This window comes from Oreochromis niloticus, linkage group LG8 (genome assembly GCF_001858045.2).
Source record: "Oreochromis niloticus isolate F11D_XX linkage group LG8, O_niloticus_UMD_NMBU, whole genome shotgun sequence".
Taxonomy (NCBI): domain Eukaryota; kingdom Metazoa; phylum Chordata; class Actinopteri; order Cichliformes; family Cichlidae; genus Oreochromis; species Oreochromis niloticus.
In genome coordinates, this window is record NC_031973.2 from 3,700,294 (window position 1) to 3,818,814 (window position 118,521).

Here is a 118,521-nt window from a genome sequence, read left to right on the forward strand (position 1 = left end):
TAAATAGAGGAAAATCTCAAAGTTTACAAAACTCAAAACAATTTCTGAGTGAAGCTTTGACGGCTAAAGAGATTCAGGGTTTATCTGGTTATTTCTTCATTTCTATTCATGTTATTAAAGTTACTACATTATATGTGGTATACAGTATGGAAATACCCCAAAGCTAGGGACAACCAAGGGAGCGGGCCAGCGACCACGGCAGAACATCCAGCACCAACAGTGGGGGGAGTGTTGGGGAGGGTGAACCCCTCCCTCCATAACCATGTCCCATAGGCGCCAAGGCTCAGCAAGCCCCACCCATACACACACACACTCAAAGACACACATGCACACACACTGACTGTAGTAGGTTTTTAGGCCACTGATGGGTGAGAGAGGAGATGCTAAGGTTAGGTTATGGTAAGTGTATTTGGGGAACTAACAATATCAAGCAGTTTTTTCTTTTTTAGATTACTTTTTGCTTTTTATTTGACATTAAGGTTTTTATCCTGTGACACTTTTAATGTCGCGCTTTGGCTGATATTAAAAAGGGAAAATGTGATTTAGTTTTTACTGTATTATTAGATTAAATTTGACGGTGATGTCGATGGATGCTGGTGGCCCACATTTCAGTGCACAATAAAAACATAAAATCCACCTCCAGCAAGAAAAGATGGAGAATTTAAAAAGTGTTGCTGTCGGCGATGTAACAAAAATCAAATGTTGGAAGAAATAACTGAGCAAGTAACGTTAACATCAGGATTGATTTCTAAATTTCCAAAGCAGCATCTGATGCACAAAACACGATCTTAAGCACATAAAGAAGAAACAATTACATTCTAATAAACATATAATAACACAGAGTCTTCATTACGATGTATGCTGCCCTTTGTCTCATTGCTCTGAGCTGCAACAGCTTTCTAATTTCCTCTATGTATTCTCAACAGCAGTTGAAACTAGCATGATTATGAGCGAGGAAATCACTGACATCAGGGGATCTGGGAGCTGACTTGTTGTTTCGTACATGACAAATGTGCCCTTAATTTAGCTAAACCCTTTGAGAAAGCCCGTCTCACGTCTGCAAATTGTTGACGATAGCAAAGCTCCAAAGCAAACAGTGCGTTAAACGAGCGGATCTCAAGAACTAATTCATCCAAAGCCTGCTGACAAACCATCTGCAAACCTGATCCCTACGTGAGCTCGCTCTGACCCAACATGGCTGCCCTCGCCCTGCAGCTGCATGTCATTGTGTGTTTAGTTCACATAGGGTGTTATAACTCGGACGCCGCCGTGCCCCCGAGGGTCACTAGAGGGAATAATGAGCCTTCATGCACAGACGCGGCTTGTTGTTGATCAGTCCTGCTGGATGATGCACAGAGAATACATTTCTGCTGATTTTGGTGAAGCGAGCTGAGGTGCGGCTCCTTTTATGGGCAGGAAACATCCACATTTTATCACTTAAGTAACAGCCTGTATTAATACAAAGGTACATTCATCGTAGTAGTAATATAGTGGTAATCATAAATGGGATAATGACCACTAAATTTCCTTCCTATATCTTCTTAATATGACCGGGTACAGCAGTTTACTAGGGAGTGACCTGATTTCTTCTAAAATGAGAATGACATGCTCCTATATATCCTAATCAAGCGTGTCCCTCTGTTCCCTACGACTTTGTAATCCCAGAAGAGACGGCTCTCAGCAGATCAGAAATATTTGATCACTGGACAGAGGCAATCACCCAGAACAACTTTGCAGTGACCCTGCAGCCTCAAAGGACAAGCGGACCAAATCATGCCAGCAAAATGCCAGAGTTTTTAAGTTTTGTGATTTTTGGGGGGGTTTGTAAACTCATTTATATCACACCGCTTGTGCGTGGTCTTCTGTCCATGTTTTGTTTTATCTTATATTCCTCAGTGCTTTTTGTCATTTGTGCCTTTAGTTATTTGCTTTACATGGTTAAATGTTTGTTAGCTCCCATTCTGTTCCTCCAGTCCTCCTGTAGGTGTGTTTCCATGTGACATTTATATATTTATTATAATACATTTATTATAATATTAATATATTATAATTAACATATCTGAGTCTTCATCTTGTCGTAAGTTGTTTCCTGCTTTATTTTGTCTCATGTGTATTGTTCTTCCCTTGTCTCGTTATCCCTGATTTGTTCCCTCTGTCTCTCCTGCCTGTTTTCCTCTAGTCTTCTTTCCTTGTCAATATATTGTCTGAGTCTCCCTTTTTGATGGTGTCCCACTCAGCTCTGTGCTTGTCATCTCTTGATGTGTGGCTTCTCTGATTTGTACTTTACTTTTGGTATAATCAGCATTAAAGGACTGGATTGCTTTATATTTACTCCCGTGATCCAAATCTTGCATCTGGGTCCACAGTTTGGCAGTCACACATCTAAACCTGACACGGTCAGCTTTGTGCAGAAGAAACGACGAGATATTTGGAATATTTTATGTGACAAAAAGTCCTTCTAGAAGTAGGATTTGCCAGTTCGCATTGTGGTAAGCCTCCAGACTTTTATTTGCTCAGTCATTTTTATGCATTATCTAAATTAACTTTATTTAAATCGTTAGAATTAAAAATCAGTTCAGCTAAATTTGCTTTATATTTTCCTTACTTTGCTAAAAATAAGGTTTAAATAACCTGCAAGTTTTACTTCTATCACTGTTTGTGTTATTAATGACTCTCTCTCTTGTAGGTTTTAATTTTGTGTATTTTAAGTAGCACGTCTCTCTCTTATAATGTCTGAATCAAATCTTATTATTCTTATTTTTATGACTTGACATTGCCTTTCTGTGATGCTGGTAGGGAATGTCATAATTGGTCTAATGTTACCAGTGCACCTGGTTTTAACACCGGCATTTTAGCAAGCCTAGTTAAAGTAACTGTCAGGAAAGTGCTGACTGTCCCTCCAGGAAGGACTTCCTATAATGATATGACAAAATGTGGAAACGGTTAGTTTAAAGTTACAGTATGTAAATTGTAGATCTGTGGAAGGATGTCAATCCACCTCAGCTTACCTCAGCTGTCAAATCCAAGTAAGAAGTGTTTACTTTTATTTACTCTGAAAGAGGCTTAAAACTTTGTGAAAAGAGTCTGTTACTGGTCAATGAGTCAGAGCAGCTGACTCAGTGCTGCTGTTAGCTGCTGTTAGCTCTGTGAGGTGCCTTTGGTGACGTTTTTGAAGCTTTCTTTAAAGTGGACGTAACATTGTTGGACTCTGATGTTTAGCGAACCAATGTGGGAATGTAATCAAACTGTTTTAGAGAAAGTATGATTTTTAGGACACTCGAGCCTAACATTAGCTGGCGTAATGTTAGGCAAGTGTCTGGAGATGGGAGGGTCTGATATCTAATCTGCTGACAATAAGTAACTGGGACAATATGTGGAATAAATGAGCATATTTATGCGCATTTCCCTGTGTTTGATCCATGCAGGTGTGGGTAGTTTGTAGCCGCATACATAAAATGACTAAAAATTAGTCAGAAGGAAAATGTCAAAACCTCAATTACCCACTATAACTTTAAGGTGGTTAATCTTCCATTAATCAGACATTTTTGTATTTTTCATTAATGGTTATTGTCTTTAATAGCTCCTTATTACTCATGAAACGATAACCCTTCAGATGTTTTTCTAGAAGATGCTCTTGTTTCTTGTCTGTGTTTAGGCGGTTGTATTCAATTATTTAGTCACCTTATCTGTGGAGGATGTATAACTCACTGAACTGATTTCATGCTTGTAGAGTCAGCTGTGATTTATAGTCAGCCTTTGTTTGCATGCTGTAGATCAACCGGCGGAAAACAACGGCAGCTGTGGGAGGACCAAAAAGAAAGCAGAAGCAGAAGTGATGGAGCCGCCGCGGGGAGATAAACTGACGCGGAGGCTGGGCCCGTCTCACAGGTCACCTCCGCCAGGATGCTGCCGTAACCTCAGTTTCCCACACTGTCACTCTGTGCAGCTTTCAGACAGTAAGACTCTCAAAGGCTGAAACATGAGACAAACACGACCACCTTATCACCGCTCACGCACACACTCATGACTTCATGCTCTCCTTTTGGCTGGAATTCATTAGCGTGTTTTCATACTTCATTATTTTTCATGCTTGCATATGTGCATATGAGGTGAAATAAAATAAAATAATTGGCATGTTTGCCATAAGTGCAGCAGTAATCAGTAGTTGCCCCTGCCATGACTGATATTACATTTCTGTGTTATTTGTTCAAGTCATACCAAAGCACTGAGTCTATCTGGCAACGATTCTCTGTTATTTATTTAAGAACGACTTCTGTGTGACATTTTGCAGTAAAGCAAACAAGCAGATCATGATAACATCATTATTTAATCTGATTACACGGTTAGATTTAAACACATCGATGTGGACAACACAATCAGGCCTGAGAATATCATTAATAATAAGACAGGACTTTAGAACAGTGGAAGGCATGTGAGCCAAATTTGGCCCTCTGGCAAAACTATTTCACTCTGAATTTGAACTTCATTATATTTGCCTTTCGTCCCAAATCTATGGTAGTTTAGAAATGTCAACACAACCCTGACTTAAATTGCCGTAAATATGAATTTACAACTCGCTGCTTTTGGTTTTATAAATCACATGTTTTACAGCCCTCTCAAACATGCCTGCATCCATGGAAAACTGTGTCCCCCATCCCAACCACACTGACCTGGAATTATAAATCAGTTTCTGACCGTGCTGTAAAAAATGTGGGAATATTAAAATGCTCTTCATCTAGTTTCCTTAAAAGAAAATCTTTTCCTTTCCTTTCTTTTCCTTTAAAAAAAGCTTGGTTAGGTTATGATAAGTGTATTTGTGGGTTCAAAACACTAACACACTAAAAACACTTAAGGTTGCATTATTAACTCAGTAGAAACTAAAACCTTCCAAATGCACCCATTTAAAAAACATTAACCTTTTATGCTGAAAAATTAGCTTATAGGGGACCTGCGTCACTTTTCTGTGCTGATTTAGTGATGGATGCTCATATTAAAAATGAACTAACAATATCAAGCAGTTTTTTCTTTTTTAGATTACTTTATGCTTTTTACTTGACATTCACACACTGATGGATGCATCTAAGAGTATCTTGGGGTTCGTGTCTTGGCCAAGTATATTGGGCGTTCAGACTGGGATTGAACCAACAATCTTGTAATTAGTAGATGACCTGCTTTACTTTATGAGCCACAGGAAGCAGAACAGGTTGGTCTGAAGTCAGCATTAACGCACAGATTTTGATTTCACTTTGACTAAACTGCATATTTGACACAGAGGGAAAGTAAACAAATCCATAATCTGTGTGTAAATATCAAACTGTAATAGTAACTGCCTCTTATCAGCTATGCTACAGTGCATACATGTAAAGTAATTCATAAAGTCACTGCCCTGTGAATAACAGAGCAGTCAAAGGCAGCTTTAATTGGTGTGTCTTAGCAATTTATTACACAACATAAATATACCATTACTAATCATTAGTACACATAATTATAATTTTATTGATTTTTAAAAGTAACAAAATCTCAAATTAATTATGCATGAGAAGTAAAGCAGCTGCTGCACTTTAATGTTAAGAAATCAATAATGACAGTTAATAGTTTTGTCCTTGTTAGTTTGAAAAGGGGACACGAGAGTCAGACAATACCAACAACCAAAATAAAGCAGAGTAGTGTAACTGAGACCCAAACCACAAAGAGAAACAGACAGAAGATATGACAACACGAGGCAGAATATTCATCAAATACCCAAAAGTGATACACAAAACAGAAAGACGACACCATCACACTCTGTTGATACAGGATTAAAACCATTTAATCTTTTCCTCTTGCCTTTGTTTCCACTATTTTTTTCACCCTGACAGATTTATTTCCACTTCTCTTTCTTTTTTCTTTCCTTTTTAATTTCACATGCCCATAATTAACTTTGAATGATATGATTACCTAACTTTTAGATAGTTAGTATTTATTTTCTTCCTGTTCTTATGATGCTTTGTTAAGATCCTGTTGAATTTCTGCTGCATGAGAATTTCACACTGCATAAGCATCTGTATTCTTTTTGGTTTGGTTTTATTTGTAGTGTTATTCATAACTGTCAGGGATCCTCACCAGGCTGTTCAACCTCTCACTGACTGAGGCCACCGTTCCCACCTGTCTGACGGCCTCCACCATCATTCTCATCCCCAAAAGTCTGGTATAGACAGCCCACGACTACAAACTTGTAGCCCTCAGGTCTATAGTCTGAAGCGTTTGGAGCAGATAGTGTCTCAGCAAATCAGAGACTCTCTTCCCCCCTCACCCGAGCCCCACCAGTTTGCTTACAGAGCAAACCGGTCCACGGATTATGCCATCACCATCACCCTTCATAGAGCACTGAGCCATCTGGAGAACAGGAAGCACTACGTGAGGATGCTCTTCGTGGACTATTGCTCAGCATTCAGCATCATAATACCAGACATCCTCACCATCAAACTAGAACACCTTCAGGGCACCCACATCTCTGCTGATGTCACCTGGACCCACGACACCATCGCCCTGGTAAAGATGGGCAATGGTGTTCGTGTCCTGAGGAAAAATAACCTGGACCAGAAGCTGCTGCTGGTCTTCTGCCACTCCTCAGTGGAGAGCATGCTCTCCTCCTGCCTGAGTGTTTGGTACACAGGGGCCACGACTGGGAACAGGAAGGCTGCGCAGAGGGTAATTAACACTGCCCTAAAAACCCGGGCCGTCACAGGTGAGCCCTTGCACCCCGCCCATCGCCTGTTCGACCTCCTGCCCTCTGGTCAGCGCCTCAGGTCAATCAGGTCCCACACCTCCAGCTGCACTAACAGCTTCTTCCAAACACTATCCCCCCACACCCCACCCACCAATCTGAGCCATGGTCTGAGTAACCCTCATCACTCTGTCCACTCACATATGGTCTCTCTACTCAGACCAAGTCCTTTTGCACTTCCAAGGAGTTTGTTCTCCAATGTGTGCCTTTCTCTTGTTTTATACATATTCCTCTGGTTTGTATATATTTCTCCTGTTTGTTATTTATTCCTGCACAGTTGTGGAGCACCCATAATGTCATTGTACATGTACAATGACAATTAAGGCCTATTCTATTCTATTCAGACTAAAAGTCTCCAGCTGATCTGCACAATGATACTACATGTCAGACAGTGATAAAGTGCTGCACTCCTTTCCATCCCTGGTGTTTCCATGCAGTGATCCCTCACAGCAGTCCTGAATGTTGGCTGCAGTCAGTCTGCTCTCTAGTGGACGCAGCATGTAACATACAGGCGACCTGTTGTCTTTACTATGATTGACAATAAAGAATATTTGTAGTTTGTACATTGTGTGTTAAACAAAGATCTCATTTCACCCAATTAACTTGCTGTGATTCTTTTTAATGGAGGCAAAAACTCTTTCCATTGATATGTGATTAATTAGGAGATTATTAGGGTATCAATACTGTCACGGCGAGTGAGATGAGCCGTGTGGGAATTAAAGGAGGATCCAAACGCAGGCACTTGTAAAGGTGTGAGGGTGGTTTATTAAACACAACAAAAGAGATGGACAAAATGGTAAACGGAGAACTAAACTATACTGGGATAACTAAACTACTGACCCTGAACAAGAACACAAACCTGAACACGAATAACAGCGAGCAGAAAACAGACGACGGTTGGCAGCAGGGAAACACACGGATGAGACATGGTGGATACACAGACGGACCAGCAACTACAAACACAGAAGACGCGACTTAAATACACACAGAGAAACACAAGGAGATTACACACAGGTGGGGAACACAGCTGGGAATAATCAACAAGACGAGACAGAGGTAAAACTGAACACACTCACATGAGACGCGGACCTTCACAATAAAACAGGAAATGAGATCACTACACCAAGACGCAGACCTGACGAGACAGACAGAAAATGACACATGGAACCTGAACTCACACAAAACATGAGAACACAAATCCTAAATATAAATAAACAGAAACATGGAACTCTAATAACAATAATCATCATCACCATCACCAAAACACCAAGATAACTGAAACACAGTACCAGAGAAACATAAAGAATAATCCATGATGCAAAAGTAAACCAAAACATAATAAACTCAAAATACTGGGTCCAACGGACCCAGAACTGTAACAAATACTAAGCATTTGCTAATTTTTCTAGTTAACAAGTTCTTTTTCTTGTTGATGGTTAGAGCAGTTAAAGATAAATTGAGGTTATGCTACCAAGTAAGCACAAATGAGGAGGAAAGCTTTTTAGGGATTTCAACTCAAAAATGCTGCAAAGGTGAACAGAGCCATAATGCATGGAAATATGCATCTGTGGTGTTTTGAGTACATCGAGTGCAAATGTCAGAATCAGAGAAACCCATATTATTCAACCTGTGTTATGTGATTAAGATTTTGCATTGAATGAGTTGTGAATTTCTATGTCCAAAAATCAGGCTCCAAAGACAGTTGAAAGGTCCTTTGGGAGATGGATAATGATTCTGTGACTGAAATTATTCTGCACAGTGTTGAGAGAGTTTTGTTTGTTTGTTAAAGTTAAAGATCTTAGATCTCTTTTACAAATGTAGATGTTTGTAGAGGGTGAAGGGTTGTGAAGTGTAGGAAACCTTTGATTGTTGCCCAATCCAAATCTTTGAAATACAGGGTGGGCCATTTATATGGATACACCGTAATAACATGGGAATGGTTGGTGATATTAAAGTCCTGTTTGTGGCACATTAGTATATGTGAGGGGGCAAACTCCTCAAGTTGGGTGGTGACCATGGTGGCCATTTAGAAGTCGGCCATCTTGGATACAACTTTTGTTTTTTCAATAGGAAGAGGGCCATGTGACACATCAGACTTATTGGTAATGTCACAAGAAAAACAATGGTGTGCTTGGTTTCAACGTAACTTTATTCTTTTATGAGTTATTTACAAGTTTCTGACCACTTATAAAATGTGTTCAATGTGCTGCTCATTGTGTTGGATTGTCAATGCAACCCTCTTCTCCCACTCTTCACACACTGATAGCAACACCGCAGGAGAAATGCCAGCACAGGCAGCGAGTATCCGTAGTTTCAGGTGCTGCACATCTCGTATCTTCACACCACAGACATGGCCACTACCTAAGGCAGTGGCTCACTGCTTCTCATCGCTGGATCATTGTGCAACCTGCATTAGTGTAGCTCCGGCTTAATTCAACTCTCTCATCTCTTGTGCTTCTCTAGCGCTGATCTAATCGTCTGTTTCTTGTATATACATTACCTGGACCTGTCCTTGCTTCCCTTCCTGAATTCCTGAGCGTGAGTGTTTTGGCAGAGTGGCGTGGAGCGAGAAGGAGCATGGCGTGTGTGATCGCAGTCAAGCGTGCATTACCCTTCCCTCCTTTCCGTGGACCCTTGGAGCCCTCTACCCTGCACATTGTATCTAACACCTGGTGTTCTCTAAATAAACCCTTTGACTTTTTTTCCAAGTTCTTTGCGTCTGCATTTGAGTCCGTTCGGCCCACGTGATGATCAGTGTATACATTAATTTTGTGTTCTAAACTAAATACCTTTTGATGCTGAAATTTTGACGTACTGAAATGGTCAGCGGTTCTATGAACACTGCAAAAAGTAAAAGTGAGAGTGGGAATGCTTGTCTTGTCCCTCTTTTAAGGGTAAAACTTTGTCATATTATCCCGTTAGTGGTGACTGTAGCCTTTGGAGTTAAATATCCAAATTGTTATCCAAGGAATGAACGATTTTCCAAAACCAAAGAAGAAGAACTCCAAAAAGGAAGGACCAGCAGACTTTGTCACAGCCTTTTTCTGCATCCAGTGACATTAATATCGCTGTTGCTTTGGCTGGTAAGGTTGAACGATCTTCTAACATTGTTTTCCGCTTCCCTCTTTGTGTCTGTTTAGTCCAATTCTCTCTTTATTAAAAGGTGTTGTACTTGTTCACCAAAGCATTATTTATGGAAAGAAATGTTGCTGAATTAAAAGAAAGCTGTGAGCATCACAGGAGGAATTTTTATCATTATCACTTTATTATGTTATGACATAAATCAGAGATACCTGGAAGCCTGGAGGCAGACGACAAGCCCGACTGGTTGTAAATCTTCTAAAGGATGGAAATGTTTGCTCCCATGAATGTGACTGGATATAATTTAAGTAAATACTGTTACAGGAAGGAGAGGCCACTAAAAGGCTACTATCACTGACTGACCTGCTGGCAAACATCCAGACACAGAGACCTTGTTTCTATCCAGGGTCAGACCGCGATAAGAACAGTCACATGATCACATCATTTAGGATCGACTGCACTAAACACGATAAACATAAACAGCCAAGACATCAGCTGTGGACTCTGAGTTTTAGTTTGCTTTTATACATATTTAAAAGGACATTATGAGGAGTTTAATTAGAGACAGTTATCGACGGTTTAACTTACTCGCGGTCCTGATGAAGCGTGCTGTAGCCTGGAGCTGTGAATAAATTGCTTGTGTCTCTGTGTCACGCACATGTGGTGAACAGGGTGAACAGACTGACACACTTATCAGGATGTGGAGTTTGTAAATGCAGGCGGAAGGATATCCCTGATAAAACTGCTATGCTTTAAATATGTTAGTTCACTGGTCTTTATTTGGCTTGATAAATAACTACAGACTGTCAAGTTTCATTTTTCCAAATTTAAAGTGAAAACCACATCAACTAATGTAACCTCGTCACAATGAATGCAGGAAAAACAGACTCACAAGTTAAAAATCTCTTTGTTTTTTTAGTAACTTCATACATTTGTTACAGATTGTTAACCCTTTAAAGCCTGAACAATGAAATAATTACGAAAAATGTTTTTGAAAGTGGAGTATTTATTAAGCTTTTTTTCTAAAAATTAAAAAAATGTAATACTAACCTGTAAATATGCGTTTTAATTTGCATCGTTCTCGCTACTTCTGCCTTTTTTTTAATTTATAGCTTGAAAATGTATTGTACAATTTATTTTGGGGTCATTTTTTGGGGAAAAAAATACACTGATAATGAAAAAGACTCAAAAACTCAACATCATAATGCCACACATCCTCACCACCAAACTAGTACACCTTCGGGGCACTTCCTTCTGCTATCCTGTGTAATATATTAATAATAGGAGTCATAGAGAACAAAGGTCCAGTGATCATGCTTTAGAGGAGTCTCCAGGCATAGTGAGTGGCTACCTGTCTATAACTCAAACCATCTCCGGTGGGTTTAGATTGACTCTGGAGGTCAGGTTATGGGATACAGCTGTTACAGAGCCTCCAGATGTTTTTTGGCCCATGGTTGCCCCGCTAATCTCCACCAAATGGGACTGTGTGTTTCTGCAGGGTGCTGTAAACATCCTCACTGCTCTTCCTCCACATGCAGATACCATCCAATCATGTTCTCTGAATCACCCAAAAACACACAAAAATACCCAAAGTCCAGAACTTCACTGCTCTAAAGTCTATGTATTGTGTTTCTGTCCTTCTCCTCGGTCTCCCCCCGTAGTGGTTTCTTTGCAGCAGTTTTGTCACAGAGGCCTGATTCAATCTCCTCGCAGCAGCTGATGTGTCTGCTGCTTGAACTACAGGAAGCATTGATGTGGTCTCCGATCTGAAGCGCTGTTAGCGGCAGCCCTCGTGGGATTTTGTAATTTTCTGGACTGATTGGCTTTCATGTCTTAAATTAAGGATTTGAGTTGTTCTGGACATAATGGATTACTACAGTAACTGAATAGGACTATTTAGTCCATACCACCACTAAATCTTGACAGCACCACTAACAGTCTCGTGGGCCCGCTCGAGAGGTCTCCCACGCCTCTGTTTGCATTTGGACTCCTAATAAGAACTCTTAAGTGATTAAGTTTCACTCAGGGCCAGGCATATGTAATTTATTATCATGCTTTAATTTAGTCTAAATTAATGTAATGCGTCCCACGCAGCCTTCTCACATATAGGTTGTCTGTAATAAGCCCTGAAACAATCGTCAGTAAGTAAAAGCAAAATAATTACGCTTCTGCATACAAAGCAACTCACAGCCGCTTCACAAGCCCTGAATCTGACATCCAAATCAATAATTTTGTTCTTGCAGCTCCTTCTTAGCCTGTTTCCCAGATCCCAAGTTACCTGCTGCCATAAAACTGGCTGCACACATAAATGAAACTTGCCTTCACAGCTCCATCACTTAGTAACACACTGTGCTGTTTTCTGATGCCTCTTTTTCCCCCCGTCTGTGGCTCCATGTGTGTGGACTCAAAAATCAAAACGATGATGCAATTTATGTTCTTTGAAAACAGAACTTCTTAACAAATAAAAATTTAACCATTAGAAAAAAAATATTGACAGCTCTCTCACAGACTTCGATATTTTCTTCTTCTAACCATCGACATATCTACACACCATTCCAACAAGAATGCTCAAACAACCCACATCATTACTTATTGCTTCAGTTTTAAACATGATCATTTTTTCTTTGTTAACATGCTGAACATTTTGTCTTCAAAGCTGAGCATAAGGATTTGAGTGATTTTGACCAGAGCCAAAAGGTGATGGATCGACACAGCATCTCCACTGTGGTGGGGTGTTCCTGGTTTGCAATCATCAGGATCTATAAAAAGGGTCCAAGGAAAAAACAGTAGTGAAGCAGCGACAGGGTCACGAGCAGAAAAGATTCACGGATGCATGTGGGGAGTGTGGTCTGATCAACAGATGAGCTGCTGTAGCTCAAACTGCAGAACGTTCATGCTGGTTCTGATAGAAAGGTCTCAGAAAACACAGAGCATTGCAGTTTGTTATGAATGGGGCTGCACAGCTGCAGAGCAGTCAGGGTGCCCATGCTGACCCCCGTCCACCGCTGAAGGCACCAACAATGGGCACGTGAGCAATGGAAGAAGGTTGCCTGGTCACCACGGTCCATCTACCTAAGCATTGCTCCAGACCATGTCTGACCTCTATCACAGCTTCCAGGACTTAACTAATGTTAACGTCTTGTTGCCAGATACTACAGCACACCTTCAGGGTCAGGACTGCTTTGTTTTGTTATATAAGTAAGTATAAGTAATAAAGATTATACGAGGTGTTTTTGTGTTTTTGTCCTGGAGAGAGACTGATGTCAGCTTGACCATTTGGATGATTGGAGGCATACAACAAATTATCAGATGATTTTTCTTCTTTTTGAACATCCCAGCTCTACCCCCCCAGTCTCAGCTCTGTTAGTTCCCCGCAGCATCACTACTGGATCAATGATGTCCAGCCAGCGTTGATACCCAAGGATAGGAAAGTCAGGATCAAAGCGGTAGTCATGGAAACAACCCCGGCCTGCTTCCACCCACAAATCGATGGTGTTGGCGGTGGTGGTGGGCTGGACGTGGTGAGGAGAACCCCCAGTCTTATCCGTCATTCGGGCGCAGACCCCATCATCCTCCGAACAACAGGAAGCAGAATTCCAGGACAGACGGGAAAGGACAGGCAGGAGAGAAGATGGTGAAACAGGCTGCTCGCATCCACGCTGGGATGCTGTTTCTGGCTGTCTGCCTTCAGATGGAGGCTGCCGCTGCTGCTGCAGGTACGTTCAGCTGGAAACTCACTTCTCTCTCTTCACTTAAATACAGAACATTTGAGACATGCAGCAGTTTCTTTGTGTTAAAAGTCAATTCTTGCTCTTAGAAGATTGTTGGGTTTGTCTCTCTGTAATATTGCTTTATTTATCTGTAAATCTCTCTATAAATTGAACTGAATTAATGCTCATGGAAACAGATTTTGATTTTGAGTGAGAGCAAACGAGTACAAAGGATGTGTTTTCCAGAAGTACATTTGAAGAGCTACGTCAGCCAAACTGCGAAAGGAGCAAGAAATAGTTTTCTCTGAGATGCCTTTTTTAAATTTTGGGGGCTGTATGAACGAAAAAGTGACTTGACCTTCTTCTATTTTCTGGGACACAGTGATGGCAGGTTTTTTTATTTTTCGAACTCAGGCTTACTGGTATTTATTTTTAGCAGTTTACAATTAAATAGTTCATATTGGTGCACTTTCCTACATGCATTTGAAACTGGTCTCTCATGTGCATGAGTAGTAGATTTATTTCTAATAATAAGATCTATACAGTAACAGTGGCTCTACTGTTAGTTTTTTTTAAACACTTGACATCCACCTTTTTGCTGGGAATCCATCGAGGGTTATGTTGGGGTTTTATTTGATGTTAAATATGAAGCTAATAGGTAAAGAAAAAAACAACTTTGGGTAAATAAAAGCAGTTGCCTTCAAAGCTTCTAAGTCCAGAGAACAAAAATATATATATGTGGGGGACATTTTTTTAAAGCTAAACATATGATTCAGACCAAATATTTCGTGTAAGTTCCCCAAGAAAGTGCAAAAATCAGAGAGACTTTTTTCACTGAGTATTAAATCTTGAAATATGTAGCCAAACACACTATCTAATATTCTGTTTGCTGTGGTTCCCTCATCACCTGGACTCTTTTGAGGATGGTCTCCTCTCCTTCGGACTCCTTTGAACATCACAGCCGACAGACAGAAGTTAACAGCGTGCTCTGTTTGTGTCAGCGTGGGGAAGAAAGTGTCAAATATTTATAATGATTCAGAAAGAGGAACTACACTTTGAGAATATGAATCAAGGCTCACATCCTTGCAGTTACAGTAACTCTGTGGTCTAGCAGAGAAAGGAGGGGTGGAGGGGGTGCGCTGCGATGCAACTGCCTCAGGTGAGACAAAGCTTTAATTAAACATGACCCACAATCCTTCATTATCCAGACAGCGAGTGCAGCTGGGCTGATCAATGGCATGGATTTGGATGATACTACCCCACTATCTGCCCTAATAAATAACTCACACACAGCTTTGTTTTATTTATGAAATGCATCCAATCCTATAAATCCATCAGCTCCTTCTGCTTTCTCAAAAACACCCAGGCATGGCAAAAGCTGAAGGAGCCCAGGATGGTGGCAGCAACAGGGACACCATCAGCCATTCCCTGGTCCTGGTGCAGCATCTGGAGGCCCTCCTGATTCAGGGCAATGGAAGCGACGTGTCGCTGCGGGTGGAGACACCCAACGCGGACGAGGTGAAGGTGATCCAGGCCCACGCCCTGGTGCTGTCCTTGCAGAGTCCTGTGTTTGAGGAGATCCTGCTGAGTCGCAACAGCAGCACGCTGGTCCTGAGAGAGAGCTCCGACTGTGCCTCTGTGTTTGACAAGTTCATCAGGTGAGGCAGGAACAGAGGATGCCCCTCCCCCCCAGCATCAGGGGAACATACACCTTTGTCCTTCAGGGTCACTTCAACTAAGTTTGATTGAGTTAGCACACCCTCTAGAGGGAGGAAGTGTGAAACTGCAGCTCTAAATATGAGCCATTAATGAGTACAATGTAAAGCAAATTGACTAATGAGGAAACTGCTGGGCTGTTCAGTAGCATCTGCTGTAGTGTAGCAGCACGTCACCGAGAAGCCTGCAGCAGCAATCAATAAGCAAATCTATTTTTATCTCAGCTGCTAATGAGATTAATCAAAACACACATTACGCTTATTTTTCTTATTCTGCTTTGATTAAACCTTCTTGTTGTAAAGAGAACCACTTTGTTTTGATGTTAACTTAAGGTGTATTTTCTGTTAAATGCCTCTAGTTTGATGTTTGGATCATTAATCTGCTCATCCAAGTGCTTTTTCTTTAAGGAAAATTAAATAAATAACAAAAATAACTGGATTCATGACTACGTGAGGGCACTCTGTGAGGGTGAAATCATCATGAAAGGAGGCCACTGTTCTGACTTTTTCTCATTCTCAGTCATTATCAACAAAGAATGCTTTCCAGCTGCTGGAGCAACAAGAGAGGTTCAGAGTCACCTGAGGTCACTATGAGGTCTTTAAAATATTACGAATCCTGATGATTCAAGATTTTGTATGTGAGGAAAGGGATTTTTAAGTAAATTATGGATTTAAGAGGGGGCAAATGAAGGCTAACATTTCTCTGTGTTAATCTAAATTGGGATTTATTGTTATTTATTGAAAGGTATCATAGTCAAAACCCTAAACCTAAACCTAACTCTAGACTTATTGGCAGTGGATGCTAAGAGTTAAGATGTCTGCTATGAAAATGCAGCTTTTCCAGCTTTAGCATGACTCTATGAATGTCTAAAATAAACCCAGCAGACCATTTTAGACTCAGTGGTCATAGAGTCTGCTTCTCTTCTCTGTGCAGGTATCTGTACTGTGGGGAGCTTTCTCTGCGTCTGGACCAGGCCACTCCTCTACACAAGCTGGCCACTAAGTATCAGGTGCTGAGTCTCCAGCAGGGCATCACCCAGTACATGACCCAGAATCTGGCCAGGGACACCCCGTCAGGCCACGTGGCAGGCTGGTACGAGTACGCCCTGCAGGCCGGGGATGTGACTCTGAGGGACAGCTGTCTTCAGTACATGGCCTGGAACCTGTCGTCACTGCTGCAGAGCGGCGAGTGGGTGACCATCAGCAGCCAGCTGCTTATGTCCCTGCTGCAGCGTTCAGACCTCATCCTGCAGAGTGAGATGGAGCTCTTCTCAGCCCTGGAGGCGTGGATTATCCAGAACGATCCGGATGGTTTGACGGCTGAAAACGCTTTGAGAGCTGTGCGGTACGCCATGATCCCCCCACGGGAGCTTTTCCTCCTCCAAACCCAGTCCACAATCTTGGCTCGCTATCAGGAGTCGGTGCGCGACCTTCTCTACATGTCCTACCAGTTTCACTCGGCCTCGCCGCTGCAGATGGCCAAATACTTTGACGTGAACTGCAGCCTCTTTGTGCCCAGGAACTACCTGTCCCCAGTGTGGGGGTCCCCCTGGATCATCAACAACCCGACACGGGACGACCGCAGCATGAGTTTCCAGACCCAGCTGGGGCCCAGCAACCATGACGCCAACAAACGCGTGACTTGGAACGTCCTGTTCTCCCCGCGCTGGTTGCCCCTGAGCATGAGGCCCATGTACACCGAGACGGGCGCCATGCAGCCGACTCGCGTAGAAGGCGGGCGTCCTCGCATCATCATCACACCTGCCACGTCCAGCACTGACTTCGCTGGAGTGAGCTTCCAGAAGACGGTGCTGGTGATGGCTCAGCAGCAGGGGAAGGTGGTGGTGAAGCACGTCTACAACTTCCACCAGAGCACAGAGGAAAACGGTGATTTCTTGGCTGAAGCTGACCTGTACCGCCGGACGTCTGAATATCTCATGGACAGCTCCCTGTTCCTCCATATTGTTGTGAAGCCACTGTACCAAACCCTCATAAGCACCAAGAATTAAGTCTCTTCACCTCACTCCAACCCTCACTCATATCCCATCATGGAGACGTGGACCTGAGTCATTTGAGTCACTGAGCAACTAAAAAACAAAGATCCTGATTCAGGACTGCCTGAGAGCATTTTGTGAGGATAAAATCATAATGGAAAGATGGTGATAGTCTGTATTCGTCTTGTCCAAGTGCTGAAAATAACTCCCTAGAGGACCAAACAGAAATTAATCTGCCACTGAAAATAGTCCCCAAGAAATGCACCATTTCACCCAGTCTGAATAGTGTTTAATAAAAACACCACATCCAACTATCTGAGGAAATTACTGCACCATAAAAACCTTGGGTATTAAAGTTTAAAGTGAGGAATGGGCTAACACGCTAATAATTTTGGTCTTTTTATGGGATTTATTGGCACTCAGGAAAATGCAGAACATCACCAGCTTCGTCCTTTATTCTTGAGGTTGTTCCTTTGTCATACACTCATTTGTTATTGGTGCTATTATACCCCATTTACACGTACAGGGGTCACAGTTGATATTCACTGCCCGGTGTGCACTGATCTGAAGCTTTGCTGATTAAATTATACCCTGATGTTAATGTTTGCTGATGGATTTTTATTAGCTGTTTTTGTTTTAGTGATTATATTTTGTGTTGTTGTGAAATATGGTTGAAAAATTGTAGATGGCTCAATTTTTTAAATCAGTAAATTGTTAATTCAGTGCTTACTGGGAAGTAAATTGATTTTTTAAACATCTTTCTTCTGCTTGTATGTTATAACTTATTTAGAAACCCAACCTGTACTCCTCACCGATGTCGCAGCACCTCGTTAGCGAATCCATTAATGTGATCGATGCTGTTACTTACATCCACTGCTGCATTAATCAGTGTCACCTGGTAATAAAGATTGTTTCCTAAGTTTTAAAAACTAAACTGAATTTGTCCTGATTGTCATCCGGCTTATGTTTTGTCACCAAATGCAAAAAATTATACTGTAGCAAATGTCAGTTTATTAATTGTTCTTTTTTACTTTATCAAATTTATTTCTCAGATATTAAAAAAACACGTAAGTAAGAAGAACAAACATACTGCAACTGCTTCATTTAAGCAGACCAAAAAAAATGTTTGTCTTAGATGGTCACAACACGTGACATCCCCTCCAAATCTAATAGAAATAAAATAAATAAGAAAAATTATTAGGATGTTTTTTCTTATTAAAACCACAAAAATTTTCCTTTACAAGCAAATTAAAGGTTTTTTTGTTTTGTTTATACATGGATGTATTATTATGGCTTCATTACCTTGTACTGTAGAATAATCCTGATTTATTTCTGTGTTTAACTTCTACCGTGATTCTCAGGTGTAAGGCAAAAATTCAGAAAACGGATCACGTCGATTCCATCCTCCTCTTTGAAACTTACTCAGCAAAAACATGCTGAGACAACAGAAAGAAGAAGTGACATGAGCTCGTCACTGAGGACTTGGTTTCATCTTCTGAAACGGAAAAAACATCATGAACTTTTCTGTAAAGCCAAGTGTTGTTGTGATTTCTGAAATATTGTTGTGTTTTGTACCTCGGAGCCCCTGTAACGTCTTATTAATGTGATATTATTGCTCTACGGTTCACTGCGTTTCCTGTCTGGATTCTTTGTATGGATGCAGAGACCTGAACAAAGAGTGTTTAAAACACCTGCGATTCATTTGATCAAGTTTCCTTTCATGTAAATTCATATTTTTTTCCTTTTCACTCCACTGACATCACTGCTGACTCTGCAGATGATTATTCTATAAATAATAAAGTGATACACAGAGCTCAACAGCAGAAAGCTGCACAGAAAAGAAAGCAACAGTAATAATAATGCAGCAATAATTCTGCTGCATAATCAGTGCTTGAACTTTTGTACTTTGCTTGTTGTTCATATTAAACTTGCTCAGTCACAAATAAAGAAATCAGTGCAGGCTCGAGTAATCCCTGAGAGCCACGGGTTTAAACCTTACTGACCTGCCACACTCACCTTTCTCCCACAGACTGTTTTTGCTTTCTCTGTGCTGACTCTGAGCTGTGGTATGATTTAATCAGCTAATTTAAAAAACACTGAACCAATTTCAATCATAATTCTTCCTTCGGATGTTCCCTATAGGGGTCGCCACAGGGTTCAGGACATCCCACCCTGTCCTGAACCCTCAGAATGTCCTCCTTCACTACATCGGTGATCCTCATTCTTTTCCTGGCAGCTTCATCTTTAAAATCCTTTGTCCATTGTATCCACGATCCCTCCTCAGCACACGTCTAAACTCTTTCAGCCTTGCTTTTCTAATTTTGTCTCCAGTCAATTCAGTTTTTTTATTTAGTGGCAAATCACAACAAAAGTTACCTCAAGGGGCTTTATATTGGAAAGCAAAAACCCTACAAAGGTCACAGCGTATCACCCCTGCATGAGTCTGAATCTAATGGAAGTCTCTTCCTGTTAAAAGGGAGTTCTTCCTCCTTGCTGTTGCCAAGAGCTCTCTTAGGGGTTCACTCTCTAATATCTCTAAGGATAATATAGAATAATAAGAAAAGAAGCTGAGAGTGACTTTTGAACGAATACAGATTGAATTTATTACAGAATGTGTAGATTTCTTAGCTGGTACAAGAATTTTTTTTATGTGTTTTACAAACTATTGCATCATGAAATCGATGCTGAAAATGTACAAAACCCACCAGAAATGAATATAACGGTCAGTGTTTCCTGGATGTGTGCACAGACGAAACCCACACCCACCCTTTTTTAGCATACGTTACAAACTTCAGCGTCTTTGCGGTTTCGAAAATAAAACGCCGCAGCGCTCACTACATTTCCCACAAGCCTCCGCGGCCCAAGCAGGAAGAACGTTCTCTCGCAGGGGCTCACACTGATCCAAGTTAGGAGCTTTCAGCTGCCAGCCTTGGCCCATCATGTAAGTGCTGCGGAGAATTCTTTGCAGTGCATTTGCAGAATTACCTGATTTCCCGACGGCCGTGCATCCGTCCCGGCGCCCTGCGCACGGACGCGCACGCTTCGGACGCGAAAAGGCTCCAAGTGCATGAAGATCGAGGCTTGTGTTTTTGCATCTTTGTTGCAGAAAGCGAGCCGCTGAAGCTCCAGTGCGAGGGCGATGGAGGGAGGGAGTGAGAAAGAAGGCAAAGTCTTTTGTGCTTCCCCTCCCCCTCATCAAAGCAAAGGGGAAATGTCTCAGCCGAAGGGAGGTAAGAATATGAAACCGATGTGTGCAAAACTAGCGATATGCAATCACGGCTGCACGAGCTGCAACGTGCACCGCTGCAGGTCGAGAACGGCCGGTGCATTTTAAAGTTAGACGGCTTAGAAGGGTCAGTTGCATTTCCTGTTTGAGATCTTCCCCTTTGCACAGTTCCTGGTAAGACGATGCTGTGTGGACTCACTCGTACTGGCGCTATTAGCAGCGCACAGGCAGGGATGTAGAGCACGGGGCGCCTTAATAGTCACGAGATAGACGGTCTTTATTAGAAACTCTGCACGAGTTGACGCGTGGCGCGTGCACGCTGCTCGGGGTAAATCATGAAAGCCATGTCGCGTGCAGGGCTACAAATATGTGGTTTGGTGCATAGGGAAGGGGGTGGTGGGGGGTGGCATGACGTGACAACCTGCAGCTGTCAGTGGACAAGTTTGTGTGTTTGTAGGCTGCAGATTTATTTCAGGTCGTGAGGAGAGAAAATGCAACAAACTGATGGCAAAACGAGCCGCGAGCTTTAAGGTGGAGGGTTCAGGAACAGGGCGCACTCTCTGGGCTTTGCAAAGTGTGTCAGCTGCTGCTTCTGTCCAGCAACTGGATATGTGTCAAACCCCTGGGTGTCCACCGATGTGCAGCTTTTCCCCCCTCTGCATGCCTGTCACACTTTTGACCCAACTTTACCACCCTGCAGCAGCAGGAGGTGGAGGAGGAGCTGTGTTCAGCCTCCCCCCTGCAGCCTCTTTAAGATCATCAGTGAATGGAGCTTGCAGTGGAAGAGCCAAACAGCTGCAGTGAGAGCAGCTCGGGCCTTTTTTCTCTCCCAAACTCCCCTCAACGTGATTTCCAAGAAGTGCAAAGTGAGGCTGGTTTGTTGCACAATATGCAGCATTCTCTCTCTCTCTAACACACGCACACATGCACGCACTGAGAGGCTGCACAGGAGGTGAACAGGTAGGAGAGAACAAGAGCCGCCCTGATGGTCAGATCCTGTTTATCTGCTCCAGTCGAGTGTCCACCCACCCACCCACACGGAGGAACTGTCCTGTTGCAGCCAGCTTATCGCGTGGTGAATAATGCAACACGTTTTATTTATGTTTTGTAGATGAATGAGTTGGTTTGGGACTTTCCTGAGAGCAGAAGTCGGTTTCTGTTGTCATCCATTGACGTCGGTAGAAGCAGAAAACTGCACATGTGCAGTCGCACGAAAAGTGGATGTAGGCCCAGTTAAGATCTCGTCTTTGATTTAAAATTACATCCACTTGGTCACCTTTCAGCTGAGAGATGATTGGATGATTGCTCTGCAGCTTTTCTCAGTAGGTGAATATATTTACTGACATCTGCACGATGACAAGTCATTATAACATCTGCTCAAAGCTTCTGACATCTTGGACCTGACAAATATTTCTCCTTTAGTGTGAAACCGTAAACATCAAAACGGTAAAAACTAGCCTCAGACCGATCATTTAAATAAAATTAAAACAAAAAACAAAACAAATTAAAAAGATGTGTCGTTTCTCTGACTTTCTGTGGATTTGTAACAATACTAATAGATAAATACGCTCTCGTAGTACATTTGTAAATGATTAAACTTGTGATTAAAAACTCCACTGAGGTTTGCAAGAACCCTTCGGCTGATCACAGAGCACACAGCGTTATCGCCACAGGCTAAAGACGGAAAAGTTGGCAGCATTGTTAACGGGGGCACATTTTGCTGGCTGGCTGGCCAGGTCGCGCCCCCAGGTGTATGTGTGTGTGTGTGTGTGTGTCTATGGTTGCGCTGAGCGAGTATTTTCGCCTCATGCTGCAGAGGTGCGCTGTGTATTTGCAGTTTATGCATCAAAAGCTGTTCCTTAAGCTACATTTTCAGACAAAACTCTCAGCGATATTTGCAGAAAGTGAAGTTAAGAAAACAGATTTTGCAAATGTTGGAAAGTGCGGCTGTTTCTGATTCTGCCATTGGTTGGCTCTTTCTTCTTCATTTTCTTCTTGGCTTTTTACATGCTGTGTCACATATGTGATCAGATTAGAACAGATTACAAAATGCGATCTTTTATAGACTGATGAAATCACCGAGCTGTGTATAAAAGAGTTAAAAATAGCTCCACCAACTACTATGGTAAAAATCTGTTTAGACATGAATGCATCAGGAAATGATGATAAAAAATACATTTTAACATGAAATAAAAGGACTCCTAAAGGCCTTTTACCTAGAATACATTTTGTTCATTGCACCTTTGTACACTAGGGTAATATAGAGCAGTAATAAGTCAATTATAGCAATTATTTAGACCTTTTAAAAAAAAAAGAGTTTTTATAATTTACTTTGTCGTACATCATAGTACGCTGGTTATCTTTGGGTTTTCATAATTGTTACAGCTCTGATTTCTAGTAAAAGCAAATTCTCATACCAGAGATGTTGGAACCAACAAATATTTTGACTCAAAGAGACAAAATACTGCTCAAATACAGAACTGAATAGAGTTCAGAGGTGCTTATTGAATTTTCTGACCTGCTATGTAAACAGAAGAATCCAGTGTTTTCTGATGGGTTTATATTCTGTTTGTTGCAGCAGTGCATATGCACGCATGCAAGAAATTATTGAAAAATATCTATAAAGTAAATGTGTAAGCTTTGCAACATAAGTTGTGCTTGGTTATCACACCCAAAAAGTCTATTTTCATGAACTATATTTCATCATTATTCATCACAATGTTGTTTATTGGTACTAAATATTACTTACTATCAGTAGCCTCATAATTTATGTTGTGATATTTCAAGAAAATTTGCAGTAATGCCATTTATGACGATATAGAGGTAACTGAAGTGTACAGGAACCAACAGTTATTAGTGCAAACTAAGTTAAAGGGAATTTTCAACCAGCTGCTGTCATTGATGATAAAGCAACTTTCAGCTGCTCCCTTATTTTTTTTTAAGGGGTCGTCACAGCAGACACATCGGTATGATAAACTACCTAATTCAGAGTGTGAATCTATCAATGTGCCAGATGCAGAAAAAGTAGCACAAAGTAGCCTGGGTAGTGCTTTCTCTGGACATTTTAAGTAAAAGTAGAACGCAACTGCTTACTAAAGTAACTCTGAAGCTGCACAGTAATAAAATTGAAATTTTTTATACTTTCCACCTGAGATGTTGTATCTTGGGCCACGTTTTTTAACCCGTTGCTTTTTGACCTTCCATATAACCTCTTCAGGTGTTCAGTAGTTTCCATCCACAGCTTGTTCTTCCTGTCATATAGAGTTCAGCTTGAGTTGGAGGTCTGACCTACAGTCCCATTTTGGATACTAAATCCCCATCACAGGCTGGCATGCTGCTCTCGCTCTCAGACATGTCTGGGCTTGTGTATTTGCTATGCTGTTATAGGCATGGCGTTGCTATGTCATTGATATCGTGATATGACACATTTATATATCATAAAATACTATACCAGTATTATTGTGGATGGTTTGATATGGCACAGCCCTATTCCATGTGTTGGGTTGATACATTTTAGTAATGCCACACTGTTTCTTTAAAACTTTCAGTTCCCTTTCCACTTTATTCCGCAGCTGTTCCAGACCTTTTACCAGAGCAACATATGTTAGTGTCAGCAGAAAATAAAGTGAATTTTAACACATGCCATCTGTGTACAATATGAAGAGTTAAAAGGGCCTAGTGCTGAACCTTGTGGAACCCCAAAAGTGAACCGGAGTCAGTGTTATTAATTTGTACATACTGATGTGTATCATCAAGGTAACTATGTAACCATTTCTCTTTAGTTTTCATTAGTAATATGTGAACTACACTCATATGCAATGCATGTTCCTCTATGCTTTTAATGAATAACAAATACAGGCCTAAAATGAGACTGGAAGAGAACAGCAAGGCCTACCTGGAGCCCACATTACCAAAGCAAATGTCTCCCCTCTCACTAAACACTGAAAGATTTACTGTAAAATGTAAGGACGCGGTGCCGGATGGGATTTAAATTACAGCGAGAGCGGCAGCTTCGCAGGAAAACAGGAGGTAATTTCAGCTGTAATTATTACCTGGGAGGGGCTCAGAAATTGCTCACATATGCATTCTAGACTGGATTCAAATGATCAGGGGAGGTAAATATTCAAATGTTTCATCTCCCCAAGAGAAACGACTCGTGTTCTTAAATGTTGCTGCGCAGGAGGGTCAGTCAAATTTTTTAGGAAAAACTAACGTTGACAGAAGTGTGACTGAAGAAGAGAATGTGATGAGGTTTGAGCCGCCTCTCCTTCTGTTCTGACATGGCTAAAAGTCTTGCTGCTGCTTCTACTTAAATGTTGCTCAACAAGGTTTTTACCCTGACTGCTGTGCACTGTGCACAGTGATGGCCCTCCCAGCTCGTGTCCCGCCTGCAGCCCCGGCCGGCCCTCGCACCCCTTGCACAAACGTCCCGTTTGTCATGCAAATGGAGGCTGCGTTTTCAGCTGCACGGATACTAAATTTGCTGTTTCGACGGACTGATTGTTGGTCTGCTTCCAGTTCTGTAGTGGCTTTTTTCCCCTCTTGCAGTTACAGTAGAGTTGTTCAGAGCATTGTTCAGATGATCCACTGGATCCAGACAACAAATCATTCCTTTTTATTCCAGCCCTGTTGTGTAGAGAATAATGAGATATTCCAGAGTGTGTGTGCTGTGCAGAAAATGTCTCAATGGCAGCAGGCTTTGAGATTTTCTTGCTGAGGCGAGATGAGAATGAGGGCGAGGATCTCATTACACAGCCCTGCACTGTAAGATAGTGAAGGCAAATAAACTGAGTGCAGATGGATGCAGATGTTAATGTACTCCTTGTAATTGCTGCATGTTTACCCGTGGGCTTTTTGACTCCAACCTGCAGCTCTTCTGTCTGTGCTGCTAAATTTAGAATTGCCTGAAAAATATATGAAGATTGATGATCAGTCCTCCTGCTTACATGCCAGCTCCATAAAACACTGAGCACCATGCATTTGAAATCATCCTTTCGCCCCTTCAGTGGGGCGATGTGTGACTGTCTGGATTTGAATGCCGAACGTGTGCCTGAAGACAATTTAATTATTCTCCAGCATTTCACTCCTCATTTAGACGGCAATGTAGAAAAGTGGTTTTACTGGCAGCTATTTTCTCTGCCTAGAATTTAAAATCTGTATAAATTGTATGAGTTCAGTCTGAAGGTACTCTTCATGCTGACATTACCCAGCAGTCAACAGCTTTTACCCATTTATTCTTTTAAGCACTTGTGTGTTCCACTTGTGTTGAATAAAACAACCCATCACCGGTTGCAGTTAGCACCTCGGCAGTGGACGGACAAAAAGGACAATTTCAGCCAGGTTATGTTTGGTTACATGTTTGCGCACATACAGAAAGAAAATACATTTTTTCACAGTTATAACATGTTTCTCCTTTGCCCGTTTGGTTCTTTTTGCATGTTTAATCATCAAATCATCATATTTTACTGACGACAGTCTCAACCTTCAGCTACTGACCCCCAAATGTCCAATTGTGAGTTCATTAACGTCTCTTATGTTTTGTCCACCATGCACTGTAACAGCTAGATTTCTCAATGAGAGTACTACCTGCAGATGGCTGCAATTTTAACGACGCGGTTTAAAATGGGTTGTTTAGCCTTGATTTTGTTGTGGTTCAGTGTGTTTATAATTATAATGGACTGCCCTTTACAATACTGTTTTAAATGTACATTTAACTTTTTTTTTTCTCTAATTTGTGCACGTGTGTGTGTGATTGCATGTAAAGACATAATGAATGGACTCTCATGTCCTCTGCCTTTGATCCTTGTTTTTCTTTTCTTTTTTGAATTGATGAGTAACTAAATGTAACCAGTTCCATCAGAGTTGTTTGCCTGTTCATTCAACATGCTCTGGCTCCAACCCTGGATCGAATTATGGCTTGGAATGGATGAATACATTTCCTTGATATCACAGGGCAAAGTTTGATATTTTCATATTGTTATTGAAGGCTCCAGGACCATCAATGTAACTGACTAATCAGGTTTTCATTCTGTCACAGCTTGGCACCTTGGGAGTGATAAAGATGCACATGGCAGAAATGTGTCTACAGGTGTCTCGGCTGCAAAGAAAGGCCAACCTGAAAAGTATTTTAATCCACAGTTAATGTGGCAAAAACTGACTGACAGCAATGAATAACTTCAGATTTACTCCCAGAGTTTTTCACTGATTTGACCCCCCATGGTCTTCTCTTTATGTGGCTTCTCTTTATCTCAACACATTACATGTCCTATTTTAGTATTTTCCCTCAATTTGCAAAGCAGTTGCAGTTGCAGGAGCAACACAAACAGCCATATGTAATCTAAAACAGGTCACAGATGTTAATTTCGGTTTATCTTACAAGGACGCTTAATGCAAGGACACGGTCTCCCATATTAACTGTATGGATGCAGAAATTATAGTTCATGCTGCATCAGTGACTCAGTCTTTTTAAGTGTTCTGGAGGTGAAGGCCTATTTGTTGACCATCATGAGTACAAGAGACAGTCAACACGCTTCCCCGCTGGTGGGTACATTATTAAAATAGCCGTATTTGTCATGTAGCCTGTCAGACTTGAGTCACTTTGGAATTGGTGTAAAAATGTAGCTGCTTTGACTTTGTCACTAAACTTTTGTAAGTAATTATTCAGCTTTGGATTGATTTATTAATTCTGAAAAGTGCTTGATTAAAAAAAAGCTGGGCTGTAGATCAGTAAAAGGATTCAAACTTCATGTTATTTACATTTTTAGACAGTATCTCAAGGGAGGGGCAGGGTTTTACATAATATTTTAGTCCCTAGACTGAATATGAAGGTGGAAAAAAGCAAGCACTTAGAGAAATCATGATTTTTTTCTGTGGCTATTTTGAATGCTTGCTTATACGTTTGTCATTACTGGTTTGAAAAATAGCCCAGTAATTAATTACTGAATATCTATCTACATGCACATTTATTTTTCAGAGATGGGTTGGCTTTGCTCCTGGATTGTCCAGGATGTTGGTCCCCAACTACGTCAGTAATTTATCTAGTTTTTGATATACGTTGTCGTCTGTAGTTGTTCACGTGAAAATATTCTCCAACTTGTTGAGTAACAAATTAAAAAATAGCACCGGGAAGATGCCAGTCATCTAGGTCATGGTAATCCAATGAGCTTGGAAAGAAACGCAACTGAACTTCTTTAAGTTTCTTAAAGATGCTTCACCTCTCATACAATCCACCTACAATCCAGTTTTGAGATCCTTCCCAGGCGCCTTAACGCCCGCTCACATCTTGCCTCAGTTGATCTCAACAGGTCACATGATGGGGTGAAGCAAGGTCTCACAATGGTTTCACCTGAAATCTTGGCTGATAATGACTCACACACTTTTTCACACCTTGGCTTGTGTGATGGGGCACATGATCGATAGTGGGTCAACGGCCCATTAAAGGGACAAAGAAGCTTCTTGGATGAGAGGTGAAAAGTCCTCAAGAGACTTGAAGTCCACTCGCTTTTCTTTCCAATCGTCTAAGAGAAGCTTTAAATGGTTTTTATCTAAACTTGTGATGCTAGTTTGACCCCATGGGACAACTCTATTGGCAAACCAATCAGTTAGCCAGCCAAGTAGACACAAAACGAAGCGTTTAAGCCAGCAAGATCTTTGATATCCCCACGTATTTAAGCCTTTAGGTGCTTGGGAGGCCTTGCGGTCGTGTTCTCAGGTATCTGACCTGGTTTCAGCCTGTTGAAACAGCATTTGTGCTCTGAAGTGACCTGAAGTCGACACCCCGCTTTCTGCGAATCATTCAGGCTGAGTGCAAAGGAAGTGTAGCAGGAGCCAGTGACGACATGATTCCCAAAGGAGGTTCCAACAGCTGTAACCTAAAGGAGCTGCAATCTTTGGAAGTGTAGAGTATCTCACAAACTGCCAGAGCGGTCGGAGGGGGGACAAACAGCCGAGGGGCTCTGGCTGGAGTTATTTTCAAACCAGCTACCAGCCACCCTCCCCTCTGTGTTGCTGTCTTTTACTGTCCTTGTGTCAGTATTTGTTGTTTGCTGCCTCCCTCCCTCTGTGATTGATCTCTCTTCCTCTGGCTCTGTGGAATTCCATTGAGGAACTCTTGGGATTGTTGGAATTCCAGCCGGAGTGCATGTGTGGGTTAGCAGCTGGCACCATGCGTTCCCCCGTCATCCGGGCTCATTAGCCCTCAGGCCCTCACACATTGAGGCTTTCTGCATGCACTCTGCCTCTGTTTCTGCAGTCTTTCCTGCAAACATTCCTCTCTGCATTATTTCCTTTTTTCATGCTCTCAAACTATCATGCATGACATGCAAGGCTGGTTGCATGCTCATGCTGGGTGGGGCAGAAACTGGAAGCATTGTCTCCCTCGGCTCTTCTCTTGTCACCGTCACTTCTTGAGAAGGAGATTATTGCGCGTGTTATATCTAATTACTCACCTTCCTTGTTCTCGCCGGTTTCAGTGGGAACAAGGAGTGTCTCCGTGCAGGCGCTCATCTCCTGTGGCCTCCCTCTGGCATTTCACTGCATACTTGAGCTCATGTGCTGCAAATCACCGGGAATGATATGTACTGCTGTTTTTAATTAACCCACACCGCCACTACCACAGTGTTCAAGTTTGATATTGAGCTCAGCAAGAATAAAAGAAGGAGTTGTGCATGTGAGTTATGTAACATAATGTGAAGAAAGAATAGTTTTAGCTTGCTCACTATACTTCCTTGTATGCTTTGAAATGCCTTTTTATGCAAGTACTTTACTGACGGGCAGTCTTGAGTTATAAGCACTTTAGTTTATCATGCTATGCTATGTTATAATTCCACTCCACTACCTATCAAACTGAAATATAGTAGTTTGCACAAGTCGGCACCAAAGTCAATGAATTACCAGGACTCTCTGCATCAAAGCAGGAAGAAAGTAGCTGAATGGAAAGACCGTGTTCACACTCTTTCTCTTTGAGGCGTTCAGATCTGATAAGTTTGAGTTGTTTCCTCCTTTCGATCCAAATTCTGTATTACAGTTTGCACGCTGGCTTTTAAGCCTTTAACTTTCCCTTAACATGGATTTTTGGTTTAGCTTTACATTGTCTGTCTGGCTACAACCTGAGTGGTAGCTCTCGCTTTGCAGCAATTTGTTCTTTAACCTGGAATAAAATGGACTGTATGTATAAAGTTTTTACTTGCTTGAGTGCTAAAGTTTTCTAGTGTGTGTAAAAGGTCTGCATAGTCAGAAAGCCCAAAGTCCACTGCAAAGCGAGTTGTTTTATAGGAAATGCTGCTTGCATGGCTCGCCTTCAGATGTGAGCCAAATAAGCTCTTTATTTTTTATTGCAATATCCAGTGTAAAAAAATCTTTAGTTTTAGGAGGTAGCACAGTTAATGTGTGTAATGTTAGCATCATCGTTAGCTGTCTGCATGAATGCCAAAGCTCTGTGGAGTATGTGTAAACTTTAAAATCTGATCTGAAGCCAGTGAACACTGACCTGCTGTGGGCTACTTTGTAGTGCAGCCTAAACTTAGCTAGCATTGGCTAGCAGAGACTTTAGCTGTCATGATGCAGGTAATTTGGGAAATGCTAACAACGCTGCATGAAAGTATTGTGTACCATGTAACGTAGGGTTTTCTTTGTGTTAGCATTTCTTTTTTGTGTTACCATTTATAAGCTGTTAGGGAGCCTGTACTCATAGATCCTGGGGTTACGTTACATAACCAAGATATCGAGACGTGGCCCTTAAACGATGGGGTATAAAAAGTTGCAGTGTGAGGAAAAGCGTCTGAATCTCTTCTGGTAGACCTGCCAATGAGCAGGTCTATTGTTTAAATTCATTTCCCTCATTTGTCCTTTTACTTAAAGAGCGTAGCAAAAATTGTAAAATTGCTGATTGCAAATTTTTGGCACTATAACATCCTTACTTGAAGCATAATTTAAGGATGTGGTCTTGTATTTTGTTACAAAGCCGAGCTTGTGCATTTTCCTTCCAGCCACAGAGATTACATAATGCTCTGCCCCTCCAACTCTCCACCACCTCCTCTCGGCTTCTTTCCTACACCTCTGTTTGCTCCTCTCTTCTTGTCATTTCTCATCAGAGTTGCAGCAGATTTTGAGCTGTGCAGCCCTCAAAATGCATCTAAAGCGCTGCTTTAGATGCAAATTTGCATCTATTGTTCATGTTGGCCCTACTGCATGTTGCCACTGATTTTGCTGGAATATGCCATGCATGTTAATATTCCCGCAAAGGTGTGGAGAATAACGCTGTCTCCTGGCTTTGAGGAACATGTTGCCTCTTGTCTCATGATCTCCTTGCTGCTGTAAGGCAGAAGCATTTTTCTCTTTTGGAGGAAAAAGGATGCTGTCGCTTCAGTGTGATCACACAGTGAGGCCTTTGTCCTGACACTGAGGTCAATCATCTGACAAACTTCCAGGTCTGCTTAATGCATACAACAGTGCTAATCTTTCCTTTCTCTTAATGTGGAACTTGTCGTTACTTCTGCTACACGGTTGTGTTTTTATTTGTTTGTTACCAGGTTACCTTTTAAATCCGATTCAAGTTACATCAGGCTGAGGAGCACGGATGAGTTGTTGTTATTCCCAGTTCTTATTCTCACCTATAGAGAATATTACGTTAAAAAGTGCTCTTGGCCTTTTTCACAAAAGTTAAATGTGAACTCATTACTTCTGTTCTGCTGCGGTTTCTTTGATCGTGTTTAGTGCTTAAACTGATTGTTCATCACGTTGCATCTTTTTTGAATAGTGATAGAATCCACCCATTTCTCCTAAAGGGAAACATTAGTGTTGTATATGATCGTATCTTTTATTCCTGTCAGTTTCAAATTTGCATTCACAAATCTTTTGCAAGTAATAATAATTAAAAACAGCGTTAAACTATTGAAATGAAATGGTCCATGTCCTGTCAGCTTTCATTGTTTGTGTTGCACTCAGTGTGAAGTTACTGTAACAGCAGGAAGTGGAGTTTTTGTAGTCATTCCAGTCAGCTAGCGAGAAGCATTTGTGGCAAATTAGCAGTCATGCTTTGGCGTCTGAAATCTCTCCATCATATAAATATCACTTTATCTCCTTAAATATCTTTTGGCCTCGTCCAGGCAGCACTCTCTTTGAATGCTGTTTTAGTATGGCGGCTGATGTTAAAATGGAGAAAAAACTGTGGCAGTTGTCAAGTGGATGGTTTGATTCATTCATGCTTTAATGCTGTATTTTTTTTGTACTTTCTTTACAATATACTGCTGTAAACATTGTATATTCAGGTAAAATCTAGACATGGAGGGATCTTTGGATCTTTATCAATGGACTGATGTGTTAAAGCAAGTCAAAGAGAAGTTACATGTTTATTTTTATGGTGCTGTGAGCGGAGAGCAAAAGATGGTAAATCTGAGCTTCTATAAAAGGACTGAATTTGTGAATATGCTTTATTAATTAATGTATTTGTTACATTATAACAGGAATACATTTTGGATTTTCCTCTGTTGTATTTTTATCTCTTCCTCCTTTCTGAGCACAGTTTATTAAGACCTCAGTCATACAGGCCTAGAGACTGGTTGGTGACCTCCTGGAAAAAGGTAGTTGTTTACGAAAAAAAGTGTATTTCCTGACCAGCTGGTGACTGGTTCCTGGAGGTTTCTGGCTGTTGCCAGATGAAATCACCACAAATCTCAGTGTGATTCGTTTGGTTGCCTAACATTTGTGTAGAAGATGCCAATGCGTCTGGAAACACTCGCCCTTTACTCTCTGAGATGTAGTGAAACTTTAAAGTATAACCATAAGTATAACCATATCCATAATAACCATGTGGTCTCTGTTAGAAATACTACAGCCTTATCAGGTGAATAAACTAAGGCATGTTTTACAATATATCCAGTAAATGCAGTCCTCACTATTTCAGGCAGTGTTTTGCTGCCAAGGAGAAAGGCTAAGATTAGCCAGGTAGCTGCTGTGATAAGCATCAACGGATGTTGCAGACAAGTTTAGCTAACATAAACCAGAATAAAGGTGTTTTATCTAATGAAGCCTGTTTGACTGAATGACGATTTAGGCTGCTATTTGATTCCTAAAAGGATTGTTTGGTTTTTGGGTCAAATACCCTCCTAAGCTGTCTTTCTTCTATCTGATCTAAAGCTAATGTGCACGCTATCCCATTAAGTAAAATACTTTTGTGAAGGGAAGGAATCCCCTAATTTATTCCAGGGCTTATCTGTTAACTTGCTTAGCCATTATCCACTTGTTTAATCGTTATGAACTACCCATTAGCTGTTTTCTACAGCTTAGCTAAGTTGCAGTTAGCTCACTATTTATATCTTACTTGCTAACATATCACAAACAAAATCATATATGGGGGAATGGTAGTTGACTAGCTTCCCAAAACTCTGATACTTATCTCAGTGTAATATCAAACAGTTCATAGACTATAACAAAGCAGAGACGTGAAGCTAACATTTGGAGTGGCTGCTAAGGGAACGGTAGTTTTGGCTGTACGGTTAGTATACAGGTACAGTTCAACTTTGTTGTTATTTTGCTGATACTCAGGTGTACAGTATCTACACTGGTCTCTCTGCTTTATACTACACTGCAGTTCACTTCACAGCACCATTGATAATAATTGTTTATGGGGATTGTGCAACATTCCATTATCTATGCAAGTATTTGGGGGAAAAAGGGGGATTTGTTTAGTTGCTAATGTGATAAACCACTTTAATAAAACATAATTGCCTCCTGGTGTGCTAAAAGCTACTGAAACTTTCCACTTTTTCAGGAGTGGAACTCATTTGAAGCTTTTAACCAAGAATTATTTGACTAATACCTAAAATTCCTGCCAGGAATGAAGTATTTCCTGAAGCCGCCTTGGCTGCCAGAGACCCACCAGACTTGTTAACGCACACTGAAAACATACTTAAGTATGTCTCTACAAGGCTGTTGCTTAAGTGCGTTGTGCAGACTCTGTGCAGGTGTCGTCTCTGTGAGTGTTTTCTGGTCTTCAGCGTGAGTGGTTAGCACAGTGCTGGTTTCCAGTTCCTATTGTTGTCTGTGTAAATGCATGTAGGAGGGGCTCAAAGCGACATTTTGGTGTAACAAAGCATCTTTGGAAAGTGGAGACCAGGAGGCCGGCAGCAAGAGGCCACCGGTGGAGGGCCGCATAGCACAGCGGCGTCACACCCTGTTAGGAAAAAATGTGTGCACACAGGAGTGTGTGTGTGTGTTTGTGTGTTTGATCTGACTTAAGCTTTTTTATTTATTATTTTTTTTAAATTACAGATCTGCTCACAGCCACTTGTGTTTGTTTTATCTCAGGATAGCAATGTGAGAAATTCGAGTAATTCCTCTGATAGTGCTCGTCAGCTTTTTGAAGAGCCACACCTTGAGTTTTCCTTTAAATAACACATCAAAGGGCAGCAGACGCTGTGGTTTCCTCAAATGTTAGTTTTGAGCGCGCATCAGCTGCTCGAAGCATCGCATGCTCGAAGCATCGCATGCTTTTCCATCCATTCACAGGGAAGTATGCAAGCAGATCCAACATGGCTGCCTGGCTGCAAAAGCTGTGGTTTGATTACCCTTTGACAAGCAGCCTTCATGCTTTGAGTCCTCATAAATGTATTAATAACAGTTTTTTGCAATACATTTGAATGAGCTCTGCCGAGTGATACACACAGAAAAACTACAGCTTCACTCACTTTCTTAATTGTTCAGTCTGTTGTTGTCTCTGAGGGCCTAAAGGAGCATGTTTGAATTTAGGATCTGAAGTTTGTATTTTAAGATTGGGCTTGAATTTTGCCCACAAATGTGGGCCATAAGCAGCAGCAGTGTATTCTGAGCATCTGAGCATTAAACTAAGCACATACATTACATAAGGTGCCACAATATCAGTCACCATATGTAAAATTTTGCAGCATGATAAGAATCATCAATAAAAGGTGTTTTTTTTAGGTTTATTTGTAAACATCATTGTCAGGTTTGAAACATGTTTAAAAGGGCGTATTACGGGCCATGTGATATGGCAGTGATAAATCACAAGACGGTGAACTCAGACCGCTCTTCTTTTCCTGTTTCAGCCACTGTTTACTTTCATTTTCACTTGCTTGTCTACTTTTGCTTTCACTCACAGCTCAGTTTGGTTTTGGGGCCAAAACTCACGGGTCAACTTTCAGAAGAGGTTGTGGTTTGAGTTAAATCTGTCCATTCACAACATGAAGAACGTTTAGCCCGTGTGTCAGAATATCACGCTGAGCAGATTTTCCTATGCATCTAATAGTGCTGCAGCAGGGCCTGCAGATCGGCAGCTGTGTTTGACTCTGTGGGAGTGAGAGCGGGTCATTTTGTGGCTGAATGAGCACTGCGGCCACTTTTCTGTGATAGTTGGACTGTTTAAGAAACCTTAACCAGTCCGTGCACGTCTCATTCACATATGACTTTCGACATGACACAAGTGTGAACGTGTGGAGACGACTGTGTCTTTGGGCACAGTGTTGCTAACCTTTCTGACCGCAGCCACTTACAATAAAATGTGCTAACTTTGTCATTAGACTATTAATGAGAACTTCAGCACTCGCTGTTATGCATATAGCACGTGGCTTTCCTCAGCATTTCGGATACACATGTGGGTGTAAACCTCTATGAGTAAAAAAAATCATTACGAGTACAGGAAGGAAGGAATTACGCAAGTTTGTCAAAATCTACAGATGCATGTCTGTGCTCTCCATGTGTTCATCATAAAGAAACAGGACAATGACAATTCATTATTTCATCCTCCGGGATGCTGTTTGCACATGATATAGCCTGTTGGATGTATCCCCACCAGGCTGTGTAATTATTGAGTGCACTTTTTGTGTGTGCATGTGTGTAATGTGCATTATAGACTATCTGCTGCCACATTGAAGTAGTTATTATTACTAAGGCCACATAGAAATGTGTCCATACACACTTAAATGAGCAAAAGTGTCTTTAGAATAATAAAAAACAAACTGAAATGACATGTTGAGCTCAAACAGCTGTAGTTTTGTCAGTTTGATGAAACTCACACAACCCAGATGAAGAACAACCGTACAGACACACGTGTTTATCGCACGGACAGAATAAAACGCGGACGTAGCTTCGGGGTCAGAAAAAGGAAGCCTGCGTGGAAGTGCATTAAAGCTGCGTTCTATCTGATGGCTGTGGTTGCAAAAAGGCTTCTGGTTCTACAGAAGTCTGTGAGCCGTTTCCTGCCCAGTTTCCGGTTCCAGTTACTCATTTAGGTTCATAAAAAAAAAAAAAGTCCATTCTGAAAATCTTTCAAAATGGAGGGTTTGTGTTGTGAAACCACACATTCATTGGCTAACGAGTGGTCAATTACAAGTCTTGTTGTTTTTTTTAAGGTGAAGGTGATGAAGAGGCTCATCTCAAGGCTTTAAAATGAGACGATGATCTCTCAGTAACTACAGCCATCTATTACGGAGCTGTAGTTTACTTTAATTTAGTGCTTTTCTACTCTAAGTGCTTCTTAGTGCAAGCTTCTTTCACACAGTGCTTTCATTCATTTCAGGCACTCAATCTGTTACCAGTTATAAATTATAATGAAATAAAAAAAACTAAACTGAGCAAAAATAAGTAAAACTCTAATGACCGTTAATAAATGATTTAACGGCAGATTTTAGACTTTTCTGCGTGCGACTGCTCGCCTGTCGGATCAGTCCAGCGTTCACGTATCAGGAATTTGTCATAGTTCATTAGGTTACCAGCGGTGTGCAGTGGTGTTTAGTGAATGCACATAAATGTGTGTCTGCAGCAGGATCCACACAACAGCTGGAAACAACGAGCTAAACTTCAGCTCCTGTTAATGTTTATTCACCGCAGGTTATTTTCATTACTGGGAAACGGCAGTAATCTGACCCATATTTGGTCTTTATTGTGGTAAAATTTAACTGACAATTTACTCTGTAATTGATGTGAAATTGTAGAGCAAAGTTTCTGACTCCAGACATTTCTGTTATTTTTCAGACATGCAGATTTTCATGTTAGTGGGTCACTTCCTGACCCGTTGAACATGCATAGACACCAGGGTTTCCTCTCATTTGTTTTGAGCTGCTAAACTGAAAGCAGGTGTCTCATACCAAAGGTCAGACCTGCATGTGGGTGTAAACTGCATGGTTTTGTTTTTTGTAGAGCAGGCTGATGGGGGTGAGCAGAGGCATAGTATCTATCCATTTCTTCCCCCTAAGACCCGTCAGGAAATGAATCTGATGATGAGCAAACTCAGGCTGGGCTAAGCTGCTAAGAGCCAGTCTGAGGAGGCTGGAGCCAGTTGCTACCTGCAGACGAGGAGAGCATCGACACACTCGAGTGCGCGCATTAACGAGGCGTCTGGCCGTTAAACTGTCAGTGTAGCATCTCCACATGGAGCAAGCACACCTGGGCTCCCAGATCTCCTTTTCTCCTTCGGCTTCTTGTGTCTCAGTGTCAGTTAGGATCTGGATTCACCCACTGCATCCAAGTGTGAGTACGGATAAGACGCTGTATCAGCAGAAAATGGAAAAATGCAGTCGTAAAGCACCCGCGTTGTAGATTGATCCGGCCCAGGTCAGGGAGTGCTAACTGCGGGATCTTTCGATCCCTTTTACAGCAGTGGGCGTTTTTGGCTTTTCAGTGGCCGGTCGCTGTTGAAGAAGTATCAGATCATCTGTGTTTGAACAGTTGATGGTCCTGGAGTGCAGATATATGCAGGTATTTGTGCTCTGAATGTTGTTGAGATTTGACAGCTGCACGACGGCTAAATGGACAGAAAAATGCACATAATCAGGTTTATAGAGCGAGCGCTCTGGTGTTGCCGAAGGGGGGAAAACAAAGGCTGAGCAGGATGATGAACTGATCTCTCATCCTGAGCTATGTTAAGAAGTTAAGTATGCTTTCATCTTGCAGTACGCTCCACTGCCAGTGAACCCATCCTCCGGAGCCTCATGAGTCTGCTCTGTGCTGCTCTGAGCGTCACTCAGACTCCACTATTACACAAGTTTGCACAAATACAGGGAGTTGCAGCAGATGTGTGATTTACTGTAATTCAACCAAAAATGTCATGTTGAGGTTTTTGCTTCTAGAAGTGTCGAAAGAATTCTTCTCTTGGTTTGATGTCACAGATCTTTGATATTTGTTTGTGTTGTGAACAGAGAAGTTGTACGTTTTAAGACAATCTCACAGTTTTCCCTATCCTTGCAGGTAAAATTTAGTCATTTGTATGACTCTCAGACTTTATTATGAACAACTAAAATACATATATATACAATGTTGCCAGATTGTGTAGTTTCAACCCACATCTTGGCAACCCACAAACCAGTTCAAGGAGCTAACCTCTGCACCGGCAGACAGATCAGGTAGACGATGAATAAATTGTTGCTTCCACACTTCAGCTCTGTGTTAAGAGTGACACTTATTGCATGTGCAACAAAGTTGGAAAGATTTTCACCATTTTGAGTTTCATTAATCCAAAATCCCTGAAGTGAAACGTGATGCAAACAAACGAACAGTGTTGCTGAGCCAGCAGTGATGAGGTTGTACTGGACTGCTGTGGTGATGAGAGCCTGTAACCTGTGAGCTCGGGGATTGTCACCAAAAGAATAGGGTTGCAGGCACGAGCAGGACGAGCTTCGGGGTGACGGAGTAAGGGCACTCAGACATGCGGAGGGAGCTCGGAGTAGAGCCGCTGCTCCTTCATGTCTAAAAGAGCCAATTGAGGTGGTTTGGGCATCTCATTAGGATGCCTCCTAAATGCCTCCTTTGGAGGTTTTCGGGCACGCCCAGCTGGGAGGAGACGCCAGCAGGAACTGCAAAGTGCTGCTGGGGACAAGGACGTCTAGAATGCCCTGCTGAGCCTGCTGCCACAGCAGCCTAACTTTGGATAATTGGAAGATAATGGATAGGTTTTGCTTGTCAACAATTAGTTTGGGGGAAAAAAAAAGCTTTTGCTGTTCTTTCACTGGGAGACAGAAATAGACTCCCCAGTGTCTGTCTCCCTCAGCCTCCTTTCTCCTCGTTCGTGCAGAGCTGCACATGCACAGCTGCACATGCACAGCTGCCCTGTTGTATCTGAGCAGCTTGCAGCTCCACAATTAACTTGTACCATTAATGCTGGCGGTCAGTGTGGCTTGAATCATCAAGCTGTATCAAATACTCCCCAGTTACTGTTGTAGTCAGTGGTTCTGACGACGTCTCCTGGTGTATTTTATTTCAAACTGTTCACGCGGCTGTAACTCTCACAGCTTCTCGTGTTGTTTTGTGTTTGTTTTTAGGTAAGAGGAAGCGGGTGCTCAAGCTCCCCAAGGAGGCGTTTGAGCAGGCTACCAGTACCAGCTCAGTGTAAGTCTCATTTCTGCAGAATGTTACTGAAACATGCACACATGCTTATATCTGTGTTATTATTGATCCTGGTTTGCACATGTCTGACCCTTTCTTAAATCAAGTCAGAATGCTGAATATGTGAAATGAAAATCTGTGCAGCAGCAGGAAATAGGAGGAGGAAGTTACACTCCCACTAATACCATCTTTCTCTGTAAGCACTCTTTTACAGTCAGCCACACCCTCAAGCAGCGTGTGCACATGAAAGAGTACATTTCTTTGGTCTTAATTACGCTGATAACTGCATGTTCTCACCACAATAAAAGCCTCTGTTTGTACCTCTTTCTCCACATTTCTGATAACATGAATCTCAGTCTGCAGCTGCCTTTTGATAAGAACAGGTTTTCTGCAACAAACAAAAAAAATTAGTGTTCAGTGTATTTTTAAACTGAGTCCTTTTCATTAAGAAACCTGCAGCTGCAGAGGCGTTTCTGGTTCACAGCCAACTTGTAGATGAAATGTCAGAAACACTGTGGCTACATTATTGTGTTTAACTGTGCTTGTCATTGTTTTTAAATTACAAAAGTATCTGTTTAATATTGTAGTATTTTTCTGCTTATTTTAATTTCTTATTTTGTGTATTGCATCTTATTTACTATATCTAATTAATCTAATATTATTTATATAGTTTTGTTATTAGTTATTTACTATGTTTTTTTCACTGTAGTATAAACAGGTTAAGTGAATAGTATAAAGCAGGGATGTCGAACTCCTGCAGGTTTTAGAAAACACCCTGAATCAAATAATTAGTTTATTACCAGGCCTCTGGAGGCCTTCAAGACATGTTGAGGAGGTAATTTAGCCATTTAAATCAGCTGTGATGGATCAAGGACACATCTAAACCTGCAGGACACCGGCCCTCGAGGCCTGGAGTTCGACCCCTGTGGTATAAAGGATGGATGCAGTTTCCAGGCCTGAAAAGTGGAGCTCTCTTCCACAGCATGTCTTTATCCTGTTTTCCTTCTCTCACCCCAACCAATCACAGCAGATGGCCCCGCCCCTCCCTGAGCGTGGTTCTGCCGGAGGTTCCTTCCTGTTAAAAGGGAGTTTTCCCTTCCCACTGTCGCCAAAGTGCTTGCTCATAGGGGGTCATATGATTGTTGGGTTCTTCTCTGTATGTATTATTGTAGGGTCTATCTTATAATATAAAGCACCTTTAGGCGGCTGTTGTTTGGTGCTGTATAAATAAAACTGAATTGAAGCCAGGTCTTGTTACATCCTGTTTCAAAACCAAGATCGTAAAAATACTCAGTTTTAGGTTTAATAACAAACAGATGTTGCTGCTTCCGTCTCTTATATACAGTCTGTGTTCTCTCCACTGGTGCTGATGGGAAAAAAGCTCCGTTATTTATTTCAGGATTCTGTCTTTTTAAAATTTTAATCGCTGCTCCCAAAGCAAAGGACATTTACCTTACAATACAAAGCACTTTGAGGTGACTGCTGTTGTGATTTGGCGCTAAGGAAATAACATAAAATTGAAGTGAATTGAAAGCCAGAAGCACCTTTTCATAGTCGGTGTTTTTGCAGAAGAATAAATTCTGCTGTTTTGTTCCTGAAATGTGCGACGTGTCCTCTTAAGAACAGTTTAACCCGCTCATATGTAACCAAATGTTTTTGTGTTTCAGACCCCCCAGAGATTTGGATTCGAAAGCTTGTGTAACAATCGGAGAGAAGGTAATTTTATTCCTTTGGCTCATTTACTGTCTTCTTTTCCACCTTTCCTAATCCCATTCAGGGTTTGATGCTTTTTTTTTCCTCCTCTTGTTGCGGTCTCTTACGTAACTTCTTACTTTTTTCCTCCTCCCAGTGTAATTTTGGTTGATCCACATAGGTTGGCTTAATCGCGGCTCTGTTGGCTGTAAAGAATGCCCTGATGAACATTACAGCCGAATTGAACACTTCTGATTGTGGTTAGACTGGAATGCTTTTTATTGCCCATCAGGCAGTAAAAATATTTATTTTAAACTCCTCAAATAAGTGGAATTTTCCATTGGCAGGGCTGGCTGCTCGTTCTGTGTTCGAGTTGGCCACAAGTCAAAGAGATTTCTTTTTTTCTTGTGTTTGAACAATTGGAAACAAAAAAAAATTAGGAAGTATCCCACTGCATCGTGGAGGAGACTTTTGCATGGCTTAAAAGAGACATGAGAGATTCCTCGCCCTGTGGGTTTGGTGTCCACTGGAACTTGTCCTCCGTTTGTGCAGAATTTCGAGGTGAAGGCAGATGACCTGGAGCAGATCTCCGAGCTCGGCAGAGGAGCGTACGGCGTGGTGGACAAGATGAGACACGTGCCGAGTGGCCTGATCATGGCTGTTAAGGTAAAAGGAAAGACGATTTCCAGCCTTCAGGAATGTTTGTTTAACCACGAGCCCATTAAAGCAAAGTGACAAACACACAAAAACACAAATGTGCGTCCGAATGTTTCAGTTCTACTCTGTGCGCAAACCACGCACATGCACGACTAGAATATTTAACCTCTAACCTTTAAACTCAACAATTCTCACAGAGTGAACTGAATAGCATTAAAGAATTTGATAAGAAAGTGGAGATACAAAAACTTAGAGTGTGGTCCTGGTCTCGCTCCTCACCTGATGCGCTGCTTTTGGACTTGGAAATGGAAACTGCTCGTTTTATTCCGTGTAAAAACTGCAGAGCGCACAGGGAAGGAGGTCAGGATGGGACTCTCAGCATCATCTCATCATCATGTTAATGATGATGATCGAACTGTAGGCCCACAAAACCCCTGTACATCAAACCAAAATATAAACATACTGATATATACACACATACATGCGCAAACACAATCAACACAATCTACATGACATAAAGTAACAACTCAGTCCTGGAGTAGGAAGATGTATGCACTCATTTATCCACTGTTGAGTTACCATGTCCGTCACACTTGGCCCACAAAAGAGAGACAACAAGGCAAAGAAAAGTCTGTGTGTAAATATACATATAAAGGTCAGTATAAATATATATTTACTAATTTGTTGTCTTACTGTAGACTTGAAAATTACAAAACTGTTCCATAGTTTTTGTTCCACAAATAGAAATACAAAAGGTTTAATCTGTGGTTCCCCCATTCTGTGTCAAAAACCTGATTCTGGCTCTATACGTTCAGCAGTTTCAGAGTTTATGAAGGATTTCTGACATCCTGCTTGATTAATGATCCTGATTGCTGTTCTTTGAAATGAGCATAAAAGTGCAGTTTTGTGTGTGTTGACCCCACACATCACTCTACGTATGGCAGTGAAGTGAACAGTAAAGTGGTTTGTAAAGCAAACTGTGTGTTCTTGTGGACATTTGTTGGGTTTCTCCTGCTGGGCTGACAGATCAGGTGTTCTTGGCCATCCAGCTGCCAGTTTACTCTGAATCTGAATTCTGATTTAGTGTTAATGTCAAACCTTTTTTCTCTTTTTTCGTCACCACCTTGGGTATTACAGCTGGAGCTTTGCGTTTATTTATTTACCGACCATTGTTACTCCAGAGGAAACACTTTGCAAAGATCCTTCCTGGGCATTTATTGCTTCATTCATTCTGTTGCATATTTCTCTTGCATTGGTTTTTTTTGCAAAGCTAAAACCCACGAGTCTTTTTTTTTTAAATTTAAGTTTCTAATGATGGTGATTGGAGGATGCAAATATTGTATTTCTCTGCTCCTCATTATTGTGTCTTTTCTACATGTGGTATGGGGAAGTTCTGTGGAACTGAAAAGTCAAAGTGAAAAGCTCAGGTGGGGATGTAATCACATTCAGACTCAGTTTTAGTTTTACTTTATTGTAAACTTTGAGTTGAGCTGCTCTGCTGTTTCCCCCATCTGCAGTTTTTGGCCTTTCTCTAATCTCTAACCCAGAATAAAAAATGTCCTGTCTGCTGTTTACCTCATGACCAGGAGGATAACATTACCTGTGAAGAAGCTGCACATTTCGTGCAACACAAAGTGTGACTGCTTTCGCTCTGACGGTTTGTTTCCTGTCATCCTTCCTCAGCGGATTCGTGCCACGGTGAACACTCAGGAGCAGAAGAGGCTGCTCATGGATCTGGACATCTCCATGAGGACGGTGGACTGCTTTTACACCGTCACCTTCTACGGGGCACTATTCAGAGAGGTAGCGTCACAGAAACGCTGCTCGTTATTCATTTTCTTTGTGCGTTCGTGGCGGCGTGTCTTTTTGGGGAGAGGAGTGAAGGAAAGTATCTTAAAATATTCCGTAGTGCAAAAACATTGAACTCTCCGTTGTTCAATCAGTCAGGACAGAGTTATTCAAATCTCTCACAGAGGGGTGTTGAAGAAGTAATAGATATAAAGACTAAAACAGTTTAAGAGTGGGGTCGGGGGGCACCTCTGCAGACTGTCTGATGCAGAAACTTCCTGCAGCAGTGAGTGGATGTTCAGGATTTCCTCACTGGGTCTGAATCACTGGAAAATCTGTCACTTCCTGTCTGTTTGGAATCCGGCCGGCGTCTTTTTTCTTTTTTTTTGTCCTGATCTGTTTCCAAATCTGCCTGTCTGTTGCCAGGGCGACGTGTGGATCTGCATGGAGCTGATGGACACCTCCCTCGACAAGTTCTACAAGCAGGTGATTGAGAAGGGCCTGACCATCCCCGAGGACATCCTGGGAAAGATCGCTGTCTCAGTAGGTTCACTTAAAGCGGCATAATGTGAATGATTAAAATTTAATGCGAACGCTCAACTTAGCTTAATGACACATACGGGTTATATAACGCTCATTTGCTTATTGATGGCCTTTCTCATTACAGATAGTAAAAGCTCTGGAGCATCTCCACAGCAATCTGCAAGTCATACACAGAGGTAAGAGCCTTAGATTGGAGACCCATTAAACTCTCACTGCCAATTTCCTCTCAGCTGCATGCGGCTGCTTCTGTTTTCCGCTTCCATTATCCCTTCAGACTCTTGCCAGGTCTTTCTGGAGAGCCACAGCAGTGCGTCTGTGTTAAAGCAGTTAAACGAGCATCCGTCTCTGGTTCTGGGTCAGAAAACGGTGGATTGCAGCCTCACGTGTGCGCTCGACAGGCCGGCTGGTGCAGCCTCAGCAGCGATGGGGGCGCTGAACTGGACCGACCGCTTCAGAGCACTTGCCTGGCGGGGGCGCATGTGACAGCACAAGTATCGAACGCAGTTAGATTGAACATTAGCTGTTGGATTATTTAAGACAATAACACGATTCTGCTAAATTAATGAAAATGTTCTTTTTGTCCTTGGAGTGAAACAGCAGCAACTTCTGTGTTGCCTTAAAATGCAAATGTGTAAATATGTGTGGAGATTCAGTCGTGTGCATTATACACTGATATGTTCATGAAGGCTAGTTGGTCTGTGGCGGTTAAAGCAGCGGTCCCCAACCCCTGGGCCGGTCTGTGAGTCGTTTGGTACCGGGCCGCGAGAGTTGAGACTTGGGTGTGAAATTTGTGGTTTTCAGGGTTTTTATCGTTTACTCGGTTTCGCTGGGTCTTTTCCCGTGTGTTATGAATAAATCATCTTTTTTTTGATACAGGTACTGGTTTTATTTTGTTGTATTTATCCCTGACACTTTAAAGGCCGGTCCGTGAAAATATTGTTGGACATAAACCGGTCCATGGCGCATAAAAGGTTGGGGAACTCTGGGTTAAAGCATCATCACTGGCTGATCTGCACTGGAACCCAAACGCATCTCAAGATGCGCACAAGTCCACCGACGTTCGAAAATGAGCCCTTTCTTTATTAGTGTTGCTTTAAAATAATTATTATTATCAAATCACTATCAATACAGAGGCGATGGTGATATGATGTTATGTTGAAATGTAAGCTGAAATTTGTAAAGGAAGGCCTAAATTAGTCGAGGTTTGTCGATAATTTGAACAAATCTTCAAAATAAAAATGCTCAGATTCTTCATAAACAAGCAAAAAGTTTGGCATAATTTTATATTTTAATTAAATTTACTTTATGCTACTAATTCTTACTCTGCTTTGTGGTTCATAGAGTCTTTAGTTGTTAAGAATAAAAATGCAGTTTTATGTCACATAATGTAATAAAAACGTTTTCACGTGCGTGGGACAGAAACAGTGAGTCTGGAGAATCGTTACACCACTTATCAATAAATGTTATTACATTTATGTCAAAATAAATTATGAAATTCTTAAATAGTTTCCCAAATATGTGATAAATTAAGTGTATTTTGTCTTTTTATTGGTGACAAATACAGTGGCTGTCTGTAAAATACACTGTCACATAATGTTAGTGTTCACTGCAGTGGATAACAAATATCAAAGTTTTTTTTTTTTTTAAATCTATTATTTTATAATGTTATTTTTTATCAAAGTATTTTGTGATTGTTTTTATTTTTTTAGTATGTTCAGGTAACCAAATACATATTTTGCTATGTTTTGCAAGCATCTTACTTTAAGCTTGGTGGTTTTTCAGTATAATTCTATAATTTTAACATTTTGTTGAATGTATAAAATACATTTTGTCAAAACACACATTTGAGGATGAGCAGCAGAAGCTTTGCAGAATTAATATGTTGTAGCCACAGAGCTAAATCTCGCAAACCTCATGCTGGTATTTTAAGAATTGATCCTTCCTGTGTCAAACCTCTGTTACCACCGTGCTACTGTTGTTGGGTCAAAGTCACCGTTAACCTTTAAAGCACCTATACGTCACAGAAATGAATACACCCCGTCGGTCTGTAACAGCGACCGCAGTCTGCAGCTAGGTCAGCCAGCTGCTCTCTCAGAGGAAGTAAACAGAACTAACAGAGCGACTGTTCGATAAAAGTCTCTTGTTTGTTTGGCCATCTTTCCAGATGTGAAACCCTCCAACGTCCTGATCAACACTCAGGGCCAAGTGAAGATGTGCGACTTTGGCATCAGCGGCTACCTGGTGGACTCTGTGGCTAAAACCATGGACGCTGGCTGCAAACCCTACATGGCGGTAAGCAGCGCAATGCTTTAAGGACTGAAGTGAAAACGCGAAATAAAATTCTTTCTGTAATTAAAAGTTTAAAAAGTCCAGTGTGAGCTTTCTAAAGAGCCACCAAACACAGCTCAAGATTTTCTCACTTTGTTGATTCTTTGGTTAATATTAGTTATAATGTTATAATGTCCAACGTGAAGCTGAATGTGTGAGCTGACGGTTCCCTGCAGAGATACGACGTCTGGTTGTCGTCATCCAAACACCATTTCTGGAAACCGTTCGGACCATTTTCACGATGTTCTGTGGTGAGATCAGACACTGCAAACATCAACTCTGTTTAATTCATCTTTACTAGTTATGAACGCTGGGCCTCCTGATTAGAGATGGCACGATACCACTTTTTTATGTCCGATACCGATATCATAAATTTGGATATCTGCCGATACCGATATGAATCCGATATAGTGTGTTTTTTAATCAATAAAACTGTTTTTTTAATATCTTGCTGCATTTTGTACAAGTTCATACTCAAGTTTAAATAAACAACAACACTAAAGCTATTCTGTTATACCTGTATGTAAAAAATACACTGCACCCAAAATATTTCATAGTTCAGCAACACTGATCAATCTAATAAACTTAAACCTGCTCCATCCTCCCTATTCTGGTATTTTAAAGAGTACTTAGCAGAAATATTAAGCAACCTAACTAATAGGGTTGCAAACTCCCAGCAAAAAAAATAGGGAACCACCCTCCACCTGATGATGCTTAATCGATGTAATCAACTTTAATTTGATGCAGGGTGAAAAAAATGCACAGAAATAAATTATTTTTCAAGAATAATTAAATAGATTCAACATCTTTCTTCAACAGAATTGCAGAATTCACAGATGGTACCTTCCCAAAGGAAAAAGTACTATAGCTTACTAGGGTATATAGACTTAACAGTTACTATATACAGTAATGGACTTCTATATATTTTACATCAGATTAAAACTTTGGGTGTAAGATTCAGATAATTATTTATTAAAAGCGAGACATTTTAAATGAGAATAAGAAAGAAAAGTATGTCTTTGTGCCCCCTTTCCCTGTTAATGCCATATCGGCCCCCCTGGCTAAACTTTGCTAGATCCGCCCCTGCACAGTTACCAGCCGTCAGCTACGTAGAAAAGGATCCTGGTGTAGAAAGTAATATTAAATAAATTCTAACAGCAGCTTATCAAGCTTAAACGTGCTGCTGTTGTTCCGCCGCTGGTTTCCTCTTTCTGGTGCAAAGTGGGCCAAAAACAAAGAAGAGAGACGGACTCGCGACAGAAAAGCCGATCAGCTGATCATTGATCAGTTTCACGATTGAAGTAGCAGCAGCAGAGGGAGAGAGAGAGAGGCAGTCGCTCCATATATCGGTTGTTAAGCTTAACGCGGGAACGCTTTACAAACATTCAGAGATGAACTTACACACTTGCTTTACTTCTCTCTGGGATAACTTCCTCGGAGATGAAATGCTGGTTTGGTAGCGAGGCTACAAATACACACAGCCGCTCTATCACATGACACATACTGCTGCAACGTGCTACGGTTATGAGCCGAGTTACGCCGTGTCGCAAGTTTTGTGAGGTGCTTTTTTGATATTTAATGGATCGGATTACATTTTTTATTTCTCGCCGATATCCGATCCAGTAATTTAGGTCAGTATCGGACCGATACCGATACGTAATATCGGATCGGTCCATCTCTACTCCTGATACAACCAAGCAGTATTTATCAGTCCAAACTTTCCAAACCAGAAGGTAACTCAGCAGGTGAGGAGCAAAACCAAGAGGATGCACAGTGTCCAGTTGTTGTCCAGACTGATCACGGCTTTGACTCAGGAGGAGAGCCCAATGCACTCACTGCAGGGGCACAAACACAAGGAGACATATGAGGGCTTCAGTCACGTGATCTAAAGATAGCAGCTGTGTCCAGAGATGCAAGAGAGGATGACCATGAGCAGGAGATTATTCAAGTTTAAAACAGCAAAGGCTTTGGATTCTTGTAGGACAAGTACTGAAACTTTTACATCTGTTAATGAATCAGAAGTAGTTTACAAATGGAAACTATATGAAAAACATTATATTTATAGGTATTAGAGACTTTTTTTTGGCTTTTGGCATCATTTTGTTTGTGTACCTGTTGTTACGTCCCTAACACCCCCCTCCTCCTGCTCTCTGTTATGCATGCCGGTGATGTGATCGTCCGTTCGTCTGGATTCTAAAATGGACTTTGACACTCAGAGGTCACTTTGACCTTACAAAACACTCTTTGGGCCATAACTGAGGAATTCATACGCTTTAGCCAAACGTCTCAGAGTTGTAACATTTACAAAAAGTTCACTGGTCATTTTACTGCGACGGCGTTCTGCAAAAGCACACAACTCGGGAACAGAAGGCGAGACTTTGACCTTATTTCACAATTGTTTGAATACTGATTTGGTGGCCACCTGTTAAATCCCTTCAAGGGCCTCGCTACATGTGTTTTATAATCTGGAAAGCCAATAAATATAAACCGCAGCAGGTTGGCTGATGCATCTAACTATGAGGCAGTAATTCTACACTTTACTAAAACTGAAAGGAGTGTAATTACAGTGTAATTAAGAGAAACATGGCTTTGTTTTCCTGGATTGAAGAAGCGACTCTTTGGATTTCCAGGAAAACTTCCTTATAAAAATGAAATAATGCTGCGTCTTTCGGAACGATCAAGATAACTTAAAATTCCAAGAAAGGCTCCTAGTTTACGCAAGGATTCAGTCTCATGGAAACACATAATGCCCAGCCTGTTCAGCTCAACCAGTTCTCTGGACCACCGGAGGAAACATTCGTCTCACGCACCTCATTCAAACATCATTTGGCACGCTTCACAGATTTAAGGTTTTGCTTCTAAAATACATTTTGGCCGATACTTGGAATCACAAAGAATTAAAGGTCAGGCTGAAGAGCAGCAGCACCTGGACTTAGTCTATGCAGGTCAGAAAAACTAGATGAAGATTGTTAATAATAATAAAAAAATTACATAAACCGCCAACTTTAAGCTGCTGCCAGTCAGCTCTTTTCCAGATAGTATTTTAAGTAAGATAAAAATCTGTTGGTGCTCGTAAAAGTCGAATCTATTCAGTCACTGGATACATGCAGCCCGCGAAACACGATGGAGCCTCCACTGTGCTTCACAGACACTCGCTGTGGTGCTTTACGTCTATCAAACTGAGTTTTTTAAAGATTTATGTGAACAAATGTGACGTGTTTTTGTGTCTGCTGGCAACAAAGTGTCTACGTGCACGACTTAAAATTGGTTCTTTGCTAAGTTGTCAGTAACGTGTAGACACCACACTGGTTCAGCCTTTGAATTAGGTGCCCTTTGTCATGCTTCATTTCAGTTTTATTTATATAGCACCAATTCACAACAACAGTTAAAGTGCTTCAGTGATTCATAGGTCAGTGTTCAGCTGCGTACCAAAAAGCATTCCTCTGAAAATGGTCAGATACAAGAACTGGGCTGAAAAAGTGTCCAAAGGAAAACTCTAAAATATCTCCAGAGAGCCGGAGAACTATTGTTCAAGGCCGCTTTAAAAAAATTACAAGAACGTCTGACTGCCTGGATGGAGAAATGCAGAGAACTTCTGGGTGGCTCAAGACTTTTCCACACAAAAACACAGACAGACTACACAGATTCCCGTGTGAAGTCTGTGTTGGAAAGTACAAGTGACTACTTTACACTTCCATAGAAAACTGTCTTGCTGTTTAAACACAAGCTGTTAATGACACTGTTATTGCTGCAGTGTTGGTGTCTTCAGAGGTTTCTTTGAATTTTGAGGATTTGCGCTCATAAAAATGCAGCAGCACCCATGTCAGCCTGAATGTTGACGAATGTTACGACTTTAATGTTTTAAGTATGATAATACATCCTGGGATTGGATACGTGAGCCAGTATCCGCTTTGGACGGACAACAAAGGGAAGTATTTTTACCTTGGAGGGAAAACGTAGACCAGAACATACTTCCTGTCGGTTTTGGCTGTAAAAGCAGATTTTGTGCATTAAAGTCTCTTTATAACTGCGACCTCGAGTCCCTCATTATCATCCACATGTTTAATGAGCCAGTTACTCTTTAACTGCTCGGCAGGCTGCTGATTGGCTGAGTGGTATTTAGGGCCAGGTAAGTTGCTCGGTCTGTGTGTGCACAAGAGCTTTGGGATTACGGGGCAGCGGGGCTGCTTATCCTTGACAACGGCTGCCGTTATTGACATCATCATGTGACCTTCTGTCTGTCCACAGCCGGAGAGGATCAATCCCGAGACCAACCAGAAAGGCTACAACGTCAAGTCGGACATCTGGAGTTTAGGAATCACGATGGTAAAGCCGCCTCGCGCTCGTGCATACGTTTGTTCACCTTTTCTGCATCGCTGCAAAATAAACCGAGAATCTGGAGGGCAAACACGATTAGCGGTGAAAAATGAAAAACTCGTGAAATATTCATAGCTTAGCAGCTCAGACCGGACCGAGGAGGATTTTGGCATCAAGGATTCAGCAGTTGACTCGTGCTCGTCTCTGCCTGTTCGATCGGCTGTTCGAGCAGCGAATGTTCCAGCACAATCTGAATTTTAAAAGGACACAAAATGGGTTTTAAATAAAAGAGGAAAATTGTGATTTCAGATTAGTGGAAGTAGTGTTTTTTGTAATACTTGTAAAATGAAGAATGAGTGGTCCAGACAGATTGAGCGATCAGTGTGTGGGATAAAACCTGCCGGGGGCTGATTGTTGGAGCACCTGTTGTTCCTCGAAAGCTGAACTGAAGGAGGTGAAGCAGCTGATGAGATTTTAGTGGGAAACTCATTAATGCTGCAGTAACAGTGAGAGGAACAACTACAGTAGTGTTAAAAACAGTAACGGATGTTTGGGAAGCCACGTGTGGGCTGCTCTTCTGGAGATGAGTGGGATCTTTAGAGTGTGCTTGTTTTGGGGTCAGGCGTTAAATAACGCTGCGACGTGGGTTGAATTTGGGTGAAAAATCACATGAATGCAGCTGTGCAGATACAGTTTGTGTCAGGTTGTGTGTTTGTGCTCACTAAAGCACTAAAAATGCTCCTTGACCTCTTTTTTTGTCTTGTTTGGCTCAGATCGAGCTCGCCATCCTGCGCTTCCCGTACGACTCGTGGGGGACACCTTTCCAGCAGCTGAAGCAGGTGGTGGAAGAGCCTTCGCCCCAGCTTCCCGCTGACCAGTTCTCCCCTGAGTTTGTGGACTTCACCTCTCAGTGGTACGCATTTTTCTGGTTTATTTTCTTGCTTTGCCCCACTTTCTTCCAGCCTGATCCACGTCTCAGAAAAACACCCACGGATCTCTCCAGAGGAGAAGCCTGCAGAGTCGCGAAGCTGCTACAGATCAGAGAGAGATGTGTACTGATCCCAGCTGAGTGGGCTTCAGATGATTTCCCCTTTATTAGATTGGCTTCATTGTTGCTGTTTTTGTTATTCTTGTTTTCACAGGATGGGACTGTATCTGAATATGCTATAAAAACATGCAACTGTGCACCTTTTACTGATCCCTACGTACTAGTTTAATTACTCTAATTTTGTAATTTTGTGTCACTGTATTTACAAGAACTGAGCTGCAAATATTGTTGTGAGCATAAATGCTGTGTGAACCAGTGAGGGTGCACAGAGGTGAGGCGGGAGGCTGGCAGGTTTGGGGTCATACGGGCAGGATGACAGGAGAGCGCAGGTCGCTGTTAGCAGATGACTGCATGAATGTGAGACTGACATGATGGCGGTAAAAATTAAGCGGTGGTTAGTTAGTAACGAGCAATAGTTTAATAGTCTCTAAACACTGAGTATAGTTTTTGATTATTTTGTTTTCGTAATTGTTGGAAACTAACATAATTATATTTGAGATATTCATCAAGCCCCTGTTGAGAGTAAGAGAACAGAGAGATGGAGGATAAACAAAAGTAAAGAGAGAAAAGCGGGATATCTTCGCTTGAGCAGCGGAAACGGTTGCGTATCGTTTTCGGACGTTTGTCAGAAGCCGAGCGGATGTTTCGTGCATCCATCCCTCTTCTGTAGTGTTACTCCTCCAAACTGTAACTGCACCATTGAGAACGAGATTATTGTGATTGTGCGTCCAAGTTCAGATCTTCTACATTGTAAAACCTGATCTGCACCTTAGCACCGGTCACATGATCGGTCATCCCCGCTCGCTTCATCTGGATTTATGTCTGTAACGCAGGTGATGGCGTGAGATGGCGTGTTTGTGTTTTTCTTGCCTTTTTTGCAGTTTCCCTGTGAGACGTGAGGATATTTGCTCCTCTGAATGTTTCCTCCTGCTGGGGATTTTTTGTTCTGTTCTTTCTTTGTTGCTTAGTGACACATGCAGGTATTTGTGTAGCGGGAGACATACGCCGAGTGAGCTGAAAGGATTTTCTTAACTCAACACGGGCATCACAACCTTGCCTTTAAGAAAAGGGAGGCCGTGATGATGCAGGTGTAAACTTCACCTTACTCCAGTGGAAATGATGTCCAATCAGCCAGAAGTTGTATTCATGCATAGCTCTGGAAGTCCAGCCATTGCAGAAGCTGCTGTGATGGACAGTGATGAGGCTTCATGCAGTAATAATGTCGACTGGTTAAATAGGGAATGGACTGATTCTTATACAGCGCTTTTCTATAATACTATCTACCATTTAGACACACTCATACTCTGATGGATGCATTGGGGAGCAACTTGGGGTTAGTATCTTGCCCAAGGATATTTGGCATGCAAGCTGCAGCAGCCAGGGATCAAACTACCAACCTTCAGATTAGCAGATCTGCTCTTCCTCCTGAGCTACAGCCACCGCAGTTGAAGAAGGAATGAGGAAGAAGTGCAAAGAACCTTCAGAGATTAAAAATCACAGATGAAAAGCAGATTCAGTGGACAGATTTGGTGATTTTTACCCTTCAGCTGTAAAAGGCTGATGGGGTATTGTTTCACTGGTGGGCAGCTGACATGGACACCTAAGTTTGTGAATGCAGTAACTCAAGAAGGAAGTCATCAAGGATTGTCAAAATTATACCATAGGTGTTGATGCTAAAAATCTCGAAGTTTGAATCTCAGTGATCTCATTCTTTGTCCAAGTTTTCTGAAAGCTTTGTGAATGCACTGACCTGAGAATGAGGCCAAGTCACTACAACAGACTCCTCGAGGTGCTTTATATTGTAAGGTCGACCCTACAATAATGCATGCAGAGAAAAACCCAACAATCATATGACCCCCTATGAGCAAGTGCTTTAGTGACAGTGGGAAGGAAAAACTCCCTTTTAACAGGAAGAAAGGCTTATGGGTAGACTGGTGGTTGCCCATATTTTAAATCCTGATTCACTCCACCTGCACTGCAGCAAGGACTAAGCTGAAAATACAATAACATTTATTTAAACTTTAGTTAAAAGCAACTGGTCTGTTTTTTAGGTACTTGAAGATGTTTCACACCAGAGAGGTTTCCTAAAAGCTGATGGGCTGTCACCTTGGAGGTGGGCCAGGTGGATGTAGGGCCATCTTAAATCATTTGTCTTCTCTGTCCAGAATGCGAATGTTTGGATCCTCAGGAGAGTGGCTCTTCTGCTTGTCAGTCCAAATATATCGCTGAGCTTTGCCCTGAAGAGCTGACTCTTGTATTGTTCAGTTATCAGTGACATCAACTTTTAGATGATGTGAAGAAGTGTTTGGGAAGACGAATGAAATGTCTTCAGGAAGCTTAAAGAAGTCTGGCTGCCTCTGGAAGACTGAGAGCTTACAATGACACGCGACAGCAGTTGGAACATTGACAAGAATATCTCCTGTTACTGGTTGTTCCACATAGCTTTGACGTTGCCCTCGGTGACAGTACACAACTACGACATATAGACTTTGGTCTGTAAAGCTCTGCGTAGCACCCAGTGTTGTGGCTGTTACTCAAGAAAGTAATTTATTACACATACTGTAACTTTTAAGAAAAGTAACGAGTAATGCAGTTTGTTACTTAATTACTTGCTGGAGAAAGTAATTCCTTACAGTACCCATTACATTACTTTGTCATTACTCTATAAAATGATCTGAAACATTTTGTCAAATAAATATTAACTAACAATATAAACCTGTAGGCTACATCCCACAGATCAACACCAATCCCCATCCCCAACAAGTACAGTCAATCATTTAGTGTTTACTTATGAACACAAAGCTGAGGACAACCAGCACAAAGACACTTTAAAGTGATCGCCATGGTGATTTACTGTAGAAACACTTGCAGGTAGAAATGGAGGCTAAAGCTCATCGCTGCCTTTGTTACCTGCAGATGTTTGTGCTCTGGCTGCAGGGCTGAGGTCAGCGTACACTGAGCTTTAACATCACTCTGGGTGCTTAGCTAGCTTTGCGTTAGTGTGCTGTCTTTGCAGAAGCTTGCAAAGAGCTGGAGTTAGCAGCGTTAGCAGTATGATGCAGTTGTTTTTGTCCTGGGGGCAGTTAGTTAATTTCTCCAGCCCTTAAAAGCTGTAGATCATGCCACATGAACTGAAATAACCTGAGAGTAGCACAAGTGTTGCACCCCCCCCAAACATGCTTAACATGCAAATAACTGAAGAACCTTTGTAATGTGGAAACTGCATAGTTGTGGCAGTAATGTGAATACTGAACTCTTTTCACCCAGCACTGCTAACACCAACAGACTTCTTCTTCCTGCCACTAATGTAAAGTGATGCTGCCTTTAAGCAAAGCCAAATTATGGAATTTTTTTTCTTTTCTTTGTAATGTTTCTTTTGGCTTTTTTTGAACATTTCTTTTGGGGCCGGCTATTTGCTGGAGTAGTCCATGTTCATCTGGTTTCCTATGGGAGATTCAGGCTTAATGTCCAGCTGCTGAATGAACATGTGATGGTCAGACGCCTGCCTGATGGTGTTCTGTGAATCTGAAATGCTTACATGATATACGGCTGCTGACCTGAAATAACACTCGATCACACTGAGAAACAAGTCGTCCTCCAGTTTAATGGCCTCACTCATTGTTTCCTGGTAATATCAGAAGATGATGCTGCTCTTTGAGCAGTACTCAGAATGCAGAAAGACACTGATGTGACTATTTTCTTTGGTGCTTCGGTGACTCAGCGTGCTTGGTTGTATTTTTTCTGTTACCTTGAAACCCACAGAGGCTGGCAGTCTGCGACTTCTCAGACGCTTTTATAGAATAACACTGAATCAGACGCTGGAACAGAACTGTGGCAAGAGTGGTGCAATCCACCATTTAATGTTCATCTTTGCTTTTTTTTCTTCTTCTGCAGCTTAAAGAAAGTTTCCAAAGAGCGGCCGACTTACACAGAACTCATGGTGAGTGTTTCCGTGTTAACGTTCTTGCTGTGTTAGCAGATTAGATGCCTGAGTTCCCTGCAAGCACCTTGTAATGCTGTTAATCATACACTGGGGGGTGCACTATGATTGTTATTTACAAATCCCGTATTTGACGCTTGAAGCCAAGATGCTTCAGTGGTCTCATCCATGGAAGGTTTACTAAAGGTCCAGAACTGAGTAAAGACCCAGAGTATGAGGGGGTGCAGGTGTTTGAACAGCTGCAGCTTAATCAGTTAAGCACAAAGAGACCCAAAAATGGATACAAATGAACAACAAAAGACACAAAAATGATGATTGAATGATTTTTTTTATGTGCAAAATGACCACTAACCAAGACGTCCTGCAAGGTCTAAAATGACCAAGTGATGCAAAATAAAACCCAAATGACTAGAAATTAACAGAAGACACAGAATTAAGAGCTGCAAAGTCACCAACGAAGTGGCACAAATAGAAGCAAAATGATGCACATACATGTGAAATCGGTGCATAAGGGCAACAATCGGATTGTTTACAACTAAGATTCATGAACTGACTAAAAGCAAATACAAAATGTCCACATAAAGATGCAAAAAGTGCCGTTACAATTACGGCAACCAGCTACAAATTGACCAGAAAAGGTAACAAAGGTGTCACTGCAAGAGGTGACAACAAATATATTTAAAACCAAGTGTCAAAAACTAAAATTAGATTCAAAACAGGTAAAAAAAAAAAAGAGCTCTAATTATCATAATTACAATGCAAACTGCAACACGGCAGCCTCAAAGCTCAAGGAATTGATGCTTTAATTGCTTTTTTCTGATTTCGCTCCCGACTAACTCGGTGTCCGTTTCCTCCTCAGCAACATCTCTTCTTCACCTCCCACGAGGCCAAAGAAACCGACGTGGCTAGCTTTGTGAAAGTCATCTTGGGAGACTGAGTGCACTGGAGGGAGGGGGGGGATCTGTTAAAAAAGAGGAAAAAAAAAAAAAATCCAAGAAAAAGCACCAATCGCAGCTCCCCCCCCATCCCATTTACCCGCAGGACTCCCTCTCACCCCTCCCTCCAGTGGCAGACAAACGGAGCCCAGAGGAGCCGCTGACGAAGCAGAACGAGGAGTCTGTCCCCGCCCCCCACCTGGCCTCAGCCCCCCCTCTGTGCATCACCTGGCACGTTGGGAGGAATTTGGGAGACGGGAGCCTCACACAAAATCTGGAGTAATTTATGATGTGTGTATGCAAAGTCTCCCCCTTTGATTCGATTTGCCCCGCCGCCGTGCTCCTCCTCGAGCGCTGTTGTTAGCGCGCTGACTCTGTGGCCTCCACAAGGGTCGAGTCATAGTTTCTTTTTGCTGAAAAGCAGAAGCGAGAAGATGTGCAGATTATATAAAAAAGAAGAATGATATAATCTATCTGTGTATAATCTAAATGTTTGCATACTCGAAGCAAGTGTTGCATCAGATTATTAATTGACTGCATGTACAGAATATCTCTCTGGGTAAAAACGGGCTCATGTGGCCAGTGAGGAACGGAGAGTCCGATTGTTGACTTCAGGGGCTCCCCCCGGTGGTCACAAAGAGGTACTGCACTTACACTGCTTTCCCCCCTGATTACAGTGGAGGTCAACTACACGTTTTGGGCTCTTGGCTGCCTGTGAGCGTGAATGTGTGTGAGCTCGTGCATGACGTGTGTGTGGGGGGGGCATGTTGACAGAGCTGCACGGCTCCAGATGCAAGTAAAAACGCAGTTTTCGTGCTCCGCAAATTTTTTTATGGATTTTCTGCAGCCTCGCTGTGCCTGTAAGAGCTCAACAGGCAGGCTACACTCTTAGGTTGCTTTAACAGTACAGGCGGCTGTGCATCTGCACGTCATGTTCAAATGTGAAGCACGTAATAAAGAGCTTTATTTTAAAACTAGTTAGTACGGTAGTCGGGTACAAGTATAGACTGTATATTAAAGATGGAAATGGCCACCATGACGCCACCGTGTCAGCAACCTTCTGTAATTTGAAAGGTGTCTAAATAAATTGTGAAGTTGTGCTTTTTGGTGTGACTGTGCCCATGTGGTCGGGGTGTCAGCAAACTCAACGATGACTGCTGGTTTCAAACACGCCCATTTATTTTTAATGTATTTTTAATTTGACCCCCCCCCCCAAAAAAAAACCCCAAACAAAAGATGTGAGAACAATGAAAGTTCAGAATAGGGATCAAATTTTTACACTTTACTGTAATATTGTAAAGTAATGTAGCCAAACACACCAAATTCCAATAGATTCCAATAGGTATGAGATTCTGAGGTCCAGCAGCTTTGGCTGGTTTGAAGCCACTGACTGCTCCGTCCCTGATCGGCCCTGCGTGAAGCTGAATCGCAGATCTTTGAGACAAAGCCGGAGCCGAGTCGCAGCCGTGCAGCTTCGTGTCGCTCACACACACTGGGGTGTGTGTTTGCGTGTGCGTGTGGACTGTGTGGGGGAAGATTTTCTCCTTGTTGTCTGTACTGAGCCAATCACAACCCTCTCCACTCACCATGAAAAGAACTGGATACTATTGCTATTATTATTATTATTAATATTAATTATTGTTATTATTTAGATCCAGGTTTTTTCTCCCCCCTTCGACATACTTACTGCAGTTTCTCTTATTTATTATAACTGCTGTTTTCCCTTTGGAAACTTGACCGAACCATTCGAGACTCTTCTCATGTGTTTGTGTGAGCTGTGTATGGTTTTTGTTTTTCTTTGTTTTTTTGGTCGTGTTCTTCTTGGCTCAAACACGTGAAATGCTTTTAATCTGTAACTTGCAAGCCTTCTGTGTGCCTCTATATAGAAACCGTCTAAGGAAAATGACATGTTAAGAATGATGCAGGGATCCGCTCCCTCCCTCCTCACACGCTGCATGGCATCATAATCCCACGTTGTGTTCCTTGTTGTACTGTAGTTCATGCTCGATTGTCTGTGTTTTATGTTTTTATGCTTGTGTTCATGTCTCTCGTTGCCTTTGTTCTTGGCTTCTTTCTCGCAGTGATTTCTGTGGAGGCCGAGCTGATGCCTTCTAGATTTCATGTAAGAATTACTCTGATGTCAAAACGGGAAACTTGAAGTGTTTTAAGTGGCAGAGCGGCGAGGCTTTGTCCTGGTTTGAGGATTTACATCATCTTCACGCCTTTTAAACATTATATTGCTGAATTATCACGTAGTTTCTAATTTTGACTTTTGGGGCCTTAAACTGTGGCAAAAACTGAACCAAAAACACTTCTAATCTGTTCTGACGACCAAATGAACTGACAGGACTTTTAGCCCCGACTCTGCTCGACGTTACAGCATCGATAAATCGTCACTATACAACCACAAACCCTAAAACTCGGTGGTCCACCTTCAGTCGATTTAGCTGTTAGGGTTGCTGTTAAACTCTGGACATCAGCACCATTTAAAGCTGTATCTATTCCTGTTTTAGGCAGTCACAACAAAAGGCTTTTCCCCCAGACACTCATGTCTGCCAACACTCCCTCAGGCGTGGTCTGATTTTGCTGCTAATATCGGAACAGATCCGGTATACACACCTGCAAACACAAACAATCTCAGCCGTAACCAGAGCTAACTGAGAGAAAACACAAACTCCATTTAACAAACTGGAAGGAGATGACAATGCTCCTAATTCTTCGTTACCACGTCCATAAAGAAGACTTCAGTTTTCCATTCCAGCGTTCCTGTCTCCAGGATCATACTGTGCACGCATCCGTCCGGGTCTCAGATATTGAAACACAGAAGTGAGACGTGCAGCAGCGAAACAGACACACACCCCTCCCTGAACCCGATTAAAGCTGACTTAGGACCCAGTTGGACTTGATGCCTCATTGTGTAGAGGCTTCAAACACACAGGAAATGTAGTCGGAATAAACAAACCTGTGTGGCACTGGGCCTTTACCCGACTAGCTGTCCTCCCTGAAGTTCAAGAACATGTTAAACTCATAGAAGACGTCTGAATAATGATGAGCTTTGATTAAGAAGTCAGAGGACACGTTTCCTCCTCAACACTTCAGCTTACTCGGATCTTCCTCCTGGGAGGCAGCGCTGCTCCAACATGCTACCTCAGCGTGCGGGTACAACACCTTTGATTTTCCGGAAATTAGTCACCACGGACTCCAACACAGTGATCCGGAACGCTGTGAGACCCATGTGGGTGTCTGATCGAACCGTCTCGTAACCAAGTGAACAGCAGAAACGTTGGCGCCCATCAACCTTTCGCTATTGAACTAAACTGAAGTCGATGCAGAGCTTAGACATGTTTGAGATTTCTAACGGACTTTAAACTCATGGATTCATGGTTGGAAAAAATGTGTTTTTAGCTTTTATTTTTTGTCAACCAGGACATTTTTACGACTGAGCAACCACATTTACCCCGAAAACATCATCTGTGGACATCTGGGGCTCTATTTAAAAGAAATAATGTTCTCTCTGCTGTTTTGCCAGCCTCCAAAACAAAGTCTCCTGCCCTCAGTCGAGTACAGTCCGCTCTGTCATGTTATCAGGGAAGTTTCCTGTTTTGATGCAGAGTAAAAACCTTCCTTTCACCCTATAACCTGTTCCCCGTTGGGCTCCAGTCCCACAACCTTTGGCTTAGATAATTCCTTGAAGTACTGCGAACACGCCCATGCCCGCCTTGCAAAGCTTCCTTATTTTTCTTTATAAAGCTCTCACCGTCCTCTATTTTTCATCTATAGTTCTCATTTTCTGACTTCACCAACTGTTTCTCTGTGGTGAAGTTGAATGTGAGGACTGGTGGCAGACAGAAGTCACCGCGGTGAGGACATTTAAGGGCTTCCTCATTAGTGCATTTCTGTACCGAAGATGGAAATATACTGGAGAGACTTTTAATTGCCCCTAGTGTTTTTAGTCCATGATGAAATTAACAAAATTCAAGTCACACTTTTTGGAAGCAGAGCGAAATTATCTGTCACAGGTCGAGCCTCGAGAATCTTTTTTTTCCATTAGGTTAATCACCATTTTTCACTAACTTAGCAAATGTGACCAAAGAGCTGGAGCCAGGCTTAGGGGGCCGGGAAAGGTAGTCGGACTCGTCATGGCACGCGTGGACTCGGAGCAGTGGATTTAGGTTTATGTGGTGTTTGTAGGTGTTTTAAGTGCCTAACAGTACATTTCTGTGGTGTACATTTACATTGAAACACTTGTCTGTCTTCGTGATTGATGCTTAAACACTGTTTTGGTCCTTCAGTTCCTGTCCTGGACCCACTGACACTGCAATTTGCTGTGATGTTTTGCACTGTACCGAGGAGTCATATCACATTGTCACATTTACGAGTGTGTTACTGTAAGGAAGCAGTCATTCAGTCGATGAAGGGTTGCCCTCTGTGTGGTCATTTTCCATCTTTTTCTTTTTTTGAGAGAGAGAGAGAGAGTTTGGAGTTAGAGGCTCTGACTTTTATTTAACTGAAATTGTGATACTGTAAAAATTCTCAAATAATACCAAGATTTTCTTCAACTGCTCAGTTTGTTTTTGCTGCTGTTTGCACTGGTCAGCCATGCTTAGTCTGTACAGCTGTCAACATCAACGATGAAGGGTGACACTGACCCGACGAAAACCTGTTACAGAGCAAAGGCTTTTATTGTGAAAAACCTTTTTGCAAAAGCCGATCACGTTTGGTTATCATGTTACAGGTTCGCAGCCTTCTAGTGATTCTTGCCCACAAATATAAATCAGTGGAAACATTTAGTGCCACCGTGGAAACGAAACCAAAACCCTTTAGTGTAAATTTAGTGTAAACCCTTTAGTCTAAATAAAAATGAGCCATTTTCACACAAGCTCTGCAGGCTGCAAGGATGCAAACGTAAACCTGAAGCCTCAGTCTCATTTATGACCCTGTTTTTACACAGGACTGATTTTGTATTGCACTAATTTTGTTTATCATACCTGACCTGTTTCATTTATCTATGAAAGGTTTTTAAATGATTCTGATGTCTTTTTGTCTTTGATGCAGACAAAGGCCACACAGCTATTTCACTCTGACTTTTGGCCTCAAGTATTTGCTTCAAGCCTTACGCAGCAGTAAATCACAGCGCTCGTTCTGTTAGCGCTGATTCACCACAAACATCACAATGTAGTCGTTAAACTCATTGCTCCACCACGAGGCCAATTCCTCTAAACGACACTCTGTAGGAGAAGAGGTTTAAAAAGATGTGGCAGCATCTTTTTAAACCGGCCGGGGTTATTAATGAGGTCACTCAGTCACCTGAAGGTTAAACAGAGTTTACTGTGAGTGTAGAGCTGACTAACTGCTGATTGGGTGTCAGAAGACAGGCAGCTTCCTGTTGTCTGCTCGGTGCGAGGGCAGCCTCGGCCAGCGTCCTGACCTGCGTTCACGTGTGAAAATGGCTTCACTCGGCGTGACCGAACGCCTGCCGAGAGCTTGTACAACTTTAAGTGTGGGGAAAATTTAAGTTTATGGTTTCAGTTCAGAGGAGATTAAATTAAATATTTTATAGTTGCCACTGTTTGTACAATATGAAGCCATAAAAGTCCGAATTATGACATTCCTGGAAAATCTTTTTGGATCGCACGCCGCTTCCCAAACATGTCCACACAATGTGCACATGGTAAATTGCATTTTTTTTGTAGTTTCACAAATTTTTTCCACAAAATAATTCCGAAAAAAATCTTAAGATTTGTGTTGAAGAAATCATTTGAATTGTGTAATTTTGCTTGTTCTGCCAAAACACAAGAATATATAATGTATGCAGCTCACTAATGGGACACGTGCTACTGAAATACAGACAGAAGCACGAGACTGACTTTATGTGGTTGCTGTTCAGTTTGTGCATCAAGTTCTTCATAACTTAAAGCTACTTTAGTTTCTCTTACACTGAAAAGAAGCATTTTATTAAATTATATATTTGGGTTTCCACGAAGGACAGTTGTACAGACGACACACACACACACACTAATGAGAAACACAGCAGGTTTTGTCTGAGACCCTTCTAACTCCACGCAACTCTTTGTTTCCTCTGCTCAGCGCTGACATTTCTGGTCCACAGTTGATTCATGTTCACTTCTCAATAGGCTGTAATGAGAAAAGAGTCGAGTCTAATCACACGTCACATGGGATTTTCCTCTGTGTGTGTGTGTGTGTGTGCACATTTGTCTATCCATCGGTGTGCTGGCCAGAGAACTCTGCTATCTTTACTCTGCTCTTCCTCTTTGGGAAGATGCTGCCAAATAAAACAGTCATCATGCTTCTCCTCCTTCGTCAGAGCTGCACCCAGAGAACGGTTTTCCTTTTTGTTTCAGTGCTGCCTGCCTGCCTGCACGTGGGAATTCCCATCCATGAGTCTATTTGTGACCCGCTCTCACCTGCTGAGTAAACCTCGGTCGCTGTGGGTCAGCAAGGGTAGGATGTCCGAGTGGAAACTGTCCTTAGTGAGCAATCTGTTTTCACATCCCACCACAATTCACCCTCTTAACCTCCAAGTTCATCTGTGCAGCATCCAACAGCAGGCATCCGTTAAATCCAGTAGACGATTGTTCTTTACTGGAACGTCACGCATTTATTTATTTCTTCTTTTTTTGATTTTGAATGTCAGACAGAGAATCAGGAAATTTTGCTCACCTTCTTCCTCGTCCTCCAAATGCGTCAGCAGATGAATGAAATACATCAAAAAGCCTGCTTTGTGTGGGAGGCTCCTCCAGGCCTTTGGACGTGCGTTTGGCCGGATTATATCGAGTGTAAATCTGTCGTCTGTGAACCGTGCTGAGCCGTCTGTCGAAAACTACAACGAGACTTGTGAACCGTGGCGCTTTCTGTTTCTCAGTCGCAGGTGGTAAACTGCTGGTACACACAGCTGTATGTGATGTTTGCGGTGTCGTGTTCCTTTATTTGGGGAGGGGGGGTGGGAGGTTGCAAAATAATCCAGAGATGCTACTGTACGTGGAAGAGGGCCTTTTTTTGTTGCTGTCGGGTGGGTTCGGGGGGTCGGGATGCTGTGCCCCACGGGAAGTGAAGTTCTCAGTATATTTACATGTCTTTTAAGCCTCTGCTAAAGACTGATGACTGTTCATTTAGAGCTCAATGAATTTCTATAAATATTTTAAATTGCTCAAACTGATTGTGTGCAATTGTAATGATGGAAATTCAATAAAAAAGGTATTTTTACACAATAAGCTCTGTTTGCTCTGTTGTTACAATCTGTTCTAGAAGGTCAAAGGTCATGGAGGCAGAGACGGCAGACAGTTTTCAATGGGACCGTTTGGTTTAATACAAATGCTACAACTGCATTTATTATACAGAACACTTGGTTACCTTTAAAATTAGGCTAAAATGCTCGTATTGATTTTGCATGGCTTTGCAGACAACAGGGCATCTTTCATTTAAATTACAGTTGACTGGAGCAACCTGCTAGCAGGTAAGGAAACTGCAAGGAGGAGGTTTTCGGAGCTGCACCTCTTTGCAACCAGTTTCACCTACAGTAGCTGACAGCAACCAGTCACCAACCGGGCGTGACACACTTTTCCCAGGTAACTGCCCGCCACGTGGTCAGTGACCTGTTTCTCTATAACACTGTGTGCAGTGATTGCCTTGGAACTTTCTTGCATGTGTGCAGCGATTGCACCAGTATGATTAATGCATGCAGCTTGATAACCAAGCTTGCTAATATTAGCTGCTAACTTTAGCCCTTCCGAGAACGCCCAAGAAAGAGGAAACCCCTCAAAGCAGACGCAAAAGTTACTGGAAAGATTTTACATCTTGTCTGGAGGAAAACCACTGAGGCAAAGGATGTCTGCTGCCACCACGACTCAACTTCACATAAATTGAAGACAATGGATAGATTGGGACGGAAAGCCACTTAGTAATAACTCTGTTTAAAAGAAGTACTTATTGCTACATGACAAAAAGATATTTTCCTGGAATCCATGTTGGTTACATCTTTCTTTAGGACATCAAGAAGCAGGACAAAAGTCTGACATCTCATAAAGAAATGGATCTGAGCTCAGAACCCCCTGAGTAAGTTCTCTCAGGTTCAGGTGTAGCATCTATACTCAAAAAAATGAAAGCAAGACTTTAATCAGAGTGAGGCATCAAGCTGGATATTGAGCTGGCCAGTTAAGTAGCAGAGGGAGTTGTTTACCAGTTTCAGATGCTTTGGTGTCAATGAAATTAACAGGTGCACCTAGAGGGGCAACGATGAGACAACCACCAAAATAGGAATGGTTTTCCAGGCGGAGCCCACTGACATTTTTTCCTGTCTTGTCTTTTCTGACTTCTTTTTTTTTTTTTTAACTCGTTTTGCATTTGGTCTGATCAATGTCACTACTGGTAGCATGAGGCGATACCTAGACCCTTCAGAGGTTGCACAGATAGTCCAACTCCTCCAGGATGGCACATCAGTACTTGCCATTGCCAGAAGGTTTGCTGTGTAGCACAGTCTCAAGGAGGAACAGGATGAGCAGTGCCAGAGCTACAAAATGACCTCCAGCTGAACACCGGTATGAACGTGTCTGACCAAATGATCAGAAACAGACTTCATGAGGGTGACCTGAGGTCCCAGCATCCACTAGTGCTCCTCAGGGCTCTGTGCTCCCTGACCAGCACCATGAAGCCAATATAATTGTTGGTTTGTGTAGGTGTGTACATTTAAAGCTCTGCTCAAGAGCACTTTAGCATTTTTTGTCTTAGAAAGTGGGTATGCGACGACTCTGAAAGCAAGCCCAAACCCTTGATACTAATTCATCCTTTGTTGTGGTTTTGTCTTCCCTGTTTTGTGATACATCTCATTAGTAGAAGAGCGATGAGGAGCTGATGTAAATGCACAGCGTGTCAGTGCATCAGTGTAAACCAGGGGTCTCAAATAAGCTGTGGGCCACCGCTGGCACTGTTATCTCATTGGAGGGCCACTTTAGTGTTCAAGCAGTACACAACAAACAAACAAGAAAAAACCCACAAATATTTCAGAAAATGTAGCTTTTTGTAACAAGACAACAACTGCAAACATGAACGCAAATGTTTCTTTTCTCACTCTTAACTAACTGAAGCCTTTCATTGAACTACCAGATAAATAACTTGGTGCTCTCTTTGTGGCCAGACACGAGTCAGCACTTCTGTCATCATTTTGTTCGTACTTAACAAAATAATGCAGACATGAGTGTAGACATTAGTTTTGACCCTTTAACACAGCCAATCCCTCAGCATGTTTGCTCTCTGCTCATATCGCCTTCATGTTAAATCATGTTTTGCTTTTTAAAAACTTTTAACTCAACAACAAGGGCAAAATTGCTTTATACTTCTTCACTTCAATATGCAGTCTGCAAGTAGGGGCGACGTGTGCCGTAAGTTTGAGACCCCTGGGGTAAACAGAGCAGGAGCAGAGTGGAGAGAGACAGCCAGAGAACGCTTTTTGTCCTGCCTCTGGCCACGCTTCTGCTAAATGGAGTTTAGTATTTAGTTTGATTAGTTTAGTGATCAAGTGATCACTCCTCTTAGATTAAACCAAATTGTGAAGTTGGAGAGTTGTCGTTATACTTATTTGTGAAACCCATTTGTTAGACTGTTTTCAAAAGGGTGAAAGAAAAGTTGTTTTTTTTCATGTGTACTGTTTGAAGCTCGTCAGCGACGGCAGGAATTCTGAGAATAGTGAAGTATCTGATTTTAAGGGGGCTTCCGCAATAAAAGTGTACTTTGATTTTCTAATCTACTGTAGGTCTGTAAACTGATTTAAATTTGGCTGTGGATGTCTTCAGGATTGTCTTCTTGTTCAGCTTTACAACACTTTCAGTTACACATGGGGCTCCTCTAGTATATCAAAGCAATGACCCTTCGACGGGAATTGAATTTTGAAGAAGATGACAAAGTCGTAGCGAGCCAAATCTGCTGAGTAGCGTGGCTGATGAGAGATATTTAAAACCACAAGATGCTCTGACATGTAAAATCAAGAAAAATTTCCTATTCTGCTCTATTTCTAGATCACAAATTAAATTGAAGTGCATTAGTGGCACTGACCGCGTTAACTCCACTGGACAAAAGGTCATATTCGCTTGAGTTGTATCCTTCTATTGATGCAGCGTTCAGATGATGCTCAGGCGGATTTGATCTACTCATCAGCGGCGTATTAGTAGCATTGTGTTATAGTTGAAAACATGGCAACTAAGTTTAAGTGTTGGTTTGTTATTTGGAGCAAACAGGGGGTTTCTGAGCATCTGATCATGGCTAAGCTGAAGGTTTCTATAGGGACAATCTTGGACTGCTAAAGGCTTTATTGGATCAGCTAAATCAAACGTGTGACCAGAGTGTCAATACGTCAAGCTTTATTCACTGAGAAATAGAAAAAAGAACTTCATCAGGGATTATGGAAGAAAAGTGCCGCCAAAAGAAGGCAGGAATCGAGGGCAAAGGCTTGAGGTTCTCAGAGACCACGACATACCAGTACATATGGAAAAAATGTCAAATTTACTCATAAATTCCAGTTTGAGTTCAGTGACCACAATAAAAATGGAGATGCAACAGTGGAACAAGCCCACACTGAAACATGGTGGTAGCTTCTATCGCGATTTGGACATCTGGACTGGAATTACGGACATTTCCTTTTTACGATTCCTCATAAATGTGATCTGATCTTTGTCTAACCCTGAATTACAGACAGACACTCTCTCAATAAATTACATACAAACAGTTGAACTTTGCGTATGTTCACTGAACACAGTGAGAAATGATTCACTGTCCAGCCTGAGCTAACTATGTCAGTCCCTGGTTTTACAAATTCTTCAAAAGCGTCTTAGAGTCAGACGTTACAAATGAGACTCAAATTAATTCACCAGTTCAAAACAACAGTCACCTCTAGTATATTTTGTAAAGACCCTACAATAAGGGAGAGGAAATGCCAATATCAGATAACGGCCTATGAGCAAACATTTGGTGACACCAGGAAGGAAAAACTCTCAAAATGATGTCAAAATGATTTTTAAGCCTAATCTTCAAAGCAGAGAAGATTTAGAATAATCCTTTAGTTGTCCCACAGGGGGAAATTTGGTTGTAACAGCAGCCAGAAAGACACATATACAAACAAACAGTACACAGGACACAGAACAGAAACATACACAATTTTTTCTTACATATTTACATCAAGGACAATGGTTACTATAAACAGAGTACTGTACAGTTATTAAATTAAATAAAATTAACTACAGATAAGAGGCAAACCAGGTTGTAGTGCGAATCGGTTGATTAAATTATTGCAGTTTCAGCGCAGATGTAACATCTATGATTGTTGGGAGCAGTTTTGATTGTACAGTCTGACAGCTGCAGGGAGGAAGGACCTGCGGAAACACTCCTTCATGCATCTAGGATGCAGCAGTCTGTCACTGAAGGAGCTCTGCAGAATCCAAACTGGAAGCTGGTTCCACAGAATAGGGGCCTGAAAGCTGAAGGCTCTGCCTCCCATTCTACTTTTAAATACTCTACAAGTAAGCCTGCAGTCTGAGAGCAAGGTACTCTAATGGAGTGATACGGCACTATGAGGTGATGGATGAGATATGTGACTTGCTGAAGTGTCCCTCCCATAACTAAAGTCGTACAAAGTGCTAACAAGCTCTGCTTATTTCCAGAACTGGATGGAAACTTGATCTCAACAGTTTTCAAAAGATCTTTAGAAGATTCGTTAGAGATGCCTCAAAATCTCTAAGAGGCGTTTCTTTAGATCTGGTTGTTCAGCCATACACAATAAGACAAACTCTCTACAAATAATGTAGTTTTGTCATAAAGATCACACTGAGATCAAAACATGTAATCCAGACAAAAGTAAAAAAAAAACACCTCTAGAAGTCTCACCATAGTTTTCATGTGTACAGTCTTAAACAGTGAATAGGACTCATGTTAATGGAAGGACACCACAAAGGAAACCAGCTGCTCAGCACACTAAGACAGAAACCTCATTCCAGCTGTGAAGCACGGTGGAGGGAACGTCAAGGTTTAGGCCCGCTAAATCGCCACATCAGCACCTTTTGTAACCAGCAGATTTGGAGGTAAAAGTGTGTGAAGAACAATTCAGTAATCGAAAAGCCCTTAATCCAGATGCTGTTGTGGAACCTGAAGTGACCTGTTCAATCATCCCAGAAGTGTTGATGAATGGAAGCAGTTTTGTTGGAGGAACATTCAGATCCGTAGCACTGGGTAACACCGCATAACCAGCAATCTGTGCAGGGTTAATGTTTTGCTTTGGCCACATGTTGAGGCACAATTTAAGAAACAAGATGTTCGGGAGGCAATCCATCCACAGGAGACCTTCCTTTGTTTATTGATTTAATAGCGCACCAGACCTCTTCTAAAGTACTAGAAACATAACTGAGAATCAGTCTCAGAGGTACACTGAAAAACACAGAGTTATTGCTGCTAAACAGTTTCAAATTTTAATTCCTTTTTTCAGTCTTGATTAGAGAGGTTTACCTGATGATGTTCATCCTTTGCACAGAGCTGAACAGCTATCATAAAACATGTTGGGGTAGGGGTGTGTTCAGGTTTGTTATAGCCAAAAGCTCAGCAGGCAGATTTTCAAAAACCGAGAAGATGCTACAATTTAAGTTTCAATCATTTTGTCAAACATAAGGCCAGAATGGGCCTGACGCAAACTCTAATCCAGCCCCTGGACAGCTTTTTCATACTGATACAGATCTCTCCCACAGCCACTCATACTACAGCAACATGATAAAAGAATACATTTGATGAAAAATAGAATAACAGAAAAATTACTGTATGTGGAAATGCATGTCATTTCTGTAGAAACTCCTATTTTTACATTACACAGGAAATTAAAAAGATTAAATTAAACATCTGTGTGAATTTAAAAAAAAACTTTTTACAGCACAGTCTGGGCAATGGAAGAATTTTTTTCTGCAATTTTTACACGTTTATTTCTGACAATTTAAGCCCAAAGACTCATACTGACAGATTGCTTTCTGCATTACATACATGTAGAAAAATTACGACATACTGTTTAAATTTTTACACTTTCATCAATGTGCAGCTAAATTACTTTATATTAATAAAATGGGTAAATGGGATTTTGAGGTTTCCAGCTTCCATCAAAGATCATGTTTGTCTGTAAATGCGATTTAAGTAAAAAAAACAACATATTTTCTAAAGTATAAATGAAGACGTCCTGGTAATTCGTGGTACTTCTCAAATCTATTTTTAAAAGACTAAACATCACAGCAGACTTGCTTTCTTATCTTTCTTTCCTTTGATTGGCCTCCTGGCCTGCGACCGATGTGTTTGTATAGTAAAAAGTCACGTAGTGCAGCAGCTCCAAAGCGCTGCGCTTCAGTCAAGGCTGGGAACTGGACCCGTTGAACTTCCCCGCGTGTACAGTGTGAGGATATGCTGTGCAACAAAAACAACAATAATAAAAAATAAAAACACAGAATCTCCTGCATACCCTGAAAAGCTGGATGAGAGCGTGAGGGGCTACGAAAGCAAAACAAAGACGCTAAACAGAGTGCTGAGAGATGGCTGAGAGAGCGAGGAGGCCCACGACAATGTCAACCACCTGCTCCTGCTTAGTGCCTGTTTTGACGCACATCCCCCCCACGCCCACTCATCGACTTTAATGTTGGGAAGACGAGTGTATTTTAAGCTTCATTCTGCACCACACAACATCTTCCTTCCTGCCTCGACCATCTCTTTGCCCCTGGGGACCAAAGTTCAGCCTACAGTTTGGAAACCCCCCTATCCTGCATTCGTAGAAACTAAAATAAAGCCTCAAACATGCGCCAATGTTATGTTTATTGTTCAGTAAACTTCACCACATTGTTTTTTTATTTTCAACAACAGTTTTTTTCTTTGTTTAGTTTTTAATGCCCCATTAATGCGTTTTATCCTTGAATCACTCACGTCATCTGAGCTTCCTCTTTACCTCAGAGTGTATTTACTGTCACTGTTACACAACACTTGGATTTATGTATTACAGAAGCATTCAGATTTATTGTTCATTCACACATGGAAGGTTTCGTGTTTGCAACCACAAAACGTCCGCTGACTGGACTGATCTTTGGATGGATGTGCAGGCGCTTAAGTAAGAATTTGCATGCGGTGTGTTACTGAGTTACGTTCATACGGTGGATTAAAGGTTTTCTGTTTGGCAGCTGACTCACACATGCTTTTAACATGGGTGGAAATATTTTGGATGAAAACAAAACTGAAATCCCAACATAAGAAAATATTTCCCGAAGCCTCCCGGATGACTTACAATCTCATCATCGCTAACTTAAAACATAAAAAACATAAAACCTCAAAAAGTCAAAACATTCATTAGAAATATGGCAGCAGTGGTCTATAATTACAAATCACAAATAATTACATTTATATTAAATGAATTTTAATGTGTTACTGAACAGTTCCTGCTTTGTTTAATAGCAAATTAATGCACCTGATTTAGGCACATAACTTACAGACATTAGTTTGGTACTCTTAAAATTTTTAAGTTATATTTAATGTCAACCATGTAAATGTAAAGATCTAAAGTATCTGCATAACAGCAAAACTTTGCCCAAACACTGCAGCAAATCTGCGACAGAAAGGCTGAAAAAGAAACCCAGATAGCAAGGAAACATTGAAAACATTGAGGTTTAAACCTCAATGTGACGCAGTCAAAGCGCAGACCTCAACCCAGCAGAAATGCTTTGACGGGACCTTAAGAGATGCTGTGCATGAAAGCAGGACCACGAAATTCAATGAACGGAATCATGAAAATCATGCTTATGCTCACCAAAGGGAACCCAACATGTTCATAACTGGCTCAAAGGGAAGCTTCAGCCTTCAAAATAAATAATAAAATAAAAAATAGTCTTTAGTCTCGTATGAGGAACAACAACTAACGAATTCGGAGCCTGTAAGTAAAGACAGCTCCACCTAGTGTCAGGTTTGTACGAGCAAAGAAGTCACATGTTTGACCGCAAGAAGGTTGTAAGAATCATTTACAAGGTAAAAGACAATAACAAAATATTCAGGATGTTCAGTTCCAGATGATGATTACTCATAGGTGTGACTGCAAGTGTGAGCTATTGTCTGTGAGTCAGACTGGCGACCAGTCCTGGGGTCCCCCCGCTCTATGGTAGCTAGTACAGATGGATGGATGAAGTGTGTGCACATAAACAGACTTGTTTAAAACACAGTAGCTCTGGACCAAGAATCTCGGCCCGAATGATGCAGGCTTTTTACAAGCTTTTGAAGTAACACAAATGTGTTTCTCTCCCGCCTTTCCAGGCTGATTTTAATACAATATTTAGATGAATTAACCAAAATGTTAAACTCAGTGGAGTCGTGCAATCCATCAAACTTGATGTGGGCTATTAAGCACAAGAAATGTAAAATAGTGTTTCTATATCTGTTTATTATTTATCAAATCCAAACTCCACGCCGAAACTGTAATGTTCCCAGTTTGGGGCGTTTACGAGTAAAACAGCCGCCTCAGCTGTTAATTTGATTAACGATCAGTGTAGGATGTGTCACTTTCCTGCTGCAGTGACTTCCTTTTTCAATTCTTGCAATAAAGACCTCTCAGCTCTCCTCTCTTTTGTCTCTTTTCTGGCAGTTCATGGTCATATACACTAGGGATAGGCAAACAGGGACCTTCCACTGAAATGTTTGTGTTCCAGATTTTTCCCTAATACCTCACAGTTCTGTTGTATGTTGCAGTGCAATTAAAGCTTATCCAAAGAAATACGACCAAAATAATAATAAGTAAATGAAACATTGTTTTTGTGTGCTCGTTTTACCAAATGAGCATTAAATAAGCCCCTCTAGCTCTGTTAACCATCATATGGAATCTTGATGGAAACCTCAAATGACATGAAATACTATATGACCAAAAAATGTTCAGCGGAGATGGAAAAAACTGGCCCCTGGTTGAACCTAATTGCTGACCCCTGATGCACAGCGTTCGTGCTGCAGGATCCGAGCCACCAATTATACGTGAAGCCCAGCAGGAGATTCCTCGCCGCACGCCTGCCATCCTGCTGCTGTTGCTGCTGTGTGCCCTGGTTTGAATTTCTGAATATAAGCGACTGGCTTCTCATACCGACAGCTGATGATGTCATGGAAACTCTTCTGAGCAGCACACTTAAAAAACTGGAGAATGATTTATAATGAAATGCAGCCCCTGAGACTTTTTTTCAGGGAGGTTTGGGTTCGGTGCTGGACTCTGAAGGGGGAAAGGTTTTTAATGTTCATTAAATTTATGCTTTTAGGTAACGAAAAGCAGCTTTTACATCCTGCCATGTCCAGCCTGTAGACATGTGGGGCCTTAAAGGAGCCCCCACAGCTTCTAACTGTAGATGTAGCTCATCAAAGACTCACTCAGCTCTTTCTTTCTGCTCTGAAATGAGCTTAAATGCAGTTTGGGGAATATTTTCAGTCTTCTCAAGGTGAGAAAAGATGTTACATAAACAAAAAAGCTCTGCTAATACACCAGGGATGCCAAAAACGTCTTTGTGAGGAGAAGAGCTGACACAAAGGAGGGGAAGGGCTGGACTTATTTGAGAGGAGGATGAGGGCCGGCCCTGGAGGTGGTGGTGAAGTTGGAGGTGGTGCAGAGGGGGAGAGCGGCCCATGCACCTGCATTAGTGTAGCTTCTTGGGAAAGAAAACAGGATCTGGAAGTCAAACAACATCCTGCAACCCCCCACCTCTTCCTTTCCTTCACCTCACCTCATCCCAGAAATGTTTATGCGGGTTTTCCTGCTCCTCACTGTAGAGACAGAAAGAGATGAATCAGTCGGAGTTAGACCTGTGTAAGGATCGGATGGCTGACATGTTCATTCATCTTTTTTATTCAAATAGTCCCTCTGGGAATAAGCGCCTGTATGATCCTGATGTGGGGAATGAAAACACAATAACACATCATCACTCTGCTCTAATCTTAAAATACGACTGCTGCCTGTGACGCAACTTCTTTTATAGTAAAACTGCTCCCTGCTTTGGGAAAAACAAAATTTCCAACAACCAAATACTGTAACACTTGTGAATCACATCCAGCCGTGCACACGCTTCCTGGTGCAGGTATTACTTCCTTGATGTATTTTTTTTGGAGTACAGGGACGGAGGATAAAAGAAGAAAAACAGTGACTAAGGTGATTTTGATAATGCACAAAAAAAAAACAGAAACGAGGAAACGTGCTGCAGTGATACGTGCCTAAAGTCAGTCCATGTTTTCCTCACTTAGCCCGTAATTCAAGATAGCAGTCAACCAGTGAAAAACAGGAAAATGAAATTGGATGCGCTGCTACAAAAAACTACTACAAAGAAAACGACAAAATACAGTAAACATTTATTTTACGTGTCTTGTTTTACGCGTTCCATATCAATCTCCTCAATAATATTAAATCCTTGCAATTGTAGACTTAGTACACTGTAAAGATTCCCCATTATTGGAAGCTGGATTTGAAAGCTTTTAACTGTTACATCAAAAGTTTATTACTGTAAAAACAGAACAGTACTGAATACAAGCTGTTCAGTATAATACTGTCATTATACATTATACACCAAAAATATCCACTGTAACATTTTTAAATGATTAATTAGAATTAAACAGTACATATTTCAATTCAATTCAATTTTATGTATATAGCGCCAAATCACGACAACAGTGGCCTCAAGGCGCTTTGTATTGTAAGGTAGACCCTACAATATTACAAGCAAAAAAGAGAGAAACCCAACAATCATATGATCCCCTATGAGCAAGCACTTTGGCGACAGTGGGAAGGAAAAACTCCCTTTTAACAGGAAGAAACCTCCGGCAGAACCAGGCTCAGGGAGGGGCGGGGCCATCTGCTGCGACCGGTTGTGGTGAGAGAAGGAAGACAGGATAAAGACATGCTGTGGAAGAGAGACAGAGATTAATAACAGGTATGATTCAGTGCAGAGAGTCTATTAACGCATAGTGAGAGAGAAAGGTGACTGAAGAAGAAAAACTCAATGCATCATGGGAATCCCCGGCAGCCTACACCTATTGCAGCATAACTAAGGGAGGATTCAGGGTCACCTGGTCCAGCCCTAACTATATGCTTTGGCAAAAAGGAAAGTTTGAAGCCTAATCTTAAAAGTAGAGATAGTCTCTGTCTCCTGAATCCAAACTGGAAGCTGGTTCCACAGAAGAGGGGCCTGAAAACTGAAGGCTCTGCCTCCCATTCTACTTTTAAATACTCTAGGAACAACAAGTAGGCCTGCAGTGCGAGAGCGAAGTGCTCTAATGGGGTACTATAAGGTCATTAAGATAAGATGGGGCCTGATTATTCAGTCCACAAGTCTCTCCCAGCCGGAATTTGTGTGGAACTGTCCATAGTCTGAGCCACTTTTTAATTTCCTTTAGAACGATTGAGCTGACCCATCCACGTGGAGCCATAAACCAGGGTAAACATAGTGCCAATGCCAAGCCTGGATAAATGGGTAGGGTTGCATCAGGAAGGGCATCCGGTGTAAAATCATTGCAAAATCATTCATGGAGATGAGTTTTCCATACCAGATCAGTCAGGAACTTGGTTAACAACAACCACCTCCGGTGCTGTTGTTAACAGGGCACTGGTGGAAATGGTGCTACTGTTGGCTGAAGATAAAGGAAAAGGAAAAGGGGAAGGCATGTTAGGAGGCAGCGGGAGAGAAAGAAGAGCAGGAGTTTGGAGGTGAGAGTAGGGCCTTTAGATGTAAAGTGAGAGAGTTGGCTGATATGATCGAGGCAAAGGAAGGAATCAAGATTTAATGTCTGTGTGCTTCCATGGTGCAGAAAGGAGAGAAGAGGAATGAAAGTCAGTAGAAGCAAGAAATACATGTGTGTGAATGAGAAGGAGACAGGTGTAACAGAGGTAGAGAAGGTAGATGAGTTGAAATACCTGGGGTCAAACATCAATGCAACAAACAGGCAGGGGTGACAGAAGGACAGCAGCAAAGAAGGAAGTGAAGGTTTACAAAGAGACAGAAGAACGAGCTGAAGATGAGCACATCAGCTCAGGCTGAGTGTTTTGGAGACAAAGTTAGAGAGGCAAGGCTGAGCTGGTTTGGACGGGTGCAGAGGAGAGATAGTTGATATATTACAAAGGATGCAAAGGATGGAGTTTCCAGGCAGGAGGAAACGAGGAACACCACAGAGAAGATTTATGGATATAGTGCCGTGGTGTGGTGCTCCAACATGCTTGGAAACATCATCAAATTGCTCCTGGCTTGCACAGCTTATTGTTTTTCCTCCAAATCATCAGCATGCATAGTAAACCACAAAATGCCTTTGATGTATGTAAGTTATACCTTATACGCTGCATGGAAAAATGTAGATATCAGGGTCATGGGAATGTTGTTTAACTGTTTTTTTCATTATCAGAAAAATAAAACCTCTTTTCTTTATTGGCTTTAAATCGAATAACTTTCTCTCACTACCTTAAATGTCATTGGATTATTTAAAGTAAAAGTCTTTAATAGTGAAAAACCCTAAAAAGGCCCACAGCTTGGGCCCAGCAGCACTGTCTGCCGTGATTCATCAGCAGATTGATTCATCTGTAAAGACTGAGTCGCACAGCTGATGCAATGCATTGAAAAAAACTTGGGGAGACGCTTCTTGCATAACACAGTATTGCTATACTTTACTGAACTAACCACACATGCACAGAGTGCTCCTCATGCCTGTGGACCACAGAGGAAGCAACTGCCCAAGGAGGAAGTGAGCATCTAACTTGTATGTGGGGCCAAGGGGAAGAAGAAGTGTTAAAGTTATTAGCCGAGTGGGAACGGTGCATTTAGGGGGCATCCTGTGCACAACAAATGCTTCCTGATTCTGCCCACAACGTCTCAAAACAAGCAGAGAAGGACGGGCAGCGGAGAGCGGAGGAAAACGGAGAACTCGAACCTCCAGACGTGAACCTGCTAACAACCACACACAGGTGGAAACTATACAGCACCCACGGGAAATTACAGCCAGCTCCTATAGAGGTCCTCACACTCCTGAATGGAAAGTCTATGTTTTTCATTTTAGCAGGCACATTCCTGAATACACTCACACACACACACACACACACACACACACACACACACACACACACACCCTCCTGACTTGCAGCACGGATAGCTTATTAAACTGCAGAGAACATCAAATTACTGGACATTATGAAATTATTGAATAAAATCTGTGATGCAACAGAGCAGCGGGATTGACAAAGCCATGTTCCTGGCTCTCCGCCTGCCCTTATCAGCCACAGGTTGTGCAGCGCTGTACCTGAAGCTGACAGTGATCTGACGAGGCTCATCAGAATCGAGATAATAGGTGCAGGATGTTTTCATCCCTGGATCTGGACATATGCGCCTCTCTTCAATCTGGGTTTTCTGTTTCTGGCTTGGGAACTGTTTTCATCAAGGGTTTTAGGCTTAAACTGAAAAATGTGAAATAAGCTGGAGAGCGGGAGAAAAAGAGGTTGTTTGCAGTCATCAGTGAAGTTTAGTTGTAGAGCAGTGTTTAAGGGATCACATGGTTAATGGGAGAGGGGTACTTTACATAAGTTGAAGAAATCCCCTTTATTCAGAGGGAAATGAAATCAATCAAACAAAATAAGAGACCATGAATAGAAGTAAAAATGGACACATAAGTTAGGAGTCCCAAACGTGCTGCAACCAAAAATGAAATAACAGCTGCAGCTGGGATACACCTGCATGAGCAGGAAGTAACTTAAAAGTAAAAGCTTTCCCGAAACGGTCAACTCAGTGAGCAGCACATACTTTCTTTTTCTCTGGAACCTTGCTTCCTGTCTGTTTCTGGACAGTACTGTCAGCTGTGCAGGAAAGGCAGGAAAAACCGAAGAAGAAAAATCTGACGTGCAAAAATAAAAATGTCACGTTCACCCTCCTGTTGTGTGCACCCCCACGCGCCTAACTGCAACGTTCTGGTCACAATTGACCAGTTAGTTTTAACAGCTCTTAAATTAACACGAGAAACATTTTTCACCACCAAAATCAGTTCAGTGGGTAGTTCAGTGGGTAGAGCAATGGGTCGTTCAGTGGGTAGAGCAATGGGTCGTTCAGTGGGTCGTTCAGTGGGTCGTTCAGTGGGTCGTTCAGTGGGCTATTCAGTGGGTTAGAGGCCAAAGGGGGTGGGGTGGGGTGGGGTGGATTCCCATTCATTTCCTATGGCGGTCACTTTTGACCGGGAACACCACAGATGTAACAAAGTTGATTAAAACACTCAAAATTCAACGAAAGAGGTGCTCATCACTTTTATGTGTTCAAGTGCATAGTACGGAGGATGTCATAAGGCCTCGATGCAATCGGATGTAAAACGCAATATTTATGAGTTTTTAAAATTTGTAAATCAGTCAGATTTGACCCGAACACGAACACGTTAAGAAAAAAAATCTGTTAAGTCACACCAAAACAAAAACAAAGGTGTTTTATAATATTTGCATTTGCACAGTAAAAGGAGAGTTTTTCCATTTTGCATTTGACTGTAAATTGTTTATAATGACAAAGATTTTATGGAAAAGTCATCATCTGAAGATGTATGCCTACCTTAAATATATTACTGCATGCAGATTTAATACAATTTAAAAAAATGAACTGAGCTCTGCATCACCTGAGTTAGCTAATCTGCTACAAATCTGCAGCTAGGCCGTTATCTGATGATAATAAAAAAATGGTGAGCTTGCCAAGTTTGCAAAGTCTGGTCGTCTCTTATTAGACTGGATGGACGGAGATAGTTGTCTCCATTTCAGCTAATATTAGCCAGAAGAAAAGGCTGGATTTAGCTGAACGCCTTCCTGATTCAATGCAAACAGAGCAGCGGAGAGTTTGGAAAATGCAGACAGGAGAGCAGACTGGAGGAACTCCAGAGATGAAGGTTGATCTAGGAGCAGAATCTTTAACAGTAGCAGCAGGAACAGGCTTCAGTGACTCTGGAGCCGATTCAGGAACTGGGTGGTTCTAGAGCAAATATGGCTGTAGCTAATGCTAGCAGGCTCTGGAACAGGAAAGGTGATTTGAGGTTGACTTGGCCCTGAAAGAAACTGGAAATGGAGCGTTGTTAACCAGAGTGCAGGGTGAGCAGCAGTGAAAAGAAGAGGAGTGGGACCTTTGAGGCGCTGGATAGCAGAGAAGATGAGGAGCTGGCAGGCCGAGCAGCCATGACCACAGCTAGAGCAGCCAAGTTTTAAGGGATTTAACTGCTCAAGAAAAAAACATCATGTGACCATGATGTTTTTTGCAAAGTTTTTATTTTTGAGTATGAAAGCAATACAGAGGTGGGAAGACAAGAAGAGAAGCAAATCAGGAGACGCAGTTACCAAGACGAAGCAGACATAGTCAAAGCAGAGTTTTCCTTTTGCTGGTTAATGTTGAAAACTTTGGGGAGTACGTGTTTAAGCTTCCCTGCCATCTGATTCCTAAAGCCGGTCTATTCCTGTGTGTCCTCTCAGACACGTACGGGCCTGCCTGTCTGGTCCAGAGGGGCTGTAGGTACCCCTGCTGTGCCTACGTGATGTGACCCAGTGCCAAAACATGCGTACCACCCCTGCCAAAGGCCACCCCTCTGGCTTTTGTTTGGTCGGCTGGCACTGACAGGTTCAGCTGTTATCAGAACTCTTGTAGCAATCACACCTCACACGCCCTGGAGAGAGAGGATGATGCACACAGCACATACCAGGACCACCCTGCTGCTGTTTTCTCCCTCGCTCTTTCATCAGTTACTTGTTCTTGGGTTAACAATCAGAGTGGAGCTTAATGCTGCAGTTGTCTGAAATCAAGAATGAAGCCAACGTGAACTCGGTCACGACCAATTCACAGTGACCACTGAAGAATCCTGATAATGGACCATCATTAGAACAAAGTGAGCTGCAGCCTGTTCCTCTGCTGAGAACAACCTGCACATGACATGTGATCAAAGGCCACACAAACCACACTATAACACACCTGGATTTGATCCATGTGCTAACCTACAATGAAGAGCATTGGCAAAGTCTCTTTACTGGGAACTTACAACACTTTAGGTTTGAAGAGGAGAAGATTCAGATTCTTTGCATATACACCTCTCACAGATACATCATTATTATCCAACATTATCCAAAGGATGCATTATGATTATATCCACAGCTTAGAAATGGGCCCACAGGATGTTTGAAGCAACCAGCAATACTTTACAATTCATCCAGACATTGACAACAAGCATTTCATACATGAAATTTTTTTTTCCTAATGCTCAAAGGTTCCTGGGTAGCTCAAAAAAGCTCAAAGAATACATATTACACATAAATTATGTATAAGAGAACACAGATAAAATGTTCTGAATGCCTAAACATACCTTCAGAGACCTGCCTGCTAAAGTGGTAGAACTCCTGTTTCAATAAGTTGGGCTGGTTGGTTCAAAATGTAAATAAAAACAGAATGCAATGGTTTTTAAATCTCATAAACAAAATGCACAACTTTCATCTCAATGTGAGCTCATTTTGAGTTTGATGGCAGCAACATGTCTCATAAAGTTGGGATAGGGCTGTGTTTACCACTGAGCAGCATCCCCTCTTTTTTAACAACACTCTGGAAACATCTGGGAACTGAGGAGACCAGCTGCCGGACCTTTGGGAGGAATGTTGTCCTGTTTTCTGTCAGAGGATTCTAGCTAATTTACAGTCTTCTGTCCTCTTTATCATATTTTTTGATGTTGCTCGAAACCTGTATATACCTTTCAGCACTGATGGTGTTTGGATGTGAACCAGCAGCTCAAACTTGAGACACCAGAACCGGTAGAACCAGAGAAAAGATGTTTAAGCCACCAGCACGACAACGAAGAATGATGAAAGATCTGATTCCATAATGTTGAGCTCCAAGAGTTCATGGTAAGCATGTGCTCTATTTGTGTATCACAGATATAATTAATGCACTTTGATATGGCCTCCATCAACGTTGACCTTCACACAGACGATTTGCAGACCACCGAGTGTGACCAACCTGATACCGTCCGCTGAGCCTCGCTCACACGTCTCACAGCGGCTGCTCCGAGGTCGCACAAGTTCAGGGCCGCCGAAGTAGGAACTGAGGATTATCTTCACTCTCCCACATTTCAGCGCAATGCAGCCGTGCTATGCCACAAACGTGAAACTCTACCCGGTAACAACAAGGCAGCTCCATGCTTGAAGGGACAAAGTGGAGGTGACAGTGAAAGACCTGCCAGAGGATCCAGCCACGGACGGGGTCAACAGCCTCAGTAAGTCTTCTCAAGCTCCTCGAGGTAAACAACCTCTGGAGTCACAAGCTGACATGGCCTTCACGTGTATGAAGGCAGCTTCTCGTTACAGAAGCATGACACCAGAACGCGGCGTCTTCACTACAACCAAAAGTTTACTTTTTAATTTTAAAGAAACCTCTAAATAGCAAAGAATATCACGTACACAGAAAGGTGCTATTTATTACTGATACAAAACAATATTTAAAACGTTCAGAGTCTGTTAACAAGACTAAAGATAATTCTTGTCCAGGGTTGTGATTGTTTTTGAAAATAGGTTTATTTTCAGAAACTAGACGATGTCACCTTTAAATGAATTCTCAGTTCACATTCATGCTGGTATTTCAGTTTTTCTGTTGAGCTTCCAAACTGTAACTCTAAACTTTACCTCTAATATAGCAGTCTAAGCAGAGAGCTCAGACCTCCATCTCCCCAGCAGCCTTCTCCAGCTCTTCTGGTCAAATAGACATTCACAAACCAGCTAAGAGCTGTAATTACCCCAGTGTGTCCTGGGTCTGCCCCTCCTGCAAGGACATTCCTGACACACCTCACCCCCCCCATCCAGACCAAGCACAAATCAGAAGACTCATAGCCCTGGCTCATGGCTTGAGCCATGAGCTTAACCCAAAGGAGCCACATGGGCCAGCACTCCCGTGGACCCACCGCCCACTGCTGGTGCTGTAAAGATCTCATTAAAAAAAGATGAGAGGGTGAATTTCTGATTTTACCTTTTATACAAATATAAACGTATATTAAAGGGTTAAAATGGATCTATCCAGACAAATTTAGGTCTATTTTGTCTTGTTGCCATTCTTTGATCTTACATAAATAAATCAGTTTTATGTTCTTGTTAACACCCTTGCAGTGGAAACTATATAAATATATGATGTTAGGTTCAGTTTACAAAAAGCACAACCTGCAGGGAGAATTGCATGATGGCAGGTGTTATCCACCTGGAACCTCCGTGCGGATAACACTTACCACATGTAATGGTAGAGATAAATAAAGTGATAAAGTTGGATCAACAGCTCTGAAACCGTTTAATCAAAAACTGATTATTGTCCTCATGAAGGCAGCTTTACTGCGCGGCTGTTTATTAGGCTCCATTAGTTTCAGCCAGGTGTGCCTAATAAACTGGGTCTTTTGAGTTTATTTTAGTTGTCATTGCCAGTAATGGACACAAATACTACAAGAACAGCAGTACAGCAAGTAGATGGACTATACACAGATCATCTGTAAATGAAGGCGCACGGTCAAGTGTATAAACTTAAATACGTGAAATCTGCAAACTCCTTAGGAAACTCTGGAATAGCCGTAAGTTAATAAGTCCAGAAAGACCTCTTGTGATTAAATATGAAGACTACAGAAAGGGCAATAACTCTGAACAATAGCATTTTCCATCAACCGAAAACATCATGTCAGCACAGTCTAAAATAAGAGCCCCACACTGTGCACAAGTCATGGAATTGTTTCACATGGTAGACCGCAGGGAAGATTTGATTCCCACAGTGTAAACTTCCCAGACAAATCCACGCAAAGGTTAGCAGAAAGCAGAGCAGCAGAGAAGTTTGGCAGCCACACGCAACTTCTCCCCTTTTGCTTCCATTGTATGCTCCTCTCTATTTTCACTCACTCTTCCTCTGTGTAATTTAAGACCCCCCCAACACTGTCTCGGGGTAAAACCGGAACATCAAAGGGGAGTTGCTGAATGGATAAAAAAAGCCCAGAGATGGTGTATTCTTTCCCCTCCTTTCTGCTGCTGCTGCTTCGACTCGTCACGTTTTTTCCGTCTGAAAAGCCCGGCCCGATCAGGTTCCCTCATTGCGGCTTCTTTCCCTTGTTAAAAAGAAAATAGAAAGAGTTAAATTTAGATTTGCTGAATATCTACCCGGAAACTTCTGCATCTGCTGTAATGGCTCATTACATCTGTCTGCCTATCTTTATATGCATCCCTTCAAATAGCAAGCGTGAAAAGCTGTGTTGATCTTGATTGATGGGTCTGAGCAACCATAAAGCAACGATACTGCTGCACAGCGTTTAACTGAAAGCTCCAAAACAACTGGAGATATTAGCGGGTTATAATAAAAAGGTTTTTAAGCTGTCTCATAAAGGAATGGGTTACAAATGCAAAAATATACGAGCGACCATCCAGCCTGTCTGGATGCTGAGTTTTCCAGGTGTGCCAAGGCTGTGGCTGCACAATCAAAGTTTGTTTTTTAATCAGATGGATGCAGATGGATTTGTGCATTTTTATGATCCTCTGCTGCACATTATAGCCGGTGTGCAGAGCAGACGAGAGTCAGGCCTTGTGCATGGATTCAGAGGAGTCTGTAACATCAGTAGACAAGAAGTTCACAGCAGGCCAAAACAACCATCAGCACACCGGGAAATGTCCTAATGGCCAGTTTGCTACTGAACCAGTATCTATTAATGTCTCAGAACTTTTAACCTTTAATCAGAAATTTTCATCACTTTTTGACAAAAACGTGGGATTTATGGGTGCGGGGTTTGTCCTTTACACTTTTATTGGTTCATGTTAATACCACAGCTCTTTAGGTCCATTAAAAATTAAGAAAAAGTAAATGAAAATAAAATCAATAGAATTTTTCCTTATTTGTTTTATACAAAAAATGCAGTGTATGAGGACACAGGTCTGCACAGGAAACTGAAAATCGTGCTCATATGAATCTTTTTCTGAAGCAATTATTTCATGTAGACATATTTTATTGAGGACTTTGCATGAAAGGAAACTGAATGTTCAAACATCTCTACAGGGCGGGGACAGTTTGTGCTTCTTTTAAGCGACTTCATCGCTTTAATTAATCAGGAATTAAAATAATTCTTGCACACCAGAAATTCTCTGAAGACTAAATGTGCACGAGTACCTGTGGGAATCATAACGCGCGTGTCAAAGCATGTTTCTTAACTGCTTTGTAATGTTTGTTGTCAAATGGAGCCTTAATGAAAATTAAATACCAGCTGATTGTGGCCGCTCTGAGTCACGCTGTGAGTTTATCATCTTTGTTTGTTGCGTTGTCTTGTTGACTATACATCAAGATACGCATCAACCTCTGTGAGTAGGACAGATGCGCAGATGGCTAATTAATGCTAAAAATAAGCCTAATTTGCTGCCGTCTCTCTTTCCTTACCCTCCTTCGATCCACCTCGCTCTATTGGCACAGTAATGACTCAGCAGGCTTTGTTTGGAGGCTGCCTACAGCTTATTTCCAGGTCATAATCACTCCACTGTGACTGACGTGGCACATTTAAACCCAACCCTGCCCTAATATTTACACAGCGAGATTCGGAAAAAATAATATGATACCATGCAGGTGTTTCTTTTTGTAGCTGTGGAAAACTGAACAACAGGAGGTGCAAATACTCTATTATTCCCACTTGAGATCCTTAATGGGAATCATTCTGTTAATAGGAAAGGTGGGAAACACCAACAGAGTAACTCAAGCCTGGGTATCTCTGACACGTGCTCATAAGGAACTATTTTTGAATGAAGCCTTTAGGAGAAAGACAGCACTCATAATTTACCTGTCAGTAAAGGGGGACAGCTGCCAGTCCACGAAATACTCGTACAGACACATGCAAGCAGAGGTCAGAGGAGGCAACAGTGGCTGTTAGTACTTCCTTAAAGAGATGCATTTCTAGGAAGCTGCGTCAGCTCTTACTTTGTTGCAATCAGAGTTGATTTACCGAGATTGAGTAAGAGTTTACTAAAACTTCTCTTTGGGAAAATTACCACAGAGGAAGAGCACTGATGTGCAGCCCAGCAGTGCTGTCCTTCAATTCAAACTTTATTAGCTTTCACTTTTCTAATACAGCCAATCAGAAAACAGCGCTTAACATGAAGCACAAATATTCTGTCACTCAGACTGATGCGTGGGATTAGCTTTCAAGATGATGAGGCTTAACATCCAGCAGGTCAGCCCAGCTGTTTTTAGCTACATGATGATCATCTGCACAGGAAGCAGGGGAACATGGTCCTTTCACTTTACACCATAATGCTTCAAAAACTTTACAAACTTTACAAATTTAATCAAAACTAACTAAAATTAACAAAAGGGAGAAGTGCAATGAAAGTTATAAATTACATCATTTTGGACTTTTCAAGTTTAGAAAACACTTATTCATTTGTTTCCATGACAGTTAATTTGAGTTTTAGTGCACAAAAAGTCCCAGTGGAAAAGCAGGTGTGGTGAAAAAACCTGGTTTAGTGAATAAAGTCTTAATGACTGAGGAGGCTGAAATGTGTCAGAGGATGCAAAGTAACTGCATAACCATCTTTAATTAAATTTTAATTGTGTGTGTAATTACATGCATAATATTTCCATTAAACTTAAAGGAGTTTTTGTTCAGTTGCTCTGGCTAAACGTGAAAGACTACAGCTTCACAATAAGTTCCCGACTTCTTCTCCCACCAGGTCACTGAGGTCGTCCTCGCTGTAACGCCCCTCTGTATGCCAGGCAAAACAATTCAAAAGCTTGACCAAACAAGACGCCATCTGTTCAGTCAAGCTGCAAAATCCAGAAGTTTCTGCACGCCGTCCCCTTCAGTCAGCCACTGCCTGTATTTCAGTGCTCAGTGAACTCCCATAAAGGTGTTCATGTGCGCTTTCACGTTTCATCGCTCATCCAAGTGACTTCTTTGGTATTCCATTATGAAATACAAGAGAAAAATGTGCTTTTGAATGAACTAATAAAGATTTGGTGAGTGAGTAATAAAGTCACATAAAAGTCCACTGAAATTGGGGCAAACATTTATTCTATTTATGCTGGAAATTCCCCTCATTTCATTCATTACTTTAAATTGCTGCACATATTTAAGTGATCCTCAGCCACTCATTTAAAGGCCAATTTATCTGAGTGGTCAAACTGTCATAAATCATCAGAAGAGGTATGTTTTGTGTTCAACAGAGATGCTGTGATATAAAACACGTAGAAGACCTTAAGTTATGTTAAGTTCAAAGACTCCATCTCAGTGCAATTTTAGTCTGGAGTTTTAGGTTTCGAATCCTGCACATTTATTAAGATAAGACTGTGCAGCTCTGGAGACCTTGCGGTGAAGGCCATGGATAGACACGGGTCCGCAGCGCTGTAGGGCCAAACTGCGATAAACTTTTAGTAGAGGTGACGTTGGCCAGCGTCCGGCCTGAGCCGAGTGGCCAGCTTGCTTGTAAACAGCTCCTCCACTGTGTCACACCGACTCCCGCAGCAGCTGGTTCCGCCTATTGTTCCCGGCTCCCGGTGAAAGCGTCATGCTGACACCTCTCAAGGGTGTCCCCAGAGCGACCCAAGGCTCCTCGTTCACACAATTCATCTCAATCTGTCAGAAAAAACGGAGGCCTGTAACGGAGAGCTCCAAAAGAAGCAGAGAGACTGAAACTCGGACGAATGAGAACGTAAATAATGGCAAAAGCATGAAATGGCATTGCCTCAAAAATTGAAGGCAATACTTTTTTGTAAAGACTTGACTTTTCTGTGAAATCTATTAATACATTTTCATTGTTTTTATACCACTACTCCATTGTTTTGTCTTGGCTGCTTTCCCTTACCTGCAGCCATTCCCCTAAACACACACATGCCACAATTACACTAAACTGCAAGCTGCTGCACATTTTCACAAAATGATACATTTTTGTGCATTAAAATTGTTATTAAATTCCAAGAGAGATAATGAACTGAATTCAGAATTCAACATGAGAGCATGTAGTTATATTATATCACAGTAATAACAGTTTATGGACATTACTGGCTGCAAACATCAGAAAATGTTACTTTGTTGAGCTTATATTCACTAATATTCAGTATAATAACATATTATTACAATAAGAAACTGTTACTGTATAGTATACAGTACAATGACAGTTCAGTACTAGCAAATCTAGCAAGTATTTTACTGCATGTGTTGTACAACAATTCATAAATACTTATGTAAACTACAGTAATAGAAGTATAAACTGTATAAATGTATTAAGTTCCTGCTTTTCTTGCCTGTCACAACAACTCAGAGAAAATAAATCAATAAAAAAGTCAACATTTCATTTAAAAATGCAATAATTTTATCTTCCAGAAACGGAAAAACAAACAGGTTTTAAAGAATAGATTTTAAAGTAAATCACAAAACACCTCTCCTGTGTCCTCTTTTCCTCAAAGTGAAAAGATTGCAAACCTACTGACAAACTTCATTTATGACTTTTATATTGGACTTTTATTCGTGTTTCTGGCCAGAGTAATAAAATAGCTGCCCACAGAGTAAAGCATTCAGATATAGCCTGCTGTTGAAGGACGCGTCCACATTGCATACTTGTGCTAAAGCCTCGGCTCAGTCCTGCGTCAGATTAGCAGCGGCAATGGTGAAATGTTGTATTCGAGCCACAGCCCACATTTGTGGGTGTGTCTGTGAGCCTGCAGCAGCTCGGACGGGCTGTCAGTTGTTCGTGCAGAAATGTCAGTCGGACAGGTGCACCGCGCCGCCACAACAGCGCTGCGTGTTGAACACGCCTGCGGGCTGCTGCAGGGCAAACACAGACCATCACTCTGGGGTTGAAAGCTGTGAGCAAACTGGTGGGTAAAAACCCCCAAAGCTACCAGGCTGTGACCTCTTTGACCCTGACGTCTGCATGTTTACCACGTGTTTTTCTTTGGTCACCGAGGGACGAGATTACAGGAAATTTGCCGGAGGACCTGAATCCGGCCCTTCCTTCTATCTTTTTCCTGAAGTTAGGAAGTCCCTCGGTATATTTAGATCACAGCTGTCCACCATGGAAATATCCAAGGCTCCCAAATGACTCATGGAGGGTGAGAGCAAATAAGTTAAAAGGTAAACTCACGCCAGAGCCAAACAAGGTCGAAGAGGCGGCGTTAATTCAGAAATACTGACGACACAAATCAAACGGCTCGTGTTTCTTCTTGTCTTTTGTTTGTTGGTGTACAGTAAATTATAGTTTCATCGTTAGAAGTCTCTAAAATGTGGTCAGAATAATCAAGAAGAAATGATCATTATTTGTAGCCCAAGTTTGACCTCCTGCACTGGGAAACAAGGAGGGGCTTTATTTTTATTTTAAAGATTGAAATGTTAAGGGTGGTGTTTTGTTTTTGTTTTGTGTTATTTGGGAGAAAAAACACAACAAAAATCTATAAATGAACCTGAAACCATTTAAACGTTCAGTGTTTGGATCACAGGAAGCAGAGCTGAGTGCATTAAAGCTCCCACATTTTGTACATTCCAGCACAGATACGTGTTTAAATGTCTGGTTCTTATACAGCATTTTTCTTCTCTACATGTGGACTCAAAGCAGTTTTGACAACATGCATCATTCACCTATCACACACATGCAAGCACTTTTTTCTATCACTAAACACATGCAGCGTTCTTGCACAGTTTGCCATGCAGAGCAGCCAGGGATCAAACCACCAACCTTCCAGTTTGTAGATGACCTGCTGTGAGCTCCTGAGCCACAGAGGCAGATAAAGTATCGTCAACAGGAAGCTCCAGTCAATAGAACTAGAAAAGTGCCATGTAAATGGTTCTTTATTCCCGCGGTTATCTAGAAGCTCTAAAATGGTGGGAGGTGTGGACATGAGTGTGTGGTTGTTGGTCTGTGATTTTAAGTAAGAATAACCAGGGACAGGTCGCTGCATGGACTGAGTCAGGAGCCAACTGGCCGGACAGCACTGTCACCATTTATACCATCACTGACGATGTTGTCTTTAATGACAGGTGTCGCCACTTAGACAAAACTTCCACAGAAGCGCTGATGTAGCAATAGAAGAAATCAAAACTGATCTTATGTAATTGTTCCAGTGTTTCCTTTTGCATAATCTGGGAACCCCTGTGCTTCGGCGTATACTCCTGTCACGAGGTGCACAAGCACCCAAAACAACATGAAACTGTGGCTGATTTGATGAGCAGCTGAGAAAGTGGACGGACTGAGAAATCATCCCTCGATGATGGGAAGACTGAGAAATAAAAACCGATTGTGCCAAATAGTCTGAAAAAGAAAGTGAAATAAAAAGTGAATCCTCGTTCATCTTTATTGGTTTTATAGCCGGCAGATGCTTTTGACCATTAGCTGCTCTCAGGACTTCCCGCCCAAGGATTTCCCACAGTTCAGTGTGGTTCCTAACCACGCTGACCTCTGTAATGTGCGCATTCCCTGCAACCAGCTGTCATGTTGCTTCTGTGAGAGAGCAGCGTGTGAGAAGGGAAAAAGGGTGTGATGGACAGGAGACAATAACTGTCGGAGGGTTGACGTCCGTTTTTAGACTCCACTGACCCGTTTCCAGTGTCATCCAAAGATTCCAGAGGATCTGGGAGTGTTTCGGCCACTGCTGCAGGAAGGGCAGTGCAACTGCTCTGCAACTTGACACTCCATCAAAGAGCCTCTGAAAATAAGGATTTCATCCTCTCGTAATAGAGGCGGTTTTGTGTGGAGGTTAGTGAGGCTGTGTGCCCTCACCTTCCTGTAATTGTCCCAGTCATGCTCCCGTTTCCATGACTGAGCAGAAACTGAGCGTGAGTGCGATCTGATTTACAGCAGCCACATGTGAACTGGGGCTTATAAAGCTCCCTGACTCACATGTGGAAACTGAAAACAAAAATCAGACTTTTTTGCTGACTTATTTGTAAAGCGATTCGGTCATCACACATCGCTTTGTAGCTGGCAGTGGCTCACTGGGGGGTATTCCAGGCTCCCTGTCATATGTGAGGATGGTAAATACATATGATAGCAGGGGTTAAGTGGTTGCCTCACACCATGCTCATCATGCTTGTTCAGGTTAGTGTGGAAGCTCTAAAAATACAAAAATCAAATCAAATACGTTCTATTGTTTGAGACAAAAGCTACAACCTTGATTTTATGTATCTTATTAACCTGTGACCTCTGAACTCCTGTACATGCTGATGATAACTTGAACAACAATATCACAGTATGTCAACAACACTGCACTGAGGTCTAGCAGAAAGAAGAGATGAGTCCACTATCAGAGGCCATAAGAAGATCATTTGTAACCTTCACTAAAGCTGTTTCTGTGCTGTGATGAGCTCTGAAACCTTCCTCTGCAGATGATCTGTTAGCTGTTTGACAACTACTCTTTCAAGGATGTTTGATATGGAAGGAAGGTTGGAGGTTGGCCTATAATTAGCTAAGACTGCTGGGTCTAACGGTTTCACTACAGCCAGCTTGAAGGCCTGTGGTACATAGCCGATTATTAGAGATAGGTTGATCATATTTAAGATCGAAGAATTAATTAATGGCAGGACTTCTTTGAGCAGTTTTGTAGGAATGGGGTCTAAAAGACACGTTGATGGTTTGGAGGAAGTAATTACTGTAGTTAACTCAGAAAGATCAATTGGAGAAAAAGACTCTAAATGAATATCAATGGTACTGAAAGTAGCTGTAGATAATGTTACATCTGTGAGATGATTATGGGTAATTTTTCTCTAATGGTTAAAATTTTATTTGTGAAGTTCATGAAGTCATTACTAGTTAACGTTAAAGGGATGGTTGGCTCAACAGTGCGCTGTGTTTTTGTCAGCCTGGCTACAGATGTTCTTATTTTCTTCAACCAGTGATGAATAGTAAGATGTTCTTTCTTTACAAAGCAGCAAACTGTTCTTCCAGGCTAAATGATGATCTTCTAAATTAACGAGACACCATTTCCTCTCCAGCTCACGAGTTATCTCCTTTAAGGTGAGTGTTTGACAATGACAGTATCCAGAGTCGTCCGCAGTGAAGAAGTAAAATTAGTAACTAATTACTGGGAACAGCCTTCAGGTAACTGCTATGAATAATAATAATAAAAAAACAACAAACATCCAAAGACAAACTTTGCAAGCCTGGGGAACTATTGCTCAAGCCAACTTTAAAAATACACTTTGGCTCCCTAGAAGCAAAAACAAATGAGGGCTCAAGAGTTTTGCACAGTTCTGTACTTCATTCCTTCTGTTTTGTCACACTGGGAGTTTGTCGGAGATGGCGAGTCTAAAGTTGGCTCTGAGGGGTCAGCCCTGGCTAAGGTCAAGTTAGGGTTAGGCAGCTAAAACAGATGGTCAGGTCTGTAGCTCACACTAAACTCCAACTGCCTTACTCGAAGTTTTCACCTTGATGCTCCCTCCATTGTCTCTCAGTGAACTTTACACTGGTTGCAGCTGCATTTTTGTGATTATGATTGGTCAAAGAAGAAGTGCTGCCCTACTTTCTGAGCCAGCCTGCACACCTGTTTCCCATTTACTTACCAGTCCTCGGGTTAAAAGGCCAGCTTCAACCTCTGCTCTTTGCCAGATCGTTGTCACCGTTGTGGTGGTATCAGGCGACTCTCTTTACTGAGTGCTTCCTAGTTTTCTGGCCTTGTTCTCTGCTCCTCCTTTTTTGTGCTCTTTACCTTGGCTGGATCCTCTTCCCTGACTTACCTGGAAACAAAGAGCTGGCAATTCTTCGTCTACACTCGCTCTGCAATATTCACCTGCACAGTGCCTGTCCTCCGCAACTGCCTCTCACACCTGCACTCAAAAAAAGACTCAAGCAAGAACTTAAACCACAGATTTTCTCATCTCAGTTCATTCCTCAGACCTCCTGAAAAAGGACAAGAGAAGATCTTTCCAATTAAACGAAGAGCAACAAAGACTGTGGCGGGGAAAGAAGGATTCAGAGACGCTAGTAAGAGCAATAAAACCATAAAGCTATAACCCAGCCCTGGCCAGGGACAAATAAAATAATAAAATGAAATGCTAAAAATATATTTACAAAATTTACAACCGTGGAGCTAACCAGAACGATAAAATCTTCACCACCAAGAGTCCCCAGAGCCTCCTGAAACAGCCCTAAAAGTCCAGTAAAAGTTTGCAGGGCAGTGGAGCGTTCACTGTCATGGAGCAACCCGTCTTCCATTCCAGACTCTGACCTCCTGTGCCGAGAGAAATGGCAACAGTCACTTGGCCAAGCTAACACGAGTGTGGTTTGAATAATGAAGGAGGCTTGGACAGAGGTCTGAGTTCTGTCTGCCACTGGTATCCTCTCCTTCTGTGTCACAGCACAAAAACCAGGACGCCATTCATGCCTTTCTTGTCCGCCTGCTCCACCTGCAGCGTCTCCACAGCCTCCGTACGATAATCCAGACAGATAAACTCAAACCTGTTGCCGCCCGTGTTTGCATGAGCTGTAAATTTCTCCACTGTGTAAACTACTCATTGTCTTAATTGGGGAGTTGTGGGTAGGAAGTAACTATACTTTCAAAATAAAAGCACACAATAAATTAAATATTAAAAAAGAATTCTAATAAAGCTACATTATAAAACATCCAGAATATACCATTAACATTACTACAATACCATAACTAAAACACCATTAACCTCGTCTCTAGTCTCTGATTAATGTTAATGGTGACTTTACTTACCTGCATGGGTTAAAGTGGGCTGGAATGGCATTTTCCATCAGTAAACAAGGTATTAAATCTGATAGGCAGGCTAATGCATGTCACAAATCAAGGATTATAACTAACATCACCCTACACACAAACTGTCACAAAATAAGTCTTCTAGTTAAGTTAGACTCACCATATTTCACGGGGATGGATAAAGGGAGATAGGATTCCCTCTCAAACGTGATGAATTCTGCAGAGTTTTTATGTGTTAAAAAAAAAAAAAAAAAAATGACCCCAACAGAGCACCTCACTCTTAGCCTGCAGGCCTACTTGTTGTTCCTAGAGTATTTAACAGTAGAATGGGAGGCAGAGCCTTCAGTTTTCAGGCCCCTCTTCTGTGGAACCAGCTTCCAGTTTGGATTCAGGAGACAGACACTATCTCTACTTTTTTAGGTTTAGGCTTTTTGATAAAGGTTATAGTTAGGGTTGGATCAGGTGATGCTGAATCCTCACTAAGTTACCCTGTAATAGGTGTAGGCTGCTGGGAGAATCCCATGATCATCATTAGCTATTATTCATTTCTGGCTCTCTTCCACAGCATGTCTTTTGTCCTGTCTTCCTCCCTTCACATCCAACCAGGCGGCAGATCGCTGGCCCTCTCTCAGCCTGGTTCTGCTGAATTTTGTTAGCTAAACCCACAAAGCATGAACAAGAGTGGTTATTGGAGCAGCAGCACAGGTTAGCAGATTATAGCCTCGCAAAACAAATTATTATGTGTATTGAAGCCAGGACCATCTTTTCTCCATGTTGCACACCCCTGCTTTCCCTGACTGTAAATTTTGTTAATGTAAAGAGTTAAACTTGCATCGCTCTCCTTGGTTCTTGCTCTTGAGGCCACTTGTTCTTACAATTATGACAGAAACTAGGCGTCTAATCCAAACGTACTCAATTTGGAGAAAATTGGCAAATAAAATGCAAATTAATACCACTTTCCAGTTCAGGTGGACAGCCACAAATCCTTAGGAGAAATAAAAAGATTCAATCTGGGAGTAATTTTCAAAATGTTCCCAGGGCATGCGTTTACATAAATAAATAATAGCTGTGTTCTTGTTCTTTTAACTAATGATTTCTTCACATTAACTTGTACATTTATCAGTGGAATTCACAAATGCCTCATTTGTCTTTTAACAGCTCTGACACAGCAGGATTGATAACAGTGTGTTCTCCCCAAAAATCCCTTTCTTTTAATTACATTGTCATGATGTTAAATAAATTTGTACCACACGCAAGTATGCACAGCTCATTAGCTGCAAACCAAATGTTTGATGCGAGTAAAAGATTACTTCCTTTACCACCTTAAAGATGTGAAAACAGGTCTGATAGTATAAAAACTCTATAAAAAAGGTTTTCTGATCAGCAGCTTTGTGAGGAAATAACAGGTTTGTATTTTTCATAAAGATCTAAAGGAGCAAATTGAGAAACTTCCTGGGAAATGCAGACAAAGCTTTTCTTTGATTCTCTTTGGACTCTCACGATCACAAAAAAACAACACAAAAGAGGTCAGGGGGGTTGAAACAGGTGAAGCGACTCCAGGTCAAAGGTCAGCTGTCCTGGGCAAGTTCAAAACTACTTGTTTGACGCCACAGTCTGCTCACATTTCCACATGAGAATCGTTATATCTGCTTACACAGCGTCTCGGCCAGCCATTTATTCTCGTTTGTCTTTCACCTGATTCTCATATATTCTCACTTTACACCGCGTTCCAAATTATTATGCAAATTATATTTTTGTCTGATTTTCCTAAATAGTCGATTCAAATGACAGTCAGCATAATTTTAGAGTCATCAACCATTAGAGTATAATTCAAATGTTACTGAACAAACAGTATTTTTTTTCAAAAATAAAAAACTTAAAATGCACTGTTCCAAATTATTACGCACACAGAGTTTCAAAAGTTTTTGTAGGTTGTAGAGAATCGAAAATGGTCATTTGTTGAATTTGCAGCATTAGTAGATCAATTTTACTGAAATCAAAAGCTATTTCAATCAAAAACATCTTAACAGGTCAAGTTACATATTAACATAGGACCCCTTATTTGATAGCAGTTTTACAATTCTTGCACCCATGGAACTTGTGAGTTTTCGGAAAGTTTCTACTTGAATGTCTTTGCAGGATGTCAGAATAGCCTCCCAGAGCTGCTGTTTGGATGTGAACTGCCTCCCACCCTCATAGATCTTTGCCTTTGCTCCAAAGGTTCTCAATAGGACTGAATTCAGGGAAGAATGGGGGCCACAGCATGAGTTTCTCTCCTTTTATGCCGAGAGCAGCCAATGATGCAGAGGTATTCCTTGCAGCATGAGATGGTGGATTGTCTTGCATGAAGATGGTTTTGTTGCAGAAGGCACAGGTCTTCTCTTTCTACCATGGAAGAAAGTGGTCAGTCAGAAACTCCACGTACTTTGCAGAGGTCATTTTCACACCTTCAGGGACCCTAAAGAGGCCGACCAGCTCTTTCCCCGTGATTCTGGCTCAAAACACAACTCCACTACCTCCTTGCTGACGTTGCAGCCCTGTTGGGACATGGTGGCTGTCCACCAACCATCCACCACTGCATCCATCTGGACCATCCAGGGTTGCACGGCAGTCATCAGAAAACAGGACTGTTTGAAAATTAGTCTTCTTGTAGTTCTGGGCCCACTGTAGCCGTTTCTGCTTGTGAGCATTGGTTAGAAGTGGCCGAATAGAAGGTTTATGCACAACTGCAAGTCTCTGGAGGATCAGACCTCTTGATGTTCGCAGGTCTCCAGAGGCACCAGCAGCTTCAAATATCTGTTTGCTGCTTTGTAATGGCCTTTTGGCAGCTGCTCTCTTAATCTGATGTATTTGTCTGACAGAAACCTTCCTCATTGTGCCTTTATCTGCACGAACCCGTGTGTGCTCTGACTCAGCCACAAATCCCTTAACAGTATGGTGATCACGCTTACATTTTCGGGAAATATCTAAGGTTTTCATTACATGTCCAAGGCATTCAACTATTTCAAGCTTTTCAGCAGCAGAGATCATTTTTCCTTCCTATATTGCTTGAAAATGGTGGTCTTCTTAATAATGTGGAACATCCTTCTTTAGTGGTTTTTCCTTTAATTGGGCTCACCTGGCAAACTAATGATCACAGGTGTCCGAGACTGAGTTCAGTGATGCAAAGAGTCGTGAGACACTATTCCATCCATGGGTTAGTTGAAAAACAACTTATTTAATCTTTATGACACTTAAACGCAATTTTCATAATAATTTGGAACACGTAGTGTAGTTGGTAATCTTTCCAGAATTCAAATATTTAATGAATTAACTGACTGTAAGAGAAACCAAGCTTTAAAAATAAATGCATGGATATGGAGATACTAATATGATACCTTTTAAGTTAATTCTTTCACCGTAAAATCACAAGTTGGCTACTTGACTTGACCTCTTTGGCTGCTAAAAACCAGTGGAAAATCTTTAAAAGTGTGGACATTAACCAAATCCTACCCACAAGCTCAGACAATACAATCAATCTTCCTTCAAAATAAATTACCTAGAGTGAAGTTACTAACAAAAGTAAAAGCAAATTATTTAATTTATTTGGCATTATGATGTAACAGACAGAGATGTTTCCTTTCACATCAGACTGCAGACTTACAGGAATAGTGGTTTTACTGCACTTTTACCAAATAAGGACTCAAAAACACAGCAATATATAAAACCAGTCTAACTGATCTCCAGTAAAGATCACAGCATTACCAATTTTAGAACAAAAAAGCTTTCTTTCTTTCTGGTCTGGAAGAAATTAAACTGAAAAAGTAACAAATCTGACAAATTTCCCACAGCTGTTTTTCCCATTGTGATCCGCGTGCACTCTGTGCTAGAAGACAGTGTCACAATTTCATAGAGCAGCTGTCACATTTCAGATATCTAAAAGGAGCAGAACACATCGAGAGACTAGATTCCCAAATAGAAGGACCTTTCGTGCTGAAAGCTTGGCCCTGCCTCTGTTGTCAGCACTAAACAAAGCGTATGCACAATGTTAACTATGAGCCAAACTGCTGAGAGTGCAGGCAGCTACATGTCTCTGTGGACATCATCATCGTTACTGATAACTGTATTATTTCAGCCTAGATAAAAGCAGACTGGTATTTTGTGCGGCACTGACCAGTTTATTGATGATATCTCATTGATTTTAAAGGTGAAACATAAAGTTTGAAAAAGTCTCAAAAGCATGGATGAGATTCCAGGAGACAAGCCGTTAATCTAGGAGAACCGGACAGCGCCGTAGAAGGTCCTTAACCCATCAGCAGGACTGGTGTTTGCTCCTTTGTGAAGGAGGAAGAGGATGAAGACTGCCAGAGTGCAGGACACTGGTGTGAATGTCTCTGACCAAACAGTCAGAAACAAACTTCCCGAGTGCCCAACGTCTTCTAGTGGGCCCGGTGCTCACTGCCAGATTGGATTTTCCATAGATTACCAGAATTGGCAGGTCCACCACTGGCGACTTGTGCTTTTCATAGATTAGAGCAGGTTCACCCTGAGCTCATGTGACAGACATGAAAGTGTTTGGTGGTGGGTCAGTGATGGTCCTTAAAGGGACGCACAGACCTCGACAGGCTAAGCAACAGCAACCTGACTTCCACTAGTTATCATTATGAAATCCGTAGACCCATCATCAGACCCTGGCCTCATGTGATGAGAGTATGCAGGCAGTTCCCGGTAGATGACAGAATTGGCACTATTTACTGACTTAATTCCAATAGAAAAGCCCTGGGACATTAAGATTCAGGCCATCTGATACCAGCAGATTAGATGATGCTTCCTGACACAGATCTTAGATAAAATGACTCTAATTTTTTTGATAAATAAATGCTGCAAATTATTTTAACTACCTTTTTTTTTTTGCTGCTAACAACATTTTTATGCCACTCTCCATTGTTCTTTGTAACAATTTATTATACTGAAAACAGTAAATTTGACTTGCACCTCTGACTTTTACCTCGACAAGCTTCATCAAACCTCAGCAACGTATCAGTCAGTCCACAGTTTCAGAAAGAGAGACACGTCCTTTACAGCCGAGGAGGTCCTCTCTGCTCTCTGAACATGTGCAGTATTCAGTTTTTTCTGTTTTTTTCACAACTAACCAGGCACATGTGGCTTTGACGTGTGTATCCCAGGTTACCCGCTGATGCTGATATGTGGCATGAGTGGAAAAGTACAACAGGTCCATGTCATGTCAAACTGCTGTTAGAGGGCTAATGGTTAATTTCCATAAACAGCACAGGAACAATGACAGCGTGTGTGGTGCGGCTGACATAAACACCAGCAGGAACAGCTCAGAAAGGATGAGGAGGGTCAAGATGTTCATCTTTAATAATCAACATATGAAAGTAACTTTCTTTTAGCTCTTTGGGAACATTTTTATGCTTCCTCTTCTTAAAAATATGGAATGTACGGCACTTTTTAGTGAGTGTTTGATGTGGCTGTTAACATTGTCAGTCAGTTTAATCTGATATTAAAATATTTGGGAGTTTTATTTATGACTACTGTGCATGACGGACAGCCATCATGACATCAGTAAAAAAAGAAAAACAGTTTTTTAAATTGTTTTTTTCTACTGAGTGACACTTAAAAGCCGACCAAGAAGAAGCGCACTCTCTTTGAGACCTAATATCTTTTTAATGAGGAAACCAACCAGCTTAATAATCAGAAATTTACCCAATGACATCATAATGATTGGTGGAAATAAATGAGAGAAACTGATAGTTGGTTTCACAGCAGATGGATGTTTCATGTCAGGCCTCTGGATTTCACCCAGCTCCACCCTCATCCTCCTCTTTTGTTAAACCAGGAAGGAGCAGAGCTGCTGTGCGTGTCATCATTTAAAATACACTGAACTGTCATAAAATGAATTAATCAAAGAAACTGAATGTGTATTTAACTAGTAAATGCAACAAAAGTGAAACCAAAAACAGTTTTAATGTGGCAGACTGAAGAATCCTACACTCTGTGTGTAATGAGTAGAAATAAAATGCCCAGGCATCTATGATATGTACACTTATATAGAGCGAAAGCCCAACAATTAAATGACTGCTTCTGTACAGCATCCTCAGCTGCTTCTGCTGGAAGTTTCTTCCTGTTAAAAGGGAGTTTTTCCTTCCCACTCTCGCCAAAGTGCTTGCTCATAGGGGGTCATCTAATTCTTGGGGTTTCTCTGTATCATTGTAGGGTTTTTACCTTAGAGCAGCAATCCCCAACCTTTTTTGCACTACGGACTGGTTTATTTTCATGGACCCTCCTTTAAGGTGTCACGGATAAATACAACAAAATAAAACCAGTACCAAACAAAGAAGATTTATTTATAATACACGGGAAAAGGCCCAGGGAAACCGATTAACGATAAAAACAAAACAAATAATGATTAAAAACCAATAAAAACCCTGAAAATCATTAATTTCACACCCGAGCCTCAACTCTCGTGGCCTGGTACCAAACGACTGGTCCGTGGCCCGGGGTTGGGGACTGTTGACTTAGAGCAGGGGTCCCCAACTCCAGGCCTCGAAGGCCAGTGTCCTGCAGGTTTTAGATCTCACCCTGTGTCCACACACCTGAATCACATGATTAGTTCATTACCAGGCCTCTGGAGAACTGCAAGACATGTTGAGGAGGTAATTTAACCATTTAAATCAGCTGTGATGGATCAAGGACGCATCTAAAACCTGCAGGGACACCGGCTCTCGAGGCCTGGAGTTGGGGACCCCTGCCTTAGAGTATAAAGCACCTTGAGCTGACTGCTGTGATTTTTCCTGTATTAGTAAAATTTGAACTGAGCTGAGCTGAATTCCTGGTTAAAAGGTTCATTAAAAATGACGTAGTCATGAATATATAATTGTACAAGCGCCTTGAAACAACTGCTGTTTGGATGTGGTTCTATATAAATAAAACTGAATCTAATTGAATTAGTTGAATTTTAATGTCTTTTGAACACATGATGTTCTTCATTAAAATCATTGATAAAGATAAGAGGTTTCCTTTGGGGGCTATTTGGCGAGTCTTGTCAGTGGGCGTGCGATGTTCTCAGTTTATTAATCAGGTGCTTTCAGGCTTATTTGAGGTTTCTCTTTAACCAGTGGGTGACAGTGTGCATCTTTTTTTATCCAGTTTATGGTACTGACTCATCACTTCAAGGAGTTGCTGGCTTTTGCTTTTTTACAGGTGTAGTTTTGGGTAAATCTTTATGTGTCCTTAGTGTCCTATATTTTTACAGAATTCACTAAATAAGCGATTTACACAGTAAATCTACTGGGACAGGCGTCCTTTTTAGTTTCAGCCTTCAGCTATCACACTGCGATGCTTCCAAGTTGAGTATTGAACGAGGTTCGTAAACATGAACTAAAGAGATTCAGCTTTTCACTTTGCTTTTCTTGTGTTGCCTTAGCAGCATTCTTTCTTAATGGGAGCAGATTTGTACTGAATAACCTTATGACCAATTCTAAGCATTCACATCAAGCTGGTCATTGTGGAGCATTTTAAAGATGATATAATCTCAGTTTTACAAAGAGTGAACTCTCCCAGGCGCTGTGGTCCCAGTGTGTCAAAAGCACCTTGAAGGGGACTCTGAGCTGATGAAACAAACAGCCTATTGATGATCAAATAAAAGGAGCTTCTCTTTCCTCCCCTCTTTATCTCAGGATGCATCTCATGCCTCCCCTAATACCTGCCATCCTGATTAGATGTGGAAACAAAGCTCTGTGCCATCCTTCCTCCTCCTTAATTGCATCATTAAGACGGATCGTCTTGAGATTAAATTAGATACTTTTAAATAGATCAGCAGTAAGAAATTGAAATTTTAAGGAAGCCGAGGCACAAGCCTGTGGTTCTTTGTGCATCTGCAACAAGTTTTCCTCGTGTTATGCTTTGTTGGCAAGTTAAACATCAACTTCTTACTTTTTGACCGTTTTTAACTTTGCCAGGCCTCCTGCACTTTTTTTTTAGCAGTTTCTCTGCATATGGACCACAGTGTTAAAACAAACAGAAAAAGGGGTTTTGGCAACACTTCTGTGCTTGAGGTTTTACTGGTTTGGAGAACTAAGTAAACGAAGAGGATGTAATTAGTTCAGGAAAGTTTGTGTATAGCAAATTCATAGATTTGACTCCAGACACGTTGGAAAAAATTCGCTAAATATGTGGAAAGTCTATAAACTATGTAGCACATTTCTAAAAAAACAAAACAAAAAAAGGAATGTGCTGAGAAAGTGGTACTCTGTGCTGAACTGAAGATCACCGTCAATATGTGCATGTGCAGTGACGAGAGGTTTCACAAACTTCAGACTCACAGAAAATCAGATCACCGTCACTCGTCAACAGGCACAAACTGAATGTCTGCTTAACACCATCCAACATATGGCAGGGCCCTTTGTGTGGAGTTTGGATGTCGCCCCCCGCCATGTCCAGGCTCTCTTTGGGTACTTCGGCTTCTTCATACAGTCCAAAGAACTGGTGATTTTAAACTGCCTCTGAATCGATAGATGGCATCCTAGCTTCATTTCCATGTGCATATAATATGGAATATAATATAATATTTTATTAGGATCAATACCTGCTAATCGTATATGTACATCATCTGGTCATAGGACTTTGACCCAGGAGACTCAGTATGGTGTCAGTTCAGCTTTTTACTCAGTGTGTGTGTGTGTGTGTGTGTGTGCGTGCTTAGGAACAGATAAAAGTGGTTTTGAATGTGATTGGGTGAAGGAGCCTGAGTAGACAGGTGCTGGATAAATACGTCCACAGCATTCTTTGGCCTGTTTGTGCTGTTGGTAATGTGATTTAATCACAATTAGAAAAAATGAGGGGTATGGATGCTGTTTATGTGATAAGAATGGGGCATTTTACCCTGATGCTAGATGGTTGCTAGGCAATATAATAGTATGTCATTCATAATTCAACTTTTGATCTCATGTCATGGTCCTGCATGGGTTTGCTTTTGTTGTGGTCTCCTAACTGTCCCTGAGTCTAGGCTGGGTTGGGCAAGTTGGGCAAGACTCCACCCAGAGGTGGGCCCTCTGGGTGGAGTCTTGGTTTCCCACTTTTCTACCAGTTCACCTGTTGCTCATCAGCGTCATCAACAGTCAGTACTTAAGGACCAGCTCTGACAGTCAGTCTCGAGGGATGTGATCAGGGTCCTTTGTAGAGCTCCTGCATCACTGTAAATGCTGTACTCTAATGTTCTTGCTTACTCAGTTCCACCATCAGTGCTTCACTGGAACACTCACAGCTGTCTGCTTTGGGTCTCTCATTAATCTGACATCTTATTGTTGAGAAATTAAAACAGTAAGATGCTTTCATGGGATGTTGCTGGTGCATAAATACCAAAAACAAGACATCAGCTAATATAGATGACAACCTTCAGGGGAGTGGTCATCTATATGAGTGCCAGGTTTAGGTGCTCAACTCCTGATGGTGGAGGACAAACACACAGAGACTTTGTGTATTATACACTGCTCAATAGAATTAATCAAGCTTCTTTTTAATCAGAGTATAGAATCAAGTCTATTAAACGTCTGGGATATTGATCTGGTCAGTTAAGTAGCAGAGAGGGTTGTTAATCAGTTTCAGCTGCTTTGGTGTTAATGAAATTAACAGTAGAGGAGCAACGACCAGATTACTTTTGCTGTGGATTATAAAGTTCAGTCTAAGCTATTCATTCATTTAAAACACTGAGGTCCAAGGTGTCATTAAAGAAATAACATCTTAGTGGAATGATTGCATCATATAGGTAAGAGAGGGAGACACGGCTGGGTGAGCTATGCTGACTTGCATTAAGAATGAAAGAGGGTAAAGATGGTAGAGCACTGTGCTGTAAATGTATCAACTTATCTCACCTACGCTTTCAAGGAGAGATGCTTACTCAGATTTAACAGGTATAAACGGCCTGTTGAGGCTGGTCAGGATTTGCTAGTGATGGCTTACCTAACTAGTTTAGTCGTCTACTTGCCATGCAATGATAGCTTCACGGTTAAGTGATGCTGTTCATGCAGACTTTTCAACCAGTTGACATTTAACCCACATATAGCGTCATCACAGTCGGGCTGTTTGCACAGCTCTACAGTAACGCTCTCTCTTCACAGCCAAACTGACACTTTCAACGAAACTCGGTGAGAAATTATATTCTAAATATCCCGGCTAGAAATCTGTGAACATGAGCACAGTTTTTGGCTCAGTGAATAAGTGAAATGAAACGGCAGTTCATTTTGAGGCTGAGGTATTCCAGTGTCACAGTCTTTTTATGGCATTCTTGTTTTACAATACGCATCAAACCCTTTGTAACCTTTTGGAGACGGGAGGAATATGGGTGTCATAAAGTCATATCATCTGTAAATACATGGAATACTCTGCAGCCTGATGAACGACCGCTTACCTGTACTTAAGGTCCATGTTCCAGAGGGAAGAGCCACAGTAAACACTGTGGTCTTAAGCACAACTGTTGATTGTATGTGCTTTCAAATCTTTTTTTTCCCCTTAAATTAAGCCATAGATAGATATATGTATATAACAGGGCATCAGTCATTTTGTGTAAAAGAAGAGCAAAGCAGAGATAATGTGGTTAAAATCTAACACGAATATCAAAGCTCTGTTTACCTGGTTTCTATGGAGAGGTGAGAGCTGCAAAAGGCGAGTCTCTAACTAAGGAGTCAGGCAGTGGGAACAGCTGGGGCGTCAGACCAGGTGACTGTGGCAAACGCACACGTATGCACGCCAACCTACACACACAGCACCATTAGCATCCATAAAAAGCCAGGTCTTGTCAGCATTAATCACCCCTGCTGTGTTTTTGTGAACTCTTTAGCAGAGGTGTACATGGACTTCTGAGCAGGTTTTTCCCCACCAGTGTGCACAGCTCATGTTACCCAAAGAACAACATTGTTCCTGAAATCTGTTGTGTTCTCTTGCAAGAAACTGAGCATGACAACGTTCTGGTTTTAACTGCTCCAAACCTGTGCAGTCTTTCTATTTAAGTCTCATTTTCAAGTTTTTTTCAGAATCGGAAATTTAAATGAGGAATTTAAATCCAGTTTTTAAAGACGGATGTGCCACGTAATTTCACATCCATCACAACACAACTTTTACACTGAATGGAACAACAAACAATGCAGTGACTGTTTAATTAAAAAAAGATGGATGGGGCTATTTCCATTGTACACATAAGTGGATAAAGATAATCACTTTGTATTGATTTGCAGTGACTCCTCCCTCTAAGAAGACCCCAAACAGCACAGCAGATGTTTCCAGCTACAGTAGTTCAGTAACATTATCACCGATGATCATCACAACTCAGGATTCAGCCTGATTTTTCTGAAGCAGGATGCTTTTAGAAGTCTGTGAGCTTCAACACACACGCTGGTGTGATGTAGCAATAAAGCCTCATAAAACCCTGAGAGTACAGATTTTGTTATTGCCATGATATAATTGTCATCTTGACTATTATGCTAGTGTGTGAACAGTATGTGCTTTTTTTTTTATGTCATAGAAAACACTGTCATGTATGGCAGACTGGTTTTGAGTGGTTGTGCCCAAAAGCTCCTCTCCTTGGCACATTTTTTTTTTTGACTTTTGCATATAAATGTGGCAGCTTTAAAAAAAAAAAAAAAAAAAAAATTGCAATCTCTGATGCATTTTCTGTCCTTTAATACAGCTTTTAGAGAAATGCCCCTTTGATCGTGACTGTTTAAATGAAGGCTCTTTGTTGGTTGCCTTGGTGCTGTCGGGCCTGAATTGAGCCTCTGATACTTCAGCGCAAGAAAAACACTCGTTCGTACTTAGGCTATTAATAAGACTATTGAAGATGGAGCGTACCCCAGATGCACAAAGCTGCCACTCTGTAGCATAAGTGAACAATTTTGTGACTTGAAAAGATTTGCCATATGTGAGCAGTGGAAATCATCTTCAGCTACAAGCGCTTTCCACCTTGTTTTAGAGTAAAATTAGAGACTTCATTTACTTTAAGAATATCCGTTCTGGGCAGAGAGCAAAAGAGCCAAAGATAAGCCTTTTTTAAATGTCTTATCCAAAGTCTGAAACTCAAAGATGTTTGATCTGTAACTGTAAAAAAGCACAAAAGCAACTAAAAACTACATCTGAGGGGCTGCAAGTGGTGAATATTTATTTTTACTTATAGAATGACTGAACGTCAGATCAGTTCAGCTTTATAACTAATCCAAAAGTAATGCTGGGACTGTCCTGTAGACTCAACAGCTGGGAAAGTAAGGAGACTAGACACCAGTATTTCATGTTTCTGGATAAAGTGAAATCAAATAAATCCCAGAAAGTCATAAAATTAAGCCTTGTGGCAAAACGCTTAAAAGATCTTTTGATCTTCAGTGTTTATCACTGGAAGTAAGTAGGTTTTCAGGCATAATTGCGATGACATAATCTTGTTGGGCACAGGGCCAGTCCTGGCATGGCAGCGAAGCCAACTTTACCAAGTCATGCAGGAATCAAAGATTGCGTAACACGTTTGTCTCCTGTACTTTATTTTAATTTGAACCACATTCTTTGTCCATATTGTTAGTATAAGACTGGCTCTGTTTGCCCCCCGGTGGGAGCTAAATCTCAGGGAAGGTGCAGAGTTTCCACCTGGTGTTGTCAAACTACAGCCTCCGGACGCAGATGAGCCTTTCTGTCAGTCAGTTACAAGCTGCATAGATCACGAATCAGCCAAAAAGTTGTTTGCAACTCTTTGACTTTGTTCTTTTTTAGCTGATGTCCTTGTACGATACCTGTTCTGTCTTCACCTGGCTTTCCCTGAGGAGAGTCAACACAGAGCTGACGTGGTTGGCTCTCAGCGTTATCCCACTCCAGGCTGTGTGTGTCCATAGCAACCACTGGGCACAGCGGAGAGGTTGTTATATCTCTAGTGCATACAAGAAAAAAGCGCATGATGTACTCCTGTGCAGACACGGTGTAAGGTGTGCGGCTGGGACTCCAAGACGCTTTTAGGAAAACTTCACGTGGAAGTATTCTGCTCATTTCCAGCTCTATATTTTCATTTTTTGACTCATGAATCAGTTTTTCAAAAATCCTTATTTGTCTTATGCTGGGCCTTGTTGCATTCCCTCAGTTCATCCGCTGTCTGAACAACACAACACTTGATTGTAAACCATGTTACTTTAGTCAGCTTTGGTCAGTAGGAAGTGAATAAAAGTCGCTTATAAAAGTCTACCATATTTCATGACAGTGAGCATTTTTTTTAAAGCTGCAGCTCTTTGATGTTCTAATAAAAACTGCAAACAAGGCCGGTATATTGTGCAGGCAGCTGGAACGGTGTCAAGTAAAAAAAATTCATTCCTGAATTTTGTAAATTTCATTTTCCAATCCAGTTTTTAGTACCAGCAATAAAACTGCACGCGCTGTGGCAAATGTCTCAAAGCCAAAACACATAAAATCAAAAGCATCAGTAACTGCATTACATAAGTCACAGCCTGAGTGGATGTTTTGTAATTTGGGTGAACCGACCCTTTAGGGCACGCTTTTACCTCTATGATTGGATATCATGTCCTAACTGTTATGTTTGGAGGTCAGGCGCAAGTTTCAGGGATGTATCCAGGATGTGGCTGCTCTCAGAAAAGGGCGAGAGAAGCAAAGTGCTTGCCAGACTTCTGCCAGTGCAAGGCTCGCTCTCTAAAACAGTCCTGTCCGGTCCACAGCTGTTGTTTTCTCCCCTCTCTGCCCCCCCACCCCCCCGACCAGTGAATATACCCCCCTCCCCTCCCCTCCTCTCTCTGAATAGTTAATCCCTCTCTCTGTTTGTCTGTAGATATCTGGCGCACGCAGCAATGCGGCCTTATCCCGAGCTTCTGTGGTGTCCATTTAATCATTGACAATGTCTTTGTGTATCTTGCATCCTGTGCGATAAAATCACCATGTTAACAAAGCCATCACCCCTCCTGGCAAAATGAAAATGAATGGCACTGTATATGTAGCTCTGGAGTTACCAATTTCAATGCTAATTGTTGACTTTGCGTGCCCGCTGCAGAGGTGAATGCACTCTAAATGCGTCATGCACAATGTGTCGGCACAGTAAAGCTCAGTTTTAATTAATCTTTTCAACATCAAGGCTGATTCCACACTCGGGCTCCAGCTAGAGATCATGTTTCTATTGCTGATTGGTCCAAAAAATGATAGTTTATAATTTAAATGACACAATAAAAGCACAGAGAATTAATTTTAGTGATATAAGGTCAGCAAATTGTCAAATTTAAAAATATGAAAATATTTTATGCATTTCTACATCATAAATCATCTTAACAGTTTGTTATTAATCAAAACTGTTTTGCTGGAACTCCAAGCTACTCTTAGGAAAACTTGCTCATTTTATCCTCCACATTTTTATTCTTGGGTTCATCCAAAGGAGCTTTTCATTACTCGTAATTAAAAGAAACTCTTATTCTTCTTATAATAGGCTTCAGTTCATCCAGTATCTCAAATAAGACATTTAAGGGCGCTCTCTGTAAAACCCTGCTTTGTTCTGATTGATTGTGCTTCACCAGACTTCCACAAAAAGAGATCATGGTTTGTGAGCCCAGCCTCTTTGGCTCTGCAAGCAAACAAAAGTAATATAATTTATTGTGATGTTTCTGTGAAGCTGCTGCTGCTGTGAAGCTAATTAAATTGACCTGACACTTGAGTCTTTCCAGCTCAGTATCAACCTCTCGCTTCATTAATGGCTCAGTCACACCAGAGTAAAACAAGAAAAAGGACATCAACCTCCGTGTGACTAAGAGAACACTCGGTGGATGTCCTTTTGGTGGGAATAATTCTGAGACTAACTGGAATCAATCTAGGACAGCTCAGCGAGGGTTTGAAGAGAAGTTTGAGCTAATGTATGAATACAGACACGTCCCGATGAGAGCTAATCGTCTTTTTAGCAGGTGATTCAGTTCACCTGGTTACCTACTGCTTGTATTCTGATCATATTTCTGTATAAAAACATGGCTGCCAAGCACCTCGGTAATATTGCAGCTAAACTCCTGTCCTGCAGCAACTACGTCACTATTTATAAAGTATTTTCTTACTTGACTCTGAATGCAAGCAGTTAATGTAAATTAGTCAGTTTCTGTGTATGTGGACATCAATAGAGTTGCATTCTAGTAAAATCTGTCACAGCTAATCCCTGTATCATCACAGTCAGTTTACATGTTAATTGCCTACTTTACCCTATTCAATCAATGTTAGCTGACTCTGTCTTATTGCTGTTTTATTGCCGTATTGAAGCACAAAAGTCACTTAAAGCAGCTTTCCCCAACATTTTTGCACCACGAACCAGTTTATATCCAACAATATTTTCACAAATTGGCCTTTAAGGTGTCGCGGATAAATACAACAAAATAAAACCAGTACTAGTACCAAAAAAAACAGAAGATTTATTCATAACACACAGGAAAAGACCTAGGGAAACCGAGTTAACGATAAAAACCGATAAAAACCGATAAAAACCCTGAAAACCATACATTTCACACCCGAGCCTCAAGTCTCGCGTCCCGGTACCAAACGACTCACGGACCAGCCCGGGGGTTGGGGACCACTGACTTAAAGGGCAGCGAGACACTGAGTGGTCTTTGAATCAGTCATTTTAAAGGTAACAAGATGGCAATAACTGTGGTCATGTTGCTGTTTCCAACGACAGCCGTTTCGTAACAGTGCCCCTGCTAGTGCTGCCAACCATGACAGTAAAATCTAAAATTCCTGCCGGCTGCCAGTGCTTCCTCTCAGCCTCTTAGAAGTTGCACTTATAGTTTTAATTTGAAAATCCTAGGTGGTTTTCAGAAAACTTGACCTCTGACCTTGACCATGATGTCGAGGTCACTGAAATTTAGGCTTGTTTTAATAGAATTTTTTAGATGCACCTATAACATGAATTTTCTACATCGCCTCATTCACACAATTGGGTGCCCATGCCACCTGCCCGGCAGGGCGCTGAAAACACGCCGTCTGACTTTTATGGCTGAGGGGTAAAAATGAGAGAGATTCAAATAATATGTCACAAACTCAGGTAGTCTCCATGTTTAACTAGATTTCTAGATTGATACTTTTTAAATCATCAAACGGATCTGTCCACTCAGCTACTGTTTCTATTTCTGACCATAATATATGGCCTGAAGTCATTTACAGTATAATGGTTTGTTCTCCAATAAAACTACAAATGTCAGAACGAACCCATAAGGAATAAAAACATATTTCGCCTTAAAACTGCGGGATGGTTCTCTGGAGTTCAGCTTTCACAAACAAAACCTATGGATTTACCCTGGTCTTCAGGGGTAAACCCATAAGAACTGAGTAACACCAGCCTGTAAAAAGTCAAAATAGCCTAGATCTTAGAATTAAAATATATTCTTAGGTAAGAGACGATTATCGCTCTTACATTTTCACTCCTTTCTTCAGACTCTCCTGGTCGTAGTTAAAGCAGTCGTCCTGCGTTTGATCATCCCAAAGAGCCAGGGTGACATTTAAAGCTACTAAAGCTTGAGCAAACAGTCAGTAGATTAACAGTCCCCTGCAGTGATGCCACTCATTACTGCAACCGGAATCACTAACACCTCAGAGTGAAGAAGGAGCTGGTGTAAAAGTGTTAAAAATACAGATATGGGACAGCAGGTTGGCACATAATGGTGTGAAATGACTGTGAGCCTCGTCCAGATTCTGACAGGTTAAAGTTTCTTCCTCATGGTCAGATATGTTTGACAACATCTGAGTCACGGCTTACTGAAATACTGCTTTGCCAAGATATTGCTTATGAAAGTAACTTAAAGTAACTTCTGACATTGAGCTGCAGTAACAGCCTCTGTGGTAATTTCAGGTGTATTTTAATCTGCTATGCTCGTTTACTCTTAGACACTAATAGAGTACATTTGCAAGACTTATACTTTTAAATATTCTCCTCTTAAGAAAATAAAAAGTGCTTAAAAATCTATCAGGGAATTTAACGTCCGTCCCATCGGCCTCTTGCTTAGTCATTCTCCACTTCTGTGTTTAGCTTCCTGCCTCACATCCTCTTCAGTCTGTTCACTTTAGCCACAATGTCAGACTGAGACCAGGCAACCTGGCTTCTTCTTATAGATTTCTGCAACACTAAAGTTTAATATCACACTCATTCAACCCCTGTTACAAAATGCAAGAACAGGCATCTTGGTCACACAGTAGGAATGAAAGAGGCAGCCATCTTTCATGTGGTTATCTTAAAGTAAAAATAGGTTCATAATGTTGCAAAAACAAAGCATGGAAGGTCTTGAAAAGGGAAAGAAAAAAGAATTCTTAGCAGTTCTTAGATTTTTGCCAGAAGCTCGCAACTCTGTAAACTAAATGCTAATAGTAGCATGCTAATATGTGCTTAAGCTGAGGGATGGCTTAATCGGCCTCACCAGCAGACTTTATGACGAAGCAGAGTATGACAGTATTGCTTTATCGTGAATGCTTGAGTGGTTAGGGGGGATATTTCATGGATCAAGTTCTCACCTTGACCTTTGCTGATATGTATTTAATGCTCTTTTTCTTTACATGTTGTTAGGCAAAAAGGCAAACTTTTACTATTTAAAAAATCCTTTAGAAAACAAAAAAATAAGGTGAGGAATTTATTAAATTTGTTGCCAGCAGCCCTGCTGAGTTTCTTTTTCCTTTTCTTTTTAATATTTAGCACCAAACCAGACTACCTAACAGGCCTATTTTGTAATTTGTAACAGCTAAGGTGTATTTATTGCTCCTCTGGCCTTGTCTTTAATACCTACGATCATCTATATACTATTTGTGATGTGATTTCAAAGATAGAAACAGAAAAATAAACTTTGCCTTCTGTATTTTTGCTAATACCTCCCTAGCTTTGACCAGCAGTGAGACCAAAGTAACTGGATTGAGAAATGGCATCAGTTAGCTGAGAACATTCCAGGCCAGAGATACAAAAACAAAACCTACCTTATTCAACTTATTCAATGTTGAACCAGCACTATGGTCTCCACCGACAGCAAGAAATCAAAAACCAGCCCCCTCAGATGACCCAGCAGGGTTATGAGCTCCTGTGTATTTTGATGCCACTAAACTATGATGGTAGCTACATTCCAGCGGATGCCACAGGCAGTGCAGTTATGAAAAGCTGTGTCTCCTGCATTCAGTAGATCTGCAGCTATCCAACATTACACAACATGATTTGGCTGCTCAGCAGCTGTTGCCCAGAATACAGACCGAGCCCAAATTTAGGAGGAGCACAGAGCAGAGACAATGAATGCTATTTTGCACACACGCCATCCTACGAGATGATCCTAGATAAAGTGTCATTGATAAATCATGTAAATGTCATTGTGATAAATAGTTTAAATCATTGAAGGGTTTTTAAAACTGTTTATACCTTTAACTTCAAGGATGTTGCATTTAATGCTTCTGTATTAAATTTTCCATTAGAAATACTAATGGTTGGATATACCATACATATAAATGTTATATACATCTCTGCTATCATCATATTGTAACAGATTCTGGCTCTTGCACTCTATGTAACATCTTGATTTTGACACATAACCCATGATGATGGGTCGGTAGGCAGTGTCACCTCACACCTCAGTTCGACTTCAGGCCTGAGCCTTTCTGTGGAGTTCCCCATGTCTGCATGGGTTCTCCCTGTGTACTCCAGCTTCATCCCATACCCCACAGACATGCATGGGGTTAGGTTAATGCAAGAGTTTAAATTGGATGAGGATGTGAGTGTTGCCCGTCTCTTCTGTTGGTCCTGCAACAGACTGGCAACCTGTCCAGGGTGGACCTGCCTCTTGCTGGTATAGGCACCAGCCCACTGTGAACCCCACTTGGGTTTGCAGAAGAAAATGGATGCGTGGATTTACCAGAATCAACCTGTAACCTGATGCTATTTCTTATTCCTGATGCCGTGGCACAAAAGATGACTTTACAGAAAAAGACATTCACTTTGTGCAACATTATTTTTGCTGCTTTAAATTTAGTAGAGTTGCAGTTAAAAGGCTTTAGTACAGCTTCAGTACCCTCGTTGTCATAAGGCTGTTGATTTACAGTTTTGATTTGGCAGACGTACACACTGTGAAGTCTCTAACCAGTCCACTCTCTGCAGGGTTTATTTTGGCCTCAGGGTTGTAAGGATTACGAGTCGGAATGCTTTTGTTGCAGACCGGATTTGGGATGTCATACCTGATCTCTGGCATGAGACTTGTGTGCTTTGTATACCCACTATTGACCCCAACCTCCTCCTGCTGACCCACATTCTAGTCTTAAATATGTCTAAACATAATTAATTTAGAACTGGATATCAATTCATCTAAATTAGAGTAAACCTCCTCTCATGCTGTTTCAGTTAGGATAGGCTTTAGACGAAGAAAATATTTTAGGATCTTGGTCAGAAGTGAAAATAAAATGTCAAACCATCTCTAGCTTTGTTTGACAAAATGTCCAAACACCCATATATTCAGTCAGCAATGATAGATGAAGATTCAACGCATCAAATATTTGCCACCCATAACTAAAAAAAGACGATTGCCAAAATGGTTAGCTAGCCGATCAAATTATTGTTTTATTTTTACCACACATCACTTTCTAGAACTGTAATTAGCCAGCACGTTTAAGACGTAGCGACTGCAGTTGAATCCGATTACGCAGAGCGGCCTTGATCCTCATGTCACTGTTTACTGTATGCGTTCAGGTTGGTGCCTGCTCACGGCGGCTGCGGTCGGCTCTCTTTCCCAGCAGCAGACCTGAGAGGGAAAAGCTCTTCTCTGATGTGATTTGTTCAGTGTTGCTTGCCCACTGATGTTTGCAGTGTCCGTGTCATGTTCTATAAAAAGAACAAGTGAGGCTGGATTGAATTAACAAAACGATGCAGCCTTGTAATGATGATGGTGATGATGACGGGAACGCTTCCTAATTGGCCGTTACTCAGTGCATGTATGTGTGTGTTTGTGTGGTTGTCAGTGAGATGAAGCAGCTGAGGTTTGTTTCATACCACAAGGTGTATTAACCCGTATGGTGCATTGTTACCCCGTTGTGATCTGCAACAAAAAGACTGAATGACTCTGGTGTTACGCAACCACATCACACCGCCTCTCACATTATTCGCATTCTTTGGCTTTTTTGCCAACCTGACATTCTCATGCTCATTTGATAGACGAATAATAGGAGGATCAGAACTGGAATTTGTTGAACAAACTGCGATGCTTTGACTCGGAAACCTTTATTGTGTGTCCGTAATGCTGCATTCTCCAGAGAGATAATGCTTCCTTAACGTGTTCATCGTCTTTGTGTACGCATGATTAGAAAAATGAGCTGTGTTGGAAAAAGTTATGGAAAAAGTTGCTAAACGATCTTCTGAGGGTCTTTGCTGCATTTTGTTCTAATACATAAAATTAGAAAACTTTGAAGCCTCAGTGTCGTAAAACAAAGCCGCTGGTTTTTGCCAGAGTTTCAAGATGATGTTCTGGTATCCATATCCAAACAAGCTGGACACCACTCATCCTAGCCCTGGGCTCCTTTCTAGTTTATAATACACTTTCTTGATTCTGTGCCATACCTCTTCTGAAGTGAGCAAAGTGTCTTGATCCTTTGCAGAGTGTGTCAAGATGTTAAGGTAAGCACAGGAATGGGGTCATCTGAAAAAACATAATGTCTTTCAAGGTTTTAAAAAGATCATCTGGTCCTGACATGTTCTACAGTTAAAACTACATGTACTCCACCATTTAATTGTTTGAAGTCATGGTTTTCAGTTTGACTTTATCAGTTTCTCACATCATTGTAGAAGAACTTACACCATTGCTTTAGTACACTGAGATTTACAGGCATGCATAAGGTCCCACCATAATAAATCAGTTGGGTTGAGGTCTGGATTATGGTTGGGCAATTGCATGATCTCCACTCGACTTCATCCATCCAAAGGACATAGTTTCACCAACACCAAGACTTCTGGAACAAAGTTGTTCTTCTTAGGGAGAAGAGTCTTTCTCTTTGCAACCCTTCAAAGTTAAGCACGCTTGTTCAGTCTTTTGAATGAATTCTAACTTGTGCTGACTGATGTAGACTCTGAGATGTAGCTCTCTTGTTTCTTGCTGTTTCTCTGAGCATTACACATTCTAACTTTGGGGGGAATTTGCAGGGACATCCACTCCTCACAAGTCTGATAACGGTCTTGAATGTTTTCCTCAGTGCAGAATGGTCAACTTAAATTTATTTGGACATGACCCATGCTTCTCTACAATCATTGTTAATGTCTTTCCACCTCAGCGTCTTGTTAACATACACCTGAATGCTCCAGGCCTTATAACTGAAAGAGGGTACATTTTCTTCTTCACATGACTGTGCATGAAAAAATAAAATAAGAAACCAAGTAAATAACACGAGGCAGATCAGCTCTCCGTGATCCGGCATAAGACCTGAATCCTGACGCAAAACAGACGAGGCATTCTTGTTTTTGTTTTTTTTAAGTTATATTCCTACAAATAAAACAAAAAATCACATAAAAATGGTGACTATGCTAGCACAAAACCTATTTAATTTATCTTTTTACCAAGCCAGCGATTTTATCAGATTATCAGATCAACTTCTCTTCATAGTCTTGGCTCTTAATGCAATACAGTAGCTGTCTGTCTCACACTTCCATGTGGACTGTTTGCAGTGACTTTGCTTGTGAACTATTATTGAACACTTTTTTTATATAACAGTTGTTACATTTTATAAATAGTCCTTTAAAACAATCCACAGCCATAAGTAACGTACGACACACTTTTGCTAAAAGCAAGTGACCAAAGTTCATTCATTTAAGATTTAACACAAACTCTAATGTCCCTGTTTTGAGTTGGTTTTCTGATAAAACAACCTTAAGATTAACCTTTAGACAAAGAGGTCAAAACACAACATGCAGTGTGACTATAGCATTGTTACTTAAATAAATGGAAAGAAATGAAATGTTCTTCTAAGGCCAGTCAGGATTCTCAGTACAGAAAGGAGTAGATTCATACATGTATTATTTGAATGTATACAAATGTATGTATAGTTAGGGCTGGATCAGGTGACCCTGAATCCTTAGTTATGCTGCCATAGGCGTAGGCTGCTGGGGGATTCCCATGATGCATTGAGTATTTCTTCTTCAGTCACCTTTCTCACTCACTTTGTGTTAATAAACCTCTCTGCACTGATTCATATCTGTTATTAATCTCCGTCTCTCTTCCACAGCATGTCTTTATCCTGTCTTCCTTCACTCACCCCAACCGGTCGCAGCAGATGGCCCCGCCCCTCCCTGAGCCTGGTTCTGCTGGAGGTTTCTTCCTCTTAAAAAGGAGTTTTTCCTTCCCACTGTCACCAAAGTGCTTGCTCATAGGGGGTCATATGATTATTGGGTTTTTCTCTGTATGTGTTATTGTAGGGTCTACCTTACAATATAAAGCGCCTTGAGGCGACTGTTGTTGTGATTTTGTGCTGTATGAATAAAATTGAATTGAATTATTTGGTTTTCTTGCTTAAGCCAAAACTATGATGTTGGATGTATCTTATAAGTTCTCATACTTAAACAACAAACACAAAGGCAGTGTCTTAAAATGCACGACTGGTTATGTTGTAGCACAAAAGTAACACGTTGTTTATTAAGGGTATTTTTTTGGTTAAAATAGAAAACCTCTGGCATTGTTATTGCAATAATTATTATTGCAATGTGATTTAATGGAAAAAAATTCTTGACGTGACTCTTCTGGCCTTGGAGTGTCTCGGGATCCCTCAGGAAGGATGCATGAATACCTTGTTTAGCCATGCAGCCAGGCTGGATACACTTAATGATTTGGAAAAACTTCAAAAACTTCTCACACGTCTACGACGAAGCTATGTCCGTCATCTCTGCAGGTTCTCAAACGTGAGCATTTCACAATTTTCTTTTATAAGGGTTTCTTTCTGTTTTTCATTTCTGTTCAGCTCAGGGAGAAACATAGCATCCAGCTGCAGAAAAACAAAGAGTTAAATGTTTTCCCGTTCCCTGTTGTACCTGTTTTGTTTTCCCTCTGAGTGTAAAGTGTGACATTCTCTAGTATCTGTTTGGGGTAGCTGCCAGTGAGCAGATGCAGGAAATGGAGACACCTCTTTGGGGGATATGATTCATCTGGTCAGCTGCATAGTGAGATCTAATTTTGCTTCCAAAGAAGGCCATAAACAAGGCAGAAATGTGTTGGAAATACTAATAAATTATTCAAGATGTGACATAACAGCGACATATTGCTTACTAACCTGCAGTTTCACCTGTGTAAAACTAGACAGGTGGATCCCACCACACAGTCTGCTGTAATTTTCTTTTTGTGACCGAGGAAAAGAGGACACAGTGTCCTTACTGTTGTGCTGGTACTGATACTTCAGTGAGCTTTCTTTGTCATTGACTGCAGCCTGTCTGTCAACAACACTGAGCAGAGAAGTAACAAAGCACCTTTCTGTCAAGCCCACTGCTCTCTGTTTTGCCAAATAATGCCACCAATGCCAGCAGACCTCTACAGCATGCCAGTCACCCCGAAACCCGAGGCAGGGGCCTCTAAAGGCAGTGGCTTACCACTAAACGGCACTATGAGAAGGCATTTATAAAGAATCGAAAGCTGATTAAAGTCCAGTTATTTACAGGATGATGGCAGAGTTTTGTCTGCGATAGTGACGGCATTTGGCATCTCACCAAATGAGGGTCAACTACAGCTGGCGGGGCTTCAAAGCAAAGCTGCAGTGAGGCGTTTAGAGTTGGATCGCCAGCTCCTCGGAAAATTCCACTGGTTCTCTGCAGGCCTGCGCGTTTAGGATTCGCTATTATCACCTGCGTTATTGTTAATATTCCAGTAACTGCAAATGTTTCTGTAACATACAATTGCTTCCAATCAGATATTTGTGGTATTGCATTACTTCTTTGAAAAGGAAATTAAAGCCTATAATATATTTTTGCTGATTGTAAAAGCACTTAGGTGGTCTATAAATGCATACATGCTCAGGCAGCCTCTAAATTTCATGTTTAAATCCTATAAAATACTGAAAAATGTGTAACCATTTCCACCCTGGAGAGTTAATGAGCACCAGGTTACTGCAGTAATAGAACTGGTTTTTTGTACATTAGGGAAAAACCTAGGGCAGTACGGTGGCACAGTGGTTTCCAAGAAGGTCCTGAGTTCAATTCCACCATCAGGCCCGGGTCTTTCTGTGTGGAGTTTGCATGTTCTCCCCGTGTTTGCGTGGGTTCTCCCCGGGTCCTCCCACAGTCCAAAGACATGCAGTTAGTGGGGATCGGTTAATTGGAAACAGTAAATTGCCCATAGGTGTGAATGTGAGCGCGAATGGTTGTCTCTGTTTATGTGTTAGCCCTGCGACAGATTAGCGACCTGTCCAGGCTGTACCCTGCTTGTCGCCCTAAGACAGCTGGGATAGGCTGATACTTTACATGAGGCGTTTGTGCTGATATGCTGTTTTTTGGTGTTTACCCGAAAACATGAATGACAGTCAAACGACTGGTGACCCGTCCAGGGCGTACTTCGCCTTTCGCCCCATCTGCCGGCCCCTCTGTGACCCTGAATTGTACAAGTGGAAGAAAATGGCTGGTTGGATGGATGACAAGCAAAAATGTCCACGTTAGGGTAAACCTCTCGCGCTATTTCACCTGGAATAAGTTTCAGAGCCTCTCTGACGATAGATGGGCAGATTGGTGCAACTTGTTTGATGAGGCAACTATTGGCCTGCACTACAGCTCTATGCAGATTTAGGATTTTAATCATAGACTTATTATTTATTCTATGTGTCTCTGTCAAATCAGTATGCAGAACTTGTTCACAAACACAACCACTTTTTTTACCACTTCCTACATGCTTTAATTAGCTCACCAGCTAGTCCCCAGTGCTGTTTGCCGCTGCCCAAAAACAACATAATTGTATCCCAGCAGTTAAACAATGGGCTTCACTTTACTGTAAAGCTGAATGGAGCCTCAGATTCAGCTGAATGTTTGATTTAATGCTGCCATTCGATTCCTCCTCCAGCAGCTTTTTCCTAACATGCCTCTGTATCAGTCAGTACTGGCCAAGTACGAGCACGGCTTTACACCCTTCAGTTGATTGTATCCGTTCTCCCGTTATTACAGCGCTTCAGCTCTCACTCCCATTGTTTTGGAAAGTATTACGTACACGGGAGGAAAACCATTTTTCAAGCCGACTGCACGAAGCAGGCACTGATAATGTCGTCACGAGCAGCGTTGCGATTCTGCAACAGGATACCAGAATTTCCACTCGGCCCAAATGGGTCATAAGTCAGACACTCCACTAGCAAGGTCAAGAAGTCTTAATTAACCTAAGACCTCGGTCGTTCCCGCGCTGGAGCATCTGAGCTGCTCCGAGCCCTCCACCTTATGCGATGGAGGTTTTGTGTCTGACCAGGCGGGGGTCCGTGTGAAGCAGGAAGACTCTGGTTGGGCTAAAGACAAAACACAGCGAGGATCACAGGTCTGGGCAAGAGCTGGGGCTGTTTGAACGTCGGGTTCCCAGAAGCTTCGATAAAAGCCAGGTTCCGGTTATAGTTCAGGAGCACAGATTGTGTTTGTGTTGCAGGTCCAAGCCTTTTACTCCTGCATTGTTGTTTCCAGATTACGGTCGTAGCTCTGAAAGTCTGAACGGGACTCAACGAGCTGCGGAGCGTGATGTATAAAACACAAATAAATAGTGATAAAAAGTAAACTGTTTGGATATTTGATATCTCAGGCGTTTACACAGGAATAATGGAGGTTGGCCTAACATTTACCTTTGGATGTTTACTCCACTGATACACAGTGTTATTGTTTTCATAAACAGGGCGCAAGTAGAGGCGCACAATAGAAACACAGAAGTGAGAGCACCTACAGCAGTAAGAGCTTCCACACAGCGCTCAACAATGTGCCACTATTCTTCCTTTTGGGCAGGAAGTAAGCCTCAATGTGGCTTTCCTGGTCACAACTTTAAATTAATAATCCAATAAATAAATGCAATATGAAATGGTGTGACCGGAAAGTAACTCCTTACTTTCCCACCAGTGTCGCCCTTCAGGGGTAAACTGGTGCCAAGTTCTGTGTTCAGAGAAACCCAAAACAAAACACATAAATAAGGGGATTTCTTCTGAAAACCTGGACTTGTATACACTTTTGATTTTAATCTTTTCCTCTTTGTGTTGTCTGTTGTGGATCAAAGCATGAAATTCCATTTAAAATTATGTCTCGTGGAGGAAATATGAAACACAGATCCTGATTTTAATAAGCAACTGAAAGAACTCTGACTCATTTTCTCTGTCTGCCCCTCTCGATGTGATTGAGATGAATCAGATAGCGTAGCTGCTTTATGTAAGATGAATGGAGCACACAGTAACACACACACACTGGAGCATCACGTTCAAAGCTGACTATAGTTCTGACTCCGCAAGTTGACATTCGTGTCAGTCTTCCTTAGCAGTAAACTAAGGAATTTTCCATTGACTTGGGATGAGTTCCAGCTTTCTTTTTTCCATGTCTGCGCTGTTAAATAAAACCAGCAAAAGTTGTAGAAGCCGAGGCAAAGCATGGGAATAATGTTTCCTCTTTATTTGCTTTCTAAGAACAATGAAATGCTTCTCATCAGCTCTGAACACAAATGTGAAACGTGCAGTGTTTCAGATTCTTATCCGTCATGTGACAACATCAGGGAGACATCTGATTGGACAAAAAATGGTAAGGTGCCCACATCTTCGACTTGTATTCATACATGTA

General features: G+C 41.6%; 2 protein-coding genes across 4 annotated transcripts; both read left to right on the forward strand.

The window, feature by feature from the left end:
- Window positions 1-13,203: 13,203 nt before the first annotated feature.
- btbd17a (BTB (POZ) domain containing 17a) lies at window positions 13,204-18,190 on the forward strand. Its single transcript, XM_003448692.5, has 3 exons — window positions 13,204-13,563; window positions 14,924-15,215; window positions 16,207-18,190. Exons 1-3 carry the CDS (start codon window positions 13,479-13,481, stop codon window positions 17,279-17,281), a joined length of 1,452 nt encoding a protein of 483 aa, XP_003448740.2. The 5' UTR covers window positions 13,204-13,478; the 3' UTR covers window positions 17,282-18,190.
- A 1,863-nt stretch (window positions 18,191-20,053) lies between these two features.
- map2k6 (mitogen-activated protein kinase kinase 6) lies at window positions 20,054-62,875 on the forward strand. Of its 3 annotated transcripts, XM_005453672.4 has the most exons (13): window positions 20,054-20,207; window positions 20,373-20,496; window positions 38,762-38,828; window positions 40,493-40,541; window positions 41,070-41,183; window positions 42,858-42,977; window positions 43,389-43,505; window positions 43,630-43,681; window positions 45,670-45,797; window positions 50,082-50,159; window positions 50,924-51,063; window positions 55,093-55,138; window positions 55,998-62,875. In XM_005453672.4, exons 2-13 carry the CDS (start codon window positions 20,406-20,408, stop codon window positions 56,073-56,075), a joined length of 1,080 nt encoding a protein of 359 aa, XP_005453729.1. In that variant the 5' UTR covers window positions 20,054-20,207; window positions 20,373-20,405; the 3' UTR covers window positions 56,076-62,875. The 3 variants fall into 3 exon arrangements, with proteins under 3 accessions (XP_005453729.1, XP_005453728.1, XP_025765463.1); XM_005453671.4 differs by having other exon boundaries at window positions 20,111-20,496; XM_025909678.1 differs by lacking the exons at window positions 20,054-20,207; window positions 20,373-20,496 and adding an exon at window positions 20,648-20,666.
- Window positions 62,876-118,521: the final 55,646 nt, after the last annotated feature.

Excerpts from the sequence above, each read along its gene's own strand:
- btbd17a (XM_003448692.5), top strand. The coding sequence starts at position 13,479 with ATGGTGAAACAGGCTGCTCGCATCCACGCTGGGATGCTGTTTCTGGCT. Across the intron at positions 13,564-14,923 it reads GGCTGCCGCTGCTGCTGCAG|GCATGGCAAAAGCTGAAGGA; the intron begins GTACGTTCAGCT and ends AAAAACACCCAG. Across the intron at positions 15,216-16,206 it reads GTGTTTGACAAGTTCATCAG|GTATCTGTACTGTGGGGAGC; the intron begins GTGAGGCAGGAA and ends TTCTCTGTGCAG.
- map2k6 (XM_005453672.4), top strand. The coding sequence starts at position 20,406 with ATGGAGGGAGGGAGTGAGAAAGAAGGCAAAGTCTTTTGTGCTTCCCCT. Across the intron at positions 38,829-40,492 it reads GCTACCAGTACCAGCTCAGT|ACCCCCCAGAGATTTGGATT; the intron begins GTAAGTCTCATT and ends TTTGTGTTTCAG. Across the intron at positions 40,542-41,069 it reads GTGTAACAATCGGAGAGAAG|AATTTCGAGGTGAAGGCAGA; the intron begins GTAATTTTATTC and ends CCGTTTGTGCAG.